We start from the raw sequence: 143,747 nt of genomic DNA, 5'->3' as shown, positions 1-143,747 counted from the left end.
ACCAACTCTTGCAAAAAACTCCAGAGAACCCAGGATGGATAATTTATATTCATATAAAACAAAAATCAGACCTGATCCTTAAGAACATCTCCTCGCCATTCTCTTTGAAACTTCTGCAACAGCAATGTGAGCAACCTTTGCAATTCAGGTAAGACCTCTTGTGGGAACAACTTCTGAATCTCGTCCTTGGTAATATTTTCATAGACGCACCTGCGTATCAACATGCGGAGGCATACCAAAAGCTGCATAGGAAATAGTAAGCCATAAAGTTACAAATTGGCCCAATGATACAAAGATTTATATAGTTTATGCAAGTCTGCTGGCTCAGCATATGATATGGCTGTGAAAGGATGTCTGCATAAAATCATCACCCTATTATATGTGTGGGTCCATGTGGGCTGCAAACAATCTGAGCTGTCATGAACAGCCTGGATTGGCTCCAAAATGACTCGTTTGAGCTTGTCCCAGCTAAAACCAGGAAATGAGTTGAGCTCAAACAGATTTTAGATATTGGCTCCTAAACAAGCTGTGCCTGAACATTGAATGCTTGCAAAAATACATTGAAGTTCATCTCGACTCGATAAGAAGCTTGGCTCAGAGCTCATAAGACCAGAGCTTGAACAGCTTTTGTAAAGCTCTGTCAAGCTTGAGATGAGCTCGACCAGACCTGCCACATAGTGATCCGAGCCTGAGCAGCCCATTACTTGGTTCAGCTTGCTCGTTCACACTCCTAGGGTCCATATCCTAACCTCTACTTAGAATTTTTTCCATTCCTACTGTTCCATGCACAAGATACAAAACCTTCAGGCAGCAAAACTCTGAATTTTTACAAATGACTATCACATTTTGCATCTACCAATAGGCAACAATATATGAGCAAAAACAGAAAGCAAAACACATTATAGTAAAAGCATGGACAAATAAGCTCCACTGCAAGTAATTAATACTTCAAATAAAGCATGAGTAGTTGTGGAATAAAAAAAATAATACTTCCTTCTAGCATTTCAATCATTCATGCATGAAGCATGCTGCTAGCACCAACAAACATGTGGCTCAATATGTTATAGCAACATAATTGACATATAAACTCTGAATTGCAGATGAGATAGATAATCTCACAGAAGAACCAGCCAAAAGAAAAAAACAGTTCCTAGTCCCAACTGAATTTTGAGCTTGATCATATCAAACAATTCATACAGAACTCGGAATAAGTGTTTGATACAAGTATTTCATCATGAAATTCTGCATTTAAAAAGGTGAACTCACTGCTTTAGAAGCGTAGATATATGGTATCTCAACCAATTTGCATTCAAATATCTCATAGACCTTAGGGAAATGCCTAGCTTGTATTACAAATCGACCACTATTTTCTACCAATTGGATCACCATATAAAGAAAGACCAATATCAATAATTTTCTGAATTTTCTTATCCAAGCATAGGTGTTCTAGGAAAGCAACAAGCAAATATAATAGACCTTTTGTCTGTATCTTTTAAATGAAGAGGGAAGCATAAGTCTGTCCTTTTCTTATATATTATGTTTTAGAATGAATAAATAGGTTGCTTACATGGCTACTGCAAGGCAATCTCTTTTGTTTTCTGTCGAACATCTATTTATGTTGCTGTTCACCTAAAAAAACTTCAATCATATTTTGAACATCCAAAGTCTGATGCATCAGCGATAATACCTTCTATTTTCTTGAAGTGCCAAAAACCAATCTAACATCAACTGTCAAATTCAATGCTGCAATATAAGGCCTTCAATTATTGAACTTTCAACAGAAGCAAAATGAAAGGACATGTAGCGTTTTGTAGGGGAATTGGAAAATGCCACCTATATCAGTACTGGAAATATTTGGGAATATAATGTTTATCCTGATGTGTCAGCGTACAAAGGCTTCCAACCACTTATAGGCACTTTATAGGTGTACACTAACACAACCTCCATGCAAGTGATAATTGGGTTAGCATTTTGAAGTGAACTTTAGTCAACAAATAAAGCTTTAAGTTTCATAAATCTAATACAAAAATATACCAAACCTTTAAAGTATAGAGTTATGCTATATTCATCTAAATGGCGAGAGAACAACGCAAACGTTTCGATTTGAAATTCATTATCTTGTTCAGTGAATTGTTGCAAGAATTTATAGTCATACTAACTGCATTCACAGAATAAACTTGTGGTCTGCAATTAATGGAATTATGGATCTTGTCTTGATACATTCCACAACAATCACATATAGCTCTATTAGATAAAATGACAATATCGTCATGACGAGTTCTTTCCACAGGAAAAGCATGCCATACAATTGATGCATTATGGCAATCACATCACTATTTAGAATCTTTTACTCAATGCTAATCAAACAGTTAGATCCACTTCTTATTTCAGTTTCCATGATGTTGAAGGCTTTCCATGCTTTGATGAATTTACACTGAAGTAGAATTTAATGCCAAATTGCTATTAATAGCTTAAGGAACAGAAATTTCACAAGCCAATTGTCAGATTGACACTAGCTTTGCATAGAATCAAAGCAACAATCCAACGACAATTATTCAAGCCTAGCCAAAAGAGAAAAATAGAAATTTCATTAGCATTTTCTTTAAAAACAAATTGTGGTATGTTAAGAAGGCCTTCCTACTATATATAGGACATGATGACTAAAACACCTAGACCTAAATGTAACAGTGGAGAATATAAAAAAAAGTATACTTTTGTATACTTAAAAACTGATCATAATATTATCAATGTCTATGCTAGTCCAAATTTGCTGTTTGGTCAACTACTAAATCCAACTAATGCCTTTTACAGAGGCACTCTAAAAGCATAAATTTTAAAGTTGACAGTCCTAACATATAGCAATTGTTGCAATTTATAGCTGAAGTACGACAATTGTATTGAATTTTATCAAATGAACCGCACCATCAACCGACATTGTTGTTCATTCTGGGGTATTCTTAATAACACTTAGTAGATGGTTCTTTCCAGCAATGACTAAACACCATTTCCTCTTACAAACCCAATATGACGTAGAAAACTAATATACCAAGCAAGACTCATGACGTACGCAAATATGTGAAGACAGAGGCTTGTTAATTCCAGCTCAGAGCATTTATCTTGACAGAGCAACTACCATCCTTAATTTGGGCGATACCTAAAACTTTTACCTACCCCTACAGTATTGTAAGCCTTTTTGCTTTCACATATTCCTTCCTTGAAGCCTCAGCCCTCACACACATATACCACTCCACATGAATCTTCCCGCTTTGACTTCATTCTAAATCTCTATAAACATAAAACCAATCAACATAACATGGACATTAATTTTCATTGAAACATTAGTATCCTTCTGTTTTCCAATTTCATTGTCACAGCTTTACCGGTGTTTTTAAATTGTTATCCTTCAAAATTATTTATCATCCAATTCTAGCATCCATCAGTAGGGGTGTAAATGGGTCGGGTCGGGTCGGGTCGGGTCCTGAGTGACCCCGATCTGATCCGGTTTTTTATTCGGGTCCTAATTTTGGACCCAGATCTGACCCGGTTGAAGATCGGGTCGGGTCGGGTCCGAATCGGATTCGGGTCCGAGTCGGGTCAAGTCCGAATCGGATCCACTTTCTTTGTGCTTTTGGGAAAAGATTTGGGCAAATCTAATTTGGTCATATCATAATTATGAGGTGCTGGGTGACCCATGACTTGAAAGACTTGCAATTGACACTTCAGTCAGAACAGATGACCCATGACTTACTAACTAAGTCGGTCTACAAGCCAAATTTCATATCACACTATTTTTTATCTATATGATTGATTGGACGGAACTTGGTGTCTCCTAGCTCCCCTCTCACGAGGACAAAAAAAAATCCCAGACCTTCTTCCAAAATCCAATTCCATTGCAGAAAACAGGCACATGACCCATATTCAGCTCAGTGTTCCCTCACTTTCTCCCTTCAAAAGTTAAAAGAAACAAAAACCAAAAAACATAAGGAAAAAAAAAAAGCCAGCTACCGAGACACCAGAGGTATCAACAATGTAATAGATCGAGAGAGAATCCTGATGGGCCGAGGTTCCTTTGGATTTTATGAACCTATGCTTGTTGCTATCCTTCCACGGTTGAACCCTACTCCCCTTAGGCCTTAGGGCTTTTCCTCCTCTCTCTCTCTCTCTCTCTCTCTCTCTCTTCGGGTCCATTCGGGTCGGGTCGGATCCGTTCAGTAAACCCAGACCCGACCCAGAAAATGATTCGGGTCCAATTTTAGGACCCGACCCAGACCCGCGGGTCCTAAAATTCGGGTCGGGTCGGGACCATGACTATTACATTTCCATCAATAACACTATCATTAGCAGACAGCAAACACTATGAGTCACTGCAAGCATCAATAGTTAGTTCGTTAAATCAGTTGTGCTAAATTTGAAAAATTATGTAAAAGAATAGGTATTCTGGCCATCATATCATGATCAAATCAATAAAGAAATTAAAAAAATCCAGAAAATATTTCAAATTTATGTAATGATTTAAAATATACTAAAACAGGTCAACCAACTGTAGACTAAAATAACAATTTTGTACTTCCAAACTCCATATGAAGATTGGCATGCTTACATAATGCAATTGTTAATAAAATTTGAATAAAAATTTTGGAAGAGTATATTAACTAAGCAAAAAAGCCCTCACATGTCTCTAATATTTTAAAATTTAGAATGTCTCTTATCATATAACAAAAAAATCAGCACCTACCTATATTATTTTTAAAAGCATTTGTTAGAATCTTCAAACTTGCATTTAGACATCTAGATCTAAAGCTATCCTTACAATTCCTTGTCAACAACCAAACATACCAACTTAGAAATTCGAGCAGACATATCTGGGGCACTATCTTGTATAATGATCATTCCACACATAGGATAGAATGAGGAAATCCAATATATGCAATGTTTTCTTAAGTGACCCTTGCTTTAAAAATACGACATCCAATTCAGTAGCCATTCTGAAAAAAAATATCTAACAATGGTATAAATTTACTCATCACAGAAAACCACGACTTCTTCAGACCAACTCAAGGTTTTAAATATTGTAGGATGGTACAATCCCGATTTTTCCCAGTTCTCCCGAACACGGGATTGTGGAGCTCTCGTCCTAGTCCATTTCCTGACTCATCCTGATCCAATACTCCGGACAGCAGGACACCATGCCATCGCACCAGCATTTAAAAATCTTGGACCAACTAATATAAATTTATTAAGTACCATACAACAAAGCATCAAAGTTTTCCATGTCAATACTATACTACAGCTAACAAATTGCAATTCCTTGTCCCTTGTTCTATTCCACAACATCTTTTACTTTTCCCTTCTTCAGAAGCTGATCTTACCTCCTCATTTGACACTAGAATTAAGGCCATTATCATGGCAACATGACCTAAAGTAATTTTCTTAATAAAGTGCATATATATCGAGTTATCAATGCTCTCAGAGGATCTACTTGTCCTCACAGACCTCATGAAAACTAATGATAAAAGTAGTGGTGTTTCTTATGATCCTCCAACCACTTAGCTTTCTTTATTGGTATTTCATCTAATATGCTGCTCTTACTTCTCTTAATGTTTGCACTTCTTATGGATCCTGGAAATATTAATGAATATGTTCTTCTATTTTTCTGTCTATTCTAAACTTCTTTCAATTTCATGATTTTGCCTTACTGGTATTTCTTATGATCCTCCAACCACTTAACTTTCGTTATTGGTAGTTTCACCTAATATGTTTCTCTTACTTCTCTTTCATGTTTGCACTTCTTATGGATCCTAGAAATATTAATAAATATGTTCTTCTATTTTCCATCTATCCTAAACTTCTTTCAAATTCATGACTTCGCCTACCCTTTCGATAGCCTTAGTTTTCGTTAAGGACCTAAGCTCACGAGGATTTCACAAATGTTTTCGAAAGCCTGCACTCTTTTCTACATGAGAAATGATGAAGAAATTTTAACAAAGTGATTTGCTACTATAATCATGATGATTATCATGGCAATAGGGGATTAAGTAATTGTATATACTTATAAAGTTATTCATGCTCCAAAATTTATCTCCTTATCCACCATAACAAGCTTGCATTTTACTAAGCTAAAAGTAGTGTTGTTTCTTATATTTCTCCAACACTAATTTTTGCCATCAGCAGTCTCACCTGATATGTTCGTCTTACTTCTTTCAAGATTAGTGTTGTTTTTGAATCATAAAATATCAACCAACTTGCTTCATTAGTTGTCCCTTCTATCGCAAGCTATTTCTTCAATTTTGCGACTTCGTTTCACCAGAGTTAGTTTTAATTAATAACCTAATGCACAATAGGGAGTAGTAAAATTACTCAAAAACTTGCATCCTTGTCTACTATATGAAATATGACTTTAAACATGGTTTGTTGTATCGCTCGGTACAGTGCATACCATACCGGCAGAAAATCGGTACGAAACTTAACTTTAAGTCGGTACAAGCCCCAAACCGAAGTGTGCCACCCCGTACCGAGGTGTACCGCCCCGTATCGAAGTGTACCGATCTGTTCCAAGGCATACCGAGGTGTTACGAGGTGCATATCGGCCCGTACCGATGCATAATGACCTGTATCGAAGTGTACTGAGATAAAATTAAAAAAAATAGTTAGAGAGCTATTTCGGTATAAGAGTGTACCATATCGTCCCGTACCGAACCGAACCGAACCGAATCAATAAGGTACTGATAGTGTCTGATACAGTCTCCGGTACCGAGATTGCGAACCATGTTCTAAACCATAACTATCTAGCCTTGTCTACTATATGAAATATGACTCTAAACTATTTGGGGTCGGCTTTATGGATCTTTATTCACCAAGTATCCCTATTTAGAGCCACCTCTGCTATTATTCCAAGTTTCTCTATATCCTTTCTCGCAACTTCCATCCATGTTACTTTATATTGTCCACTCCTTTTCTTACCACCTTCGACACAAACCAAAGTAACTCTCGTTACTAGAACTTTTTCAGGCCTTCATTGTACATATCCACACCATCTCAATCGATTTTATATCATTTTGTCTAAGTAATATTTTTAAAAATATATTTGAATTTTTCAAAATCCATTCCAAATCGTAAGCTAGTAATTAGTTGCTTCACATGATTGCTAACTTATGTGGTTAATTATAATATTTCTCCAAGCCTAAAACAAAAGTTTATCTATACAGTAGAGAAATATAAACATCTTGGAAAACGATTATCTCATCTAGTCATACAACTATAAGTTCTCATCATGAGTAGCTAGATATATAAAAACACAAACCACAAAAGTAAAAAAGGTTTTCTCAACACTGAGTCAACAAGAAAATCTCAAGCCACATTTAGACCTGACCTTAGGTTATTTTGGATCAATTATGGTTGAAGTGGACCGAAATAGGTGAAAAAAAACCAGTTGAGGGATAGGAAGCATAGACAACAAGAGTAATATAAGCAAAAATGAGTCATGCAACAAAATCATATTTGAAATATCTTCTAAAATTATTTGTCTTAACTAGCCGTATATGAAGACTATGTAGTATAGAACAAACTCAATACTAGATTTGGCAGTAAACATAGATTAGGAAAACGCAATAACAAATTAAAATAACATTGTAGAAGCCTAATATATTATTAACATCAAGAATCTTGTTTCTGAATAAAAGCTAAGATAAATATCATGCTATATACAAACCACCTTAAACAAGTGGCTTCACTCATCCAATACAAATGAGGCCAAATTTTGTACCTATAGTGTCTCATTTCAGTTCAATATTTTTTTCTAAAAAAAAAAACATGTAGCAAAACATTAAGGACCCACATAGTATTGCTTTTATTTTCTGTTTTTGTTTTCAAAAGTCTAAGAAGAAAATTGAACTAGACTGAACAAGTACGCACGACAAAACCCTTTTTCCCTTTAAATTGTTTGTAAAACTTTTCGAGCTCTTGGTAGCAAAGATTTATTGCTTTCAGACAGAATGAAAATAAAAGAAAGAAATAGCAGAAGTTCCATCCAAATTCTATCATCAACATCAATCTCCAAATGATATTATACTACCTTCTATCGAAACAAAACAAGAACCATGCAAAACCAGCCCCAAGTTTTAGAAAACATCTTAGATCACGCAGTTCAGACATGCCTATCCCCATGCTGAATCAAGATTAAACAATCATATAAAAAGAATTTTCCAATGGCCAGTCGAACTATCAACGACTTTCCAATCCAGCCAGCAAAAAAAGAAAAAAGAAAAAAACGTTTGAGCATATTTATCAACAGAGAAACCAAACTGATTTCTTTCGCACTTAGTCATCATTCCTCGTAAGCCGTCATCCAGATTCTAATAGATTGGTGAACCCAAGTCTCCACACAGTAACCAAAAGAGTTAGTGGATTACAGGATCGAGGTCGGAGTCGGAGGAGAGGTGGAGCATGTCGCGGATGATGGCGCGGTCGGCGGCGTCGAGGCCGGTCTTGCGGGTCCTCCACAGCGCCTGCAGTACGTACTCCACCGACTCCTTGGAGCTCGACCGCACCAGCAGCGGCAGGTGCCCCCACAGCCGGTGCCGCTCCATTCCCTCCTCCTCCTCCTCCCTTCCGCCGCCGCCCGGGCGATGGATCCTGCCCCAAGAAGTATTTGAGCTGAGCACGTGCGGTGTACGCGTGTGAGAAGGTAAGGTTGGGGTTGGGCTCTTGGACGTGGGTCCAGCTCTAGACCCACCCATATTACTTGTTATTGTTTACGAGCCAAACTGAATGAACAAGAACGCAATAGTTCACTTGGGGTATGTAATGTAATGCATCATAGTTTTAGATCTTCCAGTTATAATGGACATGCAGATGCATCATGGTTTTTTTTTTAAAAAAAAAAAAAATCTTGTTTGCTTTTTTTAAAATAAAAAATATTGAGATAAAAATATAGTTGCTACTATTGTTTTTCTATTTTCTAATTTCTATTTTTAAATTATTTTATTTTGTTTTGAATAAACAAAAAAATTATTTTTTACTGTTATTATCAATATGCTGTTATTATTTAATTATTGCCACTGCATTCTTGTCTCCACCATACTACCGCCAACTACTTTTTCTTTTCTTTTTTTTTTACATCAGCTGCTTACACTAAACGCGCATAAGTACAGCCAGCTGTGTCAAGGGAAAAAAGACAACTCAAAGAAGGAGGAATTGTAGAACTCTGAGTCCATATAAACTCATCGGAGTGATGAGCAGTATAGGCGGTGACCTAGTCAGCAATTCTATTTGCCTTGCGGTAAACATGCATAGCCTGAAAGGCATCACACTTCCTCATTAGCCACTATATGTTGCCTAGGAGTGGGTGTTCAGATCTCCCTCCCTTCGTCCCGTATCCACCGAATCACCACGGCTGAGTCCCCCTCAAGGATGATGCTCCCAGCCCTTAGCACATGTTTTGTGTAGAATATGCCCCCAACCATCTTTGCAACACCATCATTGCCCCACAATTTACACCACCATCACTCTTGTTGCCTTTGCAGCTACTATTGTCATTGCCATCATCATTTTATATATTTTTTTGAAAAAAAATATTAACAAACATGCTTGTATTTTTAAAATTTTATTAAAAAAATAAAAAGAGAATTTCTATTCTTCTATTCCTGAAAAAACAAAAAATCTTGGCCATTTGCAATATTGTTAACTGCATTTCTAGCACCTTGAAAGTTGAGCTCAAAGGAAGAAAATATCATATGTTCCTCACTTGACAAAGTTGGATGGCATTAAAGTTTACAGGTCAAGCTACTTAAGTTACTTAAAGACAGGCAGGTGGGGCAATGCAATTAACCTTTCCCATAAAATCAGAAGAAGAATAACATCGTTCTACATGAGGCTCCGGTCATTGTAGGATCCGGAAGGGTTGGATTTTTATGTAGCCTTCAAATGAAGAAAATACATTTTCATATTTGAAATCCATAACATTTGGATTATAATAAAGTAACCTTAATAATAAGCTAGGACCTGCCAATCTCTATGGTGTTGCATTAAAATATTTAAAAAATAATTTGAATTGTAACTTATCAATGTGGAACTGAAAAATAGAATACCTGGACTTATTCTATTATGAGTAGGCAGAGCATGCATCACAAATGTTCCAATAATTTTATGTCTTACATCGTATAAACCTAGAGTAATAAGAAGATATTTAGTAGTTGCAATAATTGCAACAAGGATCAAACTTCTAAACTCAATTGACATAGCTACCAATAGTCCAACAATTAAAAGTAGTATGCTTGAAAATGATCGTGTCATTTATATTCTGAGTGATTCGGTCAAATCATTTAGGGCATGTTTAGCTAAAATTAATAGGAATGAAAATGAGTGACTTCCATTCTAGTTGTTTGGTCGGAAGAAGTTCCATTCTCATTTCAACTACAATCTTTCAAAATCTAATTTAGGCTCTTTTCTAGTATTTAACATCTATAATTACGAGCAAAATGTGTTGAGTAATGTGATTATTCTAATTTTTATTTTAATTTATTCTAATTTTAATTTCGATTTCCATGACAAATCAAATCCACCATAATTTCTGGGCATCAACCAGTTCTAGAAAGAAAGTATTTGCATCCACAGATGCAATACGATGCTTAGGAAACAATAGAATGCCCCATGGCAGGGGCCATTATATAAACAGAAAATACGTACATTCTACCTTCAATACCTCTTGTAAAACTATACGTATAGTATAGCAGAATCCACTCTGCCGGGCCACTGAAAAAACAACACGAGAAGAAGACGAGGAGACGAGCAGGAGAAGGAAAGTAAGCCGAGGTTCGTTCTCTTTCCCTCTCTCTCTCTCTCTTCTGCTCGGGTTTTGGCCTTCTGGTTTATGATAACTAGGGTTAGGGTTTCTTCTTCCTTTCTTCTCGTTTCCCCTTCCCTCTTGTTCGTTGTACCGAGCGATGGTCTCGGAATCCCGACACTTTAGTGCCACATCGGAAGATGATGAGAATCGAATGGTGGTTCCAATAGGAGGGCGAAGGATGAAGGAAGCGCCGAGCTCGGTCGCACGAGCTTGTCACTCCAGCGGGGGGCCATGGGATGGCTCGGACGGGGTTTTCCGGTCGAGACAGCGGTTTGCGTCCTCCGCATCCACCGACCCTGCGGAGGATAATAAGCCGCAGGGATTTCGAGCAATTTAGCCCCTGGGAATCAGGTCGGTACCTCAAGATTCGTGTGCTTCCACGAGAGTTGAGGCAGATTGTGATTCGCAGGGGCTACGACTCGGCCATCCTCGCGGCTTATTTACTTCGAAGGCCCGGTGGGACGGGGGACTCAAACTAGGTCCACTCCGATGCCCGAACGGCCATCTTTTTTAGTATTCCAAATCACAACAACGTTTTTTTTTTTTTTTTTTTGGGGGGGGGGGGGGGGCGTTGGAGCCCAGCTCAACTTCAGATGATATATCTTTTTTTGAATAAAATGATGGTTGATATAGTGCTGGTTGCTTGCAGTTGTAATGATTAATGGCAATTGTAATGCGAGTGTTTAGTAATGGTAATTGTCTTATTTTAGTGGGCCTTATATAACAGTGATGATTGCTAGGCTTTGATATGACTTTGCATAAAACAATCAACCATTTTAATTGTTCAATCTTCAATGCTAGCAATAAATAATCTTTTTATTTTATGTGTGATGGTTTAATCAAATAAGAGTGTTTTTAATTTCTTTTGAGGAAATATTGTTTTTAAATGATGAAGAGAAATTTCATGAAGTGAACCAAAAAGGAAAATCATGTCAATAATAATGGATGGACACATTTTTTCAGTATGTAGGTTCACAGTGTGTATTTAGACAAGTATTCTTGTCATATCACACAAGTTTAGCTAATTTGAAAAGGGTATCATGAGAGGTATGCTGCATAGCACATCATTACTAAGTTTCTTTTACACAAATTCATGCACATGTATCTGGACAGATATATTGGAGAATACATCATTGCTAATTTTTTTCTATGTTTCTGTGTATGAGTATGTCTGAGTTATTAATTCGAAGTGTAATGGGCTGGATTTTCCTAAATGCAATTTAATTAAATCAATGGCATGTGCAATAAATTGAAAACAAAAAGGAGATTTGAGCACCAAGAGCTGGATATTCAGCAGTAGGATGGTTTGTGCTAGGGTATGTGTGGCTAACCTAGACAAGATTACAATTACTTCTAAAAGGATATCTAACTGGATAGCATATCATTATAAATTTTCTGTTATGTGAATTCATTATGCATATTGAAACAGCTATACTGGATAACACATCATTACTATATTTTTATTTTTTCCTATTTTAATAGGTTTAAGAAATTCATTAGATGGCTTTCAGGGTTTAGACTTTCCTAATTTATAAATTAAATGAATTATAAATTGGAAATTAAGAAGAGGAGGGCCGAGCAACAAGAGCCATGTTTAGTGAAAGGATTGTTTGTGTATAGAAGGTATTTCTTGCCACTATAGTTGTTAAGTAGGTATAAATGACTTGATCTCTTTTTGTGCTATTAAGAGAAAGCTCACAATATCAACCACCTATAATGTTCATGATGGGATTCCGACATTATTATAATAATTTGAGGATCAAGAGGTTCAATCCCATTTGTTTTTAACAAGGTACACATTCTCTATGTGTTCGTTATCTTATTTCCTGTTATACGTACTTTGGAAATGTTGACATTTGGTTTGGAACAGTATTTATATTCTATTATCATTTTTTTCTATTTGAATGCAGAACATTTTCTTTAGTACCTATATATGAGGTAAAAACAATGTTAACATGATTTAAGATCCAAGTGATTGGACTTAGGGTTGTCTTTAACATGTCTATTATCATGTTTTTTTCATGTGGGCATTTGAGAGTATAATATTCCTGTTACAGAAGTTTTGTTTCCATTACTAAATTTTAGGCATGACCTTAGAATTGGAATGACCAGTCCTAATTTTTTAAGTTGTTAGGGGTGGCTATGGACTAGATGTTTGAGAGAAAGCTTTAACCTAAACTTGACTCGATGATTCATGATACTTATCCTGGATCCACCAGCAACTTCATCTTAATGACCTAGTTAAACCAACATGAACTAAGAAAAGAATATCTTGCATACCCTGCTTAATATGGGTTTAAAAAAAGCGAACTATATTCACTATGTGATGTTATTCTTATGATTTGAAAAGTAATGTAATTCTTATCAAGCTAGTTTGCAGTCTAAACTGGAGAGATTGGTTGTAAAATGGGCACACAATTCATATAGGTGTCTTTTAATTTAATATTAGCTGTTAATGGGTCAATTCTGTTTTGTGCAGCCTCAGAAGATTGCTGTGACAACTTTAGACCAAAAGGTTTGTGTAGGAAAGTAGTGGGTTCTTGAAGATAATTAGATGCGGTTTTGTCCTACATGTTCATCATGTCAAAGCTTTACTTCCAAGGCAATATTCATGACATATCATTTTTTTTTTCCTGCAGCACTGTACAAATGCTATAAGCTTGGCTAGCATCTCATGGATTTTTGTTGATGAAGCTCATTAAGGAAGCTTACACATTGATCTCCAATTGGCAAATTGTTAAGAAGAAATTGCCATAGACGACAGATTTCAAGACATTAGAATTTCTGCCTTAGATGTCTGCACCAAGCTTCCAGATTTCTTCTAGGGCTGCTGCACCTTCTTTGGGATGTGGAGAACCTTCCCTGATGGCATCAAACTGATATATTTTCCAACTTCTTGGGCACAGCCACCCTGAAGCAGAGCATCTCATTGTTAAGATGGCAAGCATGATTCAGATGACAGAGGAAGAGGTTGCTATACTTGCAATTCTAGCTTTGAAGATGGAAGTAGAATGGGTTTCGGAAACTATCTTTTTAATCTATTGCCGTGATTTGCATGATATCTAAAGCCAAAATGGCCTTTTCTTCGCAACAATGGAACCTCAGGATGGAGGGTGTTCAACTGTTTCTTTCCACCTATTTTATAACTGTTTACTGTGTAATATTACATTCTGTAAGAAAACCATTAAACTCTATGCGTCTATCTTTTCCATCTTAGATAAATATTCACATGCTTCGATCTTCCTATGTTCATTTGTTTCAATGAACTGAAACTTGACTGATGTGAATTTTTTGCCTCCTTGCACAAGCATGTGTATTGCCAACATTGTTTGATTTATCTAAGTTGTTTATTTGCAGTCATAACCATTGCAGACAATAAATTGTAGTCAGAATTTTCTTTTGAAAAAAAAACACACTAATAGTTAGATTAAATAAGATATTATTTTAAAAACTCCTTGGAAGTATCCAAGTGTTCTCATCATAGGGCCAAAGGCCAAGGTCTGCTTTCCTATCAGCTATTGAGCTCTCAGAGGTATATGTTCCAGCTTCTGAGGCCTTAAACTACCACAAGGAATCATGGGCAGCGATCTCCCTACCACCTATCAAAAAGAACTCACTCAATGGTTAATCTGACAACCATCAACATGCTCCATGCGGCTCAAAGTCAAAGGAGGTCTACTTACTCTGGTTATTTGGTTTAAGACTAATCTTGTGCTCAGCTGCATGTTGATGGCATCTTGACACTGCTCTCACATTTGGAAGGAAAGTATGCCTCTCATATATTTTGGGAATGCAATCAAGTCGCCGAATTTTTCGCTTGCTCTCAACCTTGAATCATGGCCATCATCTTCTCGACTTCATTATTCCTTCTGCTAGCTAGGGCTAATGCTTGGGAGATTCTTTCCACCCCTTCATTAACTTCTATTATTTTGCCTAGTTCTATAGCCAGAAATATGTTTTGTCTAAACTATAACCTTCTATACTGTTTAGTGTTTATTCGGTCAATTGTTGATGGATTACAATGATATTATGTCTCAAGAACAATTTTATCATGCTTCCTTCTATATTTTATCTAAAGTGTGGCATATGCGATGCATATATTTTCTGAAAAAGTAATGAATAGTGCAAGAATTTATATTAGAAGATGGATTTGAAACCTTGACCTTGTGGTTGTGCCAAAAGGCCACATGGGGTGGAGCTTCATGAAAGAGGTGCCACCAACATGATCCTAATTGGTTTGGTTTCTATATTAGTTTCTTTTGGTTAATATATCATGTTTGGACCCTCTTCTTTTTCTTTAAATATGAGCGATGATGCAGTTGGTATTGATATTTTGGTCGATGAATTGTTTTAGTCGAACCATGATACATTTTTTGAGTTATCTTTGTTTTCTTGCATAATAAAATTTGTTGAACTAAAGCATTATATGCTAAATGATTGCTATAGGAGATTATGACACATCTCTATGAAATAAATGAAGAGATTGGTGAATGATAGTCTTGCCAACCCTTTATTGATATGGAAATTTGGGTAGACTATATTAAACAAAAGAAAAGTAAAAAGAAACCTAAAACCTCATTTTTGCGAATTCACTTATTATTTTTTATTTTTTTAAAATATCCGAGTCAAGTATGTTGAATTTTTTTTTCTTTTTCATGACCGGATCACTTGTATAGCGAGAAAACAATTTAGGATGTACAAGTTTGTATGTCTATACACATATTAAAAGTACGCTATCATCTATTTATACATAGCGTTAAAAGTAGCCAATCCTAAAAATGCATTCATCTGGAAAAAAAAAACAATTTGTTTCTGCGAAGTTGATTATTAAGTAAATTTCTTTAGGAACAAAATTTTCTTCAATGAAGGGGTGTTAAATAACAACAATTAATTGTATCTACCATGTAGTCCAAATAACATCAACAGATTATACTCATAATGTAATGGATGGCTTTTAAAACCGTCTGTTAATTGTGATTACGGTTGTGTTTAATAATTTTCCCACTGTTTGCTGTTTCTATTTCAAAGCAACAAAACAACCATAAATCAAAAAAAAAAAAAAAAAAAAATTGTTGGTGGAATCAAATTCCTGCGGCTTCAGACTCCCGGGTCTTGTTCCACTTGTCCATTTCTCCTTCTAATCCTTGAACTCTTTCTCTCTCATGGGAGATCTGTCCTCCTTTTGAGTCCTTGACCGTTATTCGTTACAGAAGGAAGAGAGAGGGAGAGAATGGATAGCCCGCCGGGGAGTGCGCGGTCGAGCCCGGAGGCGGAGGTGGGGATGCGGGTGGAAGACCTGTGGGACATCCAGGAGCCGCAGCTCAGCCCCTCGGAGAAGCTCAACTCCTGCTTCGAGAGCATCTCCGTCTCCTCTTTCCCCCTCGCCCCCTCATCCCAAGGTATATCATAACGCAACCCCCCAATCTACCCTCTCTCAACTCTTTCGCCGCCTCGAGTTTGATTCTTGGTTTCGTGCAACTCAGCCGCTGGCTCAGTCTCATCCCTGTAATGCTCCGTCTCCCACCATTTTGAGATTTGATCGATGCGGCATTTGGTTCATTGTTCGATTGAGAAATAACATTAGATTCGGCATTGTCTAGAGACATCTCTGTTTGAAGTAATAAAAGCACATTTAGGGAAAAAAAATAGGTTTTTTTTTTTCACAAAAGTATAGTCGAGCATCCTTGGATGGCCTCCATGAGGAGATAAACCGTTATCAAATAATGATATGGTATGCGCTCGTGGATCATCTTGTTTGTAGCCGGCTATCCCGGGCTGCATAGCATTCTGCGGTGCCGCCCATGCATCATAGAGGATCTGTGCTCATATAGATATAGGAAGGCGAAAAAAGTGGTTGTACCTTTCGCATGAAAAGAAGGATTCACTTTCCTTCGAACAAATCCATCCACATAGATCTCAAAGCACTCCGAACTCCACCATTCACACCCGCACAGATCTTAAAGCGACAAAGTGGGTGATCCAACGGTGGATTCATCGAAGGAAGGTAGAATCCCTCTTTTTGCACGAAAGGTACAACTGGTATCCCAAAGATCATGGCTTATGTGAACAGGATGAACATGTTAAGACCAATAAAACTTTGTAAAGAAGAGAGAGAGAGAGAGATAAAACATATTAGAAATGGCGCAAGAATTGCACCAGACAGGGAAAAAGTGATCAAGAACCGAACTGAATGGTATGAGCATGTACAACAAAGGGAACTAGGTGGAGAAAATTTTGCTAGAACTGCCTGCATTTTCTTTTGTATTTTTGGATCATTTCTTTTTCGCAGGAATGGTCTAGTTTCAGATCTTTCTGATGCTTTTATCTAGGCCAACAGATACAGCTCAGCCATTTATTTATGCAGAGATAAGTGCACATATTTTTTTTGATAGTGAATGGGCATAATTGTTGAATTTTGTTGCACATATTGTTTATGTTGAATAACTGGATTTAATCTGTGGGAACAGAGGCAAATGTTTCTAAAAATTTTGAAACTAGGTCATCCTGCATCCAAAAGAAAAAAGAAATGGAAATATAATGAGACATTGCTGCCAAATTCACCATTGTGAAAGCAGTGGCAGTGATGGTGACAATGTTTTGATCACTGGTGACATCTAAGCACTAGAAGGAACGGTTGGCAAACTAGAATTCGTAAAGCCAAAGCAAGTAGTTGAGGCAAGGATTGATGAATTTGGTGATGGATGGGATTAGAATAAATAAGAGGGGTGGTTGTGTGAGAATTGCCAGCATTCAAGCATGTGAATTCATAGAGATACCTTGCAGGGCCTCATCTATTTGAAAGACTATGATAACATGTGGGTTTTGAGTGCCATTTAAGTTTTTCCTGATTACTTGAGATTGCCCTAAATGTATGCATTCTTGGCTCTTTGTGGAAATTGCAAAGATCTGAATATGTTCTTTTTTCTGCATTTCTTTCCGAATTGGAGGAGCATAGCACTTAGTCTTCAAGACAACTTGCTTATTCTCTCGGTGCTCTCATAATTTTTATTGTTCTTATTTGCTTGTTCATTGGAAATCCGAGATTAACTGCTTCTGACGAAATATGACATTGCTATTGTTTTCTTTGGAGACGTCGTCTTCAGCTGTTGAGATACCTTCAGATTCTAGTCTAGCTGATGCCCTCGAAACTTTATCGAAAAACAAAATCCTGAGTGCACCTGTGTGGAATGTGGAAGCACCAGAAAATGCTAGTTGGATTGACAGATACCTTGGCATTGTGGAATTTGCTGGAATTGCTGTATGGCTTCTGCATCAGGTTTGCATATGACTAATCTCCACAGCTAAATGTGTCAGTTATGCATTAGATTTTATACTGTTGATACACTAAATAATCTAGAAGCCATTTGTAACAGCAGCAACATCTTCAAAAGGACACGAACATCCTAACTTGTTAACCTACAACATTGACCTTCAAGCCTTCTCTGCATGCATGAACACTGTTTATACCTTAGGTAGTCTTCATTGACAATGGACATGGACATGTGACAAAATGGCTCTAATCCTGGCCTCCTACTTTCTCAATGTAGTATAATTTTTCAATGTCTCAAGCAAAAAACACGCACAATGCATTCTGTTATTGCAGCCTCATATAGCTGAGTACAATTTAATGATGTCTTAAGCCAAAAAAAAAAACATTACATAGTGTTATTGCACTCAATTTTTGAATGCTTATACCATAGAACTTGAATGGCCAAAACAAGTAGTCCAACATATAGAAGCTTACTAGTGACTTATGTTGAATGCTGTACTTGATTACAATGCAATCCAAGAATCAAAAATTATATAATAAAGCTGTGTTTGGTTCCTGAATAGAAAAGGTGGAATAGGAATAGTTATTGCCTTGTGGAATACACGAGTCGTTATCAAGCTACCAAGCTCCTTAAGGACCGCAAAATATCCATAAGCGTATAAACTAGAGAGAACAACATTGTAACAACCCAGAATCTCATCAAAAAAAGATCGATAGGTGTTATTTGAGTTCCTTAACTGTGCATATATATCTAAGATTTATATAGTACATAGCCGATGCAGGACTAAACACATGCTTACTTGAGTCCTCACATACATGCCACGTGGCTTGAATAATTGTTTTACCCTTCCTAAAGTATGACCGACTAGGATAAGAATCACTCCTTATCTTACTGTTGTCTCTTCCCCCTTTCTTTGTTTCACCTCTCACAAACACCACCATCTTTCGCTAGAGCAAGGCCCTTGGTTGATCTTGACTAGTTTGAATGGGTGGATTGATTTGCTCTCTGTCGCAGTCAATCAAAATTTCCTTGATTTCTCTTCATTGCTTTTGTTGCCTACCACATGGACCCTTCTTGGAAGCACCCTATTCCCTTTCTATTGGTTACTGCCTTCGATGTCTCAGAAGGATGCAGGAGGCTTGTCTTTGAGTACTCCAAGATAGACATCTGGTGAAGAAGGGCCGTGGATCTTCTTCATGGCTAGAATGCTCCACTTGAACTGTTGCCAGTTGGATTGGATATGTTTTAGGATACTATGGATCATCATGAAAAAAATGTCAAGCATTGGTGATGGGCGGATTGCCTCAACATTACAATTCTGTCTTTTATTATTTTTTTTAAAGAAATCCAACATATTGTGATTATCCATCAAGGGAAAACAGAAAGAGACTTATCTTGATGATAAATATTCAAGATTTGGAGCTATACAAATAAGTAATTGACAACAAGCAGACAGGTCATGACACAACATATGCAGTACTTGTCTTCTCAGCAATTTTTGAAGAAAGGTAAAGTAAAACGGAAATAACTTCCATATCTAAAGTCTATTATAAAATAAAAGTAGTGCCACACCAAATTCTCAAGTATAGCAATAATCAATTCACAACAATGGAAGGCTTGAAGCCTCACAAGAGATTCTCTTACAGAAGAACCAATCTATTCAACATTGTATCCGAAAGTAACTGTAAAATGCAAAGCAATTTCGCCTCAAAAAGAGAACAATATACTATCAGTTTCCTTGATCATTATGAAAACATAGAATTTACATAATCATCACTGATGAATTATGGCATTCTGTTTCCAGTCAGAAGTTGCAGCCCAGGGGATGATGGCTGGTTCTGATGCGACAGGAGAAGCTGCAGATGGATTAGCAGCAAAACTTGGCACTGTTACATTGGAGACAACAACATCTGTGGAAGCTTATGGTGAAGTCATGGCTGAATCAACCCCTGAAGCTGCATTTTCAATGGGCGGAAGCTTTTTCGAAAGTCTCACTTCTTCAGGCTTCTACAAGAACACAAAGGTTGCCTAATTTTTGAGGCACTTATAAATAGTTTGTTATTTGAGTTTTTTTTTACCATTATGCTTGGTTATCCAGTTCTCAGATTCATGACTTTGCACAGGTTCGAGATATCTCAGGATCATTTCGCTGGGCACCATTTCTTGCCTTGCAGAACTCTGACTCATTCCTAACCATGCTGTTGCTGCTCTCCAAGTACAGAATGAAGAGCCTTCCTGTGGTTGACCTAGGCGAAGCGAAGATTGACAACATCATCACACAGTCTGCAGTGGTTCACATGCTGGCAGAATGTGTCGGGCTTCACTGGTTCGAAGATTGGGGCATGAAGAAACTCCTTGAACTGGGGCTTCCTTTGATGAAGGCTGATAAAGTTGTCAAGGTGCACTCATGCTACTTCGTTTTCTCTTTATTTTTAGATCATTAGCTCTTTCATCAGCAACTTGATATGCAATACTGTATATAAGATCAGAATTTAAGATTTTCACACCATTCATCTCAACTTAACATGAAATTTATAATTAGTATATCTTGACAAAATCAAAGAGAATTGCATGTTGTGTGCATATTTTGACCTCCCATAATTAAGAAATACCTATCTGAATTCAAGGGGCTAGCGAGACAAAAAGGGTGGTAACTTACAAATAGAACTTGTATATCTAACGGGAACTTGTATATCTATTCTTAAAAAACAAAACTTGTAAATATAGACACTATTAGATATTTACTCAAGAGAAGGAAATCTCAATGCCTGGAAAGCAAGCTTTAGTGGATTAACCTAACAGAGGAGGTGAATATTGATGCAGAAATCTTTTGGAATGTTTCCTTAATGTTGCGGTTGACCCATTATAGTAAGTTGATTGGTTTATAAGATTCCTTACTGCTTAATGTTTGGTCATTTAGTTGGTATATGACATGCGAGTATCTAGCAGATTTCTTTCTTTTTTTTCTTGTTTATTTTGCTGTAAAAGATGAGCAACTTCCCAGATTTCATCCACAAGCAGATATATGCACAAAGGAGAATCTGAAGAGATTCTCAAACAACAGAAAGTTGCCCTAGATTCACTTTTGTCTTTTGGGCACTTCAATTCCCAATAAAATGTTGCCTGTCTTTTTTTCAAAATACTAAAGATGATATCTATCATACCTTTGTCCTTTCTTGCAGATCAGTGAGGAGGAACCAGTTCTAAAAGCCTTCCAACTAATGAGAAAGAGAAGAATTGGTGGATTGCCAGTGGTTGATGGAAGTGGAAATAAGGCAGTAGCAAATTTAACCATCAGAGACATTCAATATCTTTTAACTGCTCCTGAAATATATAAGGATTACAGGTCTGTGTTTGAAATTTTTGCATCAGTTGACTTTGCTTTTTCTTATTTTCAGTGTCAAAGTTACTGTTGCCCAGAGATGGTCACCCAAGAGGGGGGTGAATTGGGTGTTTTAAAAACTTTTGACTAATTAAAAATAAAACACACGAATATATGCACTAAAGTAAAGAAGGAGGAATAAGAAAGGTCAATCGCAAACACAAGGTTTTATAGTGGTTCGGAGCTTCCACTGCTCCTACATCCACTCCCCAAATCACCTTTGGGAATTTCCACTATAATCCACGATTACAGTACGGTAGTTTTGCGAGTGCACTACCCAACTCGTTGTTTTACACCGGGCTCACAACAAACCCTAAAACCCCCAATTTCACTTAGGCTTGGGACGCCTTTCCCTTGTTCCAAGTCCCTTGACTGGAACAAGCACCACAATGAAAGAGTTTACAAAAGAAAATAAAAGCTCTAAAAAGCAAATATAACAATTATGAACAATTGAACCCGGAAGAATCGTTTTGCCGTTGGAAGCGTGGGAGATATTGATTCTTCCGATGTGGAGCGCGTAGGATTGAGTGTGAGCTTTGAATCCCAAGTGCACGAGAGTGGTTGAGCTTGAAATCACTTGGGAAGCTTGAAAACACTTGATTTCTTCACTTGAATGCACTCACTCCCTTGAACTTTTCTTTCTTACTTCTCTCTTGAATGATCTAGCTTTTGGGTTGGTGAAGAGTTGTTGAGAAGCACTTAAGAGGTCCCTTTTATAGCCCAAAAAGCAAATATAGCCGTTAGAGACAAAGTAAAAAGGATTTGAAATTCAAACCAAACCTGAAAAGCTGTCAGTCGCGTCCCAGGCGCTCCGGGGACGTCTCCGCTTCAACGAGAGACGTCTCGGCTACAAGATTTCACTTTTTACGTTGTCTGGGGTCGACTCGGCACTTTAAGGGGACGTCTCGGCTTGTTTGTACTTTTTGAATAGGGACGACTCCGCTGCTTTGGGGACGACTCCGCTTCTTTATCTCTGAAAAGTCTTTCTGCCGCCACTGAGAGAGTCGACTCCGCTACTGAGAGAGTCGACTCCGCTAACGCGGGGACGACTCGGCAGGTGTCGGGGACGTCTCCAAGTGTGCCGGTTCTTCCTGTTTGTGCCAGAGACGTCTCTGAAACTATCCGGAGACGTCTCGGCTGTCCCTGATCTGTTTTCTTTAACTCAAAATATTCTTCAATAAATTCATAAAAATTATGGGAACTTGCCTAGACATTTCTTAACAATATTCTTAATAAGACACATGAATTCCTCAATTAAATTGTTAAGATAAATGGAATTATGCTCTAGTGTTTTGTATTCATCAAAATCCATTAGGGGGTCAACAGTTACTCATGTTGTTTCCAGTTTTAATTGGCTATTGGTCAAAGATATTTTTTTAATTCTGTTATAAAATCTTTGATTTGGCTTGTTATCAATAGAAGAGTGACCTCTATCTATTTGGTATATTTTTTCAGTCTACATATTGCATTCAAATGAAACAATTAAGTTTTCAGAATGGAATTGCCTCGTGCTATTTGTTTCTCAGTTTATGCATGCTCTAGTTTTCTCTCTTCAAGGCTACAATATGGATTTTTTCAAAAAAAAAATGTATTGGGAGTTAACAAGTTTATCTTGTTTGTTTGAAAGGAAGTTGAGACTTTGTCACAACTGTTAAGAAATTAAATATATACATGATGCACAGATCCATCACAGCCAAAGACTTTGTCACCACTGTTAAGAAATATTTGGAGGAGCATGAAGATGCCTCACCCATGCTGATGAATGTGATCACTTGTAATAAAGAAGACACAGTAAAAGACATCATTTTAAAGCTGGATGCTGAAAAGAGACAGAGAATCTATGTTGTTGACAAGGAGGAGAATCTGGAAGGGGTGATCACACTCAGAGATATAATCTCCAGGCTGGTGCATGAGCCACGGGGCTATTTCGGAGATTTCTTTGATGGTGTTGTTCCCCTGCCACAGAATAGCAGGGTCTGATAGCTAACCAAGCTTTAAGTACAATTTACTTCTGCCTTGTGTCGCCGGTGATGCAAGCTTCTTTCTTGTTCTGTTTTGGTTTCTTATGTCTTGTTTTTTTCCCACATTTATGGTGCTTTCCCTGTCACTGTTTTTTGTTTTGCTTTCAAAATTACGCATTTCTTCCTTTTGGGTAAGGTTTGAGCGTTTCTTAGTTCCAGGCATTGAAGTTGATGCCCATGCTTTCTTTGTGTGAACAATTTTATCTGTATTAATGCTGCTTAATTATATTAACCAATGCATGAAACTTCTATGAGGCTACCTATGAAGAAAGTTTTGGTTGCAACACCACCTATGACTACCACTGCCTTAGTTAACTTCAGCAAATAAGAAAACTTGGTTCCACTTCATGTTTATAAACTGAAATCCATTTGAAAAAGAAATATTTTCAATGGGACTAGGCTGATATTTTACTGATTTAGCTGCAACAGTTTGATTAGTCATAGCCTCAAACTACAAAAAAATCAAAAGGTTCCTCTTTCCCCAGCATCTTCAAGTCTTTGGTTTTCCATTGAACTCTGATCCATCCATATATAAAGCTTTTCCTGTATAACTGGAAGATTATATGAATTTCTTAAAAGTACAAAGAAACATTATTGCCTAGAACACATAAGAAGTGCATAACAGATGAATGCGATCAATGAAAAAGAGCATGTGGTTGAACAAGTTAAATGTCTACTCAAGAGCAGGACCTCAGCAGCAAATGAGAAGTAGTATTAGACAAATGATGAAGAGATTGTTTTAATTTGGTTTTGGTTTAAGTACAACAACCCAATCATGCGGTACAGTTTTGATGCATGCTATCTTTCTGATCTGCAACCTTTCATTCTCTCAATGAATTGCATTGGACTGAGTCCAATCTTTTGCTCAAAAAGGAAAAAAAGGCGATCAAAGAAAGTAAAAAAGGCCTCCAAGAGAGCCTTACAAATCATAAATAAAGGGCCTATAAGAAGACAGGCTTGATTAGAGATGTGTTTTACAAGTTGAAAATTGATTACAAAGTAATAGAACTTCAATATCCACCAAATGGACTGGAGCTCTGTGTTTTGTAAATTCCATACAATTAAAATGGTATATGATGATGAATGACATGGTTTGGTGTTTTCATAACTTAAACAAGAATCAAGCAAATTCATGACTCAGAAAAATCTTATCTTTCTCGTAAGCCATTTCCTACCACCATTTACATTCATTATACCTGATCAACGAAAGGCACATGCAATTTAGTATTCATTCTTCTGATCGATTCCATGAAAAACTATGTTATAGTTTTCAATGAGATTTATTTGGTAATCCTTTTTAGGATAGTTGACTTCTTTTTTGTATTAAGCAGCTAGGAAATATTTTCACATGATCAAGCTCAAACTTTGTCAGTTTTTGGTAGGTTTAAGAGCATGTGGGTATTAACGTACAAGAAATATAAAAGAAACCTAGTCTTTTCAACATTTTGTTGTTTTAGTGATAAAATTATGTACAAAAATAAGCAAAATTTGCAGTATTGCTTAAATTTCATAAGGTTACTATGTTAACTGAAATTCAAAATTAACTATATTCATAAACAGAAAATGGTTTTTTTTATCATCAATGGATGTTTCATGCAAGAATTTTTCAGAAAAAAACAAATTATAATTTAAAATGGTACCTAAACTATTTTTCAAACTTGTATTATTTTCTCTTTTTTTGCAAGTTTTTGCATTTATCCTTTTAAAAATTATACAGTTTCAACTGGTTTCAACCACCAAACACACACATAATGCACCCAAAGGGTATGGTACAATGATCTCCACTTCCTAAAACACCTAGGTGACAAATGACTATTCTTCATGGGATGAATGCTGCTTGGATTCAAGCCAATTCTCCATGAAAGGTCAGATTTTCTTTGAAAAAAGGGCGAGAACAAGCCATTGAATGGCATAGAAATTTTGTCTTGAAATGTTACTCAGGAATCTTTTAGCATAACAGCCGAAGAGAGGGGACTTCCTACACCAACAGTATCGAGAGTCATCAATTCACCATAAAATTGAGGTTTTGTACTAGAAACAAGGCCTTCATGTTACGGAAGAATAACATCCTAAGGCTGGTAGACGGTGCTTGCATGAGACTTGATTGCTTGGATGTCAAATTCAGACTATGGTGCTTACGCGGCCAATTATTCTGGAAAAGTAACATGAGCTAACACTCATGCAGACATGATGAAGCCCTTCGTGCAAGGACAATGGAAGACAAGAGGCAATGACTTTTTAACTTTTGGGTCAAGCACAAGTGATGAGACCATGATCTGGAAGTGTGCACGTCAAAAGATAGGTATAAGATATGTTTACATGGTTGCCAAGGAACATTGCTGTGAAGACTTATGCAGGCATGTATTTAGTCCTATGTCGGCTATGGAATGGGTAGATCCTAGGTACAAGACTAAGGAACTCAAACAATACCTTCTAGTTAATCATTTTGAGTGAGGTTCTGAATTGTTATAAATGGTATCAGAGCAAACCTGACCTATAGCTAATGTGGATTGGAAGACACTGTAGCATGGGTCTCGATTGAATTTATGGTACTTGTGATTGGATTTAAAAAAAGTTGGACCTTTAGTCTGGCGAGGATGCCAAAACTTTAATGGAGGAGTATATGAATACCCATGTGGGCATGTGTTTAGTCCTACATTGGCTATACAATGGATAGATCCTGAGTACTTATATAGGACCAAAGAACTCAAATAATACCTTTTGACTAGCCCTTTTGAGCAAGGTCCTGGGTTGTTATAGTTGCAATAAATATATATATCACTTCCCAATGTAACAAAGGTACAACTTGTTTGTGAACCATTCCTAAGGGGCACTGGTGTCATAGAAATGTGAATGTTGGTCTAGCATGGTGCTTGCTAAGGCAGGGTGCCACAAGATCTGGAAAAAGTGTCATCAATCAATGCTCATGCATCCCATGATAAAACCCACTGTGCAAGGGAGAGGGAACTTGAGAAGGCAAACGATGCATGGGAATTTTGCATGCATATCGCATCAGCTAACAGGTTGTAACTCTTCATAATTATTAGAACTGGATCTGGGCAATATGGATGAGAAAAGGGTTCGAATGCAAATTATGTAGCTCAGAGTGCAACCAAAGTAGTGGTGAGCCTAGCTTATTTGTTTAAAAAATAAATTAATAAGTTCAGATATCATCATAATTTTCATCATTTAATTCCCTTTTTTTTTTTTGTGTGTGTGTGTGTGTGTGTGTGTGTGTGAGAGAGAGAGAGAGAGAGAGAGAGAGAGAGAGCTCTAAAAGCTTGCAGGTATTTCCTACAATTATACATGAGTCTGCACACATGGTTGTTCAGTATTCACATGCACAGACAATCGAACGAAACATGATCTGTAATTACAGAATAACAGGATACAAGGGAACATAAAGCTCATGAAAAAGAGGCTTGCTGAAAGCTTAAAACAATATTGGCTGCTACTTCAGGAATTCACCATTCTGCTGACACAAAAAAAATATAGCTTAAAGAGATTCTCTGCAACCTACATTGCTGCTAATCGACCAAGCTCTAAATGCAGTTCCACATGATTCCAACAGTGCACTCTGTGATTTTCTTATGGATGTCGTAGACTAGTAAATTTTAAAAAGATTCAAAACTGAAAGATTCTATATGTATGTATGAAAGGAAAATGGCCTGTAGGTATCTTTCGATTGTATATATCATATCCAAAAGAGAAGTCATAAAAGGGTGAAAGATAAACACAAAAGCATCGAGTTTAAAGTCAAGTTATATGACCTAGAGTTGACAAAGCCGCGCTTACAATTGGTCAGAATCTCAACTGTTATAAGCTAAGCTTTCTCCTATGATGGCTTGACTGTGAAGGACATCCTTCAAACAAATCCACTAAATAGTTCTCTATATCCTCCGGTGTGTACTTCAGATACTTTGCAACATGTCGCCCACCCTCTAATTGACCATGAAACCTCCCCACAAATGAACGATATGCGGGAATGACCTTCTCTGATATCGATATCCTCAGCTCTTCGCGAAGCTGGGAATCTGGAACCTTCCACTTTGTTTGTGTCCTATAAATCTCTTCAAAAGCCAAGTTAAAATTCTTGAACCTCTCTTTGAGAGCCACTCTGGAGGCATTATGAGAGCTTCCACTCCCACCCAATCCGTCATCCTTCAAACAAGACAAGACCTTAGTCCAAGAAGCTCTGAGATAGCTCGTTGCATACTGCCGAATTTGCCGCCTACATTTACGGACCCAATCATCTCCTAACGGTATCTTCAGTTCAGAATCCTTAACTTCTCGAACCATGTAAAGTAGGTTATTCATCAAAAATATATATGGCATACCATCATCTTCATAAAGTTTGGATTTTTCCTCGAGTTTACATTCTAGATCTGAGATCAACACGTATATGCAATGGCTTAATGGGGTCATGCTCTCATCGCCTACCGGATTATCTCCGCCATCAGCGAGGAGCACATTAAGAGAGCTGCTATAACCCACTAACAATCTAATGTAATTCATAACATACTTGGTCAGGGGGTGGATTTCTCCACCCTGCAATGGCTTCCGTGAAGTCTCCCTCTGAATTGCACTCCCAAACCTGGCAAGCGCACCCCTCACTGCATCCCCCAACCTTCCAAGATTCCCTTCAACCTCCCGAAAAATAAACTCTTCCGAATTCCCCGAGAGCAGGGACAGGAGGTCAGGCAATACATCGGCAAGAGCCTCATACATGCCCAGTATGCGGAAGACCTTCTCCGAAGCCCACTTCCCAATAGCAATAGCATCCCCAAAGTTGAGCAGCTGCATGACACAAACCTTGGTGGCCTCTATAAAGCACTCCTCTTTGAGCTCATCGGAGGCGGCAAATATCTGATCGCAGAGCTTCCTCTCCTTCAGAAGAAGAACTCTAACAACAATCTTCAAACTTCGAATCCATTTCTTCATCTTGTCATCGAGAGCCTTCCATTTGATCCTCTGCACCTCATCGATGCTCAATTTATCAACTCCAAGAACAGAGAGGCACTCATTCAGGATTTCACGCCGAGCGCCAATGTAGGCCTGGCATAGCTCCCGTCCGTAGCCGGTCGAGATCATCCGGTCAGCGATATGTTTGAGGTCCGAGATGACCTCAGGAGGGATCGAATTGGAGCTCCGATCGTCTGAAGGGGAATTCCCACCTCTTTCCTCCGGATTGGCCTCGTGCTGCTCCCCTCCTACTGAGGGGTCCGAGTCCTCGGCGATGGGGTTGCCGGAATCAGAAGGAAAGGAAAGGGCGAACCTTTCGAAGGAATCTCGGAGGCAATTGGCGTCGAGGGTAGCGGAATTCCGGTTGATGAGGTGCTGGAACTCGTCCTCGAGGCGGGCCATGGCGACCTGGATCACACTCTCGGCTCGGCCGCAGAGGTCGTCGTCGTCTTCGCTGCCGCCACCTCCCGCTAAGCGAATGACCTCGTCGACGGCGGCAAGATACTCGGCGGCGTCATCGGGGAATGATTCCCACAAGGAGTCGGCGTTGGACGCGTCCCAGTGGAGGATGACCTTCTCGGCGGCGTCGAGGCGGGCAGCGGAGGACCGGAAGAGGTCGGGGATGGCGGAGAGGCGGTGGTCGAATCCGGATAGGATGCGGAGCATGTCCTCGGCGGCGTTGGGGGACGTGGCGAGGCTCTTGATGATATGCTGCGCCGCCGCGATCACCTTCTCCCGGCCGTCGGCCGCCGCCCCCGCCATCGCCGGCGGTGGTGGCTAGGGTTTGGGGACCGGAAGAAGGGAAAGAGGGTCAGGGTTAAATTGGGATTGGAATGACAGGAGGAGGAGGAATGAGTTCTGACAAGCGCCGCTGCCACAAGGAGTCTTTGGCCGGCTTGAAGTCTTCCACGCGAAGGCAAGCTCGCAGCCTTTTTCTTATTGAATTCCTTGCCACTTTTTATCATTCATTTAAACTCATCAGTAACGGTGTTTTTTGTAACGTTGTCGTTGACGGCCATCGGTATAACGGCCGCTAGAATTATTTGGCATTAAAATATCAATTGTTATAATGGTCACTTAATATTATTATGGTAAAAAAAATAAAATATTAATAATGGAAATATTGGTATTATTATTTAAATAATTATTGATAAAAAAAATTAGTCTGTTACTAGGTACAAGTTTTTTTAACAAATTGTATATAAATTTGAATTTTATAAAATTTTGTTTTGAAATATGTGCTGGTTGACCAAGGTAAGCTTAGAAAAGCTTGGGTCCAATCAAGCTTGAATTGAAGACTGAATTTTAAGGTCAAGCTTGACTCCTTTGTCATTCTGTCAAGCCTATTTCAAGTTTGAATCAACATATGACCAATTTAAACAATTAAATCTTAAAAAAAAAAAATATTTAACCACGATGCATCCATCTAAAAGTTTTCTTTTGGTATGTTTTGAAATATGTTATCACTCTAGAAACATAACTATTATTGATCAAAGCTTTTATATGCTAGTATATTTTTACATATACTATATAAATATAATTTCATATAATATTTTTGAGCTTTATCAAGCTAAGCATGATCTAGCCAGGTTCACTTCTAGCTTGGTTAGATATTAATTTTGAGTTTGTGAACTAAGTTTTAGCTTGGTTTTATTAAATATAAACCGAGCTTAATTCAAGCCATGCTTAAGCCTCATAGATCAATTTAAAGCCCCAAATCTATTTACTAATAGTTGTTATTTTCATTATATTACAACTACTATGAGATCCACGTAGGATAGGAGTTATCTTAGTTTTTTTTTTTTGGAAACGGTTGTATCATACGTAGCGGGTATGAATACATTCAAAGAAATTAAAAGATAAAAATAGAAAAATGGGAACTAGAATGGGGACGCGACATTGAAATCCATCTATTTAGAGCATTCCACCTATCCTAACTTCATTCTATTTGGACACTCAACGAGATAGCCGATGAAGGCTTGGATGATTGCTTTGGGAAGGGCTATAGGGAGTCTCTATTGTGCAGGATGAGAGTTTGAACTCTCTAACATGGTCAATAAGGAATCCCAAACCAAAAGAAAGGGCTGCTTTGCATAGGGACTCTAAGAAACAGGAAGACGACGAAAAAATTTTCTAGATTGTTAGGTGTTTGATGAAAAGAATGGTAGGGCTCCACTATCTTTTTATTATTATTATTATTTTCTTATAGAAAAGTGGGACTAGTTCCAAAACAAGCAAAGATGAAAGGGAAAGAGACAAAGAAAGAGAGAAATAGAGAGAGAAAGAAGGAAAGATGAAAAAGAAAGAAAGAAAACAAGCAAAGAAAAAGAAAAGAAAAGACAAGAAAAGAAAGAATGAAGAAGAAGAAAGAATATAGGAAAGAAACAAAGAGAAAAAGGAAATAAAAAAAGTAAGAACAAAAAAAGAGAAAGAAATGAACGGAGAAAGAAGAAAAAGAAATAAACAAAAAAAGAAAGAAATGCAAGAAGAAAAGAAGGAGAAGGAAAAGAAATAAAGAAAAGAAGAAGAAAAAAAAAAGGAAAGAGGAAGGGAAAGATAGAGAAGTCTGCTAGATATTTAAAACATAGATCGAGCAACACTGTAGAGTGCCATGCATTTCTGAATGGTCGCTACCCATGATCAAACAAAGCGACCCACGAGCACGCATCATGAACAACATGTTGTTTAATGATTGTGCATCTCCTAATGGCAACCATCTAAAGATGCAAAGCATTCTACGGTGTGGCTTGTGCACGACAGAAGACCCTGGTTAGGTTAATTATTCATATAATGTAGTAGGAGAGGATTGGGATTACCTAAAGATTGGTATCATGGATGAAGCGCCACCTTGTTCCACCCATCACTTTTGAAGTGGATAAGAGGGTGATGCTTTGTATCACTTTTTTCAGCAAGCTAAAAAGGGACAACCATTTTGCCCGTCAAGTCCGGCAACAATCAAGTTTGTACATTTAAAATATTCCTAATACTCCCCATTGGTATGTGCCTTGAGCAGAGAAATGAAGCGTATCCTCTTAAAACGTTACAAGGCTATCAACATTTGGATTATATTAGTCAGATGAATATTTCGTTCCTTTTTTTTGAGCTAAGACGGAAAATTTATACAACACGTGTACGAATACACTTAATAAAGTTGGAAAATAGAATGTCACGGAGCTTCCAAGGTAGCTCCCTATCCTCTGCCCACACGGTGCTAACGGTATAGTTGGCTGCGTGGGTGGTCATCCAATCTGCAGCTCTATTGGCTTCTTTAAACATATGCGTAGTCTGGACAACTCCTCCATCTCTCATTATCATCCAAATATCGCGAAACAATAGATGGCCGCCGGCAGCGGCCCTCGGACCCTTTTGGATCCAGATGATGACTATAGCGGAGTCACCTTCTAAGATGACTGAAATAGCTAGTATTCCAATATTCCATTCTTCACCATGACTAACCAATCCTAATGACATCCCAAATGCTTGTTGCTAAATCTGAAAGATCTGTGAGCCTGGTGGGTTCGAGACACTTGGATCTGGCCTCCAGATTCTCCAACAAGGTGAATCCCACAGCACAAGATCTAGCTTAATTAAATCCACAAAAATTAGTGCCAAACCAATACTTGCAAGTAAAGGTATGATTGTTCTTGTTGCTTCAGAGAATAGCCAAGACCTGGAAAGTGTGTGGTTTTATATTCCCAACTTTTGCAGTAGATTCTCCTCTTCTCGAAGTGCACCCCTTACTACATCAATACATACCTAGCTTGCTCTCTAAGTAGATTGTATTCCCAAACGTTCAGTGCAAAAGAAGAAAAGCATCTTTCAAACTGACCTCTCATGTTCGTTTGGTTGTTTTCGATATAGAAAAAGTGTGAGAAACATGCTTCACTCTTATTCATCAGCTGCAAGGAATGCAAAATTGTGAATACCAATTCTCAAACATAGATAGGTGGAGAGATTCCAAACCGTTAAAATCACCACTTTTTTCAAAAGCTTAAGTTTATACAATAAAGTAGATTTATTTATATATTTTATATTTTCTTATACTTTTCCTCACATGTCGGCCGGATTTTTCTTTAATGGGTGAGCATGTGAAATTTTTAATAACGGAATTAAGAGTGCGGAGATAGGGTTCGAACTCAGAACCTCTGCTCTAATACCATATTGAAATCACCATTAACCCCATTATTAAAAATTGCACATGTTGGGCCCATCCATTAAAAGAAAGTCCGGTCACATGTGAGGGGGAGTGTAAAAAAAGATAAAATATATAAATAAACCTATCTCATCCTATCAGCTTAAGTTTTTAGAAAAAAAAGTGGAGATATTAACACAAACTATGATGGAAGATGGGAAAAGTAAAAGGGAAAGAGAAAAGCGATATGCAATTATCCACATATATAAAGTACTAAGAAAATCTCTGTAGATTAGTAGAAATTATAATAATCAGAAAACTATACTTTAATTTGTTAGTCATAAATAATAACATGCTAAGATTTAGAATCACAAATAATACCGTATTCAAGTTTAAGAGATATACCTGCGGAAGACATATTGAATACGTTCCTCAATCACCTGGAATAATAGCGGCTGGATCTTCCCTTCCTTGCTCCTCACAAAAGATAGCCGTCAATGGGGCAAGCTATCAACCATATGGAGAGGAGAGGGGGACCTAGCCTATATATAGGAAACATAGAGGAGCCTTCCCATTAAAGGCTCCAAAACCCTAATTGGGTTTCCTGGCCTACATACCAAAAGTACCACAATAAATAGGACTCAATCCTATACATCCAAGGTGCACCAAAGCCCATAAAACAAAATGATCACACATCATATTGGGCTTAACCATAGTACCATTCTGAGCCATACGTCTAACCCGTTTTATAAAACAAAAATACGCAATCAGTGTAAGCCCATATTTTGAAATTATTCTAACATTCTCCCACTTGGGCGAACACGGATTGTCATATTAATTTAAAAATTTTGTTTTGAAAACGACTCTCGGGTTAGACTACAAAAGTGGCCACACATATAGCTCAAATGATAATCACCTTGGATAAATGATCCGGTCCAACAAGAACATCAACATTGAGCATGGAAGTTGTTACACCATTTAATCGATGTAAGACCACTCCACAGCTACAAATGCTAACATCCTTATCGACATGGATCCCCATCCTCCAAATAATGTGGTAGTATGTAGTATGAAATTAGCACCAAATGTGATCAAAGGTGTGCTAATTCATATCGGTCCTCATAAATGCTTCAAAAGAAGCCATATGTCTCAAAAGAGACTCACATCATGTCTTTATGCATTATATCTCGAGATCAAAATGATATCATAATAAAAGACATATGTGCAATGCATGCTCAAACATAATTATAATTTCTGTGCACAAAATACAGAATTATAAATAGGGAGATAAATATTTTTATAATTGGAAGAGGCTGTACCCGAATCATATGGGTTGCCTACGTACCTCGTAAAGAGGATCAAGCCAAAACGTAGTTCTTTTACATAAATAACTCCCACTAACCCAAAATATCAAAAGTTTCCACAATGCCCATATTGGCAATATGTGTCTTAAAGACTTTCGGTGCGAGTCCTTTAGTCAATGGGTTTGCAATCATTACCTCTGTATTTATATGCTCTATTTTTGTCTGCCCTTCTTTAACTTTATCTCTGACTACCAAGTACTTGATGTCTATATGCTTAGAGCCACCAGAACTCTTGTTATTCTTTGAAAAGAACACCGCTGCACTATTATCACAGTAGATGGTAATTGGTCTCGAGATGGAATCAACAACTTTTAGTCCAGAAATAAAATTCCTTAACCAAATGGCTTGGACCGTAGCTCCATAACATGCCACAAATTCAGCCTGCATAGTAGAAGAAGCCACTAGAGTTTGCTTAACGCTTTTCCAAGAAATAGCACCACCAGCCATCATAAAAACATAACCTGAAGTTGACTTCAGATCATCTTAACATCCTGCAAAATCAGAATCTGAGTAGCCTACCACCTCAAGATGATCTGTACGCTGAAAGGTAAGCATATAACCTTCAGTCTTTTTCAAATATCTCATAACTTTCTTAGCTGCTTTCCAATGCTCATGTCCTGGATTCGATTGAAATCTACTAAGGACGCTTACTGCATAGGCTATGTCAGGTCTAGTGCAAACTTGAGCATACATCAAGCTCCCTACAGCACTTGCATAGGGTATCTTCTTCAAAGATTCTCTTTCAAGTTCATTTCTTGGACACTGGGCTTTGCTAAACTTATCCCCTTTTACTATAGGTACATCACCGGGTGCACAGTTTTGCATATTGAACCTCTCCAGGATGCGTCGTATGTATGTCTTCTGTGAAAGTCCCAACAAGCCACGGTCTCTATCATGCTGTATCTCAATTCCAAGTACAAAGGAAGCTTCTCCAAGATCTTTCATTTCAAAATTAGCAGATAATATTTTCTTTGTCTCATGAAGTAACCCTAGGTCACTGCTGGCAAGTAAAATATCATCCACATACAAAACAAGAAAAATGAATTTTCTCCCACTGATCTTGAGATAAATGCATTGGTCCACTGTATTTTCAACAAAACCAAGAGAAGTCACAACTTCATCAAATTTCAAATACCATTTTCGGGATGCTTGCTTGAGCCCGTGTATGGATTTGTTCAACTTACACACCAAATTTTTCTTTTTCTCTACGACAAAACCTTCAGGTTGTCTCATGTAAACTTCTTCATAAAAATCTCCATTTAAAAACATTGTCTTAACATCCATTTAATGAAACTCCAAATTATAGTGTGCTACAAGTGCCATGATAATTCTAAAGGAATCCTTGGATGAAACCGGTGAAAAAGTCTCATTATGGTCGATACCCTCTCGATGAGTGAACCCTGCAACCAATCTAGCTTTTTGTGGTTCAATATTCCCTTTTGAGTCTTACTTGAATTTGTAAACCTATTTGCAAACTATGGCCTTAACATATGGTGGAAGTTCAACAAGTTCCCAAACTCCATTTCTCTTTATAGAAAGCATTTCATTTTCCATGGCATTCAGCCATTTATCTAAGTCAGGTCTTGTTAATGTTCATTAAAAGAGACAGGATCAATATTATGCCCAATATTAAAATCACTCTCCAGTAAGTAGACAATATAGTCATTAGGCAAGGCAGACTTTCTTTCCCTTTGTGATCTCCTAACTTGTGGTTCAGAAAATGACTCTACTGGTGTTGGAGGAGGAACGTGAAGTTCTTCTTGATGCTCAGGTTCTTCATTAACTATTGTAATTGGCTGAGAAATAACTTTTTCTTGTACAACAGGAATCGGAACCACAACTTGATCCGGTTCAGCAAAAATTTTATTTAACACGGAGCTCTCACCATTACCAACATCATTTTCTAAAAATTTTGCCGTAATGGACTCAACAATTCTGGTGCCACGATTAGGACAATAGAACTTATAATCTTTTGATCTATCTGGATACCCAATGAAAAAAAACAGGTGTGGATTTGGGGTCTAATTTCTTTTCATAAGGATTATAAATCCTAACCTCAGCTGGGCAGCCCCAAACTTTAAAATGGGCTAAACTGGGTTTTACGACCTATCCACAATTCAAAAGGAGTTTTCTCAACAGCTTTACTAGGAACCCTGTTCAGAATGTACATGGCAGATTTCAATGCTTCACCCCATAAGAATTCTGGCAAATTTGTTCTACTCATCATACTCCTGACCATATCCTTTAGAGTCCGATTACGCTTTTCAGAAACACCATTTTGCTCAGGTGTTCCTGGCATTGTGTGTTGAGGAACTATCCCTCATTCTTGTAAAAAAAAAAAAATCTCGCAAAATCACACATGTTCTGACCGGACTCGTCATACTTACCATAGTATTCACCACCACGGTCAGATCTCCCAACTTTAATACTTTTCCCACATTGTTTTTCAACTTCCATTTTAAATATCTTGAATTTTTCAAGAGCGAGGGATTTATCATTAATTAAGTAAACATAAATATAACGCGAGAAATCATCAATGAAGGTTATGAAATATTTGTTCCCACATATAGTAGAAGGTAACAGTCTACTAATATCGGTGTGAATTAGTTCCAAAAGACCATCGCTTCTAGTGGATCCCTTTCTTGTAGTTTTAGTTAGCTTCCCCTTATGCAATCTATGCAAGTGTCAAAGTCCGAAAAATTCAGAGAGGGTAGAATCTCAACTTTCATCAATCTCTCCATTCGCTCTCTTGAAATGTGCCCTAAACGCTTATGCCATAATATAGAGGAACTTCTTACCAGCCAATATGGGAAGCCAGCAGAATGGCATTGTATAATATAAGCAATTAAGGTTTTTTTTTTTTAATGATTAGATGCTAGGGTTGTTACCACTATTAGTTCTTGTAATTATTAGGGTTGGGCGGTCTCCCTTTGATTACCAAGACTAATCAAATTCCCCTCTAGAAGTTGGTGACTGCAGAGGTTTCATTGCAACAACCACACCCTTCTAAGCTAAAATCCCAAAACAAAAGGGTATCCAAAGGATTACAAAAAAGGCCCTTTTACCATGCAGTAGTAGTAATCATATCAGTCTTAATTCTCTCCTTATGATGTACATATTACTAGCTGAAGGGTCTTGTTCATCCATTCATTACCATTTATGCCTCGGTTATAATAAGATGACACAAATATAGAAGAGGTATAGTTTGTAGGACTCATATAGTACATCCACGCCATTCTTACTCACAGCAGATGGTGGGTCATTGAGCTGCACCCTTCAGTTCATGTCATGAACTAGAGAGACTCCGGATTGGTGAAGGTTGTTTTGGACGTTGGGCACATTAAAAAGCATTCTTTCTTTGTGAGCACTCTAAAGTTCTACTTGACTCAACGCTAGGGACAACCGAGTAAGGCCCATGCTTGAGGAAATAGGACACCAGTGTGCGATATCCAGTTTTCAATGTTCAACGTATGTCACCTACTCAATCTGTCCACTAGCGAGTCTTAAACGAGTAGCAAAGGGATGGGTGCCGTTCTTCCTCATCCAGCATTCTGCATGGAAACTTTTCTTCTTGCCTTCAGCATTTTCTTAATGTTGCCAGGGCTTCCAGCAGGCACTACAAGGCATTTTAAGTTTGATGCATGTGATGTAGCTAGTTTCAATTGGAGATCGGTGAGCTATAGTTATGCTAAGCTAATAGAGCATAATTCAATATCTTATCTCACGACAATTTGGTTTCACAGGTTAGGATGGTGCTATCTCCCATCTCACATAATTATTTTCAGTCAAGGTTTCAATAGCAGACAATTGGCTTGAAAAGGGAAGAGGCATTCAAAACTGCGGAAACAACATATTTTATTTAATATCATCCAAATATGATGCATGCAATCAATGGATGATAACATATCTATTTAATCAACTTGGGCTATTAATTAGATAGTCCGTAATCAACTTGGAAAAAAAAAAACATATAAGTCTAATTACGGTAAGAGCCTCGGTGCATCATTGTAGAGTCGCCTTTGGGCTAACAATACAACACGCTATAAGGTACTCTTAAAACATATCATGAAGCTAATTAACAAAATCACATCAGCTTTCGAAACACCATCACCTTTGGGCAGAAGAATGATTCTAGGCTAATGCAATCCCATTAATCACTTCATGTCATTTTTCCAAATCATCATACACAATAACACCTTCGGGCAAGATATTGCATTCAATGATTTAGCAAAATGCAATGCTACCTTTTTTTTTTTTGTTGAGAAAATCAGATAAATATCAGTGAGTGTGCCACTTTTGGTGACTACCACCCACTTCAATTTCAAAATATCCTCTTAATGGGAAAATAAGGATAGTCTTTATGCCCAACAATTTTCAATCACAAAAATAATGGTTTATGTGACAAAAACATAATCATCAAACATGCTTCAAACATAATCAAAAATACATGTGATTGATTAAACAAAAATGTTAATTACAAAAGGCATATATGATGTCCAAAATTTAACAATTTATTAATTTAACACCTCAATATTAACATGCATGAGGGCCTTGATTCAGATTATTCAATATTTAAATAACAATTAAATGGGTTACTAACTCTTAGCCCCAGCCCAAAATCCCATTCTGGTCCATTAGGATGCAGTGCAAATAAAATAAATATGAGCTGATTAAATAAAAGGGCCCAACTTGCAATTATAGACCTATTCACATTGGGTTTAGTAGGCCAAAAAACCCTAAATTATTCCTCCCTATTTTCCTTCTTCTTCCCAGCGCCGCCACTGTTCCTGTTTTTTTTTTTTTTTTTTTTTTTTTTGTTTGGGAAGCAGCCCGTGGCTGCTACCCATGGCAGCCCCATGGTGGCAGCCCGCGGCTGCCACCCATGGCCGCCACCCACGCCGGCCACTGCGAGTGGCCGGCGACGCTCCCTGGGCCGCTGCGACGCCCCACGGCGTGCGGCCGCCCTTGGGGGGGGGGGGGGGGGGGTGGCCGCGAAAGCCCCCGGCAGCGGCGATCTCCGCCCGTGAAGGAGGCGGGATCCCACTGTGGCCGGGCTCCTTTGGGCGGTGGTTTCCGCCCACGGCGGTGGCGTGCGAGCCGCCTGAAATTCCTTCCGCCGCCGTCGCACGGCACAGAGGCGCCGGCCAGCGGCGAGGAAAGCCCCTTGCCATCCTTCATCTTCTTCTTCTTTCCCATGAAGAGGGGATTTGTAAAACGGGAAGAAGATGAAGGATGTCTGCGGGAGAAGAAAAAAAAAACAGAGAGATTTAGTTCATCCATCTCATGACAAAAATTGGTAGACTAGTTGCTAGGGAGAGGAGAATACCAATGACATGTCACGCTGGCCCCAAAGCACATCAATGCTTTGGAAGATGATAAGGAAGAAGATGACTCATGCGGTTGGAAGATGAAGCTTACGGGGAGGACAAGGAAAAAGATGAACAGTGAAATCCTTTTCCCTTTTCTCTTTTTATTTTTATTTTTTTTTAAATCCGAAAATCATATTTCATACAAATCTAAAATAAAATCAAATCAAAAATTTGATCATCAATGGAAGATCCGTGCATGAAGATTTATGCAGAAAATCCATTCACCATATATCACCAATGCATAAAATCAATCCTTAAATCCAGATAAAATAATAACTGTGTATGAAGGATTCTAATCCTAGCATGGATGCTCTGATACCAATTGTTAGTCATAAATAATAACATGCTAAGATTTAGAATCACAAATAATACCGTATTCAAGTTTAAGAGATATACCTGCGGAAGACATATTGAATACGTTCCTCAATCACCTGGAATAATAGCGGCTGGATCTTCCCTTCCTTGCTCCTCACAAAAGATAGCCGTCAATGGGGCAAGCTATCAACCATATGGAGAGGAGAGGGGGACCTAGCCTATATATAGGAAACATAGAGGAGCCTTCCCATTAAAGGCTCCAAAACCCTAATTGGGTTTCCTGGCCTACATACCAAAAGTACCACAATAAATAGGACTCAATCCTATACATCCAAGGTGCACCAAAGCCCATAAAACAAAATGATCACACATCATATTGGGCTTAACCATAGTACCATTCTGAGCCATACGTCTAACCCGTTTTATAAAACAAAAATACGCAATCAGTGTAAGCCCATATTTTGAAATTATTCTAACATAATTTTCATACTTGAGTTCAACTGTGACATTTTAGTATATGCTAGGTTAACAACTGCTGCAAGTTGCAATTATACTTGTTATCTAGAAGTATAAAAATAAATAAAAAATATGGTTTTCTAGGTTCTACCTTCCGGTACGTTTTTCAAAAGGAAAGTGGATTCGTCGATCCAGCCAAGCTAACTGGGAGTTCTATGAGGAGTTGCTAGATGCCTTGATGGTGAAATGGTAGACACGCGAGACTCAAAATCTCATGCTAAAGAGCATGGAGGTTCGAGTCCTCTTCAAGGCATAATATTGAGAATGCTCATTCAATGAGCAATTCAATAACAGATTTCGGATCTAATCAATATTGATATACCGAGTATCTTATCTGTTGATACGAAGTATTCCGGCGATCCCCACGATCCGAGTCCGAGCTGTTGGAATTGGAATAGGTTCGGCAGCGGATCACGAAATCTTGGCGATCTTCTCTTACCAGGAAGAGTATGTTATTCATAGAAAATATAATATATATAAATAACTTAGGATCTCATCCAAAAAGGCTTATATACTTCCCCTAAGTTGCAATTATACTTCCTCCAGTTTATTCAGCCTCAATGGATCCGTAGGGCTGGGTTCGCACTGATACCATTTGTAATAACTTATAACTTCACCCAAAAAGGCTAGTTGAAAAGTATTATTTGAGTTCCTTAGTCATGATAACTCCTATTCCAGCCGTTTAGCTAGGGAGAGTACCATTTCCGTTCTGAATTCAAAGGAGAATGAGAATACTCCTATCCTCAGAAACTCAATCTCGACTTTTCTCTACTGTTCAAATTCTATTCCAATTCTAATTTTTGATTTCAAAGAAGAATGAGACTACTCCGATCCTCAGAAACTTAATCTTGACTTTCCCCTGGTATTCAAATTCCATTTTAATTTTGATTTTGATTTCAATCATGAACAAAATATGCCGGGGGATATGGCTATTCCAGTTCCCATTCACATCTCATCTCGGTTCCTATCACAAATTAAATACGTTTGAGAATATAATAATTCTAATTTTTATTGCAATCCATTTCGATTTTGATTTTGATCACAAACTATATGAATCTTAGTGGCAAACAGTTTTAAAATTGATATGACTATCCATCAAAAGCTTTCTAACCTGTGGTTGGCTAAGATCTGGGGTCATCCTTTCTGATCATATCGCCAATGAACTGCACTGACAATTTTGCTTAAAAACATAATAAAGAAATTTATAAACTTGCAAAATCTGGTATACAATAAAAGTGGTTACAAATCAACTAGTATTTGGTAGGGTGAAGCTTGAACGCATCAATAAGCTAACTTTGAGTTGGGTTAGGCAACTAACAAATTAGGGGGTTGCTGAGCAATATCTTGATTGCCATGCAAACCAAGCCTTTGATGCGTGAGTGAAACAAGGATGACATAACTGAGGTCTTCTGGTGTTCTGTATGTCATGCATCAAATGAATACCAATAGCCTTGTGCCTATAAATTCTACTATGACATAGATGAATTCAGATTGCATGCAGATAGGAATGGCAATGGGTCAGGTAGGTCATTATCCATACCCACCCTATACTTACCTTGGGGCGGGTGGGATGGGTAGAGTCACGAGGCCGGACACGGTGGGTAGAGTTAAATAAAGCTGATTGAGCAAATCGGGTTGGGTAAAGCTTTAATTTGTCTCTTTTTTTTTTTACATACAAATCATTTTTTTTCTTCGGAGAGAAGATTTGTGAAGAGTTATATATATATATATATATATATATATATATATAGATATATAGATCCATTGCAGGTCAGGTATCCGATGCAAAGGAGTAAATTGCCACCTTTATATTCATGTATATTGAGACAAAGTCTGGTCTTATATGAACCCAGATTAACTTAAGACCATCCAAGTCTTAAACAAACACAATCATTTCCCTTTATGAGTTCTATGCCCTGTGGCAAGAATGTGAAGCAGGCAAATTGAAAGATTTGCCACAAAAAAGTTGCAATCTTGCAAGGTACAATATTTTACTTCTAAATTATAATTCTAAATGTCTTTCATCAACTGCAATCATAAAATTTGATCATAGGTCATTGAAAAATTGCATTCCCATGGGCTACATTCTGTTCATGATCCACATGTTTGGCCACATCCCTCGGATAATACATGATGGACATTTTTCTCTGATAGCATAAATTCTGCTATCACGTAGATGAATTCAGATTGCATTCAGGTACATTGGGGCAGAGTCTGGTGTTATATAAACTCAGCTTAATTTAGACTATCCAAAGTCATAAACAGACATAATCCAGCCCCTATGTGAGTTCCATGCCCTATTGCAAGAATGGTGAAGTAGAGAAATTGAAAGATGACATTAAGGCTTTCAATTCTTCATGAGTCACAAAAGAAGTTGCAATCTTGCAAGCTACAATATTTTACTTCTAAATTCTAACACTTGTGCCTTTCATCAATTGCAAGGTCATAAAAAAAATTTGATCATTGGTTCATTGAAAATTACATTCCCATTCATAATCCACATGTTTTGACCATGTTCCTCAGATAATACATGATGGCCATTTCCTCAGATAGCACATGATGTGAATGCAAGCAACAAACATGCATGTTATACATGGGATGTATGCTTAAAGGCTTAAAGCCCCCAAAAATGGAAAAATTAAGTGAGTAACTTTGCCATCCACCTGGCGATTGCAACCGGCGACAATCATGAAACGCCTTGGAGGTGCCAGAGATCCGTCTACTTTGATGATGAACAACCTTGAGCGCTATACACTTTATGAAATTGTTAGTTTTATTATTGATAAATACTTGTTAAAATTATATTTTTTAATTAAATTTTTTCTTTATAATTATATCTTTATTGCTAGTTTTCATCATTGATTTTTTCTTAAATTTGATTAATATCCAAAAATGTATACGATTTATATCCGTATTCGAATAAGAAAATATGGATATGTTTAATATCCAATTCGTATTCGTATCCATATTTCAAGATATCCAACCTTGTCGGGGGTTCATGGAGTCAAAATCTTGGGTTCGCGGGTTAGCGTCGCCGGACCTAAGTATCCTGACTTTCCCAAGGGGTGGGACTTCCCTATCTATAAAAGAAAATGTGAGGGATAAAAAAGATATCCTACCTTTGTGTAAGTATGAAGGGCTGTAAATGAGCCAAGTCGAGCTTTAAGGTTCCCAATCCATGAATAGCTCACAGCCCCTCCCTACCTTTGAAGCGGCCAGAAAGATCGAGGATGGATGTGAGCTCCTGAAAGAGATGAGGGAGAAAGTCGGGCTCGGGCCTTAGTTCTCCAAAACTTTTGGGCCTAAAGGGGTCAAGCTTGGGTAAAGAATTCGGTCTGGGCTTCGGCCCGTTTCGAGCCCGCGCCATGATCTGCAATCTTCGGACCTAACCCTTTCTCGAAGCCGGAGGAAAAAAAAATGGGGTAATTGATCACCGGTACATTTATTGACCGGTCTTTAACATTTAATCCCTGTTGACTGGTTGTTTAACAATTAGTCCAGCCATATTTCAATACTTTATTATGAGACGAAAATGCCCTCAAAGAATATTTTAATTCCTATTGCTTTATCTTCCATCCCACCGGAGAAGAGAGAAAAAGAAGGGTTGGGCCCACCATGGCCGGCGCCGGCCACGGCCCGACCCTCCCGAGCCTCCTATCGCGGTTGCGCCGCCGGAAATACCCCCACCCCAGCCGCCTTCCGAGCCCCCTCGCTTTGTTGCGCCGCCGAGAATACCCCCGCCCTTGCCCCACGGTGGGGAGGCGCCGAAGAAGAGGAAGAAGGGCTGCCGTGGCGTCCTGCAGCTGTCGCCGGCCACGACCTACCCTTCTCCCGCGTCCGCCGTAGCCCGACCCCTTTCCGGCGCTGACGGCCTCGCGGGAGGAGAAGAATTCTCCGCGGGCCATCTACGGCCGCCGCGGCTGCTGCAGGCGCCGCGGCCGCTGGCGGCGGCGGCTCGGCCCCTTCTCGTGGCCCCCTCCTATGTCCGCTATGGCCCGGTCTTCTTCCGACGCCGGCAACGTTGCGGGAGGAGAAGAAAGAAGAAAGAAGAAGAAAGGATGAAGAGAAGAAAAAAAAAAGAAGAAAAGAAAAGAAGAAGAAAAGGAAAAAAAAGAAAAATAGAAAAGAAGAAAAAAAAGAAAGAAAGGGAAATAAATAAATAAATACATGCATATATATATATATATATATATATATATATATATATATATATATATGAATGAACTAAAGGAAGAAAAAAAGAAAAGAAGGTAAGAAAAAAGAAGAGAAGGAAAGAAAAAGAAGAAAAGAAAAAAAAGAAGAAAAAGGAAAGAAAAGGAAGAAAAAGGAAAGAAAAAGGAAGAAAAGGAAAGAAAAAGAAGAAAAAGGAAAGGAAAAGATAAAAAAAAAGAGGAGAAGAAAAAGAAGAGAAGGAAAGAAAAAGAAAAAGGAAAGAAAAAGAAGAAAAAGAAAAAAAAGAAGAGAAAGGAAAGAGAAAGGAAGAAAAAGAAAGAAAAAGGAAAGAAAAAGGAAGGAAAAAAAGAAAGAAAAAGAAAAAAAAGAAAAGAAAAAAAAGGAGAAGAAAAAGGAAAGCAAAAGAAGAGAAGGAAAGAAAAAGAAGAAAAGGAAAGGAAAGAAAAGGAAGAGAAAGAAAGAAAAAGAAGAAAAAAAAAAGAAGAAAAAGGAAAAAAAAGGAAGAAAAAGAAAGAAAAAGAAGAAAAGGAAAGAAAAAGAAAAAAAAGAAAAGAAAAAAAAGGAGAAGAAAAAGGAAAGAAAAAGAAGAGAAGGAAAGAAAAAGAAAAAAAAGGAAAGAAAAAGAAGAAACGAAAGAAGAAAAAAAAGAAAATAATGAGTAAGTGGTAGTTAGGTTAGTAAGCTTGGTACACAGGTATTATAGTATAGCACACATTTAAGTAAATAGCCTGGCACAGTTTTCTATTTTGTGCACACAGTTTATTGTTCCCTGCACATAGATATAGTTTTTGTACACATAGTTTAGTTAAGCTATCTGATTTTGGTAAAATATTTCGAATCAGTTACAACGACGTGGTAGGCACTTAATATAAGTTGCTCTTGTGAGCCAAGACTTATCCTAGCATGGCGCATAGTCGATTAAGCTTGAAACACACTTAATTAACTAATACACACACTTAATTAACCCTGAAACATAATTTTCTGTTCTGTGCACACAGTTTACTATTTCCTGCACATAGGTATGGTTTCTCTGCACACAGTTAAGTTAACAATGCTATATTACTTGTATACCAAGCTTACTAACCTAACTGTTACTCACTCATTATTTTCCTTTTTTTCTTCTTTTCTTTCTTTTTCTTTTCTTCTCTTCTTTTCTTTCCTTCTCTTTTTTTTCTTTTCTTTTTATTCTTTTTCTTTCCTTTTCTTCCCCTTTTTTCTTTTCTTTTCTTGATATTGATAGATCCAGTGGAAGAAAAGACAAAAAGAAAAAGAAAAAGAAAAAGAAAAAGAAGAAAAGAAAAAAAAAGAAGAAAAATGAAAGAAAAAGAAGAAAAGAAAAGAAAAAGGAAGAAAAGGAAAGAAAATGAAGAGAAGGAAAGAAAAAGGAAGAAAAGAAAAGAAAAAGAAGAGAAGGAAAGAAAAAGAAGAAAAGAAAAGAAAAAAAAGGAAAGAAAAAAAAGGCAATTAAGTATTCTATGTGCACAATTAAGTCTTCTCTGCACACAGACTTAATTGTACACAGAGAATACTTAACTGCGTACAGATAGCACTTAACCGTGTGCATCACACCGTTAAGTATTCTCTGTGCAGAATTAAATCTTTTCTGCACACAGTTAAGTGTTCTCTGCATCACACAGTTAAGTGTGTACAGAGAATATTTAACTGTGTGCATCACACAGTTAGGTGTTCTCTATACACAATTAAATCTTCTCTGCACATACTTAAATCTTCTTTATACATAGTTAAGTGTTCTCTGCATCACACAATTAAGCATGTGCAGAGAAGACTTAATTGTATATAGAGAACATGTAATTGTGTGCATCACACAGTTAGGTGTTCTCTATACACAATTAAATCTTCTCTACACATATTTAAATTTTCTCTGCACACAGTTAAGTATTTCATACATCACACAGTTAAGTTAAATATTCTTTGTACACAATTAAGTCTTCTCTGCACACACACTTATATTTTCTCTGCACACAGTTAACTGTTCTATGCATCACACAATTAAGTATTTTTTCCTTTCCTTTTTCTTCTTCTTTTTTCTTTTCTTTTTTTCTTTTTTTCCTTTTCTTCTTTTTCTTTCCTTTTTCTTCTTCTTTTTTCTTTTCTTTTTTTTCTTTTTTTCCTTTTCTTCTTTTTTGTTTCTTTTTTTTTCTTTTTCTTTCCTTCTCTTCTTTTTTTTCCTTTTCTTCTTTTTCTTTCCTTTTTTCTTTTTCTTTCCTTCTCTTCTTTGCTTTCTTTTTCTTTTTCTTTCCTTTTTCTTCTTCTTTTTTCTTTTCTTTTTTCTTTTTTTTTTCCTTTTCTTCTTTTTCGTTCCTTTTTTCTTTTTCTTTCCTTCTCTTCTTTTTCTTTTCTTTTCTTTTTCTTTCCTTCTCTGCACAGAGTTAAGTATTCTCTGCATCACACAGTTAAGTATGTACAGAAAAGACTTAATTGTATACAGAGAATACTAAATTGTGTGCATCATACAATTAAGTGTTCTCTGCACACAATTAAGCCTTCTCTACACACACTTAAATCTTCTTTTTCTTTCTTTTTCTTTTGTTTTTCCCTTTTTTCTTTTTTCTTTTTTTTCTTTTTTTTCTACTTTCTCCTCTCGTAAGGCCGACGATGCCAAAAGGGGGCTGTGCCATGGTGGCAGTGGGAGGAGGCCCGGCCGCAGCCACTTTATTTATTTATTTATTATTTTATTACAATATATTATTTATTTATTTATTTATTCGTTCATCACATATATATATGTATTTATTTATTTATGAATTTATTCATTTATTTATTTTTCTTTTCTTTCTTTCTTTCTTTTTATTTTTAATTTTCTTCTTTTTCCTTTCTTTTCTTCTTCTTCTTTTTTCTTTTTCTTCTTTTTTCTTTCTTCTCTTCTATTTTCTCCTCCCATGAGGCCGGTGGCGCCAGAAGGGGGCCAGGCTGTGGCGGCCGTGGGAGGGGTTCCAGCCGCAGTAGCTTTATTTATTTATAATTATTTTATTTCATTAAAATATATTATTTATTTATTTATTTATTTATTTATTTATTCATTCATATATATATATATATTGATGCATTTATTTATTTTTTTATTTTTCTTTTCTTTCTTTTTTTCTTTTTTTCTTTTTTTCTTTCTTTTCTTCTTTTTCTTTCCTTTTCTTCTTTTTTTTTCTTTTTCTTTTTTTCCTTCTCTTCTTCCCTTCTTCTTCTTTCTTCTTTCTTCTTTCTTCTCCTCCCGCGAGCCGGTGGCGCCGGAAGGGGGGCCGAGCCGCGGCAGCCGCAGGAGGGGGCCGCGGGAGGCGGGGCTGCCGGCGGTGGCAGCCGCGGCTGGCAGCGGAGAACACCTCTCCTCCCGCTAGGCCGGCGGCTCCGAAAAAGGGCCGTGCTGTGGCGGACGTGGGAGGAGGGTGGGTTGCGGCCGGCGACGGCCGCGGGAGAGGGCTCATGAGGGGGCAGGGGCGGGGCCAATCCTAGCGGCGCGGCCGCGGGAGAGGGCTTGGGAGGGGGCGGGGCCGTGGGAGGGGGCGGGGCCGCAGGAGGAGGGGCGGGGGGGCGAGCCGGGGCTGGCGGCGGCCGCAGGAAGGAGCTCGGGCGGGGGCGGGTCGCGGGAGGGAGCTCGGGAGGAGGCGAGCCGGGGCCGGCGGCGGCCGCAGGAGGGAGCTCGGGCGGGGGCGGGCCATGGTCGGCGGAGGGGGGTCTTTTTCTTCTCCTTCTGGGAATGGGAGATGAGGAGGCAGGGGCATTTTCGGCCTTTTAAAAAAAATAAAAGGAGCTCAAGGACCGGGAGTTAAACTTGGTAAAGATATTGGACGGAAGATTTTAAGACCGGTCAACCGGGACTTTTTGTTATAGCGGGGTCTTTTGAAGGGTGGGGAATTAATTACCCCAAAAAAAATTTCCGGGTCGGGCTTCAACTGAGGCGCCGCTTAGCCCGGCCCAGTATATATCTAGCCCTAGGAGAAGCTGGCTAGGGTTTAAAAGAGTTTTCGAGGATTAGGGTTTCGTTCCTATTTGAAGCCGCCGAGACCGCTCTCTTCTCTGTTGCAGAGCGCGAGCGAAGAGAAGAGGAGGGAAGCGGAGACCAGTCCTTCTCCTCGTTCCTCTGCAGCCATGGTAATCCTCTCTCTCTCTCTCTCTCTCTCTCTCTCTCTCTCTCTCTCTCTCTCTTTCCAGTTTCGTTGCTCTACAGCTCTCTCTTTTGCTGGTCCTGATTTTCTAATCCTTTCTTGTGTTGATGTTTCTCTTGTGATCAGGTGAAGTATTCGAGAGAACCCAACAACCCCACCAAGTGTAAGCTTCTCGATCTCTTTTGCCCCCATCTCTGCCCCGACTTGAAATCTTCGGAATGCCTTCGATCTGGTTCTCTTGTCATTCCGAATCTCCGCGCGTCTTATGTTTTGTTTTCTGTATGAAACCGTAACTTTTCTTAAATTCTTTAACAAAAGCTCGTTGATCTGCGGGCATCTTGATTATTTTGATGGATCTGCCATGATAAAGTTCTATTTTGGAACATTTTATTTAGTTATTTTTTTCCCAATCGATCTTGTTTCCATGTTTTTGCTGTAGAGATCTGATGCTTCAGATGAGATGGTCTCGTGCTTGTTCGTTACTTGATCTTACTTGTGGTTCTTTTTAAATGCAGCCGCGAAGGCCATGGGCCAGGATTTGAGGGTTCACTTTAAGGTACTTGTAACTTATTCCTCTATTTCTCTTAGGAAATCTTTAAGTGTTTAAATGCTTGTTCTTAGTGCAATTCACATCTCACTTGATTTCAATAGTGCATCATTTTAGTCCTCTAGTGGATTTTTTTTCTTGAACATTTCATAGAATATGAATCAAATCTGACCACGGTAATACATGTCTTGAGAAGATATAATTCTACCACTTGATTGCATCGACTATACATTTCTCTATATGGTTCCTCCTTTCCCTTCTAATTTTTTGGAACTGTACTTTTGCTGCTGAGGCAATGGGCTGAATCAAATAGTATGGTAATTGGTAACCTTTGTTTAGGAGAGATTTTGGTTCATTTTGTTTTGTTTGTCTTCTCTTTGTTTCTGCGCCTCCGTCTGGTGCAGTTAATATTCCCCAATTTTGCGATAGATCCTTATCTTTAATAAAAAAATTCTCTGTGATATAACCCAATTTTTTTTGAAAATATAGTCAATAAAAGAGTCTGATTCTAACTGATTGACCTTTGCTTTTGAAATCAAGAATTCCAAGTTAAATGTAATATAGAGTCAAGAAAAGGTGAGTTCCATTCCTGCTGTTTGACCTTTTCTTTTACTATCCAAAAATACCGAGTTAAGTATTCCCTTCATTGTGTGATGGATCTTGATCTTATCATAATGTCCAAGTTTTGATGAAAATATTTTAATAGCATGCTAACTCTTTCCAACTTGATACATTTTGGATGCACACACAGAATGTTTTTCTTATCTAATTGTTAAGCAATTTGTTACTGTTAGATGAGTAGAAATTGCCCTACATTAAACTGGACATACTTTTACCTAAAGAAAAAAGCAGGGGCCTGTTTCCTTCATAAATGGGCCTCTCGTAAACTTTAGGGAGATCATATACATTGTTATTGGGTGAACCTTTGGAGACTTTGTTTATGACAAAAGGTTCAGTAAACAATGGAACATTGATAGTAATATTTGCACAATTAATTATTCTGTTAGCTGTTTCCCTCTTACATGGTAATGCTATTTGCTAGTGCATGTAGTGGCTGGCTAGATTCAGCATGTCACTGATAGACATTCTGTATGGTTCCATGGTGTTACTGTTAAATGAAATCCCTTAGATTACACTTTTGATCTGTAATCCACCTGATGGTGTGACATTATATAACTGCAAGTTAGGCCTGACTATATTGTTTTCTGAATCATCTCTTCAGTAACAGATTGGACTGCACTAAATTGTTTGCTCCACCTCTGACAATGACTGCTTTTCACTGAAATTAGTATTTCAGTGATAAAATGTTCACTCGTCTCAGAAAATTAATTTATCAGCATGATATTGCACTTTAATACTGATCATATATTTTTTCCAATTGACTTCATCTGTGTGCCTGAGATCATACACACATTATTATGTATTTTCACACAAGTAGACATACATGTAAATATGTGGAATACATGCAACTAAGATCTGCTAAAAATTCCTGCATTTGTCAATATACTAACTTTTCCAACATAACGAGCACATTCCCTATTTACTTTTAATTACTCCAAGTGGGAAGGCCATGTTTCTCTCTAACCAATCAGTAAATTTGGTTGATTATTGTGTTATGAGTAGAATTTGATGTTTGCTAAGACAGACTTCCATAACCTAAAGAAAAAAGCAGGGGTCTGTTTTCCTCATAGACAGGCCTCTCGTAAACTTTAGGAAAATCATGTTCATTGTTATTGGGTGAGCTTTTAGACTTTCTCTGTGAAAAAAAGGCTCAGTAAACAATGAAACATAATAGTATTCAAGGTAGAAGTTTCTAGGCCTGCTGGTAAGTTTTGTTTTCTTGGTTTTACCAGAAACAAAGATCAAATATTGTCTTCAACAAGGTTGGATGTTCAAGAACTCATGGAGGGCTCTTTTTTTTTTTGAGTGTCGATATGCTGTGCGTGAATATTGTGTGAAGTTAGTGCAACTGTTGTTCATTGAACCTCAATTTGGATTGTCTGTTTGGTAGCATCCTCTATCATGTGCTCTGCTTCAAGTATTTCTTTTTTATTTACCAGAAATGACAACCTCTAGGCGTCTGAAATTATGAATTGTCTGTTTGGTAGCATCCTCTATATTAGTATACCATGTGCAATGCTTTCACTATTCTTTTCTACTTACCAGAAATAACTATTTCCAAGGGTCTGAAATTACAATTAGACTTATTTTATTACACCTGAAGTTCTCTTATTTATCAATGACTGATTACTTCTTCAAATTAGCCCTTTCACAGGTTAATCTTTGATGCTTATCAGTATGGGATGTTATGTTACTGTTGTGTATTCTCATGTTCAGCAGGCTAGCTAATACTTATGCTTAGAAATTAATATATATATTTTTGATAGTGTGTCCTTCTAGAGGCCTGAAGTTGTAGTATACCATTTTGGTCAGAATTAATGAAATTTGTGTAAGATTTTTACATGTTCTTGGGGATGTTATGCTTATATAAGATTTTGTATCAATGTTCTGTACTTTTGTATTTTTTTATACTTGTACTCTTATATTTTGTCCGGGCTTCTCCTTTTGTTATTGAATATTCAAGTCATGTAAATCAAGTATGCTTAATGTCCATGCTCAAATGTTGTGTCATCATAAACAGAACACCCGTGAGACAGCTCATGCAATTAGGAAGTTGCCTTTGGCCAAGGCTAGGAGGTACCTTGAGGATGTGATTGTTCACAAGCAGGCTATTCCCTTCCGGAGGTTTTGCAGAGGTGTAGGGCGTACAGCTCAAGCTAAAGCCCGCCATGCAAATGGACAGGGGCGTTGGCCTGTGAAATCTGCCAGATTCATTTTGGATCTGCTCAAAAATGCTGAAAGCAATGCTGAAGTAAGGGCTTATAAATTATTCTTCTGATTGAGTACTGAGTGTCATTCTTTCTCTCAAATGGTTTTGGCTCTTTTATTTTTCAGGTAAAAGGTTTGGATGCCGATGCTCTCTACATATCTCACATCCAGGTGAACCAAGCCCAAAAGCAGAGGCGGCGGACCTACCGTGCTCATGGACGAATTAACCGTGAGTTTTTTTCCTAATCTGAATTAACTTGTGTAGCTTTTGTAAACTAATTAGTCATGCATTATGGCAGCTTATATGTCCTCTCCATGTCACATTGAGCTGATCCTGTCAGAGAAGGAAGAGCCTGTCAAGAAAGAGGTAATTTTGTTTACTTATATTGTGTAAAAATATGCTATGTTGAAAAGCTAAAGGATGTATCCCTGTTTATGTGCAAACATGCTAGCATGACCTCAACAATTTATATGGGTTCAAATTTTCTTTTTGTTTTGCAACTAACCAATTCATCTTTCACTCCTCAATATAAGGTAATTGAGTGCATTTTAGCTTTTTTTTTTTTCTTTAATGCCTTTGATAGAATGTTCAGGCCTATCAGATGGTCTGTAAATGAATTTCCTTTGGTTATCAGAATGTAAGTTTAAAAGGTTCAGTTAGATGAATTATCTGATCAGGAACATTATTGATTTTCCTCCCTCCATCAGATTGTTTAGACATAAGATTCACTGCCTTATGACAATCCAAAAGCATGCTTGGCAATTATTCTGTTCTTCGTGACCTTAAATGAGGTAAACTTAGTTTGCAATGTTTATCAGACTTTCTTATCATACTTCCATTCTATGTTGCAGCCTGAGTCACAGATTGCCCCCAGGAAGCCCAGGAAAGTTGCTTTGCGCAGTGGAACTTCGTCTTGAGTAGGTGGCATTAGTATTTTTGAGTCAGATTTTGGGGCTCAGTTTTGGTCCACTTTTGGTTCTGATTTATATGATGCAGGTTGTTTTGGCATGTTTCCGAACATTTTTGGGTGGAATTTACTTGCACTTATTGTTGTTTTGTCTTTGGTAGCTGTGTTAATGGAGATTCCTTTTAGGATATTACCTCTTTTAAAATTTTAAAAGGATAAATCCAGCTACTCGGTACTTTGCGAAATTTGTCTTGTAAGTTTTGACACTTTGTGATCATTGATTCTAACTCTCTCTGCTGAGATTAGAATGTGCTTCACAAGATATATCTACAATGTCGTACTCTTGTTGAGATTGCAGGGAGGACTGGTATTGTCGTCTGGTGAAGGTTATATGGCTAGCAAGATGATCCTTCACCTGATTGGAGGAAACTTGGCATCTGGTTGTCGGTGCAAGTCATAATTATGCATCTTCCATGAATGAATTGTTCATGCTATGCAAATGTAGTTTCAGAGCCATTATTGTTTTTCCTCGACCGCCATTTGTTGGCTCTGAGCCTGGTGTCACAGTTAAATGCTTAGGGAGAGGTATCTGGCGTTGTCAGCCTACTGAATCCTTTTCTGCATTATAACCTGAGACTTTGATATCCTGGTGCTTGACGATCCTGAATTTAAAGGTACATCCTATTGGACCCCACAACCGCCGGAGGCAGAACAGACTCGAAAGATGTACTAGAGAAAGTTTTTATTTTTTTGGAAGTAATATACTAGAGGAAGGTTATCTTCCATAATATATTCCAGTTGAATAGAATGTATATTTAGTAGGAGAAGGTATTGGTGAAATGGGGGCTGAAAAAGATTCAATGGACGTCCATGTCTGTGGACTTGTTTTGCCCCAAGAAAAGCAGGCAAATGAGGTCTTTGACAGGTAGGGTGGGTTTTCTTCAGTGTTCCAGTACCTTTGAATAACAGCCATGATGAAATTTAATGGGGATGTCGAGTATATCTCTCAGGACCAGCAGAAAAGTCTCCTACAGAAGCGGTAGTCTCTCTTACAAGCGTTTCCATAATTAGGGATTCACCGAGTTGTGCTTCGTTGTATCATCAGTATGTCATCAAATGTCTGAAGTTACCGAGATTTCTTTAAATCTGCTCAAAGTAGAACCAGTAGGTGAATCCTTTTCTTTTTTTTTTATATTACAACAAAAATGCTGATGTTCTAGCTAGGAAAGAATATCAAAGGACCATCCTATAAATGCTATTTAGATTCTTATGAAAGGGGATGGATCCAATCATCTAGGTTTAGGTTCTATTTGCATGTACAAGGGGTGACAGCTAAGAATTTGACCCATAAGCTTGGCCGCATCGTTGGAAATGCATGATTTTTATGAGGATATTTTCATAATTGGATCATCATGGGCCAGAGAAATCCTTAAAACCTAGCTCTATCACACAGGAGTCTAGGTCTGGATGATTAGAAAGGCCTTGCAGACATGTTATATCACAATTTCTTCTCATATATCACTCTACTTTGACACCAAATCCTAGATCCTCTTCTACCTTGTTTTCATTTCTAAGGGATATAATTAAGCAATGAAGCCATAATTTAGTTAGTCAAATATGGATGCATGTAGGAATAAATATGATTTCTAACCTGATTATAAATGTGTCGGCATGAAGGTTTTTTTGAGACACGGATTTGTCCAATATACTTACCTATCATGTATCACCGACAAGCAGCAGTTGTCTAATTATACTTATGAAACAGTAAATGGAATGTTCATTTCACTATTGTAAGGGGGGATTTTCTTTTTTAAATCATTTTTTGGTAGAAAAGAGACACAAGTCAATTGCATTCAACTTTCAAACAGGTTTCTAATAAAATTGAACAACAGACCACAGCGGTCAACTCAAATGCAATGTGTACCTTGTGGCATATTGGCAAAGGCATCTGCAACAGCATTAATCTCATGGAAAGTGAGTCAAAACCCAGAAGGTACGCCTACTGAAGAACAAAGTATTTGCTCCCAGACATGGATCAAATACCATGTCAGTGCTTTTTCTAGAAAATCATGGAAATAAGAATCTCAGGATAATTAATTACCACAGGTTCATAGCAAGCTGCCTCATTGTTCAATTTCCGGTAGGCCATGTAGAGCTGTCCGAGCTTCCAGTTCAACCACCGTCCTGGCCCTGCAATTTTCAGCATACGGTCATAAACATTCCTTGAAATCTCGTGCATACCACAAATTCCAGCCTTCGACTACAACATTTTTTTTTTTTGAGGCAAATGATCCATCACCATTCAATTTTATTTCCCCGGGATGGGCAGTAAGTATCCAAGGAAAGGGAAGACATGAAAGTCAAGGAATAAAACTTTCGTGTTTCACATTAAATACAAGTCAAACTGAGAGTTGAGGTATAAATTTTGATGTTTCATATTAAAGGTAAGTTAAACAGAATGCAGAACAGAAGCAGTCACTTTTTAGATTGGAATGATGAGAAAACAAGTTGAACTATCCCCAAGATAATGTTCACAGATGGTCTACGATTACAACAATGTTGCGAATGCATCAAGTCCTGTCTGGTGGTGCGATTAAAAAATGCGAGCACCCCATTCACACTTAGTTGATTTAAGTTGAATCTGCCCACAGTAGGGCTCAATGGGCTCAGTAATTACTGGCAACTGCAGCTCCAGGTCCTTCCAGACAAGCTCCATGGTCCATGCTCCAGCTAGCATCTTTAATACTCAGGCTGCTGGACAGAAGCATGCAAATAATATACACCCACCTACAAATAATCAATCAGGTTTAAAAGCAATAATAGTCTACCAATAACACTCAAGTCACAAACCAGATCTGCTCAAGCACAATGGAATCTGCTCCAAACATATGGCTACATCAGGGTTGCACAGCTTCCAGAAGCTTCTCATACACCTGTCTAGCAGACAAGTCCTCGACCTGAACCAAGCATCTCATGCATCAACAGATAAAATATTTGACATACTAGTTTTGATCATCATATCTATCTAGTCACTAAACAAAAAAAATAGTTTGGAAAAGAGCACAACCGAAATCTTAATTACAGCCAGATCAGGGATCTAGTACTGTTAATGTTTCATACAAGGCAAATGACTCTCCACAAGTTTCTGATCAAGATTTTAGAATATATATATATATATATTCTTCTTTTCTAACAATCGATCCAGCTGTATTCTGTTATGCTTCTGACACACCACGTTGAATCTACTTTCTTCATGCAGCTTGCTTAACTACTATTTACAATATTAAGATTTAATGTGGCTCTTTTGTGGTACTTTAAGCAATAAATGTTCAAGGTAAGATAACTCACAACTAGAAGTTTTGATTTATTGTTCCATCCTCTCTGAAGCGTCATTTGACTCAGCCTTAAGCCCAACACCTGTTTCAGGAACCAATTAATTGCCTGAATCATCTTCAAGTTCACTAAAAACAGTCAGCTGTAATATACAGTCAGGGTCATGCAATGATTTCCCCTCCAAGTCCCATGATACTCAAACAGTAAATTAGAAATAATCAGAGGGAAGAACTGCAAACCTTGCCCATAAATTCTAACAGTTCATTGTTAGCTTCTCCTCGGGCAGCTGGAGCAGCTACACTCACTCGAACATCATCAGCATTCACTCCTGATGAAAATAACAGGAAATCTGAGACTTCCAATATGGTTCATACTTGACGCGAAAAAAATGTAGTAACAAACAAAATTTTGGAGAGCTCCTTTTTAAGTTTATTAGGCCAGGAACAAAGCCCTCCTAAGTTTCCAGCTTAACAAGGGAAAGAGAAACAATACCAAATGTTAAAACCAGAGAAGATACTTCATAAATATTAAACAACCTAGGAATGGAGGCATTCAAGCCATTGAACAAGCAACTGCAGTACTACCTGTCAAATTGTTTTACTGCATTAATGTAGAGTGAATTTCAAATCATGGAGGAAAAGCTGTGGTTAAAATGGCCTGTGGAATAAAATCCATTAGCAACTTCTAAAGTACTCTCCGCATCACACAATTGTAAGTCAATATTTAAATGTGCAGATCTCCGATCGATCACTAGATATCATAAACTCCAGCTATCTTCAGTTATTTTTATACTCATAATCTTGAGTGTCATCTATACTTCATGATTTGCATTCACAGTTCATGAACTTGGAAGAAAGCCCCAATCCTTTAGAGTTACTTCAGACAAATTTGTTTCAGTCAGTCTGGCTTGATGAATATAAGATATTTTCCGGGTCCACTGACTATTCGATGTTATTCCCACATTGCAGTTGCACTAGGTGCGGACATAGCTTAGACCTCTCATTTGCACTCAGCTTCATTTTACCTTCTGCAATAACAATTTAATATATCACCCGATTCAAGAGTTTGCAACAAGTCATTGATCATTGAGTTCAAAGAAAATCCCAATTCGAAAGGGCAGGTTGATCTGTGGTCAGCTTGACTATATCAATCTCAAGTGCTTGATCTCTTGTTCCCCTTTCTTGTACACTTAACTCATATAAAAAGGAGGAAATTGTAAGAATTGATGATTAGATGGACAAGCTAATTGAGCACATAACTTAGTATTGCACGGGCGGTAGTCTCACTTGGACTAATGGTTGATGAATATTTGAAGAATCCTATCTTCAGCAAACAACAGTTGAACTGATCAACGAATGAAGTAAGGAATAAACAACAGTTGAACTGATGTGAATGAATGAAGTAAGGAATTGCTAAAGTAGCCAACGTCTAATTTCTTATGCTCAAAATACATTACTTCAAATAGCATCATTTCTTTTCTTTGGTTAGAAAGGTTGAAAATGACAAAACCACTTCACTCATCTACCTTAAATCTTTTTTCCCCTAGAATATGCTACCCATTCCAAGCCTGACGCCTTTCACATCCAAAACAAGGATAAATCCTCTAAGAATAAGTAGTCTATCCATACATAGGGAACTAATGCACCTTAGGCTGCTCTTAGATAGTATCTTGTAACAATTCCAGAGATAATACAAAATAAATCATTGTATAACCAATATCTATCAAATTTTTGGGAAAGAATGGATATAAAACCATAAACATAATCATCTTAATAGGTGGTTTATCATCCTGTAACCTTGCCAAAACACTTTCAAGAAAAATGTGCAGGAAATGAATGATTCTAATTGCATCATCCTTAGCAAATAATACATAAATAATCACATTACAAGGAGGAAAAAAAATCAACAAGAGATGTCAACATAATCAATTTTCATTAGAAGATGAAACCAAGAGTTCCTTCAAAAGTAAGAAACCCTATAAATAGTACAGATTTTTTTTGGGTAAAAATGCTTAAGAAAACTTTTGATCGACTGAGGATTGAGTAGGGAAGCAACTTCAACTCGAGTATATGATGATATATTTTGGGATTATAGAAATAAAAAAAAAACATAAGTAAAAATAGAATAAGATCAACTCAGAACCATTACACAATGTGTTACAGCAACTTTTTACAAGAATCAGCAGAATTGCATCCAAATGTCTGCTACATTATCCTTTTACCAACAACAATCAATTCTATTTAACCTATTTAACAAGAAAACGATATAAATAACCATCTCAATGGAAGATTTACTTGTAATTGCTGAACGTTGTGCACGGTCTTCTACTTCAATTGCCACTTGGACAAGGCCACCTTCTAATTGTGATATGCAAGGGGGCAGAGGAGCATCCTGCCACGTTATGACAAAATCCTTGTAGTTATCCAAAAAAAATCAAAATACAATCACAAAAGGGAATATGAGAATTAATTAATACTAGTGAATTATGTCCGATATTATACGTTCTGGATAATATTTTCATACCAAAGAAAACATAATTTAGTGTCGTAGCTGGGAAATAAAGGCATATTCATTAGCAGCACTATAGCTATGTGCCCTAGGCCAAAGCACAAGTTGGACCACAAAACACCGTTAAGGAATCAGATTAGGAGAGTCCCAATAAAAGAATATATAGATAGAACAGTGAATTTCAGCAAAGCTTTGATTTCATTAAAAATTTAAAAATTATTTCAAGCATAATACTACAATATATGCTACTTTAGTAATCAACAATCAAAAAACACCTAAAAAAATGATCTCCAATTAATGATAAATAAGGTCAATTTATTGAAAAGGTAAAATAAGTTATAATTAATTTTAAGATGAAACTTGTGAAATCACTTCAAATGCATGAAAGACAAGTTGCTTTTAGATTTTTGAAGGTAAAAATGGAGGAAAACCTCTAACAAGTTTGAATTAACCAAAATCCAAGGATGATTAAAGTACAAGCTTCAATCCCTATATGGGCTTTGGATGGCAAACATGCTCAAGAGAAGCAGTATCGATTAAAAGGTTAGAGGGATGTTCATCTCTTATAGGCCTTCAAGATTTTCTCCTTGTTCTTTAAGTAAAAGCAGACATGTAAAACACAGATTCATTTACATCAGCAGTTTGAATCCATATGAAATAATTTCACAGAAAACTGAGTAGAATTGGATTAGCCAACTAGCTTTGAGCGCAGTTAACCGGCAGACATGGTTTTCATATTTTTGAGTTAATCTCATTTTTTTTTTCTTGAAAGTATATTTTTATATTATTTTGAATAGAAGTTTGGAACACATGGAACAAAAATTATCAGTTTCATATCTCTCGACAATCAGATTTACAAAACACCATGCTAACATGTTGATGAATTAAAAACAAATTGTTTCTGTTTTATCAACAAGATCATATCTACCAGCTATTGTCAAGTCACATTTCCAGATAAGTACCAGCCAATAAACCCAAAAATAAAAAGTCAAGGTGGAGTTGTGAGATGCAGCTCACTAACAGAAGCTTCAGAACAAAGGAGGAATCAGCATAGAAAAAGAGAAATGCATGCATGGGTAACCTAATATATATACCTGTGGATTTGTTTCTGCTGCAACTGAGCTCAGTGCACCATCAACAACATAAATAAAAGGAGCAAGTTCCAAATCCTCCTCTGAACGATAACAAACAAAGAGATCACAACCCGTACAAGTCATGCGGAACTGTTTTTCCAGTTTCCCTTCACCGCTGCATGAAAGTTATATATTGCATATATGAGCTCCAGAACTACTATAATCTATCAAATCACACTCCAATTGCCAGAAGAAACTGAAAGAAAGTTCAGCCTTTCCATTAGACAGTGAGTTTCAAGAACATAGGTCTAACACAAAAACTAATAATGTATTGAGGTGGTGTGGTCCTAAATACTAGCATTACAATGATCCAATTTAGCAGTATTAAGAATGAATGTGTGATTCAGAATGAATGATATGATGGTTCTCAAGGAATGCCAAAAGAAATTAGCTAGTGCTATGATTGCATGAACTGCACCATCAACAATGCACATGATGCTTCAATTTGGGAGAATCAGAATCCTGGGGAGAAATGATGCCAATTAGTGTAACATCAAAGTTTAAAGCAGATAGTTATTGCTAGAGATTATGGCATACATGACCTTCAACAGAAATGACTTTTTCTACAGGTGAAACCATGAAAGACCTGTTTATTCTTCAGATTATACAATTTACTAACAAGTGAGTTTTGTAAGCTATTGATTATCATGTGCCTATGTCAACAAGGATCAGTATCAATTCTTTAGCCCACCATATAACTGGGTATTTTGCATACATGGGCTAAGTTTGTCTTTCCAACATCTAATAAATTAGATATGTCATATGTCTAAGTATAGATTAAGACAGATATCGGATATCATAGTTGAATAAGAATAACACATAGTTAAGATACCGTTTTAATAGAACTTTTCCTGCCTCTTTAACATTCAATCTTGCAAGATGTTTTTTCTTGTCCAGCACATGTGCTCTGTCAGTCTTCCGCTTCGGCATCTTTTGCAATTGGGTATCTTCAGAACAAACACTTTAGAATCCAGTATACAATTACTGATAGCATAATTTAAGAGAATAAGAGCAAAAGAACAGGGAACTATTTTCTAGTAGGTTTTGACAGATCAGCTTGACTGTAATAATTTCACACAATCAACATGCCCATGAACAAATATGAGGAAAATAAAGCAGCAAAGATGAGCACAATGAGCACCAGTTACATCAGAAACTCAAGAATGAATTCAGTGATAGCTCAATAAATGTATTTTGAGAAGATAATACCTAATTCAATGCTAAAAGAACGGAGGAAAAGGATATCCAGTTGGCCAGTTAAATGGTCAGACCTAGAGAAGGCATGCCGCTTTGGCATCTTCTGCAGTTAGGTATCTTCAAAACACATCATCCAATTACTGATAACACAATTTAATGGAACAAAAGCAAAAGAAAAGGTATATCTTCTAGTAGATTTTGACAGCAGCAACTGTATCAGCTTGACTACAAGAATTTCACGCAATCAACATGACCTTAGACAACTATTAGGAAAAGAAAGCAGTAAACGATTAGGATAAAAGCACCAGCTACATTAGAAACTCGAGCATGGAATCAGTGATAGCTAAATAAATGCATTCTGAGAAGATTAATACCCAATTTAAGGCTAAAAAGAATTGAGGACAAAGATACCAGCTGGCTGGTTAAATGGTCAGACCTCGAGAAAATATGCTAATTTCTTATCATTTAAAAGACACACTCCGATGGCATTTTGTTGCAATAAGATGTTAGGTTCCTATGGCTGTGAAGATAACAGTTCCAAAGGAGAAGAAAACTCATGCTGTCACTTGAAATAGAATTTTCATAGAATGGGTTCATTGAAAGAAGATATTATTTCTTAAAAATGGTAAAAGGATTAAATTTCAAGGTCAATAATCAAAAAAGAAAAGCAAGGTAAGGGGGAGGATACACACACACACAAAAGAGTCTTCTTTCATGTTTGATAAGGTGACAAGGTAAATGGTGGTAAGAGAAAACAAGGGAGAAAGAAAGAGAAGGTAAAAAAAAAAAAAAAAAAAAAAAGAAATTCTCAGCTAAACAAATTGCAGCCTACACAGTCCATTGATTGGAAGTATGAAAAATATTTCTTCAAACACCATAAAAGACCAGATGCATCATTGGAAGCTATTGCTTTCTAGACCTCCCACAACACTGCATGTGGTCAAACACCCCGACCTCTAAAAGACTCTTTTTTCTCCCCTTGGAGGATTTCAAGTAAAAAATCATAGTCACAGAGTCAGCTGCTACAGTGGATAGTTATTTCAGGATCCAATTAAAAAAAATCAAAGTGAACAAACATGAACTAGGTGCCCAAGAGTCTCATCCTCTATTTGACAAGAACAAATTTGCCACCCGAAATTGAGATCTTATTCAAAGAGAAAGATAGCAAATGTCTGGAGTTTCTTTTTTTATTCTATATGGATGATCCGATCCGCTAGGACCATGATTGGGAATTGTTTGATTGTCTTTCTCCGACATAGAAGCTAACTTGCTATTTATCTATATCTCTCCTGAAAAAGTCTTATAATAGTCTTCACCTTTTTCCCCTAAAAGAAATATAGCCACAGCAACAGTTCACTGTCAACACACCTTTGACATTCCACCTCAAGTTCAAGGATTTTCACAGTCTTCCTTTAACTTGACTGTGGCCAGGCATGGTAGAGGGCAGCATTTAGACTCTTCTAGCTTCTTCTTTTGCGATCAACCAAGACATCTACTCCCTCCACCCTCTATTTCTACTCCTACTCCTTGAAATTCAAACCAATCGGAAAAAGGGAAACATGATGTCAAACTCATTTTATTTGCAGATGGGATCAAGTTAGCCTTTAAATTTCATCAGTTTTGCTTCCACATTGCTCTTTCGCACACTACCTGAAGAATGACACCTTCCTTTATGCATGACAAACTAAGTCAATAAAGACTTGGCCGCCCACTATAGTTCTTTTTCTCGCCCCCAATTCCATCAGCTCGCTGAACCAAGCAACAGGAACACCCCCACCATTTATATGAAGCCTTCTAAACTCCGGTTCGCATTCATCCTCGTGATCTGCCAAATCTAAACCAATACACCCGAAACCAAACTAATCCTATCCTTGAAACCCTAATTAATAAGTCCCATCGATTAAAGCAGGCGTCTGTATTATTGTTTATCTCATTATGAGCAACGCTTTTTGAAACACAAATCCCTAAATGCTATGAGCAACTCTGCAAAACAAACTGGTCTTAAGTTTTCCAACCAGTCGAAGTCCACTTGACTTTTTTTGTTCCAACTGAAGCAATCCCATAAATCAACCAAAGACGACGAAATAAGAGAAGCGGTGGGCGATTGTGGGGATTTAAAGCCCTAGAGAGAGAGATTATGTTACGGACCGGTGATGAGGACGTGGGAGCCGCAGTGCTTGCAGTAGTAGACAAAGAGATCGGATTCGGGGCCGTCAGGCCTCGCGTCTTCGCTCGAGTACGTGTGCGTCGTCCGCTTCGGCATCCTCTCTCTAAGAAGCTCTTGCTTTGCTTGGTTACGGCGATGATGCTGTGGGTGAGGAGAGGTTGAGCAGCGACGACCGATGGTCAAGATGGAATTGCAGACAAATGCGATAACAAAAAAAAAACTTGGTGGCTTTTACTCTTATCCCGGCGAATACAACTCGGTGGCAGCCGAAGGAAGTTGCGGCCTTGACGTCGGAGGGGAAGGTGAAGGACGAGAAGGGCGGCGGCGCGTCGACAAGGCGATCGTGGTGAGCTCAGCGGGCGGCGGATGGGGAGGGCAGCGTCCAATCAGATCGGTGAAGGAATTTGGGAACCAATCCAATTTGGATTTGGTCAAAATAATTCTAATAATTTATTATTATTATTATTATTATTATTATTATTATATTAAAAATATTTTTAATATTTATGGATAATTATTAATGGTGATGGATGGAATATATTAGTTATTATGTTGAAAAGATAATTCAGAAAACTATCTATTTTTTTAAAAAAAATAAAAATTATAATATTAGAAAGATAGATTTTGAAAAATAAAATATTTATTATTATTATTATTATTATTAATTAGTGATGTTTAGAAAGTAGCTGCTTTAGATTGTCTTGGGATTTTATTATTTTTTTTCAGGAAGGTACCTTGTTAAGACTTCAATTTGGGTAGAATCACCACCTTTCAGCACTATATGATCCTCAACATAAATTCTTTCAATATATATATATATATATATATATATTATCGACATAAATAATAGGAACTATAAATTCTTTAGCAATCTTCTTTGTGATTAATGAGTGATGTACTTCTCCTAAACCAAACTCATATAATGCTCTACTAAATTTATCAAACCAAGGCCATTTATGGGTTTCCTCAGTCAACATACAAGATTTGCTTGTTTAACTAAAGAAAAGACTAGATGGGGATCTATATAAACTTTTGTAAGGTCTTCATGTAGAAATGTATTATTGACATCTAACTGATTAACCATCACATATCTACTACTATAAAAATCAAGACTTTTCTTGAGTTCAATTTTGCCACTTGAGAGAAAAACTCACGGTAGTTTATACTAAAGTATGTCGTACCGGCCCGAACCGGACGGCACGGGGCATATTGTATCGGATCAGTTCGGTATAGATATTCAATATAGGTGGTATATCGACATTTGGTATGCCAAAAAAATTTCGTACCGTACCATACCGACATTGTGCTAGTGTAGTATCGGTACGGAGTCCGGTACCGAAACGGCAAACCTTGGTCTATACCATATCTTTGAGTGTAGCCTTTAGCAGTTAGGTGTAGTGTATCTCTCACTTGATCCATCCTTTGAAAATCGATAGTGCCCGCCCATCGACGTCCAATGGTGCACTTTTCTACAGGTAATGGTACCAATTCTTACACCTCATTCTTATGAAGTGCTTTCATTTCTTCCGGCATTGCCTTGTTTCAGTTAGGATTAGAGAGCCTCCTAAAAAGACTTGGGAATAGGGTTGGAAGAAATTGCAAGAGCAAAAGATTTATAAGAAGAGGAAATTGATGCAATGGGGAAAAAATGTGATGGGATGTGGAACAGAGTTCTCCGTTGCGTTCTAAGAGAACAGGCAACTCATCATCAATTGATAAAGAAGACACAAGGATACATGAAGTCAGATCTATACTTAAAGTTCTCAATTGAGTGTGGTCTGTGTCCTTTAGAGATCTTGGTGTTCTTTCTCTTGGTGTGTATAGTTAGAAAGGACACCTCCTCCTTTGTTTGGGATATGTTAAATGGTTTGGCAACAAGAAATTAATGGAAGAATAGGATGAGACACATCACCATCATGAGGTACAGGATCATCTTGCAAGAGACGACCTTTTCCTGAATAGTATGGAATTAATATATGTAACATCTAATGAAACAAACCTTTTATGAGATACAATGTCATTAAAACTATGCCCATTTGTGACTGAGACTATCCCAATATTATGTACAAAGACAAACAACCAAAAAACTCTAGAATGATAAAGAAAAGGTTCTTGAGGACCTAACACTTGCAATAGAATCTTATTACCCGAGACTGAACAAGGAATTTTATTAATTAAATAACATCATCAGTCTTATGAATAGTTGCATCAAAATTGTCATGTTGGTTTTGGCAAAACATGGATGTTTTGATGGATTTTATAAACATTAATAAGGCTGCTCAAAAGAAGAAGCATGCCCACTTGTTACATCACAGAAGCACAGCAACCCCATGCAAGGCCCTAGGATTGGTTGCCAAGAAACATTTTACATTTATCTGGAGCTCTCCAAGTATAGCCTCCCCATTTTTTAGTTTCTGCTAGCTGGTTGAGCTGTGTAGTTTTTCCAGTCGTCGAGAACAATTCTCAGGTCATAGATCTTTCTCTTCATACTGATGCAGCAGTTTGCATGCATTGTGCAAAGCTTGTTTAGATCCTTTCTAAGTTCACAAAACCCACCAAAATAAGTTGTGTCCAGGAATCTCATCTGCAGTCCAAAGTTGGGAAAATTGCTGTCAGCTATGATATTCTTTAATACATTTTGTTCATGATCACCAGGATACAGTTTCCTAGACAGGTACCAATACTTATAGAAGTCAATTGTTTGTTCACAAGACTTTGCGTAAACAAATCCATTATTGGGCCAATTCTGTAGATCAGAAGAATTTCCATTGAACGTATCACTGGCTGTCATGTAGTGAGCATTGCCAGATAAGTGCGGGAAAGGACTTCTGAACCACATAATATCCATGTCCTGCCAACCAAATGGGATCATCGTAAAAACATAACCATGCACATAGAAGAGATTTACTTGAGAAATTCAGTTTTTAGTCTTCAAAATCATTTTTGCACAAGCATGCATGCCATCGTTTTGTCTGCGACAGATACATAAAGAAATGCAGCATTGAAGTCCTTAAGCCAATTAATAACATAGATGATCGCATGGTATCATTTTCCAGCTTATGCATCCTATCTAAATATTCTTTCAGCTATCTTCTGAAGTTATTAATGTTTACATTTGAAAATTAAGGATGACATTAGAATAGCAATGACCACCATATATGGTGGCAGATGTTGCTGGTAGAGACATAGTGCAAAAAAGCAGAAGTAAAGGCTTTGGGTGACATACCGTAAAAACGAAGTTGTATCCCAGCTCTAAAACAGTCCCTAGGAATTCAAGCCTTTTCCACATCATCTTCAGGTAGTCTGGGGACATGTATATCTTCTCAGCAGAAAAAATCACGCCTTCAGTGATGAGGTAATAGCAATGAGAGTGTTTTGACTTGCATCTGTCAAATGCCTTTGGATCCATGGCTATGATAACCACATGTTTTAAAAGTTGCTCAGCTTGTTCTCCAATGTGAAAACTCTCGAGAAAAAGATCAAGCATCGAATTTGGTGCCGACCATGCTTCATTAAGTGTAGTAAGTATGACTGTATTATTGTTCATTGCAGCATTTTTTAACACCCTGACCAAATCTTGATGTTCTTCAGTCTGCTGATAAATGAAAATTCAGTCAAGATGAAAAGTGGATCTTGATTTGAAGATGCAGATTACCTGTCAACTTTGAAATTGTTTATTGTCAGTGGTGCAGTATATTTGATAAATCTCTTAGGGAAGCTTCAATTAAGAACCCAACCTCACCTCAAATAAAAAAAGTCCAGCAAGATTGATTCTGTTGGTGCTTTTTTCTTTGTAGCAGTTAGATTTTCGGTAACCCAGACAAATTGAGAACTTCTGAATTGCTTTGTCGACATAATTTGTTAGAGGATACCTATGATCCAATGTGTAATATATCAAGGAGATAACAATATTAATGATCTTACTAACAAATCTATAATCTTCCTTCTTCCTGATCGAATTAGTTCATGCCTCTCTTTGAGTTGTTGCATAATGCATACAATTCTAAGACAAGAGAGAGAAAAAAAGAGAAAAAAGAAAATATAAAAACTAAAACTCTATCCACACAATAGACAATGTAACTTGGGAGACTGCACCCTCTAAGATAGGGATCCATATTCAAGTGGCTATTCTTTTAATTTTATATCCAATATAAGACTATTCTAAAACATCAAAATTTTGAATTACTTTGTTATAAACCAACACCCGTAGGCAAAGATAGAATTCAAAAATATTAGAAAAGAAAAACAAATGAGGAAAGAGAATGGAGCATTACCTCTTTACCATAGCCACTTTTATTCCATTTCTCCAAGCTTCTGCCATTGTTATTGTTCCATATTGTTGTAGAGAGAGATAGGATAGCATACACATATTAGCCATGGCTGCCCCTGGGAGAAAATAAATGAGGGGCTTGAGACTTTTCAGTTGCACCATCATTAATGAGAGGGGAGGCCCTTCGGATATGGAGAGGGAAAGGAGAAAGATTATATATTGAGATGGTATTAATGAGAGAGGAGGTCCTTCGGATATGGAGAGGGAAAGGAGAAAGATTACATATTTTGAGACGGTACATTGTACTTGGGCCTTAAGACTAGAGATTGCATTAATAGCATATCAAAAAAAAATCTGAACAATATCTTTGTATATCAATACATTCTTTAATAATATCTTCTTAATATAAGGGGTCTAATTGCTTTTCTTATTCAATTTTTTAAAGAAAAGAGAGGGCCAATGGCCCACAAATTTTAGGGACAGATTTTATAAGGAAAGAGACAAGGTATTGTCTTTTATCTCCACCATACAAAAATGAGAGTGATCAAATAGAAAAAAAAACCATTTAAATTCTATTTGTCATTTTCTTATCTCGAAATTAATGTCATTCCTCTTTTCTCAATCACCCATATAATCCTCGCTAGATGCAAATAAGGACAAATTTAAAATCCCAATTAATAGTAAGGGAATGTTCACCTAATTATGATCATGGCAATATACAAATAAAAAATTGAAAACACTAGGATTCCAACAAATTATGGAAAGAAATTCAAAAAATTTATTATAAATTCGTGCCAAAAAATTATGATAGAAAATAATAAGGAAAATAAGGAAACTTAGAAATCCCAACTATAAACAAATAAAAAAATATATAATAAAGCATTTTCTTTTTAGTGAGATCATAACAAATTTGCTTTCTCTCTATTTTTCTCCCCCCACCATTTTGTGATAATAAATATATAAAATAAAAAGTTTCAAAAAATATTGCAAAAAAAATAAAAATACTAGTTGTAAAAAAGATTGAATATTTAATTATGATAGGTAATATCAAAATATGAACAAGAAGATTGCAGATAAATAAGAAAAAAATCTAATAAGGAACCAGCAATTATGATCATCACCATCTTCTTTTTATTGTTGTTGTTGTTGTTGTTATTACTGCTACTATTATTGTATTATCATTATTATTTTTGTCATTATTATTGTTCTTATTATTATTACTATTGTTATTATTATATTAAAATCATTTTTATTATTTATGGATGATTGTTAATGGTATTGGGGGAGAGATAGATAGATGAAACATATTAGTTATTACGATGAAAAGTTAGTTTAGAGAACTACTTTGAAATTTGTTAAAAATAAAAAAAACATAAATATCATAAAGAAAATATTAAAAAATAATATATTTTTAGTTTTTAATAATTAGTGATGTTCAAATACTAACTACTTCACAATCTTTCAGCCATCTCCCCACATACTGCAAAATATGAGATTTTGATGAATGACATGAACATTCTAAATTATATGCTATCAATTATTAAATATTTTTAAATTTTAATAGGCACACATTATTGACTGAGACGGTACATATTATATATAGCAATATTTGTAAATATTAATAACACCATCTATTCCATTCTTATCTTTTGGACATATTTAAGATGCATAGATAGCAAAAGTTGCAAATATCTTAAACCATCTCTAGCCATGTTAAATAATAGCATTCACTATATATTAAAAAGAAAATAAACATGGTAAGGCCTATTCTAGGTGGAAGGAAATATAAAAGGAGGATTTTAGCTTGACTCTCTAATTCTTGGTAAGGTTTCAAAACACTCAACTATTGAGAGCTAATTTATTATTGTTTTGTTGTAATGCTTAAAAATATATAATTAAGCACATTTCTTGTAATGCTTAAAGATTCCATGATATTTTTTCTAAAAAAAAATTGCTCTTTGATACATAATCAAAAATTAAATATACTTCATTTATTCTTTATGATATTTTAACAATATTTCTATCTAAGAATTACAAATATTAAAAAGTTTTATAGTTCTTATTATAAAATTTTTTGAATGTAATTATATTTTATATTTGTTTCAATCAAATGAAGAGTTAAAATGTCAAAGTAACAGCCTTTATTTCCTCTTGATGCATCACAATTGGTCATTAATTTGGAAATGGTTAAAATCCTCCTTCAACTATATATATATATATGTCTATATTTATATACAATTTAAGGGGTTTTCCTTGTTCTAATGAAATTAGAAGAAGTGGATTAGTCAAAATAAACTTTTATTAGTTTATATATATATTGATGATGCTATGGCAAAGTCAGATGATGTTAACTTGGAAATGCAAGTCCAAAAAAGAGGGCATAATTAGTTGAAAATAAATCCTATAAAGTATGCATTCAAAGTTCCAACAACAAATTTTCATGGATTTTTAATGCACAAAAGCATAATTGAAGTGAATATAATATTTTATGAAGGCTATTTTACATGCTAAATGTCCAAGTAATAAAAGTAGTTGTAGAGATTTCTTGACCATGTGAATTTTTTAAGAAGATTTATTTTAAAAACAACATAGATCATTTGATCTAATAAAGGTTTATTTTGACTAATCCACTTGTTCGAATTTCATTAGAACAAGGAAGTCCTTAAATTGTATATATCCGCCGCTTAAGGCTCCAATGGAAGCTTGTTAGCACTAGATAATGATGAAAGAACGGAGCAAGTAGTTTATTACTTAAGTAGATTTTTAAATCTTATTGACTATAAATATACTACTATTGAAAAGTTATACCCATGTTTATACTTTACTATTACAAAATTAAGGTATTATTTGTTTCGAGGCACAACTTATATAATAGCACAAATTAATTTGATCCAGTGTATGTTATTAAGACTCTTATTCAGAGGAAGAATATGCAAAAAGATCTTTTATTTAATTGAGCTTGCTTTATAATATGCATCATAAAAGGCAATAAAAGGATACGCATTAGCTAATTTCTTGGCCGATCATTATTGTCTTCAAGTAAATGAAGTCTTATGCAAAATGGATTTCATAGAGTTAAAACCATGAGTCATATATTTTAATGGATCAAGTATTGAAATGCAAGTGACATTTTACTTATTTATGTTGGTAAATCAGATGCATTGACGGTGGCCAAAAGTGCACCAGTGGTGTTCATCAAGCAAGAATAAAATGAAATGGTTAATCAAGAGAAATGACTATTATTAGTAGGCCAAACAATGGATTATATGAATTTTGATAACGGATATTAGGAATGTTGGAAACATGAAAATATTCACCATATGCTAGTAATAAAAATTTAATTCCATGGTAAAGCCTGCACATTTAGAGGTTGGGCAATAGCATTAATTGGCAAAGTCTATTCATTTTCAACAAAGCATCATAGATTCATAAAAATTACTTCACTTAAGTGGGTTGAAGAAGAAAGTTAACCATAAACAAGCCATTAAGAATAACCTAATGTATAGGTTTGGTCTGCTTGAGACCATTATAGCAGATCAAGAAATTGTTTCTTAGGTTGGAGTACATTATGCTGAGGTAGCTAATAAATTAATTGATGGAGTACTAAGCAAAATGGTTTCAAATGAGCCAAGAAAAATGCATAAACAATTGTTTGAAACTCTATGGGCACTAAGGACTTCCAAGATGTCCCATATTAAAATGACTCTCTATTTTTGGTGTATGGATATGATGCAATATTACTAATGGAATTTGACAGTGCAATCATTAAATGTCACATAACAACATGGCTTAACTATTAAGAAGTATAACCAAGCAATGGAATTGGAATTGGAAGAGCTAGCTGAGTGTCTTAGATGATTTAAAAGCTCAAAAAAAGGAATTGAAAATTTTCTATAATAAGAAAGCTAAGGATCGATCATTCCACAAAATAAATTGGTATGGAAGCAATATTGCCATGTAAATGTTGGTTGTGCCATGAAATGGGCTATAATTGGGCAAGAGACTAGACTTAAAGATAGCAAAGCAAATAGAGATCACACAAGAACACAAAATTTATGTAGTGTGGCCTATTGCTTATGGTCATGGTGGAGAGAAAAAAGCTTCATTAGTGATGAAGAAAGTACAAAGAGGAGAAAACCCCAATTACAAAGTTCTCAATCTCAAAAGCATTCAAAAGCCTTAAAAAATAATAGTAAGTTCACAAAAAATCTGAGACAGACAAAATATATACATGTATAGGTGTCTCAAAAAAAATTTGAAGCCCCAACCCCTAGGATGAGGGCTTGAGAAGTGGCCTTTTTGCAATATTTTGAAACTTGGACTGGACCGACCAGTTCGACCAAGGATTGAACAAGGGTACAGTCTAGGTTGTTTTAAAATTTGGAGGTAGAAAAAAATTAGCCAAAAATGGCTGAACCTGATGGACCAGTTGAACTGGTTGGTTTGGACCGAGTTGTCCAAATATAGTAAACCACCTTTATCCCATTGAGATCCTATAACCTCGGTCTTTGTCTCCCTTCCTCCCCATTCTCTACCTCACCTCCTCCACTCCTCGCCTTCTGTGTCTCAATCATACTATCCCCCCCTCCCCCCCCCCCCACACCCATCAACCAATTCAGCCATCTAAATCTCCATATTGTCCTCCTCTGCACCTCTCAACTTCGCTCGCTTGTCGTAGCTCTTGTGATGCAGTGACTTTGTCAAGTCGAACTCTAGATCCATCTTGGCCTTAAAGGTGGAGTCGTCGGAGGATTCAAAAGGGTCCCGCCATTAGAGCTAGCGGTGGCAAAGGTAGTCTGATTCTGCGTAGAGTAGCCGTTGCTCGGAGAGGTCAACTTGGTTGGGCCTCTTGAGGGAGGAGGGTGAATCACTACCACCATTATCATTGTCATCATCATTGTTAGAGGACGAGGAGGATCCGACTACAACGGTGAGGTGGTGATAGAGAGAGTCAAGGCTGTATGGATGTGGGCATAGTTGGGGTAATGGGAGTGCAAGTGGTGGATGATGGAATCAACGTCGAGGGAAGAGAGGGTGGAGGCGAAGTTGGAGGAGGAGATGAGGCGGAGGAGGGGAGCTTGGAGTTTTTTTTCTTCTTTTCTTCATATTTTTCATAATTTTTGAAAATAAAAAAAAATATTTATGATATTAGCATGTTGTCAAGTTAACGTCATCGGTCCCGACCGGTCAGTCGAACTGGTCCAATCAGCAAATTGGTGAACCAGCCAGGGTACCGAGTTGCCTTCTAATTCGATTTTCAAAACATTGCCCTTTACCTACATTTCCTCTAGATACAACAAATACTATGATAATCGTCGTTATGCTAATAGTGTCCAAAAACGAGTCATACAAAGAATTATAAGTTATGCGGGTGGTTGGACGAAGAAATAAATGAGACAATTTTTCATCTAGACGTATAAAATTCTTGACGAATATATACAAGCCCCAAGAAGAGGAATCTTCATTAGAGAAAGATGTGGTTTTTACTTTTTTGATGAAGGAAGAAATAGAAGATTTAATATAACTAGGCGATCTTCAATACTAATCGACTTCTTGGTGGGAAGAAGGAAAACTTTTCCATTAGATAAATAGAAAAAATATTAAAAGCAAATCAAGATGTTTATAAATTTGGAATGTTGGATCCAGACTAATGGTGCATAGAAAAATTTGAAATACTTGCTTATAGAAAACAAAAAGGATGAAGAAAAATTTATTATTATACCAAATAAATGTAGTTTTGTTAGTAATTCTCATCAAACATGCGAAACAATGCCCATTTCCTTCCCATATGATCAATACACTCTTATTTTCTGCCCTCAGAGTGACAACAAGACCACATAAATAGAGATTTTTTTTTAAAAAAAAGATATAGTAGTGTTGTTATTATTAGAACTTGAACCCTAGATCTCTTCCAAATGGAGATGTTACACTTGCGCAAATAAAGATTCTTAAGAACTAAATCTTCCCTATTTGTTAAATCAATAGTAAGCTTTTTTTTTTTTTTGATAACAAATAAAACAATGTGGTAAATAGATGCTTTGAAATCAAAAATTATCACCTTAGCCTGACCTATGAGGCTTAAGCTTGGAATTGGAAGAATTTGACTTGGATCCAATTTCCAGTTTAAGGCTAGCCATACTCAGAACTCTTAACAAACACTTCCCCGATCACAGCTCACCCTCCTTGGACTATTTGGAGACCAACACCAACCGACCAATCTCACTACACGGTCCCGCAACTTGTGGCGCTGAACGGTGCTTGGAACCAAACCCCTGGATCTCCCCTGTTCCTTTTCTTGTGGGTCCCACCGTTGTCTCCATGGTATCGTCAAAGAGAGTCCAGGTGTGGGTCCCTTTAGGATCGCCTCACTGCCGACCCTAGAGCCCTCGACCTCTCCCGGGCGCCCAACTGAACCGGGTCCAATTCTTGAGGGACAAGTCCACCACAACCTCATATTCCAAGCACGCGTATATAGTCCCTGTGCGGAAACAATATTGGCCGTCCGAACCATCCACAGAAATCCATCTCGTCCGCCCACACGGACGTAGCCAGATTCGAACGGATGTTATTTACTCGTATACAAACTTCTCTGCAAATATTACGCCCCGGAGTCCGCAAATTCTCGTCTCCGTACTGTGCACGACGAGATCCTCCGTTTAGGAAATCCAATTCCCATATCCTACCCTCCCTCTCCCCCTCTTCTAAGCCTATCACTATCGTAAATAACTCGAGATATTGAGTCTGTTTTCGTCATTCAACCACTAATTAAAGATCCGGAGCCGTATTCTGAAATTTCTCCACCTCCCCATCTCTCCGCCCTCGTCGCTGCTCTCCTCTCGACCCTCCCTTGCGTATCCGAAACCCTAATAGGGTTTTTGCGAAGAAACCCTCCTTTGATCCGCTCTGAACCCTCGATATCGTTGTTCGGAGGCGGATCAGATGGCAGAGGATGCAGTGGCGGCGGCAGCCCCATCGCCGGCGGCGGCAGCAGCGGCGGCAGCAGCGGGGGCGATCGGGAGCTCGGTGATCCCGATCGTGAACAAGCTCCAGGATATCTTCGCCCAGCTTGGGAGCTCCTCCACCATCGATTTGCCGCAGGTGGCGGTGGTCGGAAGCCAGAGCAGCGGCAAGTCGAGCGTGCTGGAGGCGCTCGTCGGCCGGGATTTTCTTCCCCGGGGCTCCGATATTTGTACCAGGAGACCGCTCGTTCTCCAGCTGGTGCACTTCCCACGGCGGCAGGATGCGGGGGAGGGAATGGACGAGTGGGGGGAGTTCCTCCACTTGCCTGGGAAGAGGTTCTACGACTTCTCCGAAATCCGGCGCGAGGTTCAGGTGATTAGGGTTTAACGCTTCTTTGTTTTAGGGTTCTTGGATTGATAGATTTTCCCCCTCTTCTTAAGAGTGGTTGTCTTACTGATTGGAAGAATATTTAAGGGTATAATAGCTTGTTCTCTGAATTTGAGTATGTTTGCCTGTTCTGGTGATTATGGGAGAGATTTTAGTGGATAGGGGTTTTAAAGTATACGGAATGCCATAGGCATGGATCTTGTTAGGACCTAGGAGCAGTTTTTCTCGATTTTTCAGTTTATTTTTTTGTAAGCAGTTGTAAACTATGGATGAAAAGTTGATTTTCCAGTGAACCATAGAACTATGTTCCTTGATGTAGCAAGAAGCTACATAAGATTACCCATACTTTCTGTAGGATATTTATGTGAATGAAAGATACAGTTGTTGTTTTTGGTTTTACTAGCAAGTTCCTTTATCTACACCATGTTTAATTGCTCAAACAGAAGCATCACTAGATTGAATCCAGATGTACGTGAAGGCAATTTGTCTTCTTCAGTAATTTTTTGTATATCTTAAAAATCTTCCAAGCATCACAAGGTAGAGAGAGCTATTTGCAACATCATGGGATAAAATGCAGATTTAGCAGCCCCTGATATGGATTTTGTTTCACCTGAAAAATATTGTTTCTCATATATGAGTACTTTTGTTAAATTCTGTTGAATTAGTAGTTTTGATGGTAAACTCTATGTTTATCTTAGTTAACTTCTTTCTTGTCTAGCTATAAGATGTTGTCTTCAATTATGCAAAAAATGATTCTCTCAAGCGTTTTGACTAATTTTAAGCTTTAGAATCTACCTCAAGCTGTTGATTTCTATAAACTGTAGCCTTTTATGGCATTAGTTATCCTTTATTTGAACAGTACTCCTAATTCTTTTAGTACTTAAAATTCACTAGCAGATAAATGATACTGCAGTTGCATCGTTATAATCATTGTTAATTGGGTATTCTCTAAAAATTCATCATGGGAGCTATGTCTATTTTGTACTAACCCGTGGACATACTCCAATTGTAGGCTGAAACAGACAGGGAGGCAGGAGGGAACAAGGGAGTTTCTGACAAACAAATTCGTTTGAAAATTTTTTCTCCCAATGTACTAAATATTACTTTGGTGGATTTACCTGGAATAACTAAAGTACCAGTTGGCGATCAACCCAGTGACATTGAGGCAAGAATTAGAACAATGATCTTATCATATATCAAACATAAGACTTGCATAATATTAGCAGTTTCACCAGCAAATGCAGACTTAGCAAATTCTGATGCACTTCAGATGTCTAGAATTGCTGATCCAGATGGTAAGTTTTTTCCAAGAAAGCATTTAGCTTTTTGGTAATTTAAATATCAAGTTTGGACTTTAACCATGTAATCAATAAATAATATAGCAGCTGTGATAAAATAGTGGAATAACTGCTGCTTCTTTTTTTTTGGGTGAGTACAGGTTCTCGGACTATTGGTGTCATCACAAAGGTCTTATTTGTTTGGTTTTTATAGTTGTACATTCAAAGATTGTCCTAACTAATCTTGAATGAGACACTATAACTTTTGCTTTGTGTTTTTCAGTTGGATATAATGGATAGAGGTACTGATGCCCGTAACTTTTTACTGGGAAATGTGATCCCACTCAGACTTGGTTATGTGGGAGTGGTGAACCGTAGTCAACAGGTATGTCCTTTATTTCCATTAAAAAAACCTAAAACGACTAATCTTCTGTTGTATTTTCTCAGTAAATTTCTGCAAACATTCATAATTATGTATGAACAGTTTTTCCCTGCTATTTATCATGTACTGCTATTTATCATGTACTATTCTTGGAAGGAATAAAAACAAGTGAAACAATGCAACTTGGCTAGTAAGCATATAATCATTTGAAGATGATTTGTAACTTGAGACTCAGATGCTTAAAAATTGTTCAACTGCAAATATGGATTTTGATTATTTACTATGCCTCATTTGCCAACAATGTTTTCTTGGGGTTAACTGCCATTAATGTTCTCACAAGTGATCTGTGTTCTAAAATGCATTCATTTTCTTCATTTAATTGGAAAGAACTTTTATGTGCCTAAATTTTTGTTGAGACGAACAAAAGGAATTCAAAATCAATCCTAGTTATCCATTTATAATTTTAAACCTAAATAGTTTTTATCCTAGATGGAAAGATCTTTGGGCATCTAAGCTTTTCCCTTATATTGAGTTGCATAATGTTTTTTGAAGATGCCCAAAGAAGTCTGGAAATACAATAATGCGTATATAAGTACTTATGTTAATTAGACACAGGACAAATCATGTTACTGGATTTTTTTGACACCTATAGTAACCAGACGTGATAAGTTGATCAGCAACCCTTTTTTTTTTGTTGAAAAAAAGCTCCCATCTAGTCAATTTATATATGTGCACATTCATTTATATGTCATTCTCTAATTTATTAATTGCTCAATGATGCAGGACATTAACGTCAACCGCAGTATCAAAGATGCATTGGCCTTTGAAGAGAACTTCTTCCGCAATCAACCTGTATTTTTTCCCAGAAACATTCTGTGCTTTTTTTTTCTCTTAATTATCATATCTTTGCAAGCATACATGATGTCCTTGTGCTGTTTGTAGGTATATCATGGTCTCTCTCATTGCTGCGGGATTCCTCAGTTAGCCAAGAAACTGAATCAGGTCACTATTGCAGATGACCTTGATCATTCAGCCTTAAACTAAATGACTATTATTGCTACGAACTTAAGTTCTTCTTATTGGCCATGACCAGCAAGGCTTTTCCCATCTTTTTGGCATTTCTTCTCCAAAATTTTTGTTATCCTTCTTAACTCCTTAAAAACAAATTCTGGTCTTACATCATTAACTTAGTTTGGTTAATCATTCATAGGTAATTCCTGATGACACTTGTGATTTTCTGCAGATTTTAGTACAACATATCAAGGTTGTCCTTCCAGCATTGAAATCTCGCATAAATACTCAATTGGTGGCTGTAGCAAAGGAGCATGCTGCTTACGGTGATGTTGCAGAATCAAAGGTATATGTTACTATGACGCATACTCATGATACTTTTTATATAGTCAAATGCCCGTAGAATATTTAAAGATCGAAAATCTTGATGGTGAACACAGTACAATGCTTTTATTTAGTCATGTCCCTAAATTATATAATGATATTGATTGATGCACTTGCCAGAATGGGATAGCAAAGGTATACATTTTTATGAAAGGTTTGACCCTCAAAGTAATGCCCTGGTTGAAATTTACCATTTTGCCCCAGCTTCTGAAAAATGAGAATTGCTTTCATTTGTTTCTTTGGGAAGGTTTAGGCATACGCTTTATCAATGTCTCCTAGTGTGTGTTTTATCATATTCTACAACTACTGACTAGAAATCATGGGGGACTGGATGAAGATGCTTGTTATGCAACCTTCATTGATGCTCGTTAGATATCTTAGATCCCCTTTAAAGAAATCCTAAAACAATTATGTTGACAAACTCTAAAATACCTTAAACAAGTGGTCAGCCTCTTTGAGAGAAAAAGGAGGGGTGCAGGTATGGACGCCTTACCCCTCTTTCTTTCTCTCTATGTAAGGTGACCCCAACAAACAAAACAAGGCTGATGTGACAATTTAAGCAAGTATTCCCATATTGTTGCCTCATCCAACCCTGCAATTACTCTTAAGATCTTTTAATCTTAAGACAGTTGAAAGAATTGACTAAAGACCTGATGTATTAAAAAATACAAAATTTACTAACTGAAGACTAGAACCAGTGACTGTGACTTCTATGAACTGATTTGGGTGAAATTATCTTCCGGCAAATGGAGTCCTATGATGAATGTGAAGTTTTGTAGCTCTGGTTCATCAATGCTGTTCTTTAGTGTCTTCAATAGATGCTCCATTTTTGAGATCATCTAGTTCTTACCCTTTTGTCACTGTAAATATCCATTTTGTTATGGTTGGTGGTCTAAGAAGATTATGCTTTGAACAGAATAAATTCTTAGCTATCAATCCATATATTCCAAGAATGCCCAAGATGTTGCTTGAATATCAACACTCATTCCCACAATTGCAGAATGCTGACATTTTTGTCATATAGACAAGAGATAAATAACTCATCTGAATATCAACTTTCGGCATGTCCAAAAATCCGCTAATGCACCATGAGAGAGAGTTAATTCCTTGCATATGTAAAGGAGTAAACAAGCTAAAATATTGACCTAAACAATGTAAAGAATAGTGATTTCAACAACAATTTTCTGCAGATAACAGAAGATGTCAATAGTTGATTTCATTTGTTTGGCATGCCTTTAATCAAGGATCACAGAATTAGTCATGAGAATTGTACCAGTTATTATCAGTACAATTCTCCCTCTCAGCCATGGTACCATCCAAAACTGGGTTGGTACTTGGCATTATGGGAAGATTCCGCTCAATTTGGACCTGTTCGCCTCATATACCGAACCAAACCTTGGTACCATAGCGCTACTGTACCAATATGGTATGGTATGGTCGGTGTGGCAAACCATGCCTTTTTTTCATAGGCAAAAATGCTTAACACCATTTGCCAAGAATACTCTCACTTGCGCATCAACATGTTTTTGTTTTAAAAACCTACTATTTTCAATAATGTATTGTACTATATTGTAATTTTGCATATTCCTTTATTTTCTCACCAAGTGCAAACTTTTAAGTCAACCTGCTTCTGTCAACTTTTGCAATCACCTGCTTCATCTCTCAATGGTGCTTGTATGCATTTGCAGTAATGCTTTGATATTGTGTTCTTAATCATATTGTTGTTTATTTTCTGCATGATTTTTACTGCAGGCTGGTCAGGGAGTCAAACTCTTGAACATTCTTACAAAATATTGTGAAGGTAATAGTAGATTTTGCTGATTTCCTCATGAATGTTCTGCCTTCTTATTGCAATCACAAGATCGTGCTGTTTTTCACTATTCACTTGACTTGGATGTTCTTTAAATTTTCCAGTTGACGTGATTGTGAAACTTGTATGTGAATCTTCAATTATCTTGCAAATTTGATGTACAATGAATCCATTGGTGCAAACTTGCACTGAAGGAAAAGAAAAATAAAAAAGTGGGGTGGTCTACTTGATAAGGCTTGAATTTATTGTACTTCCACTATTGTGTCTTTTATATGTTACTTACATTCTTGCAACTTGTAATTATTTGTTTTTTGCAGCTTTTTCGTCAATGTTGGAAGGGAAAAATGAGGAATTATCTACAGCTGAACTTTCTGGTGGAGCACGAATACACTATATTTTCCAGTCCATCTTTGTGAAGAGTTTGGAGGTTCACATAACTACTTGTACATGCTGAGTTTGAAATATTGTCTGCTGGATATATTTTGAACTTCCATTAATTTTTATTTTTAGAGTTGTTTTTTACTATGTTGAAAGTGCCTTTCCCTTGGAGCAGTTAACAGATAATATTTTTTGGATTCTTATATAAATGTGCTTTTGTCTTGATTGTTTCACTTTCGAATTTTCTTCCTTTATGTTAAATACCATTTGTGAATCGCTGGTTTCTTTTGTAGGAAGTTGATCCTTGTGAAGACATAACAGATGAAGACATCCGCATGGCTATTCAAAATGCAACTGGTCCTAAAAGTGCTTTGTTTGTACCAGAGGTGATAGTTGTCAATTGATGTCATGCTTGTTGGATATGAAGAAAGTTAAACTTTACATTCAGTTTTTGTGCTCTTGTTTGAATGCTTATGGTGTTCCTTTTTCTGGAGTATTTAGGTGCCATTTGAGGTTCTTGTACGAAGGCAAATAGGTCGTTTGTTAGATCCAAGCCTTCAATGTGCAAAATTTATTTATGATGAATTGATTAAGGTATAGACTTATTCCACATCTAGACTATAATAAAAAAAATCTAATAATTTTAAATTTGGTATTGAATTATGTTGTTTTGGCTTCTTCAATTTTGTTGTAGATGAGTCATCATTGCTTAGCTAGCGAGCTTCAGCGGTTTCCTGTCCTTCGAAAGTGCATGGATGAGGTAATTGGGAATTTCTTACGAGAGGGCCTTCAGCCTGCAGAGACAATGATAACCCACATTATTGAGATGGAGGTATAGAGAAGATAGTAGTTTCACTCCATTACTTTTGTGCATGGTGGATATTTCCTGTGAATTGCATGAAAGAGAATCAACCCAGGAAAACTCGCATTCATCATCATTCACTAATCTGTGCTGCATCTTTTTTACTTCCACTATCAATTTTTCTCCATTTTTGTATGCTGACTGCTAATATGCACTCCTTAATTCAGCATTTATTTACGATGTGATCAAGGTTTTAACAATTGGCACCAGCTGATGTATTACCAAATGACTGACTGCTTCCGCATTTACAAGCCCCAACAATTTTTTGTCATGATGCAAAGCCCTCTGATTCTTGATGCTGACTTTGAAATATTATATTATAATAAAATATAAGAATATGTTATATTATAGTTATGCTTTACTACAATAATGTAATATATTATATTATTTTAATATAATAATATAATATAATACAACATAATATATTGTTAATTTATTATTATATTATATTATGTTATGTTTATAGTATAATAATATATTATGATATGATATGATATAAGATGCAATCAGGAGATTTGTTGGTGGGCATTTTGTTATTAGAAAAATTTCATTAAAATTAAAACAACTTTCTGACATTGGTCAGAAAGCACTTTTGGGAAGAATCTCCAAAATAGAACTTTTTCCAAGTAGACTTTTTCAGCTTTCTGGCAAGGCCAAAACAACTTCCTGATTTTTTTACTAAACGACACTATATCATCCAGAAGTACTTTTAGAGGGCCAAAAAGTGCTTTGTGGCCCTCCAAAAACTTTACCAAATAGCGCCTAAGTGCTAGGGTAGATACTGTTCTGAGGGACCTAAAGCTTTTGGTTGAAGACCACCAAAAAGAAGTCCATGCACTTTTTAGGTTACAAGCAACATGTGTGAATAATGTTTGTTGAAGGTGCTGAAGTCTGCATGACAATTATTTGCTCGACTATCTGTGTAGTAATGTCATCTGGTAGAGACACAGGTGTTTGTCCAAATATTGAGTCAATTGGTATCTGCAGGACAACTTTATAAAGATTTGCTTGTGATATTCTTATGGTTGGCTGAGCATGTTATTCATTAGAAGACCTTTTTTATCCTCTTCATTTTTCAATACTCTAATATGTAGACGATCTACAATATACACATGTTATCTTATGTCTGTTGATTTGATATGTCATCCATAAACTGGTCATATATAGTTAATCCATGCTAATCTAATGTGTCTTGTCAAATCTCTCATCACATTTTTGTTGAGGAATTTTTACGAATAATTGTCATAATCACTCATGCTTGTTTAGTAAAATTTATCAAAAAACAACTGTCTCTAAATTTCTCTCCTAAATATAAAACATCAAATGCAAGATATTTTGACATTTTAGGAAGTGAATGTCTCTAGATTTGGTTATTTTCCTGGGGACCTATTATATGCTTATATGTACATATAATGTATAAAAAGTGATTTTGATTTATTTTAGAATAATTTCAAAACCATATTCTGGCATTCCATCATGGAAACATGGCATTCATGGTCCGTATATATAAATTCCTGGGCTGCAGCCGTTAGGAATATATGAACCCTACTTCTGCTTCAAATTACTTTTCATAAGTGAATTTTTAGAAATTCACTGGATTATGTTGTAAAGAGGCATGTTGAACTGTCTCACCAACTTATGTTGTGAATTGTTAAAAGCCCTGCAACATTTTACACTACTAAGGGCTGTACCCTCCCATCCCTGAAATAAAGGACATCATCGCATTTTAAGGTACAATATGCCACCAGCACTTCACATGTGCACACTTTCAAGCTTAAATGATCAAATGGCATGCATTTCCTCTTTCATCACCAATGAATGTTTTCTTAGATGTAGAAAAATGATAAATTGCCAGCCTTTTGGCCTTATCTGGTCGATAGCTGCAAGAAAAATTGGCTGGTATCTTATGCCATTTTATGCTGTATTCTTACTTTTTAGCCTTTCCTGTAGTATATCTATTCTCTTCTTGGATTACGGCCATTTGCATTTTCATCGATCTGTTGTAGCTGTCATTGATTTGACTACTTGATTTTGCAGATGGATTATATAAACACTTCACATCCAAATTTTATTGGTGGCAGTAAGGCTGTAGAGATTGCGCAGCAGCAAGTTAAATCTTCTAGGTTATCAGCATCAATGCCCAGATCTAAGGTAATATTTGTATGTTGCTGAATATGACAAATCTTGGATCTTAACTGTATTTCTGGTGTTTAGACTTGGAGCTGGAATGCTAGAGATGAAAACTTGTGTTGAATATCCTAGCCAAGCTCATTTGATTTTTCCCTTTGGTTTGTTTTAGTATTGTTTTATCATTAATGCTGAATCAAGGACTTATTCTGAACAAGACTGAAACTGATGGATAAGCATAGATTTTTTTTTAAAAGCTATTTTAAAGCAGGTAATAACAGGCTTGACTCAAATGTATGTTGACTCTATAATGATCTTGTTGTTTTTTCTTTCTTTTTCTTGTCCCTTCGTAAGAATTTATTTTGGAAACGTATAATGATATTGTTGGACTGTCTACTTGTTTGAGGATTTATAGATTCCACATTGCTGCTTGTAGTAGAAGTACAGATCTTTTGAGCAAATGTGAAGTGGCAAACCAACCATAACAATCTATAACAGATTTTGGCCTTCTAAGTCAAACCAAGGGGTGTATGTATCCTAGGCACAAAGCCTTCATCTGATATAGGTCATATAATAAATTTTCGTTCTTCCAAGCCAAAAAGACCAACAGGCCTTTGTCGGAAGAGCAACAGTCATGGTTGGCCTACTAGGCATGTGATTCCTCTTTCTAATGCAAGTTCCATCCTGTCATTTTATTGCTCTTTGGTACTATTGTCTCTCGTAAGTTTCATTTTAAATCTTATTATATTTTTGGATGTCATTTTTGCAAGATAATCTTTAAACTACCTTCTCAAACTTGAGAATAGGGAGCCTGTTTTTTGACAATAATTTTTAAAACCTTTTTTGTGGGGAAAAACTACTTGTTTTTGGATACTTAATCCTAGTCTTTGTTTCATCCTTTTTAACCATGATTTTTGTTGCTACAAATTATCTTTGGGAACAGTACTATTAGTCCTGATAATTCTGTTGAGATATTCTGCTTAGATAAGTCTAAAACATAAACCTCATGAATTATTGTAATCTATCTGCATCTGAACATCCATCTGCTGATTGTAAGATAATTCCACGTGTATTTGCAAAATAGGCTAATGGGAATCTTAAAGAGATCATGGGCATTTGATTGAAAGAGGTTATGAATTTATGACTATTTGGCAACAATTTTTTGCTATATACGAACAGATCTATCTATAATCAACGGATAAATGCATATGTTATCAGATACGCCAAAAAGTTATGATATTTTTATGGTTTTCTAAATTTTTTCCTTTGTTGAGATTTCCCTAACATTATATGTTTGGAAGAAATTATCAGATACTAGTTTCGTAAGAAGAAAGAAAAATGAAATGAAGGTTTCATGTTGGATGTGTCATAGGCTTGATGGTGGTGTAACTTGATTTTTACACATAACAGTTGAGTTTTAGCATCTATTTATGCCTTATGTTTTATGGCAAACAAGAAGCTACCTTAGGTTGTTTTGTTAACCATTATTTGTATTTGCTCCAGAACTGGGTTAAGCTTTTTCTTGAAATCTACTGTTTCGTTCCTTGCTATGTTTTGGCTTTATCTCAGAGCAACATTATATGCTTTGTTACAGGATGGAATAGATTCTAACAAGCCGCAAGCATCTGAAAAGAGTCTCAAATCTCGAGCTATCCTTGCCAGATCCGGTGCAAATGGAGTTGTTTCTGATCCCCTTCAGGTCAGATTTTGTTTATTTCCTGTGCTACTATTATTAATACGCCATATCACATTAGATATGCAAATTTGTTTTGTCTATGTGACATCCAATGACTTGGTTTTCCATCTTCTGCCTTTTCTGGGTAATGACCAGGTAGTTCGACCTTCTATGGATTCTGAAAAGCCAGGTTCATCTGGTAAGCAAAATTTAGATTTAATCTAGAGCAAGGAAAGAGTGAGAGTCCAACTCTTCAATGTCTTTGATTATTTGCATATTAAAAAAAGTATAAGCAACAGTTGGATATCTTGTTTCCTAGAGAAAAAAACTTATCAAGGGCTTAATGTAGCATATATCCCTCTATAACTAATCTTAACTATTGAAAAGGAAGTTTTCGCTTTCTTATTGTAGTCACATGAACTTGCTATCTGGTCAGTTTTAGTTACATTACCATCCTCATGGCTGCCATGGTGGAAGGTCTGGTGTATCGTATATTGCAATTACCTTACAAACTTCTTTGATACCACCTGATGTTGTGATTGCAGGAGGTACAACTGGATCAATCTGGGGCATCTCATCAATTTTTGGCTCTAGCGAGGATCGTGCCCCTGCAACAGAGAGTTCATTGAACAAGTCTTACAATACACCTTCTCACTCCACTGAACATTCCCTCTCAATGATCCAGTTAAGGGAGGTAAGTGTTTCTGCAAATTATCTAACTACTACTACACTTTGTTATTTGGTTATATGCATCCAGTTTGTAACTTTTGTTATTGCTCAGCCACCAATCATCCTAAAGCCCTCAGAAAATCAGACGGAGCAGGAGGCTTTGGAGATAGCAATCACAAAACTGTTATTGAAGTCGTATTATGATATTGTCAGAAAAAATATTGAGGACTCTGTACCAAAGGCAATTATGCACTTCCTGGTAAATGGACTTCTTCAAGCTATGGAGAATCTATTAATCTGTTTGTTTTTTCCCAGCAGGCCCATGTGTTATGTTGAGTTAGAAAGATCGCCTTTTGTTCCAGGTCTGGCATAGTTGCCTCATGATTCAGATTGTCTGACATATAAGCAAAGTTTAAACTTCATTAGAAAGTGAGAACATATAAATGTTTTAAGCTCTTAAATAACCACATGGATTTACAGTCCTTGTTCTTTTATTACCATTAAGGATTAAGTGCAGGAGTTTAAAGTTAATTTTGACTAGAAGATGCAATTCTAGTCTCATCAAGTCATGATTTTTTTTTTTTTTTTTTTTTTTTTTGCATGGGAAATTTTTTTTGGTTCTCATTACCACATAACTGTTTGCAATTTTAAGAAAATATTGATGTAATCTATGTTTTAAGTTTTGGTACTGAGCGTTGTACTGGTACCTTACCAGTATGGCATGGTAGGTATGGTTTGCCTGCCTACGAGCACATGTTAAACTGTTGGAGTTGGCATAGCAAATAGTACCATGTGTTGGTATGGAGGCACAGAGCACCTGTATGGTACCAGTAAGCCCTGTATTCCATGGTGTGGTTCAGTACTTACAATGCTGGAATATAATAATAGTTGCATTGGAGCCTACTAAAATGCCATGATAGTTGCACCTAATGTTGTGGATTATAGATTTAATATGCAACAATATGGAGAAACTTAATCTTGAAGTATTATTATTATTATTATTATTATTATTATTTCTGTTGCTAAAATATGGTGATAGCTGGAGTTTTTAGTAACTGGGAGGAGTTCATAGCTCATTGCATTCCTATGCGTATGCACTTTGAGAGATGATACTTGAATGCTTACGTATATACTAGGTGCTGCCATGTGCACTTCGAGATGTTAGCTCCATGTTTCCCCAGTTTGACAAAATGATTCTGTGCCTCTGTGTTTCACACAGACACAAAATTGTGTAAAACACATCCCAATTATCATTCCTGATTGTCTTGTATGGCATGTTATTGTGGCTTGCGCTGATTTATTACCATTACTCCAATCGATTTATGTGTCAATCACTGTTATGTGTCCATGTTGATTTATGTTTCTTTTCCCGTCCTTCCTATGTAAATGTGTAATTCATGCTTAATATTTTCTAATATTGATGATGAGCAAGTTTTTTAATGAATGATTTATATGGACTTACTTCAGATTTGGATGGATTTAGATTATTTGAATTTGTTGTCGGTTTGATATTTAACTTCTGCTCCTTGTATAATGTGTGCTTGTGGTTACTTGCGGTGGAGAAATACTGCATTTAGAAAAAAAGTGGCGACAGTGGAAACCCCAGATAGTATAGTTAATACTTGTGACACAACTGATCCTTTGCCACTCTTGTCCAGGTTAATCATATGAAGCGAGAGCTGCATAATGTTTTTATTAGGAAACTTTACAGGTATAGTGGCTGATAACTCCTAAGTCTGGGTAGCCAAAGCCCATTTCGTTTATTTCAAATCTCAATAATTCCATTAGACTTCAAAGTCGGCATGTTTTCTTTGAAGCTTTACTGGGCTTGAACTGGGAAATTAACGTCCATCATTAGGTTATGGTTGGGAATTGGAAAAAGAAAAAAAGGAAAGAATATTTGTAATGGCTGTGTTGTCAATGTAGGGAAAACCTCTTTGAAGACATGTTAAGAGAACCTGATGACATAACTGCTAAAAGGAAACGGATCCGGGAGACACTCAGAGTTTTGCAACAAGCTTACAGGGTAGGTGTTCTCTTTCTAAAAGCTGGAACATTAATGTATGATTACTTTTTGCATCTATTCTTTTGTATTTATCTCATTCTTTTGTTGAATAGACATTGGATGAGATACCACTTGAAGCTGAAACTGTCGAGAAGGGTTATACTCTGGACGCTGATGGAACTGGTCTGCCAAAGTTTCATGGGCTTCCTTCATCGTTCTATACTACTAATGATTATAGCACATCATATGCTGCTTCTCCCAAGAATCCCAGATCCAGGAAGTCAGCTCATTCGGGAGAACAATCATCACCCTGGTATTCAAATGCTGATGCCAATGGATTGGGTTCCTATCCAACAATCGATGCATGAGTGGTTGGGTCTATTGATATTAGAAACTGAAGCTTAGTAGTGCACAAATGCTGATGCCAATGGATTGGGTTCCTATCCAACAATCGATGCATGAGTGGTTGGGTCTATTGATATTAGAAACTGAAGCTTAGTAGTGCATTAAAACATGCACTAAGTTGGTTTTCTCCCACAAGATAATATCTGAAGTTTTATTCTTTAGTGCCAGCTCGATTCCAGTGAGAGCATTGCACATTAGATATTTGCTTCATGTATAGTAAACATGCTCCATTTATTTTCATCAACATATTTGTTATAAAGTTCACCCATGAGAAATAACATGGCTGCTTCCTTTTGACTTGAGAAGAGTCTTTGTTGCTGATTTGCTACTGATAGCTGTCAGACTCCATGTACGCAGCGGTCTAAAGTTTTTATAACACAACCTTATTGATGCTGTTTATGCCAATGTCAGATATTATTGTGGTCTTGTGTTTACAGTGAGGTTTAAATCAGTCCTAAAGTATTATAATGCTGTATTTTCTGACGGAACTGATTTTCAGCTTATATGGGGTACAAGATTAAAGGTTAAATTTTCTGTGTTTAACCATTATCATGAAGTGTTTTTTGTATGCTCTTATGTGGCATTGTTGTCAAATATTCAGCCTTTCACAGCCGAAAAATAACTTCTCTTTGGCAGATAATGGTTTCTGGTTTGTGACATGTAATTTGAAAAGGGGATTGATTTCGTTTGTTGGAAAAGAAAGAATTCCGTTTCGTGGAAACCCTAGCAAAGGACTCCTAAAATGCTTAAAATTTTTCTTGTAGAATCTTGTTTGAGAAACAATCTGTGTACTTCTACTGGGAGTGTGCAACAAAGTAAGCTTTTCAGCAGTCCTTTCTTCCATGTGGAGAATGGATGCAGTTCCTCCTTTGGAGAACAAGCCTCTCAATCAATGGAAGGACCTGCTCCTTCCATATCAAATAGTTTTTTAAATCAACTTGATGTACACCATGGCTGGTGGTTGTATTAATGTTGCAACATGCAAGGTAGTGTTGGATGAAGAGCACATACGTGATGATATTATGAACAAAGGAGTTTCTGTGAAGGACGAAACGACCACACTACTATAATGGATATATATTTTTTTTTCGCTGAAAATAGAAGTATTATATATAACGTGTATGGATATAGCTAAGAAAGTCAAAAAGGAGCACATCATGGAGTGCACAGGGCAACTTCGTCTCTCCCATTTAGAGGTGGTTCCTTGAATGGTGGGTAACAAGAGGCCACCCAATGTACGGTCCCATTGTTCTCTCTAAACACGTGCTTCGCCTGAAGCACCAACGCATCAGAAATCATGGTCCGAATATTTCTCAGCAGCGGGTGGTAAGCTCCGATCCTATCGAACACTTGCTGGATCCATTTAATGACTGTCGCAGAGTCGCCCTCCAGTAAGATCTCTCCCCCCCACGCCAGGCATGCCTAACGTAACACAAACCCTTCCAGGCCGCTTGTAGCTCCGTCCTAGGCACCGAGATATCAAACAAATGGTAGCCCCTGGCAGCAATCACCCTGGAGACTGAGCCTCTAATGATAAAGCATGCGCCACCACTCCTATCTCCCTTTAGGACACATTCATTGAAATTGACTTTGAGAAAACTTGGAGGTGGGGGCTTCCTGGTGAAAAACACCAAGTGAGATGCTCCACGAGCAGATTAGGAGCCTCAGATATTTCGAGCTGTTAAAGGTCTATCCGACCGGATCGCCTGTGAGGCCTTCACCGACAGTAGTCGTGCCCTCTCGACCACCACCCCCGGAGAGGGGCAGCTCTCCCCAAATGTCCATGTGTTCCTTGCGAGCCAGATTTGGTAAGCTATATAGGTCGCCCGAACTGCCTCCGGTCTAGACTGCAAAGCCCTGGCCAAACGTCGAAGAGTCTGAAGGAAGGACGTCGTATGGGTCCAGAGCATTGTAGGGAACCCCGCCCGCCTTCAGACCCTCCTAGCCCGGTAGCACTGAAAGATAGCATGGTCCAGAGACTCATCACTCTGACACTCCGGGCACTGGGGGTGGATACCCATGCCTCGCCCACACTGTAGGAGTCTCGTCGGTAGTCTACCCCAAGCGACCTTCCAGAGGAATAAAGCCACTCTAAGGTGCAAACCAAATCGCCACATCCAGCCAAAATCCACCCTTGACCTTCCTCCATCCTGGATAGCACAGCAAACATCGGCCACACTGACTATGGACCTGCAGGAAGTACTCCATACTCGGACATACGAGTAAGGGTGCCCCAAAATTGGGAGCGACCGAATCCTCTTCGCAAGTGGCTTCTTGAACAACTGATCAATCCGGAGGGTGTCACACCCCCGCCTTCGGAAAGAAGAAGGTTACAAACCCGGAGTCCATCCCCAGACTCAGCACTGACTAGGGTCGGCCATCGCCGCAAAAGGAGCTCATCCACCCAAGCATCCTCCGTCAAGTTCACCATCTGGCCATTACCAATTAACTACTTGCATCTCGAGAGGACCAAAGGCACAAATAATTAACATGTTCTCCGAATTATATAGATAGTGCATGTGAGTAACATGATTAGTTAGTAAGTGACAATCTACTTTTTCTTTCTTAGAACATATTTGGAAAGGATGGGATTGACCCTCTTGTAGGATCTCTAGATCCTAAGGATAAGGTAACTATTTTTAATAATGTTGATTATTTGGATGGCTGAAACCCAGGATCGTAAGTCCATAGAAAGTGGTTGATCCTATAGAAAAAAAATTAAGTCCTCGGAAGATTTTTTTTAACTTGTGATTATCTTGTTCTTCCTTTATGTCCCATTCTTCACATCAAAGATACGTTTGCCATTAGACCAATGATGGCCGTTGCCCTCAACCTCTAACAATTAGATCTGGCCACCACTGCCTACCTTTGGTTGCCCCCTTTGGCTAGGTGAATCCTCTCTCTCACACATACACGTCCTCTATTACCTTAACTGCCGTCCAAGGTTTACAACTACCATTGGCCTCTTCTTCTCCTCCACTCCCTCAACCCCTCTCCCATCTTAGTTTTGTTGCCTAATGTCAATATCCCTTCTTCCACCTCTTCCTCTTGTTCTCCTACTTGGCCACCACCCCCTCTTCTATCGACACCGCCTCCTTGCCATCCATCACCTCCATTACCAATAGCTTTCCTTTGGCTCTACCATTAAAAACCCTTGTAATATTTTTTTTGTTTCCATTTTAATACTACAAATGAGTTGTCTATACTATTTCTATGTTGTAATGCCTAAAAGATATATGTTTAGAGTAGAACATATCTTTCTTTCTTTACATTTTTTATCATATATTTGATAGGGTAGCTACGTATATGATACATTCGGTTGTTTATATATGATACACTCACTTATGATTACTAATGCATAAAAAGTTTAGGATGAATGATCACATTTGAAATCACATAGCTGATAGCAGGATTATTCATATTTTCTCTCTCTATTTGTAGGATTTCTGAAAGTAAAATGCTATAAGTTCTTTGTTTTATGATGACAATTTACCATATTGCAGCTTTTAGCCTGTGAATCTTATATTTAAGCTATAGGTTTTGATTTATGAGATAATTTACTGTTTTTAGCATAAAAAAGTAAATGTTTGATGTTAAAGCTTATCTATTTAGCAGCTTCTTTTTTTAGCTTACTGTTATAGCTATGGATTTTTTTTTTTGCCGTAACTAAAGTTTCTATATCTATTTAAGATCGATTTTAATAACGTTAACATTTTGTGAATAAATCGTGTAATTTACTCTCCCGTCGTAACTGCAAAAATCTTTCTTAGCTTTGGTTGCTAATGATAGAAGAATTGTCTTTGTCGCCTTTGTATTGGAATTGAAGTATTTCCACATCAAAGAGTGTAGGCTAAATAATGGTATAATTTTGTCTAATTTATTTTTATATGTTTATGTTCAAGCTGTAAGTCACAGATGTTGAAATAATTTGATGATGCAAGCAATAGAGCTCATATTGTTCACCCACATAATTAGTAAATAAGATTTGATTTCTCATGTAGCCCATATTACTCTGGAATATAACCCTCATGAAGGCATCAAACTATTTCCAACAATTAGAAACATTGAAAAGGATAAAAGTAGGGAGAGAGGGAGGAGGGAATGCTAGTTTATTTGTCCTCTATCCAAATACAGAATAGCATTAGTAATGCATAGGATTTTCCTCCTATAGGATTTTCAATGCTTAGATCCTTTTATGAATTTTACCCTAAGATTATAAGGGTTTTTTTTGGTATGAATACTCTCATAAATATTGCATTTTGCATGAATACCCTTCTAAAATTAATATTTACACGTATGCCCTCGCAAAACACTTCTTTTGCTATTTTACCTTTTTTTTATTTTTATTTTTGCATATGTATCCATACTATCTAATAACGTTAAAAAATTAACGGTTTCAAATTAAAATAACTAAAATACCGTTAATGGGTAGATATGCAAATAGATCACGATCCCGATAGCAGGAAAGAAGATCGGGACAATAGTATAATTTTAAAATTTTATTTTATTTTAATTAATATTAATTTGATTTTTTTAATATCGTTAGAATAACCGTTATATTAGAAATATGTGTACAATAATAAAATTTTATGAGGGTATGCATGTAAATATTAATTTTGGAAGGATATTAATGCAAAATTCGATATTTAGAATGCATCCATGCCAAAAATTTTGATTATAAATCCTAAGTATCCCATTAGGCCCTTAATCAGTTCCGCTGGTATATCTTACCCATCTCGCTCTCCATTCCTGGATCTAGAAGCGGTAAGCCGGTAATCCCTGCACCCTTTCCTTCTCCTTCTTCGCACTCTCCAGAGGACAAGACGAGGCAAAAGGGATCGAAAGAAGAAAGAAAGAAAGAAAACAAAGGAGGACCTCCGAAAACCCTAAAGCTATGGCGGAGCTCCTCCCTCCCCGATCGGCAACGGATCTCTTCGGCGATCCCATCGAATCCCAGCCCCTCTGGTTCAAGGCCTCCTCCTTCCACCGCCCGGACTTCGACCCAGAGTCCTACATCGCCGACCTCCGCTCCTTCGTCCCCCTCGAGAGCCTTGCCGCCGAGCTCCGCGCCCACCTCTCCTCCCTTAAGGCCGAGCTCGTCGACCTCATCAACCGCGACTACGCCGACTTCGTCAGCCTCAGCACCCGCCTCGTCGATGTCGACTCCGCCGTCGCCCGCATGCGCGCCCCCCTCGCTGAGTTCCGCGACAAGGTCGCCGCCTTCCGTGCCGTCGTCGACTCCTCCCTCTCCAACCTCCGCAGCGGCCTCCGCCAGCGCGCCGAGGCCTCCGCCGCCCGCGAGATCCTCGAGCTGCTGCTTGACACCTTCCATGTCGTCTCCAAGGTTCCTGCATCTGAAAAGCCTTTAGCGTGCTCTTGCTTCGGAGTACCTATAATGTATTCTTATGCATTTTGGTTCTAGGGTTTCGTAGAGAGAAATTGGTGGCCGAAATATGCCGTTTCTCTGATCGAAGGAGCAATCTTTCTAGCTTGGTCGACCTAATTTTGATGTGGATCCTGTGATCTGAGCCAAAATCCTAGGTCTTTCTTTTCAATTTGACAGAAAAGCCCCGTTACCAGTTCACTTTGAACTAAACATAGGTTCCAGTTGTGCACTTACTATCACACTTAATTATTTACTCTCCCCATAATCTGTCGCTGGTAATTGGATCCATTTCTGGGTTGCGTTTTGCCAGACAAATGAATGAATAGTTTTATAATGCTTTTTATTCAGTTTGTGGTCAATAATATAAATTCCATCATCTGCCATTCCATTTTTCAGCAATTGTTTCCTTGTTGCTTATAACTGGAAAATAAGGTGACGAAATTTGTAAACTGACTTTGTCTTCCAAATTTCTTATACCATTTCGTTTCATCTCAATCTTAGAGTTTCTTTTCACATTGTTCAATCTTGAAATTTCATTTTCTTATGAAATTTCAAGATTAGAGAAGTGTGTTTTCTTATTTGATCGTACCACCTTATAAGATCTGTATGCTTTATTTATGTTCTGTCAACAGAGTTTGGGCCCTTTGGAATGCTTATAGCTCTGGTATGATTATTGATCAATTGTTCATTGAATGATGCAGAATTTTCTGATTTAACCTTTTTCTGCAGGTGGAGAAACTCATCAAGGAATTACCAACTACAGCGTCTGATTTGTCAAGTGCAGACATAGCATCTATAGAGAAGAACTCTCCAAACAGTGGAAATTCTTTGCAACACATAGAAAGTGGGGCAAATCTCAGAGAGACTCAAAGCATTCTTTTGGAAAGAATTGCTAGTGAGATGAATCGGCTTAAATTCTATATTACTAATGCAAAGGTCGACTTCACTTACCCAGAATTATTACTGTACTCTATCATATATTAGTTCTTTTTGTCATTGTTAATTTGTTAGAAATGTTCTTTTGTAATGAATAAGCATTGGTTTGTGTTTCATATGTATTTTTGCACTATTTAAGGGCCTGTTGATAAAAGAGAAAAACCGCAACTACAAAGTAAGGGCTGCAAATGAAACATATTATTGATTGGTTATATGCATTATCATGTTTGACCAGTCTTCTGTTGACATATATTAGTGTAGACATGGTTGTCAATTTGATATCATATTTGCTGTCCATATCTGGTGTAATACGTATTGGAGATAATCACACACACCAAGGATCACTGTCTCGGTATCGGCTCCCGTATCGATACCATTCTATTACAGTATTCATATACAAAATGGTACGAGATAGCGAGGCATAGCGAGTGTTGGTATATTACGGACTGCATGCCGATTCGGTATCAATATGGTATGGTATGTCCGGTACAATACAATACCAACCGGAACGGTAAAACTTGACATACACAAACACACATATATTAGAAATGTTCACGGAAGAGAGGAAGGTGTAGATTAGATAGCATTTTGTCTCTATTGGATACATTCATGTTTGTGGCTTCTAGCTTATAGACAGTTCTAAATTTGGATGGTAAAAGGGTATAGGGAAGTCAATAGTGAACCATGAAGCACTAAATCCTAGTTATCAGGAAAGTCTATTCGGTACCATTGAATATGTAAGGGTAGTAAATCCTCCCTTTTTTATTTTTTTTTAGAGGGCAAGGTAGTTTTCTTGGTTGTACTATTTTTTCTCAATATATTTAGGCCTCGTTTGGCAAAGCTTTTAGGTAGCTAGAAAGTATTTTCTAACTCTTCAAAAGCACTTTTAGATAATATAGCGGTGTTTGGTCAAAAAAAAATCAGAAGCTATTTTAGCTCTGCCCGAAAGCTGAAAAGGTCTACTTGGGATGAGCTCTGTTTTGGAGCTTCTCTTCAAAAGTGCTTTTTGGCGGATGTCTGGAAGCAGTTTTAGTTTTATTGAAATTTTCATAGTGGCCAAAATGCCCACGAACAAATGTATACTTGATTGATATTCTGTTATATTATATTGTATCATATCTTTTCATATTATATTATTATACTATACTGTATAATATTACTTTATGTTATAATTATAATAATATTATATTATAATATAATATTATATTATGCTATAATAATATACTATGTAATATTATTATGTAATAATATTATTATATGACATTATTGCATTACATTGTAATAATGTTTTACTTGCAATAGTACATTACTATATCATATCATATCACATCATATTAGGTTATATTATTATGCTATAGTATACAATATTATATTACGCTATATTATATTATATTCCAAAAATATATCACAATATATTACATTACAATAATATTGTACAATGTGATAATGTTTTAATATGTAATCATATGTAATATTACATTGTGTTATACTCTATTGTACAATATTATATAATATTCTTTTTGTTATACCAAACTTTATCGGTGGTTACCAAACATATATTAAAGTTTCACAATATTTTAGAAATGTAGTTACCAAATAACAAATAATTTTTTCTCAAAGCTCTACTTTCAAAAGTTCCAAAAGCTCTACTATCAACAATCTCAAACAAGGCCTTAACTCTGCTCGAAGGAATTTGGCCTTAGCATTGCACACATGCTTTCTATGTTGCTTCTATTCTAGCTTGTGTACTAAATATTTTTATAATTTGCTCTTCTGTCATTGAAAAATGGATTTTCTCAACCATCTTCTTTCGGAAAAACTTATGCATTTTCTTATTTGTATTTTAAATTATGGCAGTACAGAACCTCCCCTTCATTGAGAACATGGAGAAGAGGATCCAGAATGCTACATTATTATTGGATGATAGCTTAGGTCATTGTTTTGTGGATAGCCTAGAGCATCGAGATGCAAATGCAATCTACAACTGCTTACGTGCATATGCTGCAATTGATAACACCTCAGCAGCTGAGGAGCATTTTCGCACAACTATCGTGTCTCCCTTGATTCACAAAATTATTCCCTATAGCCACTCTCAGGTGGTTGGTTCGTCAGATGGACTTCAGGAGGATTATCACAATATAATGCAATGCATTGAGAAGGATTGCAAATTTATACTGGAAATATCATCATCAGGTTTTATCAACATCTTCTTCATCATCTTTTTCAGCACTCTTCGCAATTTTTTCCAGCATATTTATGTTTTTTCTCATGTTAAGAGTGCATTGCTGCTATCATCTCATTCAGTTTTTGCTGTGATTTCAGCAAATTCGGGTTTACATGTTTTTGATTTCCTTGCAAATTCCATACTTAAGGAGGTCCTTTTTGCTATTCAAAAGGGGAAACCCAGGGCATTCTCTCCTGGAAGACCTACAGAGTTTCTAAAGAACTATAAATCAAGCTTGGGTTTCCTCACATTTCTTGAAGGTATTGCCAGCTACTATTTGCAACTTTAGCTTGTGAGAATAAGACTATATGGATATCTTAAAATCTCCAAGTTTATGAAATACAGACACCTGTTTGTGGATGAGTTTGGAAGTTACTCTTGAAGTATATGTTTTTATGAGCAAGCTCTTTAGCTAAAGTGATTGCATTCAAACATGGTTGTCCTGTTGCCTTCGTTCTTTCTTTCTTTCTTTCTTTTTATTTGACATTGTTTTTTTGGCATCTCATTTAGTTAGGCAGATGGATTTAGATGACTATAATGTCTGTCTGTCTGGTTCTTTCTGCATGTCTATTTGTCTTTCTCTCTGTGTGGTGCCGTGGATGCACGTGAGGGTGAGTTGGTGGGTCTCATCCCTTTTCCCCTCCCTCTTTCCTTTCCCCCCCATTGTCTCTCTCACGAGCAAGATATATTTACACTTGTTTGAGGAATAATGTATGATGAAAAAATATGATGTTTCATATTAACTTATTGTTAGAAAATTATAATTTACAGATCTTTTCTAACTGGAATTCCAGAATTCTTGTCTGCTGCACATTTTTAGGTTAGTTTGCTTGCAGTACTTATTGACCATATTTCCCATATGCAAGGTTACTGTCCATCCAGATCTGCAGTGGCAAAATTCCGATCAGAGGCTGTTTATGTGGACTACATGAAACAGTGGAATGTTGGGGTCTATTTCTCACTAAGGTATTTTATTTAAGTTGTGATGACTTATATATTCAAGTTCTTTTCATTGCTTTGAGTTGCATTACAACTAGTGTTTCAACTAATTCAGATTTCAAGAGATTGCTGGTGCCCTGGATTCTGCTTTAATGGTTGCTACAATTACCCCAGCTGAAAACTTGCATGGTAATCAAGGGAAACACCAGAAACTGGCATTGAAGCAAAGTGTGACATTGCTGGAAAGCTTGAGAGCCTGCTGGGGTGATGATGTTCTTGTTCTTTCTTACTCTGATAAGTTCCTTCGGTTATCTTTGCAGCTTATCTCTAGGTCAGCATACCCAAGAGCAACTTATATATATATATAAAGTGTTTGGCTGTATGTCAATTTCTTATATACTTTTTTTTTTTGACATGAAAACAGATACTCAACTTGGTTGTCATCTGGTCTACTTGCTCGCAAGGCACATGGTGCTAGCTCAAACCCCACACCAAACTCTGAGTGGGCTATATCTGCACATGTGGAAGATTTTGTTTATGTATGATCTGGTTTGCGCCTTCTAGCTGAATGATTTCTTGCCATTTTCTCATAGAAGATGTGCACTTTTGTTCTATATGAACTTTTCTTTCAGTTTTATTTTTAATTTAAATACTATAAGCTATTGCAGATGGCAATTCACTTCTCATTCTATCATTTTCTTTGGTGTGAAAATGAGAATGATTCACTGTATAACTTCAAAACACTCTGATTCTAAATAAATTGGAGTTATATCTCTTTACAGGTTGAACTAGATATGTGCTACTAAACACTATTCATCATCTTGAACTAGAAGTGCTGTGCTGTCGTGTCCTTAATCCATAACTTGACATGATCATCATTTAAAGTTTTATTTTTTACTCACTCTGTATGCTAATATAACCATAACCATCAAGTTTTGTCAAAATTATCGGAGTCAAACCTATGAATTTACATTCACCAAGTTTTCCTATTTAGGGTTGCTTTTCATGTTATTTAAATCATTTTCATATCCTAAATATAGGGTTACTTCCAGACTTAATTTGTTGTGCGACATTAAAATATAAAGTCAACCTAAAAAATACAGGAAATAATGGAACTCATAAAAAATCAGTAAAAAAAATGAAAATTGTTTTATCACCTGTAAGAATGTCTTATCTGGACCAAATCATCAAAGGCATTGCAGAGTAAAGAAAAGAAGAGATATTAAAAATTACTGCTATATCTAGAGGAAATTAAAGAACATATAATTCTAATTTTGACTTGCATGAAGTATTATAGGCATATATACATTATATGCATGTGATGGATGCTTCTTTTGCTTTATACAATATGTAGAAACTGTTGATTTGTTATTTATTTGCTCATTTGACTAGACTATCTTAATGCTTTTGTGAACTTTGAGAAACCTCCTTGATCGGAAGATAGATAGGAGTGAAAGATACCTTTTTGAAGAAGTTGATTCATAGAGTGGATGCCACATGGCTAGGACACTTAAATAGATACTCACATGGCGCATAATGTGTCATCAAAAGGGTTAATGGTCGGTCAGCTGTGGAGATATGGATGAAGTTTCATTAGACAAATGCTTATGTAGGATTTATAGCTAAATATGTATGATATGTAATAAAGTGATTTCACAAAACTGTTGAGATGAATTGGGAAGGAAATTTCCTTGCTTTATTATTGACATTCTAGTCTACATTCATAGAGTTGTAGTGGTGCCATAAGATCTAATGTAGGTAAGGCTGATGGATTTAGACGTTGGAAGGTTTACTTCTATTGGGAAAATATTTTTCTATGGTGATCTTTAAGAGAATTTATTTGTAGAGGAGACATGCCTCCAACCTTCTCCTCAGGAAGAAATCAAGAATAAAGATAGATTTACAATGGGGAACAAGAATATAGGACAAGAGGAAAAGAGACAAGTAGTGATAAGAGGATAAGGGATAGATATCAATCAATATTATTTCCATTCATTAATTTATGAATTTTAGGACCTTAATAGAATCCTGCAGGCTGCAGCAATTAGTCTATGCAAGGCTTGCCATCATATCGATACCATGCTGATACAGTCTTGGCATGCCTGGTACAAGGATCAATTTGGTGTATCGAGACTCGATACACCCTCCATATTGAGTCTCTTTTCGGTACCGATACAACATATTATACCTGGTACAGGGTGGTATGCATCGGTACGGTGATACTTGAGTCTACGTCAAGTTCAACACAAGTTTAAGACATAAGGGCTTCTCTAATCCATTTTCAACCTCATAGAATGCTGCAAAAGACAAAAAAAAAGTGATGAGAGTAGCTAAGATAGATATCAAACATCATTATTTCCATTAAATAACTAATGGACCTTAATAGAATGCTACAATTAGTCTAAGTCATGTTCAACACCAGTTTAAGACTTTTGGGCTTCTCTAATCGATTTTTGACTATTTCATGATGTTGTTTTACACTAATCCTATTTAAAACTGAGCTAAATCAAAGTAGTTTTAAATTGATTATGGCTCTCAACAATATTTTTAACTAAATACATAACAAAGCCTAGCTATTTAAAAGACGTTGCAGAAGTTGCAGACTGAAACTGGTTGAAAACAACCGAAAGCTTGGGTCAGCTTGAAAATACTTTTGGCCAAAACTGATATTCTTGGGCCAAATTATCTTGGTTTTGGCTAGAATTTTTGACCATCATTTTGATGAGTGCTTTAGAGTTGTTCAGATCATTGCTCTGATGACAAGTTAATATGTTTTTAAGCTCGAGAATATATCGATAAGGGAAATAAAACAAAACCAAGAAGGTATAGGCGTCAAGACTAAAGAAAAGAGAATGAAGTTGTATCTGATGATCCTAAGAAATGTCTCAAAGTTCTTCTAAATCTGCGTGAACAAGATAGGAATCGAAAATACATGAAAATTGTTGGGTATGATTTGAAAAAGGAAAGTGGGAGTAATGGGATTGCCATGCTTAAATTTGGAAAGATAGTATATGAATTCCTATTCAATGCTGTCCATCTTGAATCCATATCTGTATATAAACATTGACTAGAGTTCATAATCTTAGTTTGTGTTATATGTCTTGTGCATCTTGCTACAGTTATGTATATTTCTGAAAATAAATGTTCAAGGCGCTTTTCTATTTTCAGGTAATGCATGATGTAAATTTTCTGGTTGGTGAGCTTTCTGGTGACTATCTTGGACATGTACTTCAACTTCTTGAGTCCTGCTCAGCCGACTTACTTGATCTTGTAAAACAAAGCATTTTGCAAGCTGGAAAATCTTTGGAGGATTTGTTACCTCTTGTAATGGATACAGTGATCGAGGCCATTGTTGAGAAATCTATCGAGGCAAGCAGTGACATTGCTCTTTTTCTTAACAGATTGCATTGCAATTTTTCCTTTATCCTTTCCAAGTTTTACTTTGATATACATTTGATCATCATGTAATAAGATTTGCGAGTCCGATCTCTGCTCAAATACAAATTTAAAGTTTTTATTGTAACTCTTGTAGCCTTTAAGGTAAACAACTATTTGCTACATAAGGAATTTAGTGTAATGCTTATAAAATTGGTTGATAATAATCCATGTAGTAAGACTACAATATACACGAATATATGTACATATGCATGCATATGTGCACATACACTGGTAAGTATGCTGAATGACAATGAGATGGGTCCAACTGTAGGCTAGAAGGAGATTGCATGTTATATAAGTTATGAATTTTGATAGTATCCTGAGTCGCTTTAAGAATAATCTGCCTGAGGGATAGATGTAGGAGATCCATTTTTTAGTGATGGGTCTACAAATTTGTCAGATCTACTTGGTATCAAAACTATCATAACCTGAATTATTGGCAAATGATTCCATAATTTTGTTCATATATGATTTATTTATGAGATTCAGATGTTGGCTTAGTGAATATCTGGGTCAAGCTTAGCCGTTTATTCAACATGGGTTTAGTCAACCCTCTGTAAAAGAAAGTTATAGCTTGTTTATAGACCACATTAATTTGGGCCTGCATTTTGGCTTAGGTGAAATTGCTTCTGCCATAGAAATTCATCCAAACTCTTAAACAGATCATTTGGACCGTTGTCCGATGCATGAGTCTAAGAGTAAGGATCATTTGTTTCACTGTTAGGTTGGTTTTCCATTGGTGTTCGGACACAAGATATTTCATGTTACCCTTTGTTGAGAAATTCAACTGGACTTCATGTTAGTTTGGATGGTAATATGGTTTTGATATGTATGGTAAGTATAAGGCTTTAGAACCAAACATGATCTGCTTGATGTATAGAATGTTATAGTGTGAAATGGGCTTAGTTAACTTACTGAGACATGGCCTTATATCAAGATTATTTCTTTTTTCAAAAAAAAAAAAAAGCTACATGAACATCAAAGAGTGTTGCCTACCAAATGGCAAGGGTAGACATTGATGCATGAATTTGACCAAATTCTTGATTAGGTGAAATGGACTCCGTAACATTTTGCTTATGCATGTGGTTTCTTCTAGATAAACCATTAAGTCAAATTATTTTAATGAAGTTATAAGGGAGGATGAGTAGAGTAAGGTGGTTGTTGTTGTTGTTAATGATCTCTAACAAGTTATTTCGATGTCAGGAAGAACCATTAAGATGTTTTTCTTACAAATATGAAACATTTTGATGAAGATGAGAAATCTAGGCATGCCTTAGTTAACTTGAGAAAGCATCTAATTTAAATGTTCTGAAAACTGATATACTGGTGCCTGCATAAAACTAGGAGCCATAAGTCCATTATAAATCAGTTCAAATAACAGACAGGAAGCATCTTTATTAATCTGCCGAAAAAAGAACTCTTGCAAGAACTGAGCAATATAAGCTTCATGTAAACCATTGTAGATAACACAAATTCTGGATAAGTTCGCTTGGCTAGTCCAGGCCATGTAACGTCCCCCACTAATTTTGCCGGAGCATGTAGTCAAAAGAAAAAAAAAACAATTACTTGTGTCGAAATTCTATAGCAGTGACACAAATTTTACAAAAATCCATAAAAACCAACATACTCAGGAGAAAGCTGGCATACAAGGAAGAAATGTAAAAATTATAATCTGAAACTTATCATTTCTATGATTTACATGTTTTATAAAGGAAAGGAAGTTACGGTGTTTGGAGATGGAGAAGTGAGGAGAAACTGGTCTGGGAATTAGGCTAGAAAAGATGTATGATTTCAGTGGAAAATGAAGTATTTTATTTATTTTTCTTTTGAAAAAAGGGAACCTGAGTGAAGAAGATGTTTTAGAGGGAATTGATGTGCATCTTGCGAGTCCAGATGTTAAATTGTGATGCATATTTCTATGGGTAGTTATTGAATTGGCAATCAGAAGCTTCTTGTTGTCGTTGCATATTGGCCTTTTATATTTGCCCCATGCCAATCTATAAAATCAGCATATTAACTGCAGTTACTATAAACATCATATAATTGTGTGCCATTGGAATAGTCGTCATACTCCAATTGGTGTAATGCGGAGGTAGACAGGTCTGCCACATGCCATTTCGCATGTCCATCACCGGGAAAGGTTGATTAATATTAGAAAGGTTGATTAATATATACATGCACAGTTTCAGATATATGATTATTTCTGCCAGTATTAGTTAAGCATCAGCTTTTCCTTTTTTTGTGTGACCATCTCTCTTGTGGTTTGCTTGAACTTTCTTGCTGATTTCAGATGCCCTTAAAGAGGCTTCCATGTTATATCTCCAATTTCTGGTGGGACAAGTTCTATTTGTGCTAGAATGCGTAGTTTATTATGCTAATGCTAACTGTGTTTACAAAGCTGAGAAGCATGAATCTGTTGCTTTCTTAAGGTGTTCCCCAAAAATTCAGCTTTTATAGCTAAATCAAGTGAAATCAGATCATGTGGGAAGTCTGCAGTTACTGTTAACAATGTCTGACCATCTTTTTTAATTATTTACTCTGTCGTCAATTACTTCCACAGGACCTCAGGCAGCTGAAAGGAATCACAGCAACATATAGGATGACTAACAAACTTCCTGTGAGGCATTCTCCGTACGTGTCTGGGATTTTAAGGCCACTGAAGGTGTGTGGTCTTCACTTCTCTTGATTCGTATAATGGTATATTTTGATTTTGTAATCAGAAACATTTCATCTTGAAATGTAGAACTGCAGCCTTATAATTAAAAGCACAAAACCCGCTCTTCATTCTTGTGCATGTATTTTGCATATCTTCTTTGCTGATCTTAGATATGCTGATATTACTTTTGTTTATGTTCTATTTTTATCTTCCTTATAAGGTTGCTATCTACTTTATTCCTTGCAAAAAAGAATTTAAACCAGAGATACATGTGGACTATTGATATCCTCTCTCTCTCTCCCTCTCCCTCTCTCCACACTATTCTCATAAAAAGAGTACTTGTTTCTTTCCTTTTTTCAGATCTTGATTGTACCATGTGATATTGACACTGTTGTGCACCATAGTTCAGTGAACCACAAGTAGATACCCCTGCAAGATTTGAAAACTTGGTTTCTTTACATGTTTCTTTACTCTGAGAAGGTGGACTCCTAGTGATAAAATGATAAACAGATTTGCTAGTTGCAGAGTACCTTGGGACCTTGTTCCTCTTATTCCAGAATTCTGATAGAGCTCGTGTTTAAACTTTGTTGTAATTTCAATGTTGTAGACTTGCTTAATATAGAGAATTCTTATTTCTGTCTTATAAGGTTATCCCTAATTATTGCATGAAACCATTTTTGCTGCCTTGTGGTTGAGATTAATTTTTGAGGTATTGCTTGAGCCACATTGACTTTCATGGAAATTTAAGTGTTTATCCCATCTTTTTTTTGGTTGTAGTTAGGGATGCAAATAGGTGGAACTGCTTGAATTATGCAGATTTTGGAAAAAGAGCTCTTGTTACTTTATTGTAATTAATGGGTGGTGCTAACTCATAATTTTGAAAGCTAATCTGATAAGAGCATGAGGTTGGATTAGTAAGTGCTCTAAATTCTTGTCAGCTCAACTCCTTTAGGCTTAAAAAGTTACTTTGTTGGGCTTAGGCCAATTTTGACCCAATGTGAAAACTTTTTGGTATGTGTTCATGTATGGGCTAACTGGGTACAGTAGTGTTTAGTAAATTCAATAAACACAACAGTCCTCTTCCTATGCTCTAATGTTCAAAGGTCTTGCCCCTCTGCTTCCAGGCAGTTCTAGGGGAAAATGGAAAACATGGTCTCTTTAGCCCCCTCCCCACTCATCCAACTAGATCCTCAAATCTTGTTGCTACATACATACCAATCTAACAAGGCACTGAAAAACAGAACTAAAACCTAATAAAGATGTGATTAAAGCTTACCTCATCTCACAGACGACCAAAACTAGAATTTACTCAAATTAAGACATATAAATGTTCCCGAACTCTTGAATTGTCCTTATGGCTGGAACTATGATTCTGTATATTTCTCAATATTTGAGCTAATCCTTGTTGCACATTGCTAGCAAACTAGGGAGGTGTCTGAGCTAGAAAGCATGTGGTTTGGTTTTCCTTAAGTGGCCATACACATTGAACTAAGTTTTAAAGCTTCGGCCGAAGCTGATCTGCTGTGGCTGAAATGAATCAGTTCTGGCCTATACCAATATGAAACTGACCAAAATTTTTGGTTTCGATCAGCTTCGGCCAATTTTGGCCATAATTGACTAAACACTTTTTTTAAAGACTTTTGTTTCACTAGTAAAAATTTATAATGCTTTTTAAAACTCATTAAAATAATTCAACCACACATTTACTATGGATCTAATGATCTAATTCATGCTATTTTCATCTAAACTTTGTAAGTGGGTAAGGTGCATTGTTGAAAAATGTTTTAAGTTACAAATAATGTTGCGATATATAGAAGAAATGATGTATGTTCATCTCTAGGAGCTTTTATTTGTCTTGGAGAGCGAGATATTTAAATAATTTTATGTTCTTGTGCACTTGTCTTGTTAGTTTATGCATGATTGAGTGACAGTTGTCATTCTACTTCGTAGAATGTACATTCATGTGTTATGATTAATGCATTAAGCTTCAACAGAACTCAATTTCAGTCTGAGACTAACTAAAACTATTTGAATTATGACTGTAAATAACTTAGAATACAATACAACTGTGTGACATAACTTGCCTTTGTCTTTTTTATTTTTTTGTTTTTTGAATTTTGATGCTTTCCATCTGAAATTCCAACTTCGAGTGAAACTACCAAAACCGCTGAAACTGATACTCTATCCAGGAGACTGAAACTGAAAGAGAAACTGATTTTTAAAAAACTACATAAAAGTAACAGATATCCATCAAGTTATGCTCCCAGGAAGACTCTATACTGAAGAGATCTCACGATTGTATATTTGTTATCTGTCCTCCCAACAGTAAACAAAACCACAAACTATACTTGGAAAAATAAACTCTCTCCTTTGGGTTTCATTCTCAAAGTGCAACTTTATAACAAAACAAAATCATGTCCTTGGGTGGTCGAGCCACATCTACTAGAAGGGAATAGTTTAATCAGTTTTTTTCCTGTTTAATGAAATATTATTAACTTGTCCATTCCAAGGGACAGGTACAAGCTCTACTGTAACATCTGAATGTGCTATTGATAACAATGGTGCTACATGAGAATTAGGCCTTTTCTAAGGGCATCATCAAAAGTTACATCACCTTAGTTTATCAGTATTACTGAGAGTGATCTCTTTAGATAAAGTTTTGAGGGTTCTTTGGACCTCTGTTTCATGCATGGACGTCTTTTGAGTTATCCACCATGATTATATTGATAGAAGATTGCTATCTATATGATGCTGAATCAAGTTTTCTAGCTTCAACTTTGGTTTTGTAAGTGGTATCACAGAAAAACCAGTAAAAAATTTTCAGTAACATTTCTAGCACTGGAATGGCCTGGATTCCGAAGATATGACAGCGATGCAGCTGTTATTTCCAGTTGTTTCAGTCATCAGTTACCAATAAACCGATTTTGTTTCTTTTTTCCCCCTAAAAACGCATTAACTAAATCTTGAACTATTTTAGTAGGTCAATGTTATTTGGGTAGAACTATTTGGGGCATTTCAGAGGGAGATGGAACAGAATTTTACTATGATTTGTACTTTTGTACTAGTTGGATACCCTGTATTGAAGTATAATGGGATTCATCATGTGTATTGAAGTAAACGGGGGTTTCATCATGAGTTACTGGAGATTTTGTCTAAGAATTTGCATAAATATTCAATCCCCCATTTTCCCAAAAAATGGAAAAAGAATCATATGTCTGATTAACCAAGAAAATGATCTAAGTTGCACACATGATGGATATAAAATATGTTCTTATATTCCAATGATAACTTTTTGATTGCAGTGCATTGAAGAGTTTGCTTTTTCTCCCTTTAAGATTTTATACAGCATCCTTACATTCTCATCCAACCAAAATTTTTACCTAACCATGAGTTATTATCAATTGTAGGCATTTCTTGATGGAGAGCATGTGGCATGCTTAACTCATGATGCAAGAAATGAACTACTCTATGGCACCACAAAAAGAATCACGAGTCGTTACTATGAACTGGCATCAGATCTCGTCAGCGTGGTAAGTAGCAAAGCCATTACAGTTTCAAATTTCTTGAGTTATAACCTGTTCACATCAGTGAATATGCTTCGGTCGACCTTTTTCATAGGCAAGGAAAACAGAATCTTCACTGTTAAGATTACGGCAAGGTGCACAACGACGAGTTGGAGCAAGCTCCGATGCCTTGGACAACAATATATCTGATACAGAAAAGATCTGCATGCAGTTATTTCTCGACATTCAGGTACTTGAATACAGTTCTAATAAACTCTTCTGATTTGATTCCTTAAATGCTTCCCTTAGGATATAAACAAATGCAGAGATCTGGTAAACACATGCGAACTGTGAGAGTATTACCCAAACTAAAAGGGTATACCTTTTTCCTGCGTTGGAATTTAATATTATAAGTCAAGATTGGTCTAATGGCAATCATAATAGTGATACATAGATTTCTTTATATGGCTGAATTTTCCCATCTATTCTATTGATGCATATTTTATGCTGCTATAGTATGTTTTAATTCCCATGGCAGTGTTTTTTACTCATGACTTTGTTGACATCGATTAAGCAAAACTTGTTAGTTGGTTATGTTATTTGAGTTAATTATGTTATGTCGTAATACCATAGAAGCTATAGTGGCCTAACTATAAAATAGAAACCTTCAAGTTTTGTAAGTGCAAAACAAGGTCTCCTAACTTGGTCTGCATAGATTGTTTTCTTGTCCATTCTAAAATCAATCTTTTTGAAAGAACTGGGTCTAATAGGAATAACTCCACTTCTCCTTCTTGGTTTCATTGATACATTTTTTCAGATTCATGTGTTCATAAAGTTTTGATATTTTGATTATTTCTTTTAAAGTTAAGCATTTAAGAATATTTGGGGAGTAAGGAATATTTAATTGACGGGAAAAAGTTAAGATTTCAAAGTTATAGAATTTAAAATATTTGTTACGGGAGCTTAACTTATGATTTCTTCTTTTGTATGGAAGATATAATATTGCTAATTACTTAAATTAACACTATTGGTTTATCATAGACTGTTGAGGTAATTATGGCTTAGGGACTGCATTTAAAAAGGTGATTCGTTGTTTGGCTATGAATTATGCTGTATGTCTCAAACCTTACCAAAATATTTAAGTAGATATTGCAATTTCAGTTGCTATGATTTTGTTAATTCTACTATTTACAACTACTGCATTCATATCTTACAAGCTACAGAAAAAGGATTACGTACATGTATTTAAGCTATTCAGGGTGAAAATAAATGGTTATATTTTTGGTGCAAACTTTTATAAGATTGATTCTTACATAAATAAGTGGATCTTTAGAAGTTCATCATCAAGTTGCAATTTTGAAAATTGAAGCTTGATGTCATTAGATTTACCTCGACATTTTTTGAGAAGCTGGTGATGCACTAGTAAATCATGACAAGTTGGTTATTCTCATTATAGAAACAGAACCTATAAGTCTTTTAACTCTTTCTTTTCATTTGTAGGAATACGGGCGCAACCTTGCTGCAATTGGTATTAAAGCAGCTGATATTCCAGCCTACAGGTCCTTGTGGCAGTGTGTTGCTCCAGAAGATAAGCAAACACAGTTTGTTTTCTGAAGTAACCACATCGAGCTATATTTGGTATTCGTGTATTATTTTCCTGTTTTCTGTCATTTTGAAGAGGATCAACATTTTATTTAGCTCACTTTAACTTCTATCCATATGTTGGGTTGTTCATGCAGGTGCATGTCATAGAGATTCTGAGTAAAGCAACAGAAGGCCTGGATGATTCACCTACCATCAGGTGCTCCACAACTGTAAGGTTTCCATCTTCCACAGCAAAATTATTGGGGCTATGTGATCCCAGCAATTTGGATTCTGTGAACTCATTGAGTTTTCTATTGTTTGATATATGTCCATTCTGTTGATTTCCCCTCTCCCTATTCCAGACCCTGAGAGATGGGTGGTTTGGATTCAAAAGGATCTGAAAAGTGAGAATATAAACAGAGGATTTCTTGTTCAACTGAAGATGTTCTGGGTATTTGCAACATGTTTGTATACATTAGATGCTTGGCAAACTGGTGATCCCTGGCTTCTGGACAGGTAGGGGTGATATAGAGGTAATACCATTGGGATGTTAATTTCTGGATAGGCTATTTGTGATGTCCTCATAAATTGCCTAAATCCTCGAGGAGATGAACTCAAAACTTGTTGCAGTTGCTCGTCATTTTTCAAATAGATTAAGTCAGATGAGCACAATTGTCATCTCTCTTACAAATTTTAAGATTAACTAAAGCTTTCCCAGAATTTATACCTCGTCTCCACCTTCCTGTGAGCAAGAATGAGGAACGCGATTCCTTCTCATTATTCTATTTGTTTGAAGTAGGGGCGCACGTAGGCTTACGTCAACCCGAGTACCGAACCAAATCATCTTTATTGAGTTGGTTACAAGTTTTGCTTCCGACTGGTTCAGGATATATACATACGCACATACATAAATACGTATATACGTGTGCATATATATATATATATATATATATCAAAAGTCTTTAAGTTCGGATATTATAAATTTTGGGCAACGCAAAAATTGATCGGAACTCGATGTCCACGAAGTGCATAAAAGGACCCGCTGCGGGGTGAACTCTGCTTCATCGGAGCTTCATTCTTCCTCTTTTCTTTTTTTTCTTTTTTGTTTGTTTGTAGAACGGCTGCTCACCTACTTTGGTAGCAGCCAGCAGAATCTAGAGCTACAAGCTGTAATGGTCCCCCTGATATGGCCAACGTACCCCTTTGGAGTGCTTTATTCTAATTTCTCGATAGCAGAACAGAGCACTGCAGATTTGCTTGGTAACTTATACTGGCAATTGCCAATGAGAGCACATTCTGATGGTTGGGTTGCTGGTTGAGCTTAAATTATGGCACCAAATGGTCGGTCAATAGGTCACCAAATTGCCAGTGAAATACCGATGGGCAAATCAAAACCCACTTGTTTACGTTTTAGCGGGCAGAACTTAACCACGGCCAACGAGAAGCCATAACAACCAAGCTGTCTCGGGTCGGCTTTACGAACCCAAGGGGACAATGAGATGAACCTTGCATACAAAAAAGATAGCAATCTAAATTCAAATTTTCAAAGGAAATACCATGGATTAAACAGTACTATTATATGCCAAAGCTTTCTGGTGACAAGATTTACTAGTGTGGTTGTTAACAACAATAACTGGATTATTTAATTCTCCAAATCCTCCTGCGAAACATCATAGTATAATATTCAAGCAATAGCAATCTAAAAATTGCTTGTAACTGCCCATCCTACAATTCAAATACTCAATTGTGTTCTTTTCCAGTGTTCAATCATGAGAATCGATCACGATATAATGGAAAAGAGATTAACTGATGTTGCTAACCCACACCCACTTATCAAACGTCAGTTCCAAAGTAGCGGTCGCCAAACTCACCCAATCCTGGGATAACTCTGAATTCCTCGTTCAATGCAACGTCAATCTCAGAAGTAACAATCTTCAAAGAAGGGAAACGCTTACAAACACAATGAATTCCCTCAGGTGCCTGAATCAGCAAAACAGGAAAAAACAATCAATACAAATTTCACCTAAAATCTAGTAAGCCATCAGTAATTTATTTAATACAACAGGGAACTCACAGAGATGAGGTTGAGGAATATTATTCGACTCTCAGGAACTCCTTTTTGTATAAGAAGTTCTATAGCTTGGTTGGCCGAGTTACCTAGGGCCATAAATGGTTTTACATTCTCATCAATGAAAAAGTTGCGCATAAAAAAAAGTACCACTTACACAAGTTTCCTATTAAGTATGAAAACTACAAATGAAAAAGAAAAAAAAGTTGCAATAAATCTAATATTTTAACTGGATAAATAATAGAACAGGACAGAGCATTGACAGAATTTGCATTCAAAGATATGATAGAAAGCATGCAGATTCAGTGATGGAAATCAAATAGGAAGTATAAATCATTTACACATGACCAAGTACTACTAATCCAGATCCTTGTGTACCGAATTAATCACATGAAGTTGCGAGATAAATTATAGGAATGGGTGTTTATCTAATTGACCCTCAATAGTTTGGGACTCTGACCCCAGCAATACCCAATCACTTGATGCAGATGCAATGAATTTCGACCTACAGTCTCTGCACAAGTGCGCATCAGTATGAGTAAGCATGATTAGTGCAATTAAACATGTAATTTTGCATCAGATTTTTTCAGATTCATTCATGGAAAACATTTGTGCTTTATTGGATGCAAAGACTGCTGTGTCCGAACTAGGGCCCGGACTTGTTGCCCAGCGGCATGGATCGGTAGGCCTCCGTGCCGGGCTCGTACCGACATAGTAGAGGGGGCGGGGGACAGGGAGAACAGGAGAGAGGAGAGAGAGAGAGAGAGAGAGAGAAGAGGGAGGGAGAGAGGAGGTCGGTAGAGGGCCGGCTAGCCGCACGGAGGGGCGGCAGAGGGGCTCCACCTCCGCTTCTCCTGTTTCAAACTCCAACCCTTTGCATGGCTCCCCAGCCCTCCGCCGGCCGGCCTCAACCTCCTCTCTTTCTTCCTCTCCCTCCCTTCCTCTCATGCTCTCTTTTCCTCTCTTTTCTTCTCCTTCTCCCCATCCGTTGTCGGTTTTCTCGTTTTAGTCGCCGGAATCGTCCCGGTCCACCATCGATATGGCTCGATACGCCCCGAACCGGGCACTTCAGGATGATTCCACCGACCATGGTTGGATGCATTGCCATATTTGTTACTTTTCTATATTAATCCATTTAGGTCGTACCGGCCTAAACCGGGCGGTACGGGATATAATGAACCGTACCGATAACTGATACAAGAGCGTATCAATACTCGGTACAATGAAAAGACTTTGTACCATACCATACTGACATAGTGCTGTGTGTGGCACCGGTATGGGGTCCAGTACCGATACAGAGAACCTTGCCCTTTAGGGTGCTAACTCGCAGAATTGGTGTTTGCTAAGAAAAAAAGTTTCTAGTTTACATTTAGAAGTGAACAAAGAGAATCAGCAATTAGATGCAGAACATTATGGTGAATTGAAAAGTTCCATAATTTTCTTTTCAAAAAAAGAAAAGCTCACAGAGAGAAAATTACGAGAGAGGTAGCATAATGCAGAAAAGATGAATTTGCCATGTCAAGATGAGTAGAGTTTGACAATTAAGGGTCAATTCTTTGAATAAACCAATAAACAGCGGGTATCATAGACCAGGGATTTGGCACTTCTGACTACATTTTCAAATTTGTAAGCATGCTTCATTAAAAAAATGGAACTGACCTGTACCAAGCACAGGGTCTAGTAGTAGAACATGCCTCTCAGAGATATCATTAGGCAACTTCTCATATATGAGCTGTTTATGATGAATATATACGTTAAACAACAATTAATTTAAGGAATAACAAATATCAAATCATTAAAGAAAATAATAGAACAGATGTTATCTAAATGCTTACCTGTTTACCATTATCTCCTTCACGATGAATAAGAATTTTACCAATTTTTATTCCTTTACAACATGCCCGCAAAGCATTCTCCATGCTTTCACCACTGCAACCAACCAAAGAATAAGAATGTATCAATTATGTACTTTACCAGTTCTGCACTGAGACAATAAAGAGCTACTTAAAAAAAATTATTGAAAAATTTTATAGCATGTAATATATAATTTTACTATTTGATGGAAATATAAATATGACAATCTAAATGCCTATAAAATTTGATTTTTATGAAAATCAAGAATATCAATTGTTTCCAAATCATCTAAAAACCTACAAAATAAGTTTAATTTAGAGAACATGTTGCTGACATTTGAAAAAAATGAAGTAACTAAAAAAATGCATGCAACTTACATATACAATGAGTTTAACCCCACAAGTTAGTTTTAGCCAAAATGCAGAAACTTGCCCCAGTTTTAGATCATCAATTCCAATCAACATCGAATCATTTTAATTTCCATTTCGGTGTTACATGCAAAGCTTCAAACTATAGCATAAACCCACTATATGCACATGATTATATTAACCTGAATTCACTTATTTGAGTTACTAAGGTTTCATATAATCTTTCTTCATGAAAATATTTCCTACCATTTTCATATAAATTAAACCAGAAAGATAGTGCAAGGAATTTAAGGCCAATTCGTATTAGGTCCATTGGAGGACTTCAGCTTTTGTAAAATTTGAACTATCATTTCTGTTATTATCCATGCAAGGGTCATTAATGACCATATCTCTAAGGATGCTCTAAGAAATATATATCCCCCCCCCCCTACCCACAACATGACCCCCGGCCTGGGGAACCCCAACCCTGAAAAAGAAGGATCTATCTCTCTTTCTTGTACTATTGAAAATGTTTCAAGCATTGTTGTCAAGATCTTAAGATCCTTCTTGTTGCATGAACAGGATCATGCAATCCAGATTAGAATGACCCTCATCAATCCAAATCAGATCCATAGACCGGGATCATTATGAACTGTAATATCCAGATTTGGATCATAGGACCTGGATAATACATGGTATGATCCTTTGGATGGTAATGTTCAAATGGAGAGCATGTTTTTAGATATTAAAGCTGTTAGGACATCCTCCTTTTAAGATCAATTAGTTTCATTAACATTTACATTGACCAATACATCATTGAAAAGCTTCCAGAGCATCAGACCAGCAATCTCAGTTAAAATTGAACTTTTAACAACTAAAAAAAGACATTTACATCTTTTGGAGTTAAGTTTCTAATAGTTTTAATATTTCTGGGTCAAATAACTTTAAACAACAAATGCTCAAATTTTCTCTCTCTTTTAACATTTTTAAAATCTGATTACATCTACAATATCTTACCTCAGAAGAGAATCAAGTCCAATAAGGCTATGTCTATATATATATATTTTGGGTCAAATGACTCAAAATAAGATTTTCAATGGACTCATAGGCTGAAACAAAAATATGTTGACTAATTAAACACAGAATTTCTTGGATATGATATTTAAGGGCTTCGAAAGTGAACTCTTTGTATCCTTATTATTGATGGTATTGGTTTCAAATTATGATGTTGATGATATTGATGGTTTCTCACTCAATAATCATTCAAATGAAATTTAATTATGCTTCTTACTTTTCATGTTGTTCCGACCCCATTTTTTAAGATTAAAAGAATTGAGAAGAGCCTTATAATTTGTGATCCAATAATTGACTGCCGCTATGATTTAAAATATGATCCCACCTAGACACCATTGGTTTCATATCATCAATTCACAGCCAATCACGAATTCACTCAGACCTAAACAATTTTAGTGATTTGTTTTCTTTTGCATAATCAGGCGTATCCTGCTTCCTTATCCTGCTTCCTTAAATATGGACGACATTGGCAAAGAAATTGTTTAGGTTGATTGTGTTCTAAGATTACTTCATTTATATGGATCTTTGCATTGTAATACGTCAGGGCCATCAGATTATCATTTGGCAAAGTTCAGTTTCTTTTAGGTCAAAAGAGCTTCTGGTGAGTACATGAGAGGACCTGTATGTGGCAAAGGAACCATAATGATCCAAATTATTGAAGCTAATGACAAACAAGGAATTATATCCAGCCCCATAAGGCACGTTGCTTGTGGTTATTTTTATTATTGAAAATTTGACAATGACTAAATTAAGACACTTTCAAACTTGTATGACACTATTAGTTCCCTGAAGAAACCAAAGCAATACCTGATGCAAGGCTCACCTTCGCACAATAGACACTCCACAAAGTTTCTTGCAGAAGTCAACTCCAGTGTAGACAGATCCTAAACAAGGTAACCCAAATTGAGAACACGAAACATAGTTAAGTTTAACCCAATACTTTAGGGTCCATATTAATTTATATATCAAGTCTTAGTGTATGGCCTAATAGGAGGTGCAATCGAATTCAAATTAATCTTCCAATTTCTTATTGACTAAAAGAAAAGAAAATATTTGCATGTTTTTCAGAGAGATAACAAATTTTATCATTTAAAAAAAATCAATTGAGCTTAACAAAAATGAAATAAAAAATAATACTTTATTTAAATTATTATAAAAAACTGAATTATAGGAGCAATGATAAAAAAAATGACAAAGACAACCCTTCCACTAGTGAACTTTTGAGGAGACAAACATAAATTTCCAAGATGACTAAAAGAGCAAGCTCAATCTCACCACTGATGAATGTATTATCTGCCCCTTCTCTCTTGCATCTTTCCTCTTCCCTAGTTTATCAAATTAATGAATCTTCCACTTCTCCAAAAGCATTAAATACGGTCATTTCCTCATGTTGATTTATAGGTGTTCAGATTTGTAAAATATCTAGTTTGAGTGTTACTGCAGGCTTAAATCTTAAGAATTCTAATGTTATTAGGCAAAACCACAATCTGATCATTCAATAAAGTTTAATGACCAGGAAGCTTCTTGTTGCAATGATACAAGTCTAGAGTCGCAAATGTAGAGTCAAACAGGCAAAAGCTATGACTCTATAAAAAAATAGAATATATACTTCAAACAACATTGAATGTGCCAAGAGCCAAACTGACGGGCATCATGCTTTAATTTCCTAGAGAAATAATCTTGTCATATAAACAATGTCCATTTCTTCACCCCTTCCACTTCTACTCTCGCAAAGTTTGCATGGTTCAGTTTTGGCGACCACCTAACTAAGAGGTTGGAGCTTTATAATCAAATCTGGTTGCTAGATATGTGCTGATGGATTATTAAAGATTTGTATGTACAAGATTCATGTAGAGCTCATAGTAGAATTTCCTCTACAAATGATATTTCAGATTAAATGAGAATATGCAAGTGGTAGAAGGCAATGAACTTTGCTGTTTTATAAAAGATTCACCATCTCACGAGCAACAGCTTCACAGATTCTTTTTTTTTTAAAAAAAAAGGAGACTCTTATATAATGTACCTGTTGGAGTGACCACCTGCTTCTCTGTGAATGGCAGATGACCAAGACCATGCTCAACAACCTAACACACCATTATTTTTACGAAATAGTTACAATGACAATAATTTACATACTACCGATTTGTATAAAAAATATTCATTTAAAAATAGGAATCAAAATGGTTAATTTACCAGCCGAATTAGCCGATCTGAATAGAAGACAAAATCAGGTGTTGTTATCTCCCTATCACGAATAAGTGTATGCATTCCTCGAATCTGTTTACATGAGCCTTCAGGAACTTAATATACAAGGTCTCACCAGTGCAACAACAAACAGGATGAAGATCGACAATTTATCTAGAAGATCTGACAAATGATTACTTGAAGCAATTTAACAAAGAAATTACCTGGAATGTCGATTGAATAACATATACATTGGGATAAATTTTGCACAAGTCATGCTGACCAAGCTTTGTCCGGATATGTTGTACAATTAAATCAACTGCAACATGGTTATCACCTCCTCGTGGTATAATGACATCAGCATATTTCTTTGATGGCAGAACAAAATCCTCAAAAGCCGGCTTGACAAACCTTCCATACTGTGCACCCAATAAAATACTAATCAATTTACATAAGATAATATGATTTTCATGAGATGCAAGGTCCAGGAAAAAGGCCATATCATTGAAGATCCACAAATAGGAACGTTATCTTGACATTCTCCAATAACTTTGAATATCAATGTAAAAACCAAATGCTTATAATCTGTCAATTTTAAGCATACAGCTTTCATGTCTAAACTCTTCATTATCCTAGACCAAGGTCTGTATGAAAATGCCAGGTGAAGGTTGAGTGTCAGTTGTTTACAGAAACATAATAATTTTTTTCAGAATATTATTTGGTGCATAGTCCTTGGAATTTTGCATACATCATTGTTGTGAAGGTGAAAAAAAAAATAAACATTGTGAAATCTAAGAAAAGTATTGTGCATGTGTTAGAAAAATTAACTTTCAGCAATTATAATTGAATACTAGATAGTGGATTGTAATTAGGAAAAAAATATTAGGAGCACCTTAGAAATATGTAATCATAATTACAAGGCACGGAATGAATTTCCTCCTAAGGGCATGTTGGGAAATCCAGCAGGATTAGGCTAGATTTTCTATAGGAATAGGGCTTGTTAGCCTGCCCAACCTCTTTTTTTCTAAGGTCCTTCCTAGTCTTGGCCTAAATCCCATCTATGGGCCTGTTGGACTGTAGGATAAAAAAAAAAAAAAAAAAAAAAACCTATGGAAGTCTTTTTTTTATCCCATATGATTTGGCTTGGAGAGGCATAGGGTTGATATAGGCCTTACTTAAATAGATGGTGTAATCCATGATCCAACAAAAAATCCAGCCCAATCCTGCTAGATTATCCAAACAGGCCCTAAATAGGAATATCTAACAATTAAGCTCACATTGGGACAAATAGTATGCTTCATGAAACAGAGAAATAACAGGTAATGTAGAAGGGATGACATGATATAGATACCAATGCCTGATAACAAGTAATGAGGCCAGCTACATGAAGGATAAGGATATCATGAATTACCTAGGAATGGAGGATAAGGATATCACAAATTACCTAAGAATGAAGGACGAAAACATGAAGAGATACTGATGTTCTTAGGAAGAAATGGACATCTGAAGAGTAAGTGAATAACAATCAGTTGATCAAAAGAAAAGATGAAAAATGGTAAAAGAGATACTGCTAAAATATCATAGAAGTTACTAAACAAGGACTCTGCTAAGAAAGCCTAGACTGTTGGGAAATACAGCTACATTTCTACTAACATAATACATTCTCTTGAGAGTGGGGCCCATGCATATCCACACCCTTCTTTTTCATCTCTACTCAACACATTTCATATTCAAGAGCAATCTTTGAGGGTGCGTTTGGCAAGTCCTTTTGTGACTTGTAAGGTAAAAAAAAGCACTTCCTAGAAAAAAATAAGTGTTTTATTATCTAAAAACTGCTTCTACAAGCAGAAAAAAATCAAAAAAGCGCTTCTAAGAGAAACTAGAAAACCTCTGGCTTCTCTTTTTATAAAGCAGAAGCAAAAAAAAGAAATCAAAAAAGCATTTCTAAGAGAAACTAGAAAACCTCTGGCTTCTGTTTTTATAAAGCAGAAGCAACATCAAACACACCATGAGTCTTGTTCTTCCCTACCCTTTTATATGTACACAGTTTTATAAGAAATAGAACCCTTCATTTTTCACTCTAAGGAAGAGGGCGAAGCAAATGAAGATTAAAAGATGAGTATATTTATCAAATCTACTCCAAATCTTGGCCATGGAATCATAACCAATCATCAAATGTTCTCTTCTCTTGAAAACAAAAAAGGAGAAAAATCACAAGCATTGCACCTGCCAAATACTAGTCAGTTATACAGATTGCAGAAGCTGATAAATGCGTAGAAAGGTTCATAAGGTTGGGGTCACATTATTGGACTAATTTGGTTAATTGCCTTATTAGAAGAGATCCATGTAGGCTTGTAGTATAGAAGGTTTGAGAACTCAGTTTCAACATCAATCAGATAAGTTTCTGTTCCAGCAGTTTCAACTCCAGTTTCAGCAATTCCAGTAGAAAAATGGAAATAACAAAATTATCATTAAAAATAAGCAAATAAAGAAAGATAAAATAAAGTTTAAGAAAATAAACTAAACATCATTCTAAAGTACATTATATTGTTTCAGACCTCTAGATGTATCACTTCCTTGGTTTCATACTGACACAATCAAAAGATTATTCTTTAAAAAATTGTTAGCTTATCTGGCACAAGATATCATTTTACTGATTAATGGCATCTAAAAGAACAAAATCTAATTGCTTATGAGATTTGAATTTTCAAATTTCCAAGCCTGTGCCAAAAACTTTATTTTCCTCTAAATCTATTTGGAAACTAGTGTTGCAAACTTGCAATACCTCTAACTCTTCTTAAAACAAAGAAAGTTCAAGCTATAGGCATTGCTTCTAAGCAATGTTGCTAAGATTGGATAGGTCATACATCAGAGGGGATCAGATCAGATTGTGGATCATAAGATTTTTTTAGATGTCTTAAAACAATATGAAAAATATTTAAAAACTAAAAAGGTAACAAGTAATTAAAAAAAGGAAAAATTTTGATTACAAGTGAGAAAACTGTTGTTTAACATCACTATTTAGCAGTATTTCGCACATAAAAGAAAGAAAACAAGGTTGAGTTTCCTTAAAATAAGAGGACAGAGTTGAGAAGAGTTGATGAGAGGGAATAATAATAAAATAGAAGAATTTAAAAAAAAAGGAAAAAGGGAACAAGCTGCTTTCAGTATTTTATTGGAAAATGCCATGCTTAGGCACATAGCATCCTTCTTACATGCTGATGTGGTATCCTTATTGGAATATGGAAGCATAGCATCTCTCCCTCTTTGCCGAGTGTTTCCATTGTCTTCTCTCGTCTTCAGTTTTATCGCTGCCACCGCCACCACTAACAAGGCACTTCACCATTGCCCCTGCTTTGCCACCGCTTTTCTTGCACCACCACCAACATCTAGTGATTGCCTCTCAACACTTCTCCTTTCTATCCTCGGACACCAAATGTTCACTTGTGTTCTCGGTAACCATCTGGCCACCACAGGCAAAGTTGTCATCGCTTAGGATGCAACTCAGCCCTTGCACATGGTGCAGCCCACATACTCAAGATCTCCATGGACCACGACATTACCCTTGTTCATGTGCTCAAGATCTCCATCAGCAGCATCGTCATCTCTTAGGGAGGAGCCTAAGCCCTTGCTGACCATGACATCATCATCAACCTCACCCCTCTTTTGTTGCACTGGCTATCTTTTGCACCTGCTCCTGTATTTTCTCTCCATCGCCTTAATTTCTTTGATTATTTGTCGCAAGGAGATGGAGGCCATCACTGGTGATGGTAGAGACGAGATCAAGACAGACATGGGTGACAAAGTGGGGTAGTCATAAGTGAATACAGGGATGCCATGGGCGGAGAAGGAAAAGAACACAGGGATGCCATGGGCAGAGAAGGAAAAGAACACAGAGTTGCCATGGGAGGATAAGGAAGAAGGGAGAATGGAGAATTTTTATCTTTAATTCCACTTATGTTACCAACAAGGGTAGGCCAGGTCAGCGCATAGGATGTGACTAACTATACTTGTGTGTGGGTACAACATTACTCTTTGATTAATCTTCCTCACAAAAATTGCAATCCAATCAACTCCCTACAACTGGATATAGATGAATGATAGATTATTTTAAGTAAACCAACTGGCAAGTATTCATATCCCAATCTGAATTCAAATAAAACACTTTAAAACAAAGATAAATCAAGAATTTTGGGCATCTGAAACTCCTTTCAATCAGGGAGACAATCAACTAGGTTCCCTCTTAATGGGAAAATAGGAACACAGGCATCACAGTTCATGCATGAAACAGAAACTGTGCCCTACTTTTGTGTGCAAACAGCACCTCAAGGCCTTTTTTAATTGGATCAGATGATTGGATGATCCACGATTTGGACCTCACAATCCAAAATTGGATCATCTGATCTCCGCCACTTTCAATCCAGTTATCCAATCTGTATCGATTTTCAATTTTTTGATTTCAAGAAATGGATGATCTTAACTTCATTGCCCCAGGATGAAAGGAACAAAAAACATGGCAAAAATCCAGGAACGGCCCAAATTTTGGATTGGTTCAAGCAAGATATATTGGTTTCTATTTCAGAATCTCTGGTAAAACATCAAACAATAAATTATAAGATCGTATGGTCCATATAATGACGGTAAGGTAGAGAACTGCATCAATCACTCTCTTCTTTTTTTTCCTTCAAAAAAAAAGAAGAAGAAGATGTGCAAATTTGTTTTAATGAGATTTTAAAACTAAGGAAGATTCATGTCAATGACAAAGCATGGTAATTTTATTTTAGAAAGAATAAGGGCCACACTAATTGCAAGTTATTAGTAAGTAAAGCAATGACATGAAAAACAAATCAGGTGACAAGCATGTCCGTGAATAAGCCAAGCTCTACCTTAGGAGATTGACATCAGAGCAAATGTATGCTGATTAATTCGTAGAAAAATTAGGACAAGAAAAAAATCTGCATGTGATTTTCATTGACCTAGAAAAAAAAATGAAGATCATTGCATTGTATTTGGTGCCTTGATTGAATTTGAAGAAAGGTTCTTCATCAAACTAAAAGAAGATCATTAAGACGATATCTAAATTGCTAAAGTTCACATGCAAATGACTTGTAAAGTAAATGAACAGACAGATCATGTCAAGAGGAAGCATCAAATAAATTGCAGACCCTCATTGATCAGAAGGACTGTTGAATATTCAAGATTGATCCCGCAAAATATATTGCAAATATAACCATGAAAACCCCTTTTAAGAAAGTTCGCATAGCAAATGTATAATGTAAGAATCCAAAGAACATACCAAAATAAACTAGATGGGAAGTTGTTGGACTTGTATGCCTTATAAGCCATTGACATTGAAGGAATTAAGAACATGAATCTCATGGTTTTTATAATATATGTTAGCAACTTATCATAGGAATATTAACATGTTTCACATCAACTTAAGGTTTGTAAAAGAGCCTCTAGCTTGTGTTGGCAAAAATGCCAAATGATTAGCTCTAGGAATAGTCTAGAGGATGATTTGACAATTGTCAGACTAAATTCTTTTATCTGTAGCTACAAGTGAGGTTCTTATTGCACTCCTGTCTTCTGGCACAGCTAAGTGAAGGCCAATTTTTCGAGGAAAAGAAATTAAAGAGGTGGTAAATATCAGCAAATCTAAAACTTTTTACAACATCTTTATCTTTGAGTCTTCAGATCATACATTCCCTTTCAATACATCTTGATATAGGAGAAATGTCAGAGATTCTAACCTATATTAATAAATATAGCGCCATAAGAATGAGCATGCAGTATGCACATGCATGGTGCACATTCTGTTAAGGTGCCAAGTGCATGCGTTTAGTCAAGGAAAGAAAAAAGGCAGATTAACAACGTAAAAGCCAACAATGAAAAAAATTCCAAATCAACAGCATAAAAAAGTCAACTTCATAAAAACTGTACCTGTTCGAGCACTGAGTTCACATCTCTACCTCTCTCAATCGTATCACGTCTTATTCTTCGGGCCAGCCTCATATCAGCATCTAAAGGCAGTATATAGCAGAGAATGGAATAAGAAAGAGACACGTGTAGGAAAATCTGTTGAAACTAAGATTAAAATGATGCCCTACTGCCCAAATCCAAAACTATCCCAATTAACTGGACTTTGACGCCCATATGCACTAGTTTAAATCACATAAAAATATGGGAAGATCAAAAGGTCACTTTTGGCAAGGGCCCTTTGTCTAACATGAAATGTTAACCAATTCTTGATGTACATCTGCATGGCAAGTTCAATTTAAAATCTCTGCAATTACAAGTTAAACTTTATCTCTTTGTTTTCTGCATGTTGCAATTAACCAAGTTAAATTTATACTTTCAGATACTTCTACTAAATATGATGTCTCAAAGAGCAAAATTGAACATTCCATTGACAAATCAAGCCATGGATGCCTGACACTAGAAATTATTCTAAAAATGAAGTTATGCCATATACCATAATACAAGTGGTTTCCATTTTTAATGGCTTCAACAGATACCTTAGTTAGAAGCATGTTAATTGATAGCAATTCAACAATCTTAACAGATAAGCATGAAGTTTTCCTTGGGTATCACGCATGATAATGTTTTGAAGAACTTGTAATCCACCTGACATGAAAAGACAACTTCTAGGAATCATAACACAGCCTACTAATAGAACACCACAACCTCTAGGAACAATGACACAGCCTACTAGTTGAATACTTGGTCCTTCATACTAACTTTTCCTTGCAAATTTGGAGAACCTATTAGAAATGTTTAAGTAGCGGTTCCACAACAATATAATCTGAGACTTTGAAAATCTATAAAGATTGATACTTTGGGGCAATTATTCATTATTTCATGCAGTCAGTATTGGGAAATTGGTTAGTCTGCATCCACTATCAACTATTCCATGTGTGTCATGCAAACTTGTATAAAATTCATAAATAAATGCACCAATTATGATTCTATATCATTGCAGATAGGTTTTTAAAATCTACAACTGAATAGACTGCATGACCAGATTAGTCATTTGTTATAAATAGTCCACTTCAACTTAAAAATAACTTAAAACAGCAAACATCGTTAAAGTGTTCAAATATGAACTTGTCATATCTGCAAACATATGGATGATGGCAAAAATAGAAAGAGACCTGTGTCAACGAAAATCTTCATGTCCATCAAGCCACGGACTCGTGGGTCATGGAAAACTAAAATTCCCTCCAAAATAATGACATCTGATGCATTAACCTAATAAAAAATGCTTGATCAGAACATATCTAGAGCTACTTTTCCAAGCCATGATATTCAGAAATAATACATGCTTATAATTACAAGTAATGAAAGTCCTACATCATCTTGACTACGAGCATTTTTACAAAAGATGAATCTTTGATAATCATAAACAAAAAAAGGATTTCTTCCTATTTCAGTTAGCATTCATCGATAATCATGCAGTTAAGCTTCTACAGGCTATTTTTGAGCAACAGAACACTACTTTAAACAAAAAAAAGAAGGGGAGAAATAAAAAGAATCCTTAGAAGGATATTAGAAAATTCAAGACCATGATAAGAAAATCCTTGGAGACATCATTTTTTACATTAGCAGTCCAAGTACCATGAATAAGAAATAAGCTCGATGATGGTTCAAAATGAATTTGATCTTTCCTCCAACAAACATAATTTAAATACTAAGAAAATACTAGATTATCCTTTTCTTGTCAAGATAACATTCCTCCATCCAAATCTCTGCAAAAGAGAAAAACATGATTATATATGAACTACCTCCTAAAAGATCAACTAGGGCCATCTTTACAAGGCATTAAGATATTTATGTTATCTGCCTGATGACATACCTTTCTGAAACTTTCAGAGCACCTCCGGTGGTTTTTAAAATCATAGATGGGAACATTGACAGACTGCCCATTTTTCAGCTTGTGCATGCACGCTAGAAGTTGTTCAGTATCAAAGGCATCTACAGAGACACATATACTAGACATCATAAGAAAATCCATATGAACAATTTCTCGATTGCATAGCACAAGAGGAGCCTATGCTCATCTTCTGTGTGCCATATATTTTTTCCATCAAATTAAAACTAAGAAGAGTAATATAATATATCATAAAACAATTACCTGGATGGTCAAAATTGTAATCGTGGACATAGTCAGATTCTTCAGCAGTCAGCCCACGGTAAAATGAATCCTGGATAATCACAACTTAAATGAATATGCAAGTGCAAATTGGTTCACCGAAAATGTTCAATGGTTGGAAATCTCAGAAATACATATTTTGTAACTTCACGACTACATACACACATAAATATAGAAAAGGTCAATACATCATGGTTAAATAATATATTGATCTGTCACATGCAAGATGAGTTCGGATGTTTGAGGCAAAATAAGGTCAAAGAAAAGGGACAGAAAGGAGAGAGGGAGGTGGGGGAGTAATAAGGTGATGATCTAATCTTTCACCAGTTTTTCAAACCATGTTAATCATCCTTCTTAGACTAAAATAACTATTCAATCCAGGTAGTAAGGTACATTACCATTCCAAGAAACACCCTGGAATGAAATTGAATGGTTGTCAAGCTATCAAAACCAAAATTAGTCATACCCCAGCTGGCTTGACAAAAATGTACCCAGTAGACCCTACCAGTATGAACTAGCTATGCCATACAACTAACTACGGTATTTTATTTCATGATAACAGTAGCTCAGGGAGATATATGGCAACAAACAAATGGGAATATGTGGGGCTTGGCTGTGTCAAACTAGGACATGAAGGAAGCCTGACATGGACATTTTCTGGTATTGGCTAGCCAACCCAATTAGCAAGCTTACTAGGCACATAAAAGTGCTGTGTGCCCAAGTCAAATTTAACTTAAACTAATATCAACTGGTGGGAACTTTCTCTTTTGCTTTCTAAGCAGGTCAAGCAATCTAAGTGGAAGTTTTCAACAGAGATAATGGTGTTTGTAAAACACCTTTAACGATGAAATATGTCTCCTTAATATATGGACTCACTCTACTCAGAATCATAGACTTTAGAAGGCTGCTAGCAGGCATTCATTGATGCATTCAAAAGCATGCAAGTTACAGCTACTTCTGCAGAATTCTGAGTGGCACGACACTAGCTTTAATAGGCAAATCTAGCCCATTACTCTATCTACATTCATCTTGATAAGGACTTCTTTAAGTTGACTCTATTCCCTTTGCAACAAGGCCATGCTGAGTTTCCAAACCTATTGTCAAGGAGCCTTATATTGAACAAGTTAGCATTGCTTAAGTTTCCAAACCTATTGTCAAGGAGGATAAGTTGACTCAACAGGCTTCCCATAACCTCCAACTACTACCAACTAAGATCCAGATCATGGTCGGCGGAACCGCCCTGAACTAGACTTGACTCAACAGGCTTCCCATAACCTCCAACTACTACCAACTAAGATCCAGATCATGGTCGGCGGAACCGCCTTGAACCGTCTAGTTCAGGGCATACCAAGTCGTACTGGCGGTGGACCGGGACGGTTCCAGCAACCAAAACGAGAAACCAACAACAGAGGGGGAGAAGGAGAAGGAAAGAGAGAAAAAGAGAGAGAGAGCAGGAGAGAGAGGGGGAGGGAGAGGGAGAGGAAGAGAGAAGGAGGTGGAGGCTGGCCAGTGGAGGGCCACGGAGGGCCGAGGAGCTATATGGAGGAGGCAAAGAAAGGGCTCCGCCTCCGGTTTTTCTGTTTCGTTTGAAACAGGAGGTCCCTTTTTATTTTTGCAATTTAATTAAAGTCGGAAAACTCCTTGGTGAAGTCGGCAAGAAATTTGCCGACTTTACTTAAAAATCGCGAAAATAAAAAGGAGCCCCTCTGGGACCCCTATTTCGAACGAACAGGAGAACCGAGGGTAGAGCCTCTCCTCTGTCGGCCCTCCTCTCTCTCCCTCTCTCCCCCTTCTCTCTCTCTCTCTTCCTCTCTCCTGTTTTTCCTCTCGCCCGCCCCCTTTCATGTGTCGGTACGAGCTTGGCATGAAACGGCACAAGGCCATACCGACCCGTGTCGCCGGGCGAGCGGTCTAGTTCCCGATTCCGGCACAGCAGACACTGATCTAGATTTTAGAATAATTTTATTTTTACTATATTTTTTTTAAAAAAGTTTAAATTCTTAAAACATTCATGCTTTGAATAATCCCACATTAGATATTTCAATGCAAGTAAACTTAAATTAATGAAGTCCAATAGTCCAAGGCCTAGTTGGACCTTGTAAGTTTTGAGCTGGTGACCACGCATGCATGCACTTGCTCGCTCAGCTTGGCCAGCTGTGCAGTGTATGGGCACATGCCGTGGTATGGCATGATGTGATGTACATGTTTTTAATGCAGACACATGTGTGGCTAAGATTTTTGCCCATACTCTCCTTAAATTTAAAATCAAATTTTAATCGAACCATATTTTCAAATTTGACTCACGTATTGAATGTAGGCATCAAGAGTTTATTCTCAAACCTATATTGCTGGAGTTATCTAATATTTATGAGGTCCCCAGCATAGTTAGGCCTTTAAGGACTTTGGGAGGCAGTCGTTGAGGTTATTATGGGCTTCTCTGGGAGTTACCTAGACCGAGCCTATATAAAGCCCTAGGTCTAGGGTCTCAAACATGGATAAGAAGGAAAACCTCTGCAACAATACAATACTCTTCTACTTCTTTTTTTAGGAGTTTGGCCCTAAGATCAACCTGAAAAAAAATCCTATCAAAGTCAGTTCAAACCTTGAGGGAAGAACTTCCAAATGAAGGATTTCCAAAACCGATCAAACTAGAATCCTTTCTCCTAACCTTGTTGAGAGTGAACTTTCCACCTTTTCCAAGGCAATGTCTTTGCCTAACACTCTATTTTGGAAGGAAGCTATCAACTTTGAGTTAACTCAATCCTTCAAAACCAGACCTAGAACCAACCAACCTGCCTCAATGAAGTGACTAGGTTATAAGTATGTGTTCCATAAAAAAAATTAGACCTGATGGTTCTATAGAAAAGTATAAGATTAGGCTAGTACAAAGAGTTATAACTAGAAGAAGGGCTAGACTACTTTGATACCAATTCTCCAATATCCAAAATTATAATCCTTAGAACTTTTCTTGCTACTACTTCGATCCATGAACTAACTATTCATTAAACATATGTGAAGATTGCATTCCTAGATAGAGATCTAGAGGAAGAGATTTAGATGGAATAGCCTAAATGTTTTTGTTTGTTAAGAGACTAGAGAAGAAGGTAATATAAACTTGTTAAGTCCCTATATGGTTTGAAACAAGCTCCGGAACAAGAGCATAAAAAGTTTGATAAGACCATCCTATCTTTCGGTTTTATTATCAATGATCATGATAAATGTGAACATTCCAAAGTTATTAATGGCCATTGTATAATTATTTGCATATACGTCGATGACATTCTTATATTTGGAATATCTATTAAAATCATATCTAAGATCAAATTCTTTTTATCAACCTTGATATGAAAGATCTAGGAGAAGCCAATGTGATTTTAGGGATGAAGCTAATCATATCACCAAAAGGCATACCTCTCTCTATCTCTATCTCATTTTATAAATAAAATGCTCAAAATTTTGAATTTATCGATCGGAAACCAGTTTCCACTCCTTATGATCCTACTGTGAACTTAGGTGAACTAGTTGAACAAACTTTGTCTTTTCAAATCATTGGATCATTCCTAGCAAACAGAACAAGACCTGATATTACCTCTATAATAGAGAGATTACATAGACATACTCATAATCCAAAATCAACCTCATTAGATGACTCTAGAATGATATTTCAATATCATAAGAGAACCCTTGATATTTTCCTTCTCTACACTAGATATCTTGATATGATTGAGGGTTACAATAATGCAAATTGGGTTACCGCATCCTAAGACCCTAAATCAACTATTAGATACGTGTTTCTTCTTGATGGTGCTGCAATAGCTTGAAAATCTTTCAAGCAAATAATTATATCTCAGAGCACCATGGAGGTTGAGTTGATTGCTCCAAGTACTACTTGTAAAAAGGCAGAATGGATAAAAAGTCTAATATCAAAGAATCTTTTAATACCCAAATCAATTCCAAATATATCTATCCATGGTGACGATAAGGCTATAATGAACTGACAAATCAAGATTGTACCAAAAAAAACAGTGCACCTAGCTTCATCACAAATATCTAAGACAAAAAAAATAATAATTTCCTTAGAATATGTCAAGTCACATAAAAGCTTGGCAGATCAGTTAACCGAGGGTTTATCTACAACGGAATCCTAGACTTATCGGGAATGGGGGTTAAGCCCACCATGCGGTCACCAACAGTGAATGCCAACCTTTGTGACCGGAGATTCTATGAAAGAAGCTCAATATGGTAAAAACAAAGTTGATTAGGTGATCGTGCTAGAGCACTTTCTTTTTTTTGGGGGTACACCGACAGCTCACACAAATCTCGCGTGCGCGCTGCCTACTGAATCAAGGGGCAAAATACTCCACGGCAGTGGAGGGATATGTACAAAACGGGTTCAAAAAATCTCTACAGAATGATGAGCGGCAAAGGAGGTGACTCAGTCAGCAGCTCTGTTCGCCTTCCAAAACACATGCTTGGCCTAAAAGACGCCACATTCCTGCAGTAGCGTCGGACGTCCTCTAGATCCGCTCAACCACCTCCACTGAGCCTCCTTCCAGGATGATACACCGGGCCTCCAGAGCTCACCTCGCATAGGTGACACCATCCCAGGTAGCCCTGAGTTCCACCTCCAGAATAGATGACTCGAAGGTGCGCCGCCCCCCGCCGCAATCAGTCTGGACTCGTGATCCCTAATCACAATGGCAACACCCATGCCTCTTCCGCCAGCGAACAAACTACCATCAAAGTTTACCTTAAAGTGGCCGGAGGGTGGAGGCACTCAGGATGTGAGGACATGCCTATGCACTATAGCAGCAGGGAGGAAGACCCAGATGTCCCTAGCCAACCCAGATAAAATAGTCATAGTAGCCTCGGAGACTTCATTGGTCTAACGAATAGCTCTATCCACCACAACCCTCAAAGGGACCCTCCTGCTCTCGAAGACTCTGTCGTTCCTATCCAGTCAAATGTGATAAGCCAAATAGGCACCAGTAACGCCCCAAGCAGCAGAATTCGGAGCCTAAATAACCTAGAGCACTTTCTTGGATAATGTCTTCTCCCATCCCTATAACGAGTGCTCATATTGGTGGCAAAAATTAATGAAAGATTAAGTTATACTCTTAATGATTCAAGATAGGTACTCTAGAGCATATCACAAATATCTTTAGAGGGCTCACTTATGTGAGAACCGTTATAAAGGCCATGATCAGGAGTTTGACCAAACTCTGATATAATGAAAAATTAAGATACTTAATGCAAAGCCATTAATATGCACTAACCGTATTAAGATCCAATTAATCCATACTATGTGTGTGATATATAAATATCTGAGACAAGAACTTAGTTCAAGGTCTAATCCACTATAGCTCGGATACAAGCAACACTAAATGAAGTTCCATTTATAAGTTGCCTAAAACTTCTCCTTTATATTTTTAGTAGCTTTAAGAAAAATTTAAACCTTTTCGGGAGATTGTTAGAATACTATTTTTTTTGAAAAGGTTCAAATTTTTAAAATATTCATACTCTGAATAAATGCAAATAGATATGCTTGTAATGAAGTCCAATAGATCAAGGCCTATTTGCACCTTATGGGTTTTGGGTGGTGACCATGCACGCAGTCGCTTGCTCTACTAAGCCCACCCTAGCATAATTTGGCGCAAAGTTCGCCGTCTCAGTACCGAACCCCGTGCTGGGGCTACACTAGCACAGTGTCGGTACAGTATGGTATGAAATTTTTTTGACGTACCGAAGTCCGTACCAGATACCAATACCGAACCGATATAGTACGCTCCGTACTATCCGGTTTAGGCTGGTACAGCATACCTTGATTTGGCGTGAACGTGCGCAACGTAAACGCGCGCGTGGCTCACATTTTTTGACACTCCCCTTAATTTTAAATTCAAAATTCAAATTAAGCCTTCCTAATTTATTCCAAATTTGATTTGCATCTATGACATAGGTATTACAAGGTTTATTCTTGAATCTGTACTGATTGCATTATCGGGCCTTTATGAAGCGCCAGTATAGATAGGTCATTAAGACCTTTATGAAACAATTAAAGAAGCCATTATGGGTCTCTCTAAGAGTTATCTAGACCAACATTATATAAAGGCCCCAAGTCCAAGGTCTTGGACACAAATCAAAAAAAAGCATCTATGGGAATACAATACTCTTTTGCTTCTTTTCTTTCCCTCTTGATGTTCCCTTTGCTTCTCCCCCCTACTCTGCTTTGGGCTGCTTCTTTTCTTTCCCTCTTGATTTTCCCTTTGCTTCCTCTCTCTCTCTCCCTACTTTCCTTTGGGCAACTAAAAAAAACCTTCAGTTCACATTTCCATGTAATCATGCTCGTGATAGGAGGCTTCAAGCTGAGCTGGATTTATTGCACCTTAGGGCCAATACCACCAGGAACCTGCACGAGGGGGTGAATTTGTTCTTAGGCAATATACCTACACACATCTTTCCATGCACAACTTTCTTATTTCCATTGAAAGTATTATCTAGATTTTAATTATTTCAATTTTACTCAATTATTAGCACGTTATTAGCATGTTGTTTTATAACAATAGATACCATGCCTTTCCACTGCTTTAAGGTAAAAAACCAACAAACCTGTAAATAAGTGATACCGAAAATAGTTCCACATCCACATTTGGAAAAATAAACTACAAGAATTTAGTAAAGTTGGCACCTTTCAGTATAAAAGCAGCAAAAGTTATGGCAAACACAAAAATAAGCTATATTATTTTCACTTGTTAAAAGCTGCAATTTATAAAGCAGAAAAAAAGAAAAAAGAAAGCATCCATCAAGATGCCTTGAATTATCTATATATGAAAAGAAAAAGGAGCTAATAGTTATATCTCCAAGCAACCCAAATCAGCATCCACAGCACAACGAATGCGGCATTGCGATCCATCATCCCCCAGTCCCCAAGTACCCTCCAACTAACCTAAAGATTCAAAACTCGATCTCTATATTCACATCCAATCTCGCCATTGTGTTTTTTCAATTCTGTTCTCATGAGAAGCTGAGATCAAAATCAAAACTTCTCAGCACCCATGACTTACTTGCAATCAACGGGACAATAAAAGATTGAAAAGGAGCTTGCGTAAAAGGAGATCTCCAGATCTCAAAAACTTCAATTTTTTCGCACCTGATAGACGAGAACGACGCGGTGATCGTGGAGCTGCTGGATAATCATGTCGCAGACCGTCGTCTTCCCCGACGCCGAACCCCCACAAACCCCTACCGAAATCCAATCCACCATCATAAACCAAGCCAGATCACAAAACAAGATCGAAAGCACTTCTTAATCGGGGTTCATAGAGAGAGGTTGAGAGAGAAAAGTGACGATTAGACGATTAGGGTTAGGGGTGGTTGGAGTTACCGATGACGAAGGGCTGGCGGGGAGCGTCGCAGGAGTCGTCGATGGGCATGGGGAAGGCCTTGGCGGAGGAGGGGTCGGAGGGGGAGGAGGGGGAGGAGAGGCGGAGCGAGTCAAGGCGGAGGCCACTGAAGTGGGCGCCGGTGGCCGCCTCCATCGCGTCGTCCATCGCCTTCTCCGGCACGAGAACGATCTCTCTCTCTCTCTCTCTCTCTCTCTCTCTCTCTCTCTCTGCGAGTCTAAACTATCAAAGTGAGGGTTTGGTTGTCGGACTCCAGACTTTGCTGCCTCTCTCTCCAAGAGAGGGAAGGCGATTGGTCGAGGAGAAGATACGGGTGGTGCCTTTTGATTCCCCTTGCTCATGGAACGGGCCTGGGCAACAAGAAAGCCCGATCTAAAAATCCGGCCAAGGCCCAAGAGAATTACATTTATTTAATATGTATTTTATATGTTAATTATATTAACTTATTGTATATTTTAATAATAAGATCTTATATTATATGGTAATGAATATATCAATATTGGGTCTATTGACCTTTTTTTTTTTCTTTCTTTCTTTCTTCCTCTCAATCCATATATTAGTTTACTAGGCAAAGCAAATCTTTTTCCACTTTTAAACTTCCTAATATGTGTTCAGTGTTAATCCCATCGAAGTGTGAGATCCTCCAACACATTTTTGAGTATTGAATTGATCCCGCTATGGACAAATTCATGTGCATAGATAGGATAAAAATATTTTTCTTTCTACTAGTTGGATCTAAGAACATGAGAAAGAAATAAGGGTTAGAGATATCCGGCGACTCCTCATCTTGACCCACCATTGAGTGCAGCCTCTTCATCCCCCGTCTAGAAAAATAGAGAGAAGAAAATATTCTCTCCGGTGGTTTCCAAAGCCTAAGTCCTAGCATGAGCAAAGGGATATGGCACAATTCTACCTTGACAAAACTTCCAAGGTAAAAAAGTGGACGAATGATAAGAGATGGTTATTTGAGCATTTTATAGAATGTGACGAGGAAGTCAATGACCGAGGTAAGGGAGAATGTCATAGCTCGAGCCTTCAATGCAACATTTGGTTATTGAAAGGGGCCCGATAAGATAGAAGCTTGCAGAATTTTCTAGAAACTTACTGATTTGGCAAGAGGTAAGGTACTTGTCTAGACTTTTTTATGGAAAGAGCTAAGATGATCACAACCTTATAAATTGTGATACTACTGTATATCCTAACCATTTATTGTATCCGGTGGTATCTATAAAAAAGGGAGAGATCTTATTAACCTAACCACCTAAGCAAAAAGTTGTAAGAGTTTTTTAGTGAAATACTACTCTTCATTCTTCTAAACATTCTCTTTCTCTCTTGTGTATGCTTCTGTCCTCCTCTCTAAGAATTCTAGCTTGAGAGGCTAGAGTAATAGATTGATTTAGAGATAAATCCAGGCAAATAAAACTTCTAAATGTTACATGGATATTTGAAGAAATTCTAAGTATGACACTTGGTAGTGCCATCATATCGTATCCTCCTCATCAAAAACATCAAAATTATTTAAAAGATCTATTTTGGATGTAACTTTTACTGTTGTAGATTAGTTGTATACAAAGATTTTCTTTTTACATATTTATATATCAAGGCCTCATTCATTGCAGAAATTGTCCGGTATATAGAATCTCAATTTGATGTTTTACTGGCCTTTATAAGATGCTTATCGTGTTCTTTCTAATTCCTCCTCTCATTCAGCATTTTAGAGCTTTTAGGCTAATGAAATATATTAATCCTCCGCATTATCATCTCCTAATTTGAGATAAAGTCAATAGTAGCTCAAAAATTTCTAGAACAATAGAGATGCTAATTTGCAAATATATGAAAGAGGAATTTTAATCTATGAAAGAAGAATTTTAGTAAACAGCTGATCCATAATGAAAGGGCCTAAATGCAAAAAATTCTATATTTATATTCTTGATGCTACTCTCTCTCTCTCTCTCTCTCTCTCTCTCTCTCTCTCTCTCTCTCTCTCAAGCACACACACACACATGAATCCAATATACCTGCGTCCCAATGTGAAATTTAAACTTATCAGTACAAGAGGGACAAATTTACTATATTTAATTTCACAAGCTCAAATCAAAGGAAAATGGCATGCTTGTGAGGATACACAGATATCATTATACTGTTAGATTTCCCTCCCCCCTCACTTTATATATTACTTAAGAGTTGCTCAGCTCACTAACTATACCTGCTAAGAAAGGTCTGAAGTTGTTTGCAAGTAAGGAAAAAAACAAGTAATGAAGTGAAATGGATAAAGGCATCAGAACGAGAGAAGGGAATTTTCCACAGTAGCAGAAAATGAGGGGGCAAAAAGGTAGTAGGCTCTCAAGAATGAAATTGCTATTAAGGACAACAAGGCTAACAGGATGAGATCCAAACAAAGGAAAGTATAGGCCAAAACACACAACAAACATGCTAATTTATAGTATCACAAGAAACATAACAATAGCCATATTCATGAATTTTAAGGGCTACAATAGATAAATATTTCAGATAATAGAAGGCTAAAGTAATTATAGAACTACAGCTTGGTGCAGGATAAAAACTGGAGCAATTATGTAACTCAAATGTAAGGCTCAAATTTATCTTAAAAAACTCTGAGAACATTTTTCCTTTAGGATTATCGAGTTTAAGGTACAAATATTAAGGATGATCAAGTTTGCATGCTCATTAGTTCTCCTCCATCTTTCCCCACTACAAGAATTTTCTGATCATTGATATTACCTGTACTACATGAGAGATGCTTGAGAGATGCATGTTCATGAATGATGAAGAGTGCACTTGATGACTATTAACATAAAGAGACATCCGCCATTCTCTCTCTTTATACAAATTTCCGACGTGTGACAGCTAATATTCTGGTTCTATAGGAACACTAAGATACAGAGTGGACGTCCTAATAGTGTTGCTCAAGTTGAAGCAATCTAAAGGTAGACTAGTGAAGGCCGAAGTCATCTCATAGGGTGATAGTGTCGTCAGGCAGTGCAGGGTCCTGGGCTCATCTTCTGCCTCTCATGAGTCTCATCAAAGCTAGAAGTCTGTACCAAGCTTGGCAAGCAACAATGTGCATTTCTCCATGTCCTCTCCTTTCTGTTCTTGGAGTCTCTAGTTGCAGTGGCCTCATTGCTGTATACAGAATTGACACCAGTGTAGGGAGTTCCATCTAATGATTTTGGAGGTTGGTGAAAGTTGATTTTGTAACCATCAGGCTTTCCATTCATTTCTATTTTCTTTTCAGAAGCATTTTGCTCGACATCCTTTTCGCCATTTGATGTTTCTTGAAGAAGGTCGGCCAATTTTCTTCTACCAGTTGGAGAAGGTTCTGATTTGGAGTCAGGAAATTTGTCCGCAAAGAAAGCATTGTTCAGCCGAGTTGTTGCGGCTGTGCTTGTCTGGTAATTTGGAGTACTGCCACGAGATGGAGTAAATTCTGCAAAAAAGAAAGATAAACCATTATACTCTTGAAAAAAAGGATAATAATTACAAGCATAGAATTATATTTTAGAAAGAAAAAAATAAATAAGGGAATCACATTCCTGGAGGTACAGTGGTTTTACCTCCATTGACGCTATAGAAATCATCTTCACAGTCAGATTCTAACCATCCTCGTGAATCAAAGAAGATCTCCTCTCTGCTACCTGCTAAGTCATAGAAGAAGAGTTATTCAATGGAAAGGATTCTATTACTTTAAAATTCGGTGCTAAAAGTCCAACAGATTGACTTTTTTCATTAATGCAAGTCAACCAAGCAACCCACAACAATCAAACAGTTATAGTGGCTGGCCCTTCATTTTCTTGGACAAGATTGAAGCAGTTGTGCACGATAAATTCCACAAAAGTTCTGAACCATGGATATTTAATTTGAGGCTCTCTTATTTCAGAAATATTAGAACAAAGATTATGAACTAGGAAATTTAAGATAAAGCAAATTATTGCTAGAAGGTTACCAAACACTGTCTCAGTTAATACAAATGATAGGGACAATAAATGAAAACATCTATTTTTCAGAAACTTTTAAAATTTATTAACTGATAGGGATCAAATCCCTCTCACAACAATTATTTTGATTTATGATGTTTATCAAGAAGCTTATATTATACTTAAACTAGGCGATGAGTGGAAAACTTTAACAAATGTTGCCCAATAGCAAAATGATAAAATGGTAATTGCATCCGACGCAAAAATGAGAGAAAGCAATCATGAGGAATTAAGCCAAACTACAACATTCAAGTCTACAACCAAGGAAGCTAACTTCCAATTCAACTGGATATAATAGAGCTATCCTAGGCAACTAAAGTCAAAGTTAGTCCCTTTCAAGGATGCAATTTTCAGGAACATGTTGAACCCTTTTCTTTTTTTTTTTGCAAACAATTGGCCAAAATAACCCACCACAAGGCATATCATCCTTGTCCAAGCCCATGGTGGAAGAGCATGATAAAGTAAGCCATTTATTGCAGTTAACTGTGGTAAACAAGGGAAAGAACATTTAGAACTGCAGACAAGCCTTACCTCAAGTGAATTACCATGCAGTGGACGACAGTGCACATTTCTATCTGAGGATCAAAAAACTCTATTCACTAGCCACCTCCATTTCTTTCTATGATATTTTCATGCACTGATTTTTGACTTTTAAGTATGGGTCAATATAAAAGCTTCAGCAATGTTAAAGAACTTAGATCTCTATGTGCTAGCTTTCAAAATTCACTTGGACCACCCATCCGCCAACATGAGCTTCGAGGATGCATGGTAGAACACCCCTTGCCTCTCACTTGAACACTTCTGTTTTCCTACTCTGGTTGAATTCTATCCCTCCTTGGATATGTTAAAGACCATCCACTACGTCCATTTTCATTGTTGATTGTCAATGAAAAAGATACTCGCCCTGTTTACCAACCTGACAGTTCCCACCTGAGGTAACAGCAAAGAAATTCAATGGGTAAACAACCACCTATGTTATTGTCAATTTGGATATGTTTCCAGATGCTTATTCTATCTCCCTTTCCCATCACAAATACATCCATCCTGATTTCACTGTAGTGCCTTGGTTCTAAAACTTTCTTCCTCATAATCTACTATTCAAATTCTTTACTACCAAAGCCTTGCCATAATTTCTGTCTTTTTATATCATAAGCTACCTTGTATAGGCTTGCAAACCCTTTCCCAACCTACAAAATAAATACTTCTTTGAAACCCTAAATTTGTGTGAAAAATGTCTAGGCTAAATATTAGATGTCAGACAAGCTGTTGACATATATACAGAACAATATATTTTAAGAACAGTTTCCTTGCAGAAACAAAAATTTGGCACATAGGCAACCAGTTCTTAGTAAAGCCCTCTAAGAACAGGTCCCAAAAATTTTCTTCCAAAACATGACAAGGGTCAAATAACTTCATTCAACTTCACAAACGTCCAAAAGTGAGTTCTAATTTCTCGTTGAATCAAAGATGAGAATTATCATTCAGTCTGTCTACATTGATCATGGTACTCATTGTTCACTGGTGGCTTGTTTCAAAATAAGGCAATAAGGCAGCATTTCTTTCTAGGACAGAAATGGAATAGGACTTGCTGATTAGCTATGGTTATAGATTTCCTTGACTGAGGTTTCCATTGACCCCTCTTCACACCGTTCCAATTTGCATATGTAAGCCTAGCAAATACTGCAACTTTGAGAGTTTGAAACTTTGAATCTAGCAAGCTATAGAAGTTTGCATTTAGTAATTTGCGCCCACCTATGTTACCTAGACACTTCATTTTTAAGCTATTTGGAAGGATCAACACTTTTGGACACCTGGACATGCACAGCAAATGACATGGCTGGACATTCCAATTGGAAGTGTCCTGCTGATGTCAACAAGATATGTCTGACACTTGGCACTTTTATTTGGAGGGACTTTTAGTTTTAAGTGTTGGACACTTTAAGTGAAGTGACCTTAAAATTTTGTGGGGCATTTGAAGTGAAATGTCCTTGTATTTTTAAATTTAAGATTATCACAATTATATGAAACTTTAAGCAAAAGGTGTTTATTTTTTAACTAGCAATATATCACAATTAATTATCAATTTAAGTTTCTTAGACATCCTAAATTTTTAAATAAATTTAGAAAATAAATTAAATAACTTGCAAACTGTTATCTATTTCAATTAAAAACACAAAAACATGTGTTTATGCATGTAATATGTAAATATATTTTATATATTCTGTGCCCCCGTGCCTAGATTTTTGGATGCTATCATGTCTAACACTTGGACATTTGGCACCCATGCCAAGTATCTAGGTAACCCTGGTGCCCTCCACCAACTTGTCGAATAGCGGATGACTGTTGCATCTACTTGATGAGTTTTTTTTTAAAAAAAAATAGTGAAATAATATGCAATGATTTAGCGGCAGCACTTGCATTTGGTCTCAATTCCATGTGAATGTAATAGTTGATACAAAAAAATGAGATGCATTATGTTTCCTACATATGAATAAAAACATCAAATACAAACCTTTCAAAATACTCACCAACAACTTCCCTTAAAACTTTTAATGCATAATAGGCTTGGAAATATAGCTTCATCATACTTAACATTCACCAAGTGCTATGACATCACCACCACAAATCTTAACAAGTAGTAAGATCACAAAGGACATTCCTAACAAAATTAGGAGCAAAATACTTTGACTGAGGCAAGGTATTGATCTTCTTCTGATAAAAAAACTTTCATATCAAATACTTCAAATTAAAATCTCTATCCTCACCAAACTTCTACTCAAATCATTTCTGTCTGAATTATTTTTTTTAAAAAAAATTAATGTGGTAGTTAAGCATGGAAACAACAATGACGGGTTATTGTTTGGAGCCGAGGATTCCAATAGAGTATAAAATTCACATCAATTAATTTCTTGTTATGGCCAATGCTTAATATATTCCCTACCTATATTGGACAAAGATAAGTTTTCAAGTGAATTATAGGGCAAAGGCCTCATGACACCTAATTCCAATAGATAATATTATATTGATTAGAATAAAAAAAATGCTGTTTATGGGTTTCAAATCTTGTCAGATAGTATACCAAATTTCTGACCGAAGATATAAATAATAGTCACATTCTCAAAATTTATTTTCTAGGGAAATTTTCACTTTAATGTCATCGATGGGAGATGAAGAAGAAAAGTGACAAAGGAAAAGGAATACTATCATAGCGTCTTGAAGTAAAAAAATAGTTATCTTTAAGTAGAAAAAAAAAGAAATAAAGGCAGTCAAGCATATTATTTCTAAAATCCTGACAATTTCAAGGACCAGATATGTCAATTTAAAATTATTAAAATATTTAAAATATCCAATTATAGCTTACATTTACCAGAAACCATATATAAAAGTCATAAAACACATTGTTTATCAAGTCATCAATAATAATTAAAACAAATTACATGCCAGGGAGTTCAAGCACTTAGATTTCTGTTGCAGAAGCGGATTTACACCAAAAAGGACATAATAAATAATGAATACAATGGAAGAGCACTATCACATATAACATGTCGGAGAATTGGCTGAGATGATTTGGTTATTTAAAAAAGATGAGTGAAGACTTAATCAATCCAGATAGAAATGCTCAAGAAGAATTTTCTTTTATAAAGGGCATTAGACAAAAGGTGCAACAGTTATTAAGTACAAGAAGGAAACATGCGACCAATCTCAAAAAGCTGTTCAGCAACTCTTGAGTACTTGCAGTTATAAGTTAAACAGCCAGCAAAAGCATGCTACTTACCCATCATAAATAAATTAAATATTTCCATGCTCTGAGTTAAATTGATGCAATAGACTGGAGTCAGAAATATATGGCTCATCAAATGAGTCAAAGGGCAGAAATCAGTCATATCAAATTAATTTACATCAGTGCAAGTTGGCTAGAGGGAAAGTTGCATCCTTTTCTTCTTCTCTTTTTGATTGTACATAATAACATTGAGATATAATAACCACAGTTTAACAGTAAATACTAAATACAAATGAATTCCTCCCAAAGGCTTGCCCTTAGAGAAGGACCAGGGTTTAAATCCTGGGTATTGCTCAAAAAGAAAAAGATTTGTTAATTAATATGATGAGAAACAAAGAATAAGTACCCGAGTAAAGAAACTACAAATGACTATAAAAAAAAAGAAGGAAAAAGAAACTACAAATAAAGCAGGCTTTAATAAGTCATGAATTAAAAAAGCTATCATAACAAGGCTTCCAAAGTGATAGAGAAATGGATGCTAAAATATCCCTTGGTATACATCAGCCATGACATGTATCAAATAAAAAATAGATATCCTCACCCAACAATCTGAGCACTTCCCATGCTGTGAGCTTTTGAACTATCCAAATTTTTTGATTATACAATCCAGTTTGATGATTCGATATTTCAATTACAAGAGCAAAAGGTGTACTATTAAATTAATCATAACCCAAAATCGTCACAAGAGTAATTTATCATTCATGCATCAGACTGGTATATTAAAACCAGAACTTCAACAACAACGACAACAACCCAATCCTTCAAATAATGAATACAATATGAACAAAAATATAAAGATAATATCAGGTATCCAGCTCCAAGTAACCTTCCACAGCTCCAAACTCAGTATTCAAAGTCTCCATAACAAACGAATAAAAACTACTCATGCATTTAAATAGAGATATATAAAAACAAATTAGCATCAACTAGAAAGAAAAAAAACCCTTTTAAATCAACCAACCCCACAGGCTTTCTTCTTTTTTTCTCCAAAGAAAAGGCAAAGGTTTTCACTCAAAAAATTAGTAAAATAGAGAATAAATGGCTTCGAAGGATCATACCAAACTCCGTGCTTCTAAGTCCTAATCCGGAGTCCACCACCTTGCTCTTGAAATCAAATCCACCAACTGGGCTCTGCCCATTCAAAGGCTTCTCTTTAGCAGGGGAGGGAATGAAGAACCTCTTGGCCTTAGAGCCTAAACCCAGTCGAAATCCCATGGCGGAGTCCGTATTCTTCTGAACCGAAACGCAAGAACCCATCTTTATAGAAGACCTCTTCTCACCCCACAGCCTCAAAGCACTGATCTTTCCACCTTGAGCAGGGAGGAGAGAGAGAGCGAGCGAGGGAAAGAGAAGGTAAAAAAGAAGTACAAAAAAAATAGATAACAAAGAGTTTTCTATAGAAAGGATGGTAGATTCTACCTGGATTAAAGAAGGGACACCAAAGATACCATTTTGCTCGAAGATAGAGGTACTCAGGGCAGTCCCCTGCTCTTCCCAGGCACAGAGAGAGAGAGAGAAAGAGAGAGAGAGAGAGAGAGAGGTGAGGGGTGGGACTGAAGACCAGGACTTGGCACTTAATGCCATTTCTGGGGTCCGCCATCTTGAATCAGGGCATTTTGTCTTTCTTCTTCATATTTATTGGATGTTGCCATTTCCATGTGCCCTGATGAAATCTGGATTTCTTCAACTCCTGCATTCACATCCGTCCATAGTTCCAAACTTTTTAACTTAAGAATGTTGATTCCTAGATATAATTCACGTTTTTTTTTTAATGCATGCAAGACACTCTTTCTTGACGTTGTTATCGTGGACTGAAAAATTCGTATGATACGTAGAAAGAATTTTTTTCTTATCAAAATACTTTTTTATGAAAATAAATTTTAAAAAATATAATATTTGAAAAAATAGTTTTGATATACTTGGTTGACTATAAAAAAAAAAGTACTTTTGAGAGTAGCATATATTTAGTTGAGCATATTTTTAAAAAAATTGTATGAAATATCTATTATATTTTTAATGAGAAAAAAATTCTATTTTTTACTGAACTAGTAGAAAAATAGCTTTTTATGTTTCTCATAGAATTTTTTTTATAAATTATAAAAATTTTATTTTCATAAAAATGCTACTTTTTTATTTCTCTTTTTTAAAAACTCTAATTAAATAAGAGGTCTTTCTTTATTTTTTCATTGACCACACTTTTTTTCTTCTTTTTCTGCGAACCAAACGAGTCTTAAACGTGTATTATAGGAAGAAAGAGGAGAATATTATTGATGTGCTGAGAAAAGGATATATTATAGGCTTGGAGCTGCTTTTGTTTGGAATAATATAGCTTTGGGAAGAAAGGTCTGCCAAACCATCATATGAACCAGAAATCAAAATCGGTTTCAAATCAAGACTGCTTACCTTCCCAAAATAAAACAGAGTTAGAACTAATCCAAGATGGGTTGAACCGTTCGATTTCGTCTAGCTCCGAATGGTTCTGATTCATTTAATTTGGTTTCTCATAGTTTCAACACAGTTAGCTCATTTTCGGAGGATGCTTCTAATACAACTCGTCTGATCTCCAATGTTTCTGACCTGATTTGCATATGGATTTTTTTTAATAAAATTTTCCTCCTCTTTTCTCTGTTTGATCAATCTACCGCATGCATAGAAAACTTTTTCGTCTGCATAAGATGGTACCATTTTTGAAGCATCCATTATTTGTTTAAAAAACTAACTCTTATCAACTTCTCATGCCCTGCATCAATCTTTGCAAGTCATACATGGCATTACTCCTCTGTACGTAGACCCCATGAGAGAGAAAAGGAATCCACTAGTAGAAACTATACTATATTTATCAATTTTTTATTTAGTATTTTATTTAAAGATGCATTGGAATACTAGTGGCTGCTATCGTCGAGAATAGACCGTAGTTTTGCTTTGTCTCCAACGGAGGAGGGGATATGGATAAGAAAGGTGGCGTTGGACGAGAAGTTTTTTTTGATTTCTGACCCCTAACTTGTCGGCTTGGCCTCTTGCCGCCGGTTGCAAACGCGTGGAAGGTGCTGTCATGAGCTTCGTCATAGTCGGCCGTCTGAATTGATAGCCTACCTCCTTCTGAGTGGACCGATTGTTATTGGAGTTTTAATTTAAAAAAATAATAATAAATTTTAAAAAATTAAGTAATTTTAGTTTTCAAATTTTATTTGATTTAAATATTTAAAAATATATTTTTTTTAGTTATATGAAAGCAAATCTATTCGCTTAAATGAAAATCTCATCTCATTGGGTCCAAGACGGACTTCGGAAAAAATGGGATGATAACCACACGTGGAGGCACGCGCTCGGCTCGATGTAGCCGGCTATGCCTTGGGTGGATGCGCTGTATATGCATATACTACTCACTGATGCGTATAATCAAGGATGATTTTGCATGCATTCATGATCTCAAACAGTATCTAAGTCAAAAATTTGAGATGAAAGACTTAGAAGCATTGAGTTATTTCTTGGATTTTGAGGTTATGTCTAGCTATGATGGATATCATTTATCACAAGCCAAGTATGCATTTGATTATTTCTAATGCTGGACTAATGGATAGTTACTTCTATACTTCTTGAGACTCATGCCAAATTAAGACATGCTGATGGAACTTCTCTTTCTGATGCTACTCATTGCAGATAGTTAATTGGTCTTATATATCTTATGGTTACTTTTCCTAACATAGCTTGTGTCATTCATATCGTTGGTCAATTCATTGTAGCTTTGGATCTACTCATTATGTTACTGTTTTGCATATTTTGTGCTGTGTCAAGAATACTCTATTTCATAACTTGTATTTTATTGCAAATTCTTTTTGCATTTGATGCTGATTGGGTTGGTGATCCTATTAATTCTACTAATAGACTCTCTACTACAAGCTATTGTTTCTTTTTGAGCGACTCTCATGTCTTGGAGTAGTAAGAAGTAGATTATTGTCTCCAGACCTAGCATCGAGACTAAACACAAGATTGTTACTGATGCTACTAATGAACTTCTTTGGCCTAGATTGTTACTAAAGGATATGAGAGTTACTCATCATGGTGCTACCATTCTTCATTGTAATAATTGAACTGCCATTCATATTACTCATAATAATGTTTTTCATGAACATACTAAATATATTGAATCTGATTGTCATTTCATTCGCCAACATATTTACTGTGGTACTATACAACTTCGCTCTCTTTCCTCCATTGATCAAATTGTAAATATCTTCGTCAAGGCTCATCCACTTGAACGTTTTTGAGATTTAGTTTCCAAACTAAAGCTGGTCTCTACCTTATTATCTTGAGTTTAAGGGAGGGTGTTAATATGACCAACTTGCAAATATTAATAAAGTCGTTATCATGTTTAAAATCTCTTGTAGAGTTGTCATCATACTCAAAATCTGTTATAATTAGGATTATATATACATTATGTACGTATTATTGTCAATAAGCAAATTCAATATATAAAGATTTTAACCTTTTCTTCCTTCCTTGTTTTTATTTTCTTAACACAATAAGTGAATTCCTATA

At 36.7% G+C, this 143,747-nt stretch overlaps 10 protein-coding genes, 2 long non-coding RNA genes and 2 other non-coding genes across 19 annotated transcripts in view; 7 read left to right on the top strand and 7 right to left on the bottom strand.

The window, feature by feature from the left end:
• The window catches only part of LOC103707868 (COMM domain-containing protein 9-like), a 10,014-nt gene extending 1,351 nt beyond the window's left edge, over window positions 1-8,663 (bottom strand). Inside the window, exons 1-2 of the mRNA XM_008792560.3 lie at window positions 8,409-8,663; window positions 72-242 (exon numbers count right to left, since the gene is read on the bottom strand). Of these exons, the coding sequence (XP_008790782.1) occupies window positions 72-242; window positions 8,409-8,585 (348 nt within the window). The 5' untranslated portion in view covers window positions 8,586-8,663. The remainder of the gene's footprint in view (window positions 1-71; window positions 243-8,408) is intronic.
• Window positions 8,664-10,551: 1,888 nt separating this feature from the next.
• LOC103707869 lies at window positions 10,552-14,089 on the top strand. The gene is made up of 3 exons (XR_604197.3): window positions 10,552-10,809; window positions 13,323-13,358; window positions 13,483-14,089. It is a non-coding gene; the product is annotated as an uncharacterized LOC103707869 (long non-coding RNA).
• A 1,684-nt stretch (window positions 14,090-15,773) lies between these two features.
• LOC103707871 (SNF1-related protein kinase regulatory subunit gamma-1-like) lies at window positions 15,774-24,400 on the top strand. The gene is made up of 6 exons (XM_008792563.4): window positions 15,774-16,242; window positions 17,947-18,119; window positions 19,919-20,137; window positions 20,238-20,513; window positions 21,297-21,460; window positions 23,179-24,400. Exons 1-6 carry the CDS (start codon window positions 16,074-16,076, stop codon window positions 23,474-23,476), a joined length of 1,299 nt encoding a protein of 432 aa, XP_008790785.2. The 5' UTR covers window positions 15,774-16,073; the 3' UTR covers window positions 23,477-24,400.
• Window positions 20,363-29,416, bottom strand: LOC103707870 (exocyst complex component EXO70A1-like). The gene is made up of 2 exons (XM_017842990.3): window positions 27,288-29,416; window positions 20,363-20,484 (listed from the first exon to the last, which is right to left on the bottom strand). Exon 1 carries the CDS (start codon window positions 29,239-29,241, stop codon window positions 27,334-27,336), a length of 1,908 nt encoding a protein of 635 aa, XP_017698479.2. The 5' UTR covers window positions 29,242-29,416; the 3' UTR covers window positions 20,363-20,484; window positions 27,288-27,333.
• A 2,108-nt stretch (window positions 29,417-31,524) lies between these two features.
• On the bottom strand, window positions 31,525-39,476 carry LOC120111372. The gene is made up of 2 exons (XR_005512602.1): window positions 39,302-39,476; window positions 31,525-32,378 (listed from the first exon to the last, which is right to left on the bottom strand). It is a non-coding gene; the product is annotated as an uncharacterized LOC120111372 (long non-coding RNA).
• An 8,815-nt stretch (window positions 39,477-48,291) lies between these two features.
• LOC103710570 (60S ribosomal protein L17-like) lies at window positions 48,292-53,076 on the top strand. The gene is made up of 7 exons (XM_039128383.1): window positions 48,292-48,452; window positions 48,593-48,629; window positions 48,982-49,022; window positions 51,655-51,885; window positions 51,969-52,071; window positions 52,142-52,209; window positions 52,695-53,076. The coding sequence occupies exons 1-7, from the start codon at window positions 48,450-48,452 to the stop codon at window positions 52,758-52,760; spliced, it is 549 nt and encodes a 182-aa protein (XP_038984311.1). The 5' UTR covers window positions 48,292-48,449; the 3' UTR covers window positions 52,761-53,076.
• Window positions 49,856-49,986, top strand: LOC113462958. The gene has a single exon (XR_003386372.1). It is a non-coding gene; the product is annotated as a small nucleolar RNA snoR74 (small nucleolar RNA).
• On the top strand, window positions 50,676-50,805 carry LOC113462954. Its single transcript, XR_003386368.1, has one exon. It is a non-coding gene; the product is annotated as a small nucleolar RNA snoR74 (small nucleolar RNA).
• Window positions 53,077-55,110: 2,034 nt separating the features above from the next.
• On the bottom strand, window positions 55,111-63,492 carry LOC103710571 (UPF0235 protein At5g63440). 3 transcript variants are annotated; one of them, XM_008796348.4, is made up of 9 exons: window positions 63,324-63,492; window positions 63,070-63,229; window positions 60,557-60,671; window positions 59,686-59,839; window positions 58,378-58,474; window positions 56,323-56,411; window positions 56,099-56,167; window positions 55,601-55,707; window positions 55,111-55,504 (listed from the first exon to the last, which is right to left on the bottom strand). In XM_008796348.4, exons 2-8 carry the CDS (start codon window positions 63,182-63,184, stop codon window positions 55,648-55,650), a joined length of 699 nt encoding a protein of 232 aa, XP_008794570.1. In that variant the 5' UTR covers window positions 63,185-63,229; window positions 63,324-63,492; the 3' UTR covers window positions 55,111-55,504; window positions 55,601-55,647. The 3 variants fall into 3 exon arrangements, with proteins under 3 accessions (XP_008794570.1, XP_008794569.1, XP_038984310.1); XM_008796347.4 differs by having other exon boundaries at window positions 55,111-55,501; XM_039128382.1 differs by having other exon boundaries at window positions 55,111-55,501; window positions 63,070-63,492.
• Window positions 63,493-65,495: 2,003 nt separating this feature from the next.
• Window positions 65,496-66,635, bottom strand: LOC103710624 (uncharacterized protein At4g15970-like). The gene is made up of 2 exons (XM_008796440.1): window positions 66,315-66,635; window positions 65,496-65,939 (listed from the first exon to the last, which is right to left on the bottom strand). The coding sequence occupies exons 1-2, from the start codon at window positions 66,633-66,635 to the stop codon at window positions 65,496-65,498; spliced, it is 765 nt and encodes a 254-aa protein (XP_008794662.1).
• A 7,511-nt stretch (window positions 66,636-74,146) lies between these two features.
• Window positions 74,147-88,100, top strand: LOC103710572 (dynamin-related protein 3A-like). The gene is made up of 20 exons (XM_026806007.2): window positions 74,147-74,690; window positions 75,718-76,000; window positions 76,144-76,172; window positions 76,266-76,367; window positions 77,148-77,216; window positions 77,307-77,366; window positions 77,608-77,721; window positions 79,512-79,560; window positions 79,887-79,996; window positions 80,241-80,333; window positions 80,449-80,541; window positions 80,642-80,779; window positions 82,847-82,960; window positions 84,531-84,635; window positions 84,768-84,810; window positions 85,157-85,305; window positions 85,393-85,539; window positions 86,939-86,991; window positions 87,207-87,306; window positions 87,399-88,100. The coding sequence occupies exons 1-20, from the start codon at window positions 74,298-74,300 to the stop codon at window positions 87,651-87,653; spliced, it is 2,499 nt and encodes an 832-aa protein (XP_026661808.2). The 5' UTR covers window positions 74,147-74,297; the 3' UTR covers window positions 87,654-88,100.
• A 4,364-nt stretch (window positions 88,101-92,464) lies between these two features.
• LOC103710573 (conserved oligomeric Golgi complex subunit 2) lies at window positions 92,465-109,047 on the top strand. Of its 4 annotated transcripts, none has more exons than XR_003386349.2 (14): window positions 92,465-93,034; window positions 93,806-94,012; window positions 95,875-96,205; window positions 96,335-96,496; window positions 97,103-97,202; window positions 97,291-97,506; window positions 97,600-97,714; window positions 100,344-100,544; window positions 103,174-103,275; window positions 106,677-106,799; window positions 106,888-107,022; window positions 108,273-108,387; window positions 108,512-108,586; window positions 108,719-108,918. XR_003386349.2 is itself a non-coding variant. In XM_008796351.4 (13 exons), the coding sequence occupies exons 1-12, from the start codon at window positions 92,585-92,587 to the stop codon at window positions 108,384-108,386; spliced, it is 2,256 nt and encodes a 751-aa protein (XP_008794573.1). In that variant the 5' UTR covers window positions 92,465-92,584; the 3' UTR covers window position 108,387; window positions 108,512-109,047. The 4 variants fall into 4 exon arrangements, 2 of the variants coding, with proteins under 2 accessions (XP_008794573.1, XP_008794572.1); XR_604649.4 differs by having other exon boundaries at window positions 108,273-108,410; XM_008796351.4 differs by having other exon boundaries at window positions 108,512-109,047.
• Window positions 109,048-109,890: 843 nt separating this feature from the next.
• On the bottom strand, window positions 109,891-131,733 carry LOC103710575 (uridine kinase-like protein 1, chloroplastic). Its single transcript, XM_008796352.4, has 14 exons — window positions 131,414-131,733; window positions 131,180-131,271; window positions 124,015-124,084; window positions 123,736-123,854; window positions 123,035-123,131; window positions 121,824-121,903; window positions 116,108-116,302; window positions 115,893-115,976; window positions 115,723-115,783; window positions 114,523-114,583; window positions 112,260-112,353; window positions 112,084-112,156; window positions 110,431-110,513; window positions 109,891-110,336 (listed from the first exon to the last, which is right to left on the bottom strand). Exons 1-14 carry the CDS (start codon window positions 131,577-131,579, stop codon window positions 110,190-110,192), a joined length of 1,422 nt encoding a protein of 473 aa, XP_008794574.1. The 5' UTR covers window positions 131,580-131,733; the 3' UTR covers window positions 109,891-110,189.
• Window positions 131,734-134,031: 2,298 nt separating this feature from the next.
• Window positions 134,032-140,770, bottom strand: LOC103710576 (uncharacterized protein At3g27210-like). Its single transcript, XM_008796353.4, has 4 exons — window positions 140,628-140,770; window positions 140,267-140,518; window positions 135,008-135,088; window positions 134,032-134,880 (listed from the first exon to the last, which is right to left on the bottom strand). Exons 2-4 carry the CDS (start codon window positions 140,463-140,465, stop codon window positions 134,426-134,428), a joined length of 735 nt encoding a protein of 244 aa, XP_008794575.2. The 5' UTR covers window positions 140,466-140,518; window positions 140,628-140,770; the 3' UTR covers window positions 134,032-134,425.
• Between the last annotated feature and the right edge of the window lie 2,977 nt (window positions 140,771-143,747).

This window comes from Phoenix dactylifera, chromosome 7, assembly GCF_009389715.1.
Source record: "Phoenix dactylifera cultivar Barhee BC4 chromosome 7, palm_55x_up_171113_PBpolish2nd_filt_p, whole genome shotgun sequence".
Classification (NCBI taxonomy): Eukaryota; Viridiplantae; Streptophyta; class Magnoliopsida; order Arecales; family Arecaceae; genus Phoenix; species Phoenix dactylifera.
This window is presented reverse-complemented; position numbering and strand designations above follow the sequence as displayed.

Coding starts and splice junctions, on each gene's coding strand:
- LOC103707870 (XM_017842990.3), bottom strand. CDS start 29,241: ATGGCGGGGGCGGCGGCCGACGGCCGGGAGAAGGTGATCGCGGCGGCG.
- LOC103710571 (XM_039128382.1), bottom strand. CDS start 63,184: ATGCCGAAGCGGACGACGCACACGTACTCGAGCGAAGACGCGAGGCCT. Junction 60,672..63,069: donor CTCCCACGTCCTCATCACCG/GTCCGTAACATA, acceptor TTTGTTCTGAAG/ATACCCAATTGCAAAAGATG. Junction 55,708..56,098: donor ATAAATCAAAACTTCTAGTT/GTGAGTTATCTT, acceptor TGCTTGGTTCAG/GTCGAGGACTTGTCTGCTAG.
- LOC103710576 (XM_008796353.4), bottom strand. CDS start 140,465: ATGGGTTCTTGCGTTTCGGTTCAGAAGAATACGGACTCCGCCATGGGA. Junction 135,089..140,266: donor ACTTAGAAGCACGGAGTTTG/GTATGATCCTTC, acceptor ATGACTTAGCAG/GTAGCAGAGAGGAGATCTTC. Junction 134,881..135,007: donor TTTCTATAGCGTCAATGGAG/GTAAAACCACTG, acceptor TCTTTTTTGCAG/AATTTACTCCATCTCGTGGC.
- LOC103707871 (XM_008792563.4), top strand. CDS start 16,074: ATGGATAGCCCGCCGGGGAGTGCGCGGTCGAGCCCGGAGGCGGAGGTG. Junction 16,243..17,946: donor CCTCGCCCCCTCATCCCAAG/GTATATCATAAC, acceptor CGTCGTCTTCAG/CTGTTGAGATACCTTCAGAT. Junction 20,138..20,237: donor GCTTCTACAAGAACACAAAG/GTTGCCTAATTT, acceptor GACTTTGCACAG/GTTCGAGATATCTCAGGATC.
- LOC103710573 (XM_008796351.4), top strand. CDS start 92,585: ATGGCGGAGCTCCTCCCTCCCCGATCGGCAACGGATCTCTTCGGCGAT. Junction 93,035..93,805: donor CCTTCCATGTCGTCTCCAAG/GTTCCTGCATCT, acceptor CTTTTTCTGCAG/GTGGAGAAACTCATCAAGGA. Junction 97,203..97,290: donor GGGGTCTATTTCTCACTAAG/GTATTTTATTTA, acceptor CAACTAATTCAG/ATTTCAAGAGATTGCTGGTG.
- LOC103710572 (XM_026806007.2), top strand. CDS start 74,298: ATGGCAGAGGATGCAGTGGCGGCGGCAGCCCCATCGCCGGCGGCGGCA. Junction 77,217..77,306: donor ACTTCTTCCGCAATCAACCT/GTATTTTTTCCC, acceptor TGCTGTTTGTAG/GTATATCATGGTCTCTCTCA. Junction 77,367..77,607: donor TAGCCAAGAAACTGAATCAG/GTCACTATTGCA, acceptor GATTTTCTGCAG/ATTTTAGTACAACATATCAA.
- LOC103710575 (XM_008796352.4), bottom strand. CDS start 131,579: ATGGACGACGCGATGGAGGCGGCCACCGGCGCCCACTTCAGTGGCCTC. Junction 114,584..115,722: donor GCAGGTGGTCACTCCAACAG/GTACATTATATA, acceptor TACCTTGTTTAG/GATCTGTCTACACTGGAGTT. Junction 112,157..112,259: donor AAGGAGATAATGGTAAACAG/GTAAGCATTTAG, acceptor CATCATAAACAG/CTCATATATGAGAAGTTGCC.
- LOC103710624 (XM_008796440.1), bottom strand. CDS start 66,635: ATGAACAATAATACAGTCATACTTACTACACTTAATGAAGCATGGTCG. Junction 65,940..66,314: donor GATACAACTTCGTTTTTACG/GTATGTCACCCA, acceptor TTTGGTTGGCAG/GACATGGATATTATGTGGTT.
- LOC103710570 (XM_039128383.1), top strand. Junction 49,023..51,654: donor ATTTGAGGGTTCACTTTAAG/GTACTTGTAACT, acceptor CATCATAAACAG/AACACCCGTGAGACAGCTCA. Junction 52,072..52,141: donor TGCTCATGGACGAATTAACC/GTGAGTTTTTTT, acceptor GCATTATGGCAG/CTTATATGTCCTCTCCATGT.